The sequence below is a fragment of the Columba livia genome, chromosome 9, assembly GCF_036013475.1.
Source record: "Columba livia isolate bColLiv1 breed racing homer chromosome 9, bColLiv1.pat.W.v2, whole genome shotgun sequence".
In the NCBI taxonomy this organism is placed as follows: domain Eukaryota; kingdom Metazoa; phylum Chordata; class Aves; order Columbiformes; family Columbidae; genus Columba; species Columba livia.
In genome coordinates this window covers 14,223,677-14,367,855 of record NC_088610.1, presented here as the reverse complement: position 1 = coordinate 14,367,855, position 144,179 = coordinate 14,223,677, and the positions used below count along the sequence as shown (strand labels likewise).

At 43.6% G+C, this 144,179-nt stretch overlaps 2 protein-coding genes and 2 long non-coding RNA genes across 10 annotated transcripts; 3 read left to right on the top strand and 1 right to left on the bottom strand.

The window, feature by feature from the left end:
* Window positions 1-41,505: 41,505 nt before the first annotated feature.
* Window positions 41,506-61,926, bottom strand: ZIC4 (Zic family member 4). Of its 6 annotated transcripts, none has more exons than XM_021292158.2 (4): window positions 60,397-61,926; window positions 57,495-57,579; window positions 51,312-51,929; window positions 46,041-46,966 (listed from the first exon to the last, which is right to left on the bottom strand). In XM_021292158.2, exons 1-4 carry the CDS (start codon window positions 60,619-60,621, stop codon window positions 46,545-46,547), a joined length of 1,350 nt encoding a protein of 449 aa, XP_021147833.2. In that variant the 5' UTR covers window positions 60,622-61,926; the 3' UTR covers window positions 46,041-46,544. The 6 variants fall into 6 exon arrangements, 5 of the variants coding, with proteins under 5 accessions (XP_064930016.1, XP_021147833.2, XP_064930017.1 ...); XM_065073945.1 differs by having other exon boundaries at window positions 60,400-61,926; XM_065073946.1 differs by lacking the exon at window positions 60,397-61,926 and adding an exon at window positions 60,273-60,312.
* LOC135580244 (uncharacterized) lies at window positions 46,966-54,800 on the top strand. Its single transcript, XR_010474692.1, has 2 exons — window positions 46,966-49,122; window positions 51,820-54,800. It is a non-coding gene; the product is annotated as an uncharacterized LOC135580244 (long non-coding RNA).
* A 1,132-nt stretch (window positions 61,927-63,058) lies between the features above and the next one.
* Window positions 63,059-67,909, top strand: ZIC1 (Zic family member 1). The gene is made up of 3 exons (XM_005505902.2): window positions 63,059-64,758; window positions 65,907-66,070; window positions 66,588-67,909. Exons 1-3 carry the CDS (start codon window positions 63,783-63,785, stop codon window positions 66,783-66,785), a joined length of 1,338 nt encoding a protein of 445 aa, XP_005505959.2. The 5' UTR covers window positions 63,059-63,782; the 3' UTR covers window positions 66,786-67,909.
* A 6,882-nt stretch (window positions 67,910-74,791) lies between these two features.
* On the top strand, window positions 74,792-141,055 carry LOC110361147 (uncharacterized). 2 transcript variants are annotated; one of them, XR_002417541.2, is made up of 6 exons: window positions 74,792-75,205; window positions 122,155-122,228; window positions 124,978-125,137; window positions 130,933-131,045; window positions 134,684-134,821; window positions 138,154-141,055. It is a non-coding gene; the product is annotated as an uncharacterized LOC110361147 (long non-coding RNA). The 2 variants fall into 2 exon arrangements; XR_010474690.1 differs by having other exon boundaries at window positions 74,951-75,205; window positions 137,820-141,055.
* The last annotated feature ends 3,124 nt before the right edge of the window (window positions 141,056-144,179 follow it).

Sequence of the window (144,179 nt, the reverse complement as noted above, 5' to 3'; positions counted from 1 at the left end):
CTATTGACTGACTTCAGTTAACTGAATTTATTTCAATTCAACAGTCTAAATTCATTCTTTGTCTAACTCTACTGAAGTCTAGTGAGCCAAATATGGTATGACACAGCTGAATTTCATATCCAAACCCAAAGCAATTTTTCAATGTTGTCCATTACACAGATGAGTAAAAGGGGAATAGTCAACACTGAAAACTGAAACACACACCCTGACCTATTCAGAAATTTAGACTTTATTAGGTTGGACCTCACATCTTATAACTACAAAAAAAATCTACTCCTAGACCTAGTGATTACCACTATGAAGCCCTGGAGAGCAGTCACATCAACAATAAGTCTCCCTTATGCTTCAGCAGAGGTCAGGGTTTCCCTACACATCTGCAGAATAACAGCATTGTGCTTATTTAAAGAAACTCAAAAATAAAACTAAAGCAATTAGGAAGCTTTCCAAGAGCAAAAGAGAAGAGTAGGAAGAGAGAGGGGAAAAAAAAATAATAATAAAAAAAAAAATCAAAGAAAACAGAAAGCAAGGCAAAACGGTGAGTATTTACATCTTCTACATATGGAGTTTGGAAATCCAGGTGGTTTCTGTTTTGTTCCTATTTGCTTCAGATATTAAAACATCCAGATGTCAGTACAATAATATACCTGAGAAGTGTAACATTTTAAAAGAAATTAAAGGTCACGCTCTGTCTATTCTACTCTTTAACTGACAATTTGTCACAAGCATAATCAGTTAATACAGTAGAAGAAGTAATTTGCTTTTTTTACACTTTTGCTGTTACAGTTTCCAGAGTTCGACCTAACTTATAACAGAAGTCAGCTTGTTGAGTCAACAACTTCAGAGGGGTTTGGATTAGCTCCAGGTTATCATGCTTTTTCCTTTTAGTAATACAGTTGGTATATCTACATGAACAAATATGCATTCTCTCTCTTGGCTGTTAGGCCAATTGACCTACTTTGGGACAAGAATAGCTGTTGTAGGTAAAAATCAAGGTTTATCAGTTGGAGTATCCTATCCCAACAGTGGCTGAGGGTGGGTGCCTGGGAAGGGAGGCCAAGCACACCTGGAAACAAATGGGAATAGTCTCAATTTCAGCCATTTGTTGCACAGAGACTTCCTGAACCATTTCCTGAACACTGAAACCAGTGTTTCTAGCTCTCAATAGTGTTTTCTTCTTTTATATTTTCCAATCAATTGTTCAACTCACATAGCATCTTAGCATCTTGTGGCAAAAAAATTCACAACTTAACTATGTACTGTGTAGAAAAGTATTTACTTTGAGTGATTCTGAACTAACAACTGATGGACCTTGAGCCCTTCCATTTTTGAATGTTATAACAACATAGTGAATAAATCTTAAGGTGTTTTAATAGCTGGTGCTTGGTGATTTTGTATTATTTTCTCTTCTACAAAGGTGCCAATTAATCAGTTTTTCAAAGAGCATTCCATACAGACAGATAATATGCAATTGATAATATTGTGATGATTAAATAAACTGAAATAGACCATGAAGCACAGTATCAACCAGTCAGTAAGTTGAAAGGAGCTGACATTCCTGTTTTTGACACTGGATTATACTAAAATCATCAAGCATTATTCTCAATACAACACTGAGGAGAAAAAGCAATACTTCTTTAGATGTAGCTCTGGTTTCAGAAGCCAAGAAACACCACCTAAGCACTATCATTTCCAGCACAGATGTCTGATGAACACAGAGACTCACCTTGTCTGTTCTCAGCAACCAATCTTGTTTAGAAATTGGACAGTCTGTCTTAATATTTCAGCGGCTTGAAGTTGTTTCACCAGGTCATGTTGAACTAAACCAATGCCACAATAGCAAAACTATTAAGTGCATAAATGTAAATAGGCAAATAGTTGTTATAACTGTAAAAGCAAAAAGAAAATTGCATCCTTCCTCTGCCAAGTAGGAATAAAAGAACAGTCTTAGCTACTACAGTGCTAGTCTTTAATGACAAAAAAGTGTTATCTAGCAAGTGCCTCCCACCAAGAGACAAAAATAGTATGCTCATATCTTTAAAGCTTTTTCCAAGAAAAAAAAATAAGGTTTTTTTTTCTGCAATTCTTACAACTTTTATATTTATATTATAGACTAGTCCTGATTCAGATGTGATAGAAGTCACTACAAGATTCAGTAGCAAGCTTTGCTCCCACCAAGCTTAAGGTTTGCAGAACACAATGGAACACACAACACTAACTGATGGGGTCACCTGAGATTTCATCTCCCAAGTTATTTTATTTGCCCTACCTGGGCACATTGTTTCAGTCTTGTTCAAGTACGTTGGTGCCAAGCCAAGTGAATTAAGAACTCAGTGTCAGCATCAAATGCTGTCTGTATACTATACTACAACTATAATGGCATCTGCTTTCATGGTAATCCTGCTAATACCTTCACGTATTCGTTAAGCAAGAGGGTACTATGGAGGAAACAGAATTGTCTGCAAAAGTTAATATTAGCCTTGTTGAAGCTTGTTGAAGACAATGCTTGAACATGTATTTTCATCGAAACAATGAACAGTGAGGATTTACAATTTCCACAGCAAAAAAAAAAATCATTCCAGACAAACACTAAGAATCTATGATGCTTCTCACAGAACTCGTGTCAGCAAAGATACATAGTCTACTTGCTTTTGGATTTAATATTCACACAGAAAGAAGTAATCATTTACATGAAATAATACAATTGTCTGAAAACTAAAAAGTTGGCATTGTTAACACATTCCAGCTTAGAATATACTTGTGCATGACTATGACATATATTTTTATAAAAATAAAATCAGTCCCAAGATCAAAAATTAAGATGTTGGTCATAACTGCCCCCACCCCCAAAAAAAAAAAAAAAAAAAAAATGGAAAAAGTCTCATCTTTAGGACTCAGCTCAGTGGGGGAACAAATGGGCTAATAGCTTACAAAACAGTAGATTGCTGAGCTCTGCATTCATGGTATGAGTTCATTCAACTGCACTTACAAAAGGTGAAAGTTTATGGTAGTTCCTGGGTGACTTTTATTTACCTGGAAGGCAGTAGATATTTGATCCACTAATTGAGGAGGTCTACAAAGTATTGTTATTGTTCTTAGAGAATGTGTTTGGATGCATCTTTTTTACCTTTCCATTATTACTATGAATTAAGATCTTAGAGGAGAATTTTAATGGTGTCTTTTACAGGAGGTGGTAATAAACCAAAGGTACATAAAATGAAGACTGCAGAATGTAATGATTTTGATTAAAGGTTTGATGAGTTGCTCAGCAGAGATGGGAACCTCAGATCATGAAGATTCACCAGCCCTTATTAGAAACACATACAAAACATTTTGTATTAAGTTCTCAGTGTCTGTACTTGAAACAAAAATTACTTAAACAGTTTTTCTTATCCATTACGAAACCAGTGGCAGAACAGAGAAAAATTTCCAATCCACAAAAAGTATTACAGAACTGACACATTTGGGTATCCAAGAACACTTGGAGTACTTCAGAACTCTATTATCCAGAACTTAGAGAAAAAGAGTTCTTTGTAGAAAAATAAATATTTTTCTATTGACAAAGAACACCACAAATACTCCTGTGAAAGTGCCTAATTGAAATTTAGAAGCTTCTGGAGAGGCTTAGGGCTAAAGGATATTTTATATATGAAAATATATTCCTCTTTTGGCCAGCTAGTCGAACTGGTATGTTTATCTGTTGAACTGTCAGTGCACCCTCTTCCGAATACAGACAGCACATGTTTCAAAAGTCTGTGTCTCTCTCTTTCCCCTCCAAAGTCCAAGCAAATATCCAGAATCCACTGCTGAGACATGATATTTTCCTTTTAGAATTATTCATCAGGAATTAAGGAGGATCTTTAATCTTCACCAACACATGCTTTATCCAGTCCTTATCTTCCACAATGTTCTTAAAGTCACCAATACACAACAGCAGAGTAAGTTATAATGTACTTAATAAAGAAATCTTATTTTCATAGTGGAAATTTCCTTTATTTTAATAATATCTTCTTAGGCTTCTATTCAAACGTATACAAGAAAGTTGTGAATCTGCAGGTATATCAGAACCCTGATTTTTTTTTAAATAACCACAGGAATGTTTCTAACTTTTATATTTTTTTAATTATTATTAATATGTATTTTGGCTGAAAACAAAATAATGACATTAAGAAGATCCAGTGCTGTATTCTCTGGAGCTTTATTTCCCCACTTCTACGCTTTCGTCTTCTTTTCAGTTTCCACTTTACCCACTACACACACTATCAGAAGATAGAAGAGGAAGTTCTTGGCTGCAGAGCCCCACGGGGAATGGAGGTTGATCATGCAAAGGGTAGCAATGTGAGACAGTAAATTACAGACATATGAGGCCTGACAGTAGTATTTTAGATTAAAACACTTGCAAGTGAGGAAGGCTGTATGAAATCCATGCTAGCTTTTTGGTTTGTTTATTTTAAGATGATAAAAATATGGCAATGCAAATTTGTAATAAAAACTTATGTTAAAAACAGCTTCAGTAGAAGATGTATCAGCTTACTGTAGAATAGTGGAGACAGGCATCATTCTTAGTCCATGTCCTAACTCCCAACCAGAAATGTGTATCGCATACTGAGGACCAGATACAGTCCCCTATTTTACAAAAAAGTCTTTCTGCTGCATTGCATCCATGTTTGCCAGACCTTGCCAAGGACAGAGCCACATGAACAGGGAGCTGAGAAGCAGTGCAAGAGACTGGGCTAGTCCCAGAGTGGGAGCTGGGTGATCTGTCTCCAAACAGCAGAGCTCTGACTTGGTGTTTCAAGTTTCCATCAAGGAGGTTTCTACACATACCCTGATCGGCTGTTCCCTGTTTCACCATCCCAACAGCTAAAGTTTGTTCCTTAATATCCAACCTAATCCTTCCTTCCTGTAAATATCAGCCAATTTTGAACAACAGCTACACAGAAGTAAACAATGGATAGCCTTTTTTTTTCTGTTGTTGCTTTTATAATCTCTTTGTCCCAACACACCAATGAGGCCTCACATTTTAATATTAAAGAAAGTAAATTATTACAACCTTTCATTGCAGGTGACACTTGCTAAGTCCTTGCTTTCGCTTGCAGTTCTTCTCTGAATTACCACCACTTTGCTTCCCTCTCTCTTAGCATGGCCAGCCAGGGCTGGATGCCATGAAGCAGCAATCTCCACTTGCTCTACTGACACATCGCCTGCTAGAAACATCAAATCACCCTGTGACAGCAGCATCATTTTTGCAGCATGATTAGATTGCTTTATGTTTTCACCAAGACACCCTGAAATTTTTTAGACCTTTTTCTGCAGTCCTGATAACAAGGCAGACATTTCTATTGTGTGCATGCCTCGACTTCTTCTGAAGAGCCGCACTCTACACTTGTCCTCAAATTTAGATGTATTTATCTACAAATATAAGTTGTGGATAGCTAGTTTCTCATTGTCTTTTAAAAAATTCTGCTTGTTTCTATATCATGTTAGAACTAAAGAGTGGATATAAAACTGCACATGTTCAACAATGCTCAATAACAAGGCACTAAGAATTGTAGAAATGAGCATATTTGATTTAATCAAAATAAGTGTTGTAGGAAAATCACGTAGGTTTAATTTTTGAAAAGCTATTAAGTTTCAAATTAAATGGAAGATTAAAATAAAAATGAGCTTTAGCTGTAAGTGGAGGCTGAATTTGGTCAATTTTTGTTGTTTATCTGTGCATAAAGTCCTTGCATTTACCATTTGACAAATCTTCTAATAAAATACTTGCTGCAATCAGGTGAAGTAGGTTATTAATGGTTCTAAAAAAGATATACAGGATTGCCTCATCCTGAGGCAATTAAGTCTGTGAAGTGAGTGTGTTTAATATCTCTGGGGGCCTGACTGGAATGAAACAGGTGATCTTTCTACAATTGCCATTGTTTCATTTAGAATTTCTTTAATTTTATTTGGTTTTAACTGAAAAATTATTCCTTGCTTCATATCCCTTTTATTAAGGCTCTACTTTGGGGACTTTCAAAGGCTGTGCATGCCACATCAAAGCAGAGTGGAAAATTTTAACCACAGCAGAAAAGCAACATGATGTTCCACTTGAAGCCTCAGCATCTGACACTGGAGGGGATAGTTCATGTTTATTCCCAGTCTCTTGACTCAGGTTTTGCAGTGGTGCTGCCAGGTGAGGTCAGGGCAGTCTGGACCTCCTTGCCTTGAGTCAGCTCCTCAACAAAGCCCACCAGCTCACAGCACCCATCAGCTACCTCCATGGCTCTTGATCCTCCACACTCCCCAGAGGGGCTTGAGGGATGATGGATGAAGGGACAAGGAGTCAAGCCACCACACAGCCTTCCTACTCAGCTCTCTAACACATCTTCATTCCAAAAAAAATGCTGACCTAAATACAGACCTCAGTTCTTACAGATACGCAGATTCAGGCATGTCCGTTTGGAAAACAAATGCTTTACCACCATATGTTTTCTGAGTGATAAGTTGTGTATACATCAGGGTGCTGTTTGGCCCTTTGTTACAAAATCTTCTATTTTTCATTTCTCCTTTTTTCCTCTGCTGCATTCTTTTTTCCCTGGATTTATTAGTGGGGACAGTTTGTGGAGGTATGGTTAATTACTAGAGCTTATGGCCTGCTGTGATTGAAAGCTGATCTCACCAGTTTGGGGTCTGCGTTATATTTATTCTGTATGTAATTAAATCTGAATACCATAACCATGCATAATGTTGGAAAATGATGAGAAACTTCTTTTTTTTTTTTAGTGAAAGCACATCTGAAAGGTATTTTCTTCCTGCAGTACTGAACTTCTTCAAAACACTCTGCACTTACACACACAAACAAGCAAACAGCCAAAAGGGCAAAAGGGGCATTCCAGAGTATGATTTAGATGAAAACAAATGTTTGTTTATCAGATCTATGTGATCCATTAAAAATGAAGAAGGAATTCAAGCAAACTGTGATAAAGGGTATCCATATATCTTGGGGTATTCATAACATCACAGACATACTGAAGGCATGCAGAGAAGTGCCAGCACAGCAGGGTGAACATGAACAGCACATCCTGGAAGCAACAGCATCCAATTGAACACAGGAGATTTGGCTGGGGAGTCCCTCAAATAAAACAAGTTACGGGAGGCCAGGCCACTGCTCTGACTACAGGGATCAAAAATTCTCCCGATTTCCTTACCTAAGGAGGAGGGACCAGACCAGTATGGGAGAGGAGGTCAGACACAGTTTACACGGAGGTAAATCAAGCAGAACACTGCACAGCTCACTGGACCATACCAGAATTACGACAGTCATACCTAGAGGCTCCATGTTTTTTTTTTCTTCTGCCACATATAAACCTGAAGTCAACTGGGGTCCTTGTTGTTCACCAGTGTGACAGTGATCTGAAATTAGAGGCCTCTAGAATACGCCTAGAATATCAGAAATCTTTGATCCAGAAATCTCATACTCTCATTGCCTTTACCTATAGCTGATGTTCAGGGGCAGGCAGGGAAGAGTTTGGTATCTGATCTAATATGATAAATTATACACTCAAGTAACACTCAAAGTATGTGCAAGCCAAAGCAAAAATAAGTAGATAAAATCCAGTCTTTCACCACAGCAAAGCAAGTCGATCCTAGGGCACACCAAGCAAGACAATGGTGACACAGTAACCAGGAGATTACCTTGAAGGTTTAAGAAAAGGAACAATGTGAGAAAGAGAGGAAAAAAAAAAAAAAAATATATATATATATATATAAAATAAAACACCACACACATCTTTTCCTAAAGAACAAGGTCATGGCTCCTCTCTGTAAAAGTGTTGAATGTAGGGCAAGAATAAGTCATGTAAAAATTAATTGAACAGCTAATGTATACAAAGAAAGGGAACTCCCAGTGAAATCTTTTTAGGAAGACCTTGCTATCTCGAAAACATGTTCTGTCCCAAACAGTAAGGAGCAGACCTGCCAGTATGATCCATAGAGAACACCACAAATCATTAAAATGCCCAGGCATTACATTACTAACAACTTCACTGTTTTGAAACTAAGCCATTGTATCTGGTGCCATGGCCACTAGAGGAATACTCTTCAAGAAGGCAATCAGCAAACTTGCATGTCTGACATAGCAGCAAACAGCCATTTTTCCCTCCGTGCCTTGTAGCAGATGCATAACTGAGTATAAATACTTGAACAGTCAGTCTCAATCTGTGCATCAGAAAGCAAAACGAACCAGCCCTTGTGGGACAAGATTAACTGGGCAGGTGTCAGCAAGGCTGTTTGCACCAGCCGTCATCAGCACTTTAACAGAACCAGATGTATTGGCTACTACATTTTTCCAACAACCTCAGCCTCGTGCATCACAGAAGCCAACGGCAGCTCAAAAAACATAAGCATCCATACAAATGCACCTCACCACAAGATTCTGCAGCAATTGTGTATTGGGATTTACTGTGGTTGCTTTTAGCTACATCTGTGGTGTGTATGAACCCAAGACAATAATTATCAAAATAAGTAGATATTCGCTGAACTCCTACAACTCATTACTCTCCCCCTTTACAAATCATCTAAAAGTGGATGATCCTGGAATTCCGCTGGTTTGTTGTTTTTTAGTTTTGATTTTTTTTTTTCCCTTTTTTTCCCCACAGTGCTCTCCAGAGCCATAAGTCCTTGACCACTAGCTTTTTAGCTATACCAGTGTATTATGATTTGCCAAAAGAGGTTACTTGCTCTTTCCCAAACTCATTATCAGCCTCAGAGTCAGGAGAAAAGCCTGGAGAAGACAAGCTGCTGCGTGCAACCAAAGGAACTCAGGAGCATGCCCAAGCTCCAGCTTCCAGCCTATGCCCTGATCCTCATCACAACTGTTTTAGGGCAAGGTGCAAGCATGAGCCCTCTCCACTGGTTTCATCATGGCATGCATCAACCATGTTTGCTCTCTGGATAATCAGAGACCTGGACCCCAGGGAATGCAAATTAGGATATTTACCCTTGAGTCAGGAGGGAGCAGTAGCATATGAGAAGCACTTGGCATGATTACTGCTTCCATTTCAGTAGGTCTGGAGAGCTCAGTTTCAGGCCACCATCAGTCATCCCATCTACGTAGCTAAGGCTTTTGCCCCAGCTACTTGCAACACCTCAGGTTGACATTGCACTGTATTAGCAAAGCGCTCTTGCTGCACAGTCTTTTTCTCTAATCAGAGTCCTCTACAATTTGTAGATCTAACACAGAAAGGAATTTTCCCCTTTTTATATCTTCAGATTCCCCCAATTTTTTTTTATTATTTTTTATTTTTTTTCTGGTGAACATGTTCAGTTAATCTTATTTAATAACATCTGATAGGTAGTAGTAGGGAGGTTGAGGAATTCTGTTCCCAGCTACAAAGTACCATCTTGTATCATGTTTTAATCTGCCATTTTTTTCACAAATAACAGTACAGAAGGTTTTCCACTTTGTCATTTAAGAGTACTCGTCCACAAAAAGAGGAACCCCCTCCTGTGGGTGTCTGTACAGGCAAAATCCAAATTGCAAAACTATTTCCTAGACAGAAAGCTATGAAATTTCATAAAATCAACAAGAGAACAAGTAAGTTCTTAGTATATGAAAGCAAAAATATCAGCATCCATCCCTCTGTAATAATAGTACTTTCCTACATTGTAGGGTTTGTATATAAGTTATATAGACGATTAATAGATTTCTGAAAAATTTTAGCCAGAGGAAGAAAAAAAACATAAGAGAAAAAGCACGAAAATGCTGAAAGCCTCCCAACACCAACACCACCTTGCATGCAATAATTATGTTGTCATTTGTGCTCAGGGAGAACAAACAAGAAAGAGACACACAACCCTGACTCCTCCAAAGAAAATGTTTGTTCAAGAAACACGAAGTAGAAAACATTTTCACAAATCTTATTGTGCCCAAGAGAAGCTGTAAGCAGCACGGCAGACATTTACACTTGCCAGAACTCCATTCTAAACGACCTATTCAATACAAATGACTGTCTGGCATCGTAATTGCTGCACTGCTCATGTGCTTGTGTTTGTCTTCTTAAAACATAAGCATAGCAAACTTTCAATAATGAAATTTTTACAAGTAAAGTTTGTCCTTTCCGTCATGTCCTGGATAGTTTCACAGAGCAAATGGGACTGAAATATCTGAATTTCACTGCATTTTGTTAAAAAAGCGGGGCATTTCCTGGTAGCTTCAGGTAAATGACAGATCTTGAAGCCTTGGTATAATTAAACATGAAAAGAAAGAAAATGCTGATGAGTCATGCATATGGTATATACAGCATCCCTCCCCATCTATTTTTCGCTTGTGAATTAGCAATCTGTTAAAGTATATGGGATTGTTCATATCTACAGCTTATTTCAGCTTCCCTCAAGCACAAAATTGCAATAATGCTTTGATTTAGGTTTGGGGGGTATTTTTGTATGGTAATTTGCTTTTTGTTATTTCTTTTAAATGAAAAGTGAAAAGTTAACGCACAAGTAGGAGGGGAACTGCTGTAGCAAAACCCATACCCACCAACCCATTAAATGCATGAAGCTTTCTTCACATCCACTGTTTAAGCAGAACCCCCACAATGACTTCACTTAAGAGTCTGCATAAGAACAAATGCCACAATATCTCGAACTTTAAAAGATACAATATGTTTGAAAATTATTTCCATAAGCATGTTAGTAAATGAAAAAAAAAAAAAAAAAAAGCTAAAATCAAAGCAGAGGAAAGAGTAGGAGCTCTTCACCAAACAGCTTGTCTCCCAGTAGAAAGAATGTTTTCAGGTTCATAGAAACAAAATAAACCCCCAAAAAACCCACACTCTAAAGCTGTATCCTGTGCTACTTGGTGGATATATCTGGAATGTTATTGCTCATGCGAAACACTTAGATGACAACTAAACTCCAGGGAAGAGCACTGCAGACTTGTGTTCTGCTTCCCATTAAAAATAGTTGCCTCCATATTTCTCACCACCCCTTGCAGACTTCCTCAAATACCCTGACAAATCAAGGTCCACGATAACATATTTTCCTCAGCCCTCAGTTAATAAAAAGTTGGGTGTTTTTTTTTTTATTTCAGAGACTTGCAGGTGTAAAATCAGTTCAACTTTCAGCATTTGGGCACACGCTGAGTCTTGTTTCTAGTGGTCTGCTGGGTAGAAGAATTAAAATTAAGAGGCATGGACATCTCAAATTAAAATACACTGACATTCAGGGTTGTTAGAACACATGCTGATTTCAAAACTTAGATCCTTACTTGTTTTGAGAAAGCAGTCACCTCCACAGTAAAAAGGTTTCTTAAGTGAGGAATGTCCCTGCACCTCAGAACATGGTCCCAAACAACCTCAATGATGCACACGTTAATTGGGCACCTTGCAACTTCAGCTCCTAGCTGGAGTTCCAGTACCCAGTCCTCCCACCTTGCAAAGTTCACAGTGTCAGTTGTTTGTTCTTTATTGCTTAATATGGTTAATACATAACTAAATACTTAAAATATTCCCTCTGCTGCCAAAGCCTACCTTAGTATCCTTAAAGCTGGTCCCACTTGTTGGAAGCAATGTCAGAGGAACTGTGCACAGTCTGAGCCTCTTCTCCTTGAGCATACTGATGCTACAAGATTGAGTTCTTCGGATATACTTTTCTTTAGCAGGGGCTTGTCTGGCATCTCCACCATGGATAGAAACCCCAAAAGCTCCCTAGGTCAGTTCCAGTACTCAGCTCTCCTTGCAACTGGAGACCTTGATCTACCTCTTTCCCACACTCCCTTTGCTGCAATTTAAGCCCACTCTTCTTTTTGCTGTCTACTGTAGAGAAAGCGTTCAGTCCTTTTCCTTACCAATAACAGCCTCTATATTCAGAGGTTCTTCTAAGCTTTGTCTTCACTACACTAAATCTTTTTTGTGCTCTTCCATCACAAATTATGCCCCACAGCTGTGATTGAACTTGCTGGTTTCTAGTGCAGTTTCTTAATTTTCCTTTATTTATAGCCCAGGTCTGAACTACCTACTAGTAACCTGACTCTCCCATCTCACTTAGCAGGATCATTTAAAAGCAAAAAGCAGTGCTGTCTCCTATGTATACCCACGGGCCAGACTCACAGGTGATACAAACTGGCACAGGCCTGTACCTAATTAAAGGGCTATGTAAATTCAGAGAGCAGTTTTCTGTGGTTTTGTTTTAGGAAAGGTGCTGTAGAGAGAAAGACTAGGTTTTCCATCTATTTGTTTCTATATGAGAAATTTAGGAGTTTTGCTTTGGGGGGAGGCAGTATTTATGAAATTTTCATGTTGTTGAATTAAAGAATCCCTGAGGGGTGCTCCTGGGTTTGTAGAGGACTATTGTCTTCCTGCTCTGATGAGTTTCCTAAAGTAAAACAAACAGCACCGTGCTACATTCCCCTAGAAAAGAGGCAGCTTCCCAAGAGGAGAACGGCTTGTTTAGTAGTGAAAGTTTGAGGACTGAAGGTGAGCTGTCCCCCACCTGTCACTGCCTGGTGACGTTCAGCAGGCAGAGGGTCACTTCTGGCAAAAATAAATAAATAAATGTATTTGCAAACGGTGCTGTGCTAGAACGCTCAAAAATAAATAAAATAAAATAAAATAAAATAAAATAAAATAAAATAAAATAAAATAAAATACATTTAAAATAAAAGGTCAGATGCCGTGTAGATTGCGTAACTGATGCTTCTTTCCAGCCCCAAGAGCACTTGGGGCGTGTCACCGTCAGGGCTGGCGCCGCCAGCGACAGCGCCGTCCCGCCGGGCTGTCCGGAGCGTCGCTGCGCGGCCGCCGTGGATCCGCGGTGGCGGAGCCGGGGACCGCGAGGCGAGGATGAAATCCGAGGAAAAGTGCGTCTCCCTCTTACTTCGCTCACAAAAAGTTGACATAAACTCAGGTGAAAAGTAGGTTAATTAGTAGTGTCTGACAGAGCTCCCCAGCAGTGACTTACTTCAGGTACGGCACATTACTGCTGCTCTGCTGAAAGAGGCTTTGTTTTCACCTAGCTTTGTAGCCTCGAGTGTCTGAATATTGATTAACTCTAGGTATTTGATTTCTTTGAAATACACTCGCATTATTCCAATAAACTGCATCCTTTGATCGAGTTATTTTTTTAATGTAATTAAAACATTAACAACACTTTGCTGCTAGAAATGTAACCCGTGGCAATTCAGTAATTTCTCCTTTTACAGTCAGAGCTCGTCGATGTTCCTTAGTGAGGGGATGTAGCTGTGGAGAGGGACTGGACGTGGTCCGCAAACTCCCGCGCAGGGACTGACCTCGGACAGTTTTTTTTTTTCTCATAGGGAATACTGAAATATTTACATTCCTGAGAGGGTCTTGGCCCCAGATCTGGCCATGCGAAGCCAGAAAACCTTCCCACTTCCGAGGAGGTCGGGAGAACCGCCCCGGACCGGAGCAGCCTTCAGCCTCTCCCCTTGCTCCCTCAGGCGGGTGTTCGCGATGGGCACAATGTCGGGGTGAAGGTGAGCATCGCGGCACCAGGCGGTGTGCGTAACGCCAGCCCCAGGATGCGCTCAGCTTTACAAAGGCCTCTGGTACAGTTTGGGTTGGTTTTTTTTTTTTTTTCCTTTTATTAATTGAATGAGGACGCGCAGGGGAAGGCATGCAGGGGTAATGGTAATCGTGGGATTAAGCACGCGAGAAATAAAGAACTAAGTTGTTGCGCGTTCATTCCCGCTGCTCAGGCGTTGCTGCACACAGCTGCCCGGTAATGAAGTGTGCTACACAGCAAGTTTCTCCCTCCTCCTGTGGTTTATCTGAAAGTCTGCTGAAAAGGCACCCCTCTCCTTGTGATCCCCAACAGCCACATAAAACCTGCCTCTCGCCTGCATTTTAACCTGATGTTTCCCCCGTAAAGGTCCCTGCCAAAGTTTGCTGTTTTGTTCTCCTCTTATAACGACACTTCGCAGGAGGAAGAAACCTCACGGAGAGATCCCCCTGCGCCAGATGGGATTGCTATTTCAGGGCGAGCAGGCAGTGGCCAGAGCCGGCGGAAACCCCCGCGGAAGGACAACCTTTGAAGCTCCGCGGGAGGGGGCGGAAGAGGGGTCGGGACACGGGGTCCACTCGTGGCCCCAGGGAGCCGGGGAATGAGTGCGCCTTTTTAGCAAAGAGATCCGTATCCCCTTCGGAGACCCCCTCCTCCTCCGGTATTGGCATCTGGCTAAAAAGCTGTACCTGCCTTTTCTGCTCAGCGTAAGGCACTGCTCTGGTGTGGAGAGAAGGGCTCATCAGCTGCTCACTTCTGAAGCCCTGGGCCCCACCTTGATGCGGTTTTCTCTTCCCAGTGTTGCTTGTAAAGCCAAGCAAAATCAAACCCAGTTGTCTTGATCTGATCCAAAAGACGTACCAGACCAATTCCAATGTCAGCAGAAATATCCTTGTTTCAATTTCCTTTTAACTCTATTGCTTTTTCTTCTCAGGCAGGCAGCCATGCAGCCACTGTTTTAATGTGTGGGGTGAATTGTAAGGTCATTAAGGCTTTCCTGTGCTCTAGGAAACTTTTTAATTTTTGTTTGTAAGGGAGTGAACGAGAGAGGTCCCCAGCCAATCCTTCTCCCATTAAAACATTCGTAACTTAGACCCTGCCTGTTGACTTTACCTAGCTGTGTTGGGGCGGGGTTACGGGAAAGTGCCTCTCAAAAAAAAAAAAATCTGAAAAACAAAAGTTAAAAGAACTCCAAGTCCTCTGCCCTCTTAAATAAATAGATAGATAGATAGATAGATAGACAGATAGATAAATAAATCCAAATAATCCTTCAAATGGCTACATTGGGAAGGCTGGGGTCTGCTCCACTGCTATTACAGGCGCTATTTGTACTGTAGTCTCCAAAGCCTGCAGGCTTCATGTATAAGAAGCAGAGTGCTCCTGGAATCGGTCAGAATGTGTTCTGATGTACAGATAAACTTCTGGAAAGTATCTGATGACTGTGCCCGAGTGCGTTGACCCGCCTCGCACCGATGGCAATAAAACGACGTTCAACTTAAAGAAAGCCACAGAACTTAATTAATTCGATGCTTTAATGGTTATAGAATCTGCAAAACACTAGTATTAATTTAGACCCTGGCATCTGGTTTCACTGAAATTCATGTCGAATGTGCAAACTACCCCAGCGTTGCCTGCTGCTCCCCGGGCGGGACGGGGGGAGCAGGCGAAGCCCCGGAGAAGGTGTCTCGCCCCGGGACCGGCCGCGCTCGAAGTGCGAGGCGAGCTGGCCGCGGGCTGAGCGCGGGTGGGAGCTGGTCCCGGCGCACACGCACCCGGGGCTCGCACCTGGGCAGAGTGGGGGTCCTGCACCCCCAGCCACATCCGGCCAGGGCCGGGCTCCTCTTGTCCCATTGACGGGCTTCTAGCGCGATGCATGCACGTCCCCGGGGCCGTTTGTCCACGCTTCCGAAATCACGAAGCAGTGTGACTCGAGTAGGCTTTTTCCGATTGTGAAATCTTTGCTTTAAGACAAAGAGTCTCCTTAAATCATGAGAATGACAGACTTGAAAGAGAATATTGATAATGTTAATAAATGAAGTTTACTGGGAAGATGGCATTCAGAAAAGGGTGAGATGTCCCAAATTTAATTTTCGCTGGTGAAACAAGACAATTCTAAAAGGCCACAGATGATATGATTTTTGTTAAACATTTGTACTATTTTGGAAGCTAAGCCATAACTCATCTGCACTAAAATTTAACGACTCCAATTAATCAGAAAAGTTTGCTCTTGGACTCTGCTTCAAAGGCAGAACAACAACTCCAATGACAGGCTGTAATGATTTTCCCCCTCTGATTTGCAGTGGGTCGGTGTGTTCTTGTGCCCAGACTGAAGATTCATATTCAAAATCCCAAAGTCATAAAATTTAGGCTTTCGCATTTGTTATTTCCAAACCGAAACTTGACTAAACCAGAGTCCAGGATTAAAAGCACACAAGAGCTATCAATTTCTCGGGAGACTGCAAAAGGCACTTGCCCCATACTTACTCTGACAATATTGCGGACAATTTGGGCAACATTGGGCAACACGTGTTGTCCTTGGGAACCGAGCTGTATTGTTTCTCCTGAGGTTTCCCTGTCAGTTCTAATTTAACAAAAGTTGTGCTCCAACGTTTCTCGCGAAAAGTGAGCAAGGCTCAGTATTGGATACGAAGGATGAGTAGAATTAGGGAGAAGGTGTGCTTGCTCGACTTGAAACTTTGTTGCAGCTCCAAGCTTGACTTTGTGTTCCCCCTTTTTAACTGTATTTTTTTCTCGAGTGACCTTAAACCAATAAAGATAAGTGCAGAACTAAAGGCAAGTTCAAGGTGGAGGTGCCGGGGCTTTGCCTGAGTAAGAAGTGTGGCATCACTCCCTAAATGTGCATCCTTTCCTCGGAAAGATGTGGCAGAAGAGACTGGTGACTTTTCACAAGACAATGTCTGATTTCCCGAAGCGCCCGGTGGCAGCCCCCAGCCCGGCTGGCACGGCCGGGGCAGATCAGCCCTGGCACCTCACCTTGCCTGCCAGAAAAAAAGTGTATTTTCTTTCACTTACGGGGGTGTTCCCGACCCAGTCCTGAAGCACTCGGATCCAGTGCCTGTGTGCGCAGGGGGGGCGAGCCGGCAGAAAACAACCCGGCCTGTGTTTATTCTCGAGACTTGAAATTAAAAGAAACCGGCTCGCTGCTTCTTGATCTTTTCATTTCCTTTCCCTGGCCTGGGAGGAATCCCCCTGCCCGCCCCGCACATTTTAAGCCATGTCTGCGGGACTCCGACTAACTCTAGATCTGTTTTTTAAAACGTATTTAAGCTGCAGAATTTGCTGACACATAAATAAGCCATCAAGGCTCTCGGAAGCTCATGAATCTTTGACTGAAGTATGTGTTGGGACTTACACACTTGTTCCACGTCGTGATACTTTAAAAACTTTCACAAAGAAGACTCCTGACAAAAAGCACCTCTGTTTAACAAGATAATTCTTGCTTTCAGTTTTATTTCTATTTTCAACTTCCTATTCTTTTGTCTCGTGACATGGCGCTTTTTTCCCCCTCGGGGACTCCTTTCTCTTCTTTCTCCCCTCCTATTCTGAACTGTTTTATAGCCCCGCTTTGTTACTGTCAGGAAAAAATGTCTGGAGAGCTCTGTCTCCTAAAGAAGGAACAGAAAAGGGAGGACTGGAGCTGCAATGTTGCCTATGCATGCAGAACATCCCAATCTGTTTTTGTGCATTGAGTTGGGGAGAGGGCAGCAGGGAGCGTGCACCCAGCCTCAGCCCGGACAAAGGGAGGCCGGACAGCTGCGCACCCGCCACAAAAGATTCACTCTTCTGTCAACTCTGTTTACTTAGTGTTGTTTCTGACCTCTGTGCTACACTTGTTGTTAATACATATGCTTATCAAACCATTTTAATTGGCTTTCTTCATAACATTAGTCCCAGGGCTTTTTTTTTCTACATGTGTTTCCAAACAACTTAATTGACTTCTCTAATATTCATCTTCTTGGGCTCTAAACAACGGGTTTCTCACCCCCTCCCCCCCGCTTGCCAGCCTCCGGGAAAAAAGCCCAAGGATGTCTGCACTGAGGGAGCTTCACCTTTCGGAAGAGGTGACTGTGCAGGGAGATGGGGACGCGGGGGTAACCCGCACCCCGAGGGGACAGCCATGTCGCCGACGTGGTTCCGGCTGGCACAGCGCACGCGGGCCATGCGGGATGAAACAGCTGCTGGTAGACAGGCGAGCTGAGTATCCCCGTCATGTTTTAAATGTGGTTTTGCTTTGGTTTATGGCACTCGGTGGACGGGTGCTAGCCCGAGAAGAACCGGCACCACCCTCGGAGCTGCTCATCGATCAAGAGCGCAGCCCCCTGACCGAGAGCACGAGGTTGCGCTGGCGCCCATGGTCCGCGGACGCCCTCCGCGGCCGCGCCCCCTGCGCGGGCAAGAGCGTCTCCGCCCGCCGCAAGTAGAGTCGCGGAGGTCGGGGCCGCCCGCTCCTCCGCCCCGCACCGAAACGCTGCATCGAGGACAGCCCGGCTGGGAGGCGCTGAGGGCCGGGGTTCCGCCGGTCTGGGATGCAGGAGGTGGCAGAGAGCAGCCAACCTGCCCCCCTAAGTCCCCGTTCAGCCTTTACCATCTATATTAATCACTTCACTTGAACCTCACGTCGTCCCCCCCTCCTTTTTTTTTTTTTTTTACAATTTCGTAATTAATTGTTGCACTCGGGTTTGTAATAGAAACAGTTCTGCGAGGCCGGATGGTTGTTATGATTTGCTTTCTTTAGCGTTTTTCCCCCTTCGCGAGCATTGTCGCAGTGACTGTCTGGGCTCAGATATGATGTTGGGACAGCGCCTCCCTTGAAATGGAAACAGAGGCCTGAATAAAGAAGGGTGGAAAAAAAGTACTTTGTAGTCTGCATCGTCCATCTTTAATTCAGAGACGCATCTATACTCCTGGGAGCGCCGCCTTTGATCTCTTTGATTTTTACACCAGATCTGTTATGGACTAAAATTCCTAGGTTTTCCATAGAAACATCTCCATTCCTTCGGGATATTGATGTTTTCTTCTTCCTAGGGGTTATGATATGGTAAATCAGATTCAGAAAAGCATGGACAATGCCAGCATTCATGGGTCGGGGGGCGGGGGTGGGGGGGCGGGAGCCTCTCTCTCTTCTCCCAATGAATCAAAATATTGTTTATTCTGTTGCTCTTTAAGCCCAGTCACTTCAGCTGCCTTTCAGTGCCTTCAACTCTGGAAGAGGGGCAGCAGTAGCAGCAGCAGCAGCAGGTTGCGTTGCCATGGGGACCCTACTGTATGGCAGCAGCGCCAGCCCCAAAGACAATGCCTCGCAAAGGAGCTTGAAAAGTGAGGTTTCTCCCTTTGCCACGCAGCCACTTCCGATGGAGCAAGCATTCTCCTTTCGGGACCCTCATCTTGTCACTAGAACAATGTCTATCTTCGCCTGCCAATTTTTTTTCTCTATCCTGCCTTTGATCTATAAAAAATCAAAAGAACAAAGTCAGGGGAGAATAAGGGGCTTTTTTTTTGTTGTTGATGCACAGAACAGGCTTTTATGATTTGGGTCTACTTTTGTGCCTGAGGATTGCAGGGGCAGGGAAGGAGGGTAGTTTATTTGTGTGTTGGGCTCTCTCCAGCCCTGCTGACCCTGGGCACGGCGTGTGCCAAAAGCCCCCCTCCCTTTCCCCTCCTCCTCCCCAAAACAGTTAGGAATAAGGATGGGTGCTGCCCAGCCAGGGTGTCCCACACTCCCCAGCCTTGGCTCTGAGAGCTCTCCTGCAGGCTGGGACTTCCCACCTGCTGGGTCCAGGCCACCACTGGGGTGGCACTGAGCCCTGCCCAGGGCCAAGATAGGATTACCTAAACTGTCTAATTAATGCTAATGTTGATAACAGATATGCGTGCAAAACAACAGCATACCCATCAAAGTATATCTTAATGCACGATGCAAAATGATGCTGTTTTCCAAGTCAAGATTTTATGTAAATGTTAGAGGAATGAACATGAGACTAACACCTTTTTATTAGAAATCAGATAAATCTGGACAGCATGACCCCCTGAGATGGTGAAATCTTGGCTTTACGTTCCAGCAAATAAAATAAACTGGATGGTCCATGCAAATATGTGCGTTCAGCTTCTTTGTTTGTAAGGGCCAACAGGCCACATGTGTAAGGCCTAGATGGAAAACTGGGTCTAGTTCCGGTTCTTTCCATAAAGTGGCTGGCTGGGTTCACATGTGACTCTATGCACATAACCCTTCTGGAATTAACCCTAATCACTCAAGCTCAGCTCAGTTCCTCGCCTCGCTTCAAACAGTGGGAAGTGTTGATTTCTCCAAAAGGATTGCATTACAGCTACTTCCTTTTCATTAAAATGCCAGCAAAGGAAACAACAGAAATGACTGGTCTGTGCTGTATCGGTTACACTGGCTTTGGCGCCCTGGCTAAAATGTGTTCTTGCACGATTCGGTGATTAACTACATCACAGACTGATTTCCTACTTTGAAGGAGCAAATTTCTGGGCAAGACAATACAGTAGGTTGGGGAGAGAGTAAAAATAAGAGGAAAGTTTATTAAAGAAACTCAGACATCCTTGGTGACAGCTTGTTTTGTCTCTGGCTGCCTTTTCTTAGCTATTTTTGAAAGAAAATCACCAGTTGTAAATTGCTTAGTTAAAGTAAATTAATTTAGACAAGGGCTTCTGACCCCCTGTCTGGGTTTGCGCTGCTGGGGAACATTTGCCGTGGGCTGCAAACGGAGAGAGAGGTACCCCTCACTGGAGGGCTGTGAGCAGGAGCTGGCACTGGGGTGGCTTCATGGGGCTCAGGGCCCTCGCTCCTGCCTTTATGTCAGACAGACATGAAACAGCGATGACACTCAGCAAGGGAGACTCCCAGCAAGGGAGACTCAGGGGTGGGCACAGGGGAGTGTTAGAGCACTGCATTCCCAGCAGTGTGCTGTAGCAGTTTCAGGTCTGGCTGCAGATTGCAACTGGGATGCTCTGAGTGCACCATCCAGTATCCAGAGACAGTCAAGTCTCCACTGCTCTGTCTGGCATCACCTCACTCTTAAAACTGTCTCCTAGCCATTGCCTATGACCCAAATGAGATTTCTGGACCCCACAAAAGCCCTCAGCTCAGTGCGCAGCAGCTCACCCTTTATCTTCTGGGTATCCCCATGCCTCAGGGTCTGTGCCCAGGAACTGCAGAGATGTCCCTGTCATAAAAACGGTTGCTGAAGCAGTGAGTTTACATGGCGTTGGGAGGACTTGGGGACTACAGCATCCAGCTGCAGGCAGCATCTGGGCCTTGGAGAGAAGGGAAAAGGATGGGGGAGGGCTGTATTTCACCTGTCTGAAAGATAACCACTGGTAGAAGACATAGCAGGCTTGGGGTCCAAGAACAATCCCCCTTCCCTCCTTCTCCTCCTCCCCCCACCTCCGATTCCCCGGGGAACCGGCTTCCCACCCTATCTGGTCACATTCTCTTCCCAAGATTAATTGTTGGGTCAGGGTGGATTCGCCATTGTGTTAGCCTGCAAGTGCCTTTCTCCTCTTTCTTTTTTTTTAAGAGACCCTTAGTCAAACTTCAGGCCCCTCTCTCTTCCCTCCTCCCCCATCCTTTGGGTTGGGGGGGCTGCTACCCCGATCCGACCTTCTGGGCTGAGAGGCATCAGCCATGCCTTTTAACTGTACAATTCTGCACACACTCTAAATGTTATTTTAATAACAGCGTTTGAAAAAAAGCCGCAGCGGGTTCGTTCTCTCCCTCACACACACACAGATACACCCCGGACAACTTTGCGGGGGGAACGGTTAAAACGCACCTAGCACCTTGATGGGGTGACCACCAGGAAGCCCCGGGTCCCCTCCTGGCAGCGACTCCCTGAAAGGCGCAGCTGGGAGGAGGATGCAGGGCGGGCAGGTAGGGGCAGGGACGTGGCTCGATGAGCCCTGGCCAGGGAGCAGCGGCCCAGCCGTGGGGACAGGAACCAACCCAGAGAGCCACACACAGCCCGAGAGAAGCCGAGGGCGCAGGGAAACGGCATCTCCGCGCTTACTTTAGCGCAGGGGACATCACCACGTAACACGGCCGGGGCCGGCCGGGCTGGACGCATCGCCCGGCTCCGGATACGGCCCCCGCCGTGGCCGGCGGCACCGCGCAGTCCGGGTGAGAAGTGGGCACGGGGATGCCGTGCGGTTCGTCCAGCCGCCCTCAGCTCCCGGCCCTTTCACCCTGCTACCAGCAAACTCGCCGAGTGCGGAGGTGGCCGGGGCAGCGCCCGCCCCAACAGAGGCAGCGTCCGCCACCCCCCAGGGCAGCAGGAACCCCTCGGGTGGCCCAGTCCGGAGGTCCCGCTGCCAGCTGGCGTCGGGAGAGCCCCTCGGTGCGCCCCGACCCCGGCGGCTCCCCCGGGCTGTCGCCAGCCATGCCGCTCTTGGGGCTTTGCCCCGCGGGAAGCTCCCACCCGGTTCTCGCTCCCGTGTAAAACCACAGAGCCTGGCACTCATTTTCCTTCTAAGCCGCCGTGTAAGAGGTTCCGTGAAGGAAACCCAGACACTTTCATATCTCAATTTTTCTTCCTTAGGCGTGGAATGTGCGTGGAGGGGGGGGGTCGAGGTCGTAAATTTCATTGATTACTTGCAGATTGTTCAGAGTATATTCAAGCTTCCATGACAGCTTCTGGAGACACAACGACTGGACAATATTGTCCGAACAGTACAAACTCTCTTTAACTACTACAAAGAAATCAGCAGGTAATTATAGGCTCGATTGTATACATAATAGGCATCGGAAATCGGAGAATAACTGTAGGCAGCGATTCTGAACCAGAAGAGGAACTGTCGTGCTTCAAACTCTCATACAATAGCTGCTCATTGTTCTGGGTCTCGTATTATGATTAGGGATACCTGCGCAGCATAGCAAATATAGAAGAGAGACACATCCTTGATCTTCCTGCCAGTAAAATTTATCCTTTAAAAATTAAAGATATAAAGGGAAAGCAAGACATGTGGATATTCCTGAAACAGGCGATGATGCTGAGCTGTGCCCTCTGCCTCTGGAAAGACCGCTTCACTGGGCAGAACCAGCACGCCTCGTTTGAGGGAATTTCTGACGGGAATGGGACTGCTGGGAAAAGAAACTTTTCTCAAGGTGCCCATAGAATTACTTTTTCCACAGAGAAAGCTAATAAATATAAAAGAGCGCATTGCCAAAATTAACCGAAAACAACAATCACATCGGGAACATATTAAGCCCTTATTTCATACTGAGGTTTTGGGTTGGATTTTTTTTCTTGATTTTAGGAGAAAAAATACAAGGTTGCTTTTCTACAAATAAAGGAATATAAATCTGTATTTCTTATGTAGACATTGTTCCGTTTTTAACAAACGGTTTTGTTTTGAAATCGTTATTGACACTCCCTGCGCAGAATCATCTCTCTTTCCTTTAACTGGCATTTCGTCCTTCCAACAGACTCTTAACTCCCAACAGAATCACGGGAAACACTCCTAAAAACTCTCCTGGTCTCGATGCCCATTTCACTCGAGGACTTCCTCAAATCCCGTTTCTTTCAGGTGAAGTTTACCAACGAGTTCGCTCCCGCCAAGCCGAGGGGGTGCCTGGCATGTGCAGCTGTGCGTGGGTGAAGCCACGCACTGCCCGTCCCCGCGGGTCCGATCCCTGTTCTCCCCGGATGAAACGAGCCCCAGCGGCTTCCATACAACTTCACTTCGAATATCATCTGGACTTAAAGTTCACTTCGGTTGTTTTGCCTCTAGGGGTACGTGCTATGTTATTCTAGGTCACTAGTGACCTATAAGCCTAAGTGAACATGTGTTCACATCAAGAACCAGCCACACAGAAGCATTTAATCCAAGGTATCATTTCAGCCTATGGGGAAGACTGTTTCCACTAGGTCATGTTTAACTCTGTCAAAAAAGCGGAGTAGAGCGGAGCCGAGAAGTGCCAAAGCCAGGGCTCCTCACCCCTGATCGGAAGGCAGTGCAGTGCCGGGGAAAGGCGCTCCTCGGGGCTCTGACCTTTGCAGGGAATTTGACTGGAGCACCAACCCCGGGCGAGCGCGGACCCGCTGCTCCGTGTCAGCTCCCGCCAGAGCGCGGGGTGGGCAGCACCGGGCACGGACCACACGCGTGTCTGCGTGGTCAGAAATAAACTAATCGAGGAGCAGTTAGGCACCAAATAAATTAGATTTGGATTCATCGCATTTACAAATATATTATTTCTGAAGACCGATTGGTGTTTCTCTAAACATCATTTACTACAACGTTGTAAACGAGTTAATGCAATTGTTGGGTAAAAATTTGAAATAATTGATAGAAATAAATTCTCTGTATAACTGGCAACGAGTAACAGCTGAATATTTCACTCGTTGCTTTGCAATCCCTCTCCTGTAACAACCGTTTAATCTAAACTACATCGCTGCTTTCTGCCTATCGATTTGATTTTAATGCCAAGTTAACCTTAGAGCTAAAGCAGAGTGTTCGTATAAATATAAATCAGCTTTTTCAAAAATGCTTCTGACTAAATCATGCCGTGGAAACAAAGCACAGAGGGAGAGAATAAGGGGAAGCTGTATTTTCCAAAATTGAGAGACAGTAAAAAATTGGTCATCAAAAAAAATCTCCAGATGAAGACAGTAAAGGTAAATCAAAGCAGAGCAACTGTTTGCAATATCACTTGTACTTTTCCTGTTGGGCTGCACAGTATTTCACCGAGTGGAAGTACTGGCAAGATGTGCAGGTATCCGCTTACATTATAGACTGCAGTTGGTATAAATATTCTGTTCCAGAGAACAGCTTTGTCACATGCTTCCAAATAATAAAGTAGCCTTTCAAACAAAAGCTACACATCAGGTGGCATTTTATTGATGAATGATGGTCTGCTTGATAAATATGAAGGGTGATTGTTTTCTTCTCCCTTCCTCCCGCTGCCGCCCGTCCCGTCCCGCCGCCGCCGCCTCCGACGAGGAGCACGGAGCCCCGGCCGCCGCCCTGCCCGCCCAGCAGCCCCGTCGAGAGCCGCCCTGCCCGCGGCTGCCTCCAACCCGGCTCAAGGTCTCTTCCGTTCAAGGGTTTGGGGGGGATGCCCGGGACTCCAAACTTGAGAGACTAAACTCCAGTACAAAACGTTTCCTCCAAATGGCAACGTAAAGTTTTGCGATGTTTGCTCAGTTTCGGCAAAAGAGGTTATTGGGAGGAAGGACAGGTCAGATTTATATCAGGATAACCTGCCTGCCTCCATCCTTTCGCCTGTGTCACCTACAAATTTCTCAGGTGCACCGGTGTATGTCACCCCGCACATCTCTGCCATCAGCAGTCTCCTGACAGTGCCTGAACTCAGCCTTTTCCTTAGCCGGTCCCAAACCTAATCTGCCAGTGCAGCTCGACAAGACACGCTGTGAATGGGGCAGAATAAGAATCTGTTGATCGCTCTGGCCACAAGTTTACGTTTCTGACCTTGTGTTCTAGTCTGGCCGCTTGTTGGGTTTGGTATGGTTTGGGCTTTTTTAAGCCGACTCTTATTCTAAGTGTTAAATGGTGGGCTCTTTAACCAGCAACTAGCAATCATCAGACATTAATTTATACGGCTTTTACAAATACCTAAGCTATTTAAAATGCTGAACTGGGTTGTGTGTGGCAGGGAACATCTATCTATTGAATAGGCAGTGTCACACGGTAGCATGCTCTCCTGTCAAGGGTGATTGTGTTTTAGGCAAACATTTGAGCAAACATAAAGGCAAAGGTCAAGTACTGTTCAGTTGCAGTGTGTGCTAATTCACCTAGCTAACCAATGGGGCAAAAGTTGCATTTTCTGCGAGCACCGCAGACCAAACCTCTGCGAAGGGCATTATTAGCTGTGAGCGGCTTGTGATCGCTTCCAGACAGCTCCCGGGTGGAAGGGCTGGAGGCTCCGAGGGTGCCCGGGGTGCAGCTCCTGCACCATCACCTCGCTTTGCTAACAAGCGCTTTCCAATAAGCCGGTGGTTTTGTACTCTTCTGTTCCCCACCCCCCTTCTTCTTTTCTTTTTTTTTTTTTTTTTTTTTTCCCTCATTGTTATTTATTTATTTCCCTGTGTTTTCTTCCTCGCCCTCCGCATTCCCTGAACAAACGAAGCTGGGCTGCCCATCACCGGCCGGCTCAGTGCGCTGGGAGCTCACAGCTCCAGCACAGGGACAGGAGCGATGGCAGAAACTCTGGAAAAATTGGGCGAGCGTAGACCAGTGGCAGGAAAGTGCAGTTTGACTCTTCATTGAAAGTGCATGGGGAGGAGGGGGGAGGAGGAACCGAGTTACTTTATTGTCCTCATTCCTCCCCACGTCGTCGCAATAAACTAAAGCCATGTTTTGAATAGGAGAGGCTGGAATTTATCTCTGGGGGTGATCTGCCTGCAGAATTTTCCAAGCAAACCTTATTATTTCTCATAGGCAAATTCTTCCTGCCATCCAAAAAACCAGAGAGGAATCAAAGGACTGAGTGGTGGTTGTCACAGTCGCAACTTAGTAGTCTCCCTCTCTAAGGGAAGGAAAGAAAAAAAAAAAATTTAAAAAATTTAAATAGACAACGGCGACCCATTCCTTCCTTCTCGGTTCAGCCTGGAGGGCTCGCACTTTGAATCAATAGTCATTTTGTTTGAACCAATGGCTGTGCTTCCATCCAGGCTGTACATACAGTAGTTTTGATAATAAACCCTGGTTTCACAGTTGTGGTCTTAAAGCACTTAGGTTTGGGGATTGCAAGTGCAAAATACATAAATAATTGTATATATGGCAGTGGGATTAAAAAAAAAAAAAAAAGCCAAATAAAAATTATTATTCTGAACCCAGGGGAAAGCTCATGAAATTCTTACTTGTTGCCTTGTGCTATAGAGACAGCCGCCTCCCAGTCCCGCACCGTGGGGTCTGGCTGCTGCCTGCCTCTGCTGCTGGGAGAAGCGGCATGATTTTTTTGTTTTTGACAAAATTCCAGGAAGAACATCAACAACATTAGAGACGTGATTCTAAGCACAAAACTGGTTTATGGCTAAAATGACATTAAAATCACGAGGGCGTATTTTCTTTGCAGCGCAGACTTGAAACACAAGAATACACGCATGAGAAAACACGTTTTTAAAATAAAATAAAATAAACTTACCCCGCCTGCCAAACCACCACAATTTGTGGGACTCTTCTTTAGTGCTGCAGACAACATGGTCCTTGAAGCCCTGCATTAAACACGGTGGATACAGTGAAACAGGAGTAAAATTAAAAAAAAAAAAAAAAAAAAAAGTTTTGTCATATATTTCTAAATAGTCTAATCTCCTTCAAATGTCTCGGATTTCTTTACAAGCCACTGGCTACGGTTCTATAAACACCACCTGGGCAGCTTCACAAGCTTTAAAGTTTTGTGTGAGTATGTGTGTGCGTGTGTGTGTGCGCGTGTGTGTGAGTGTGTGCAGTAAGTTGTTTAAAAGGCATCGTTACCATTCAGAGGTATAAAAGTATTGCCCTGATCTTTGGCGTGATGGAGCTTGTTTTTTGGATTTGATAGGGTTTTTCTTACATGCAACTCTCCTTTTACTTAACTTTTTAAAGATGGGAAAAGCTGGAAGCTTTAGTTTTCGAGAGACTTTCCTCGTTATTCATCTGTTTGGTCGCCTTAGCTGCACAAAAGCGTATCAGCTGCGTTATGAAAAATGGCCTAAGCCCAGAGAATGTCACAGTGGTCGACTTATTATTTTAGTCCTTCTTTAAAAAAAAAAAAAAAAAAAAAAAAAAAAAACCTCCGGGAAAGTTTGCTTTTGATGAGTTCAATAAAAGCGGCACTGCAACGGAAGAGATTTTAAGCTAAAATCATACAGCATGGGGGCAAAAGCTTAAACCAGCCAGATGGCCAAAGGTATCCAGAGTCTGCACACTTTAAACCCATCCATCGAACTTATAGTTTTCTAGGCTTTTAGTTATTCTTTAATATTTATCGTGCTTTGTTTCCCTCACTTTTTTAAGTGAACTTTTTACAATTTGTGTGTCACGAACCGTTCTTCCTTTCGCCTCTGGAACAGACATGAGTCAGGATTTTCTTGGGTTTTGTCTTTAAAAAGACAAGGCATCTTAAAGCCCCTGAGCAAGGTGTTACTTTTTAATGTACCAGCACATCATCTTTCGTCCCCAGGGAGGGCTTCCCGGCAGTAACCAGAAAGAACAAGACGAAAGGACTGCAGGGATTGCAACTGAACGCTTCTGTCCTTCTCCTGAGTAATAAATAGATCTAGATAATAACAGCGATTAATAATAGTAACAATAATAAATACCGCAGACTGGGTACTCTGTGGGGCTGGGAGTTTAACCCGGTGTAGGTTTTGTTCTTAGGAAACATCCATAAACAGCCTCAAAACCATAAGTAAACTCTATTCTCTTCTGGGGTAAAAAAAACTTTGACATTTCTGTGATTTCAGTGGCACTCGGAGGCTGCCATTGGCTTCCAGAAAGTTGTCCTGGCTATAAGCGAGGTCAGAAACGTGGCACCTTAACCTGAATCTGAGCCTATGTCCACCTGCTTTGATAACAGGAAGGAGCTTTTAATGCCGCCAGTCCGAGGGAGGGGTCAGTGCTGGCTGTGCAGAGCGGGGAGTAATTCGCTGGAGAAGTAGGGGCTAAAAGCGCTCTGCCTTCCCTGCCCGAGCTCCCCTCGCCTCTTCCCCCTTATTTTATGGTTATTCTCATCCTGCAAAATAACTGTCCCGCCGTCCCGCGGTAGGAGGGCTGCAGTCAGCCCACAAGTACCTAATGCCGAGATCAATCTCCCCCCATTCACCTCTGCTCCCCGCTTCGAGACCGAGAGTCGGCGGGCGGGATCCAGCCCTTCCTGCCCCAGGGCCGGGCCGTGCAGGTCACACACGGGGGAGCTGGGGCGGCTGCCGCGCTGCCAGAGCCGTCCCGGTGCCCGAAGTCACCTGTGCCCCGGGAGCCCTCCCGTCGCGGGCAACCCCGCAGGCGGGGAGCGCAGCCTCCGCGCCTCTGCCGCATGTAGCGCGGCGGCCGGCGCACGGGTCTCCGAAGGAGGGCTGCGCGTTCACCCGCAGGGAGGCAACGGCCGTGCCCACGCGTGGGGGCGGCAGGTGCTGCCCGCTCCCCAAGCAGGTGGAAGGTCCAGCCCGTGATCCAGCTGCCGACAGCCCCTGGGAGCCGCGGGGAGAAGGGAATTCCCGTAAACTGGCTGTTTCCCGACGGTGGTGGAGATTTTAAATCTAATCTTAGGTTCAATTTGTTAACAATTAAACGAAATGAAAGGAGAATAACGCGCAACTCTGCTAAAAGCCGGAACAGAGGAAGGAGCGTGTGTTTGCGTGTCTATACGAGTGTGTGAGACGCGCAGTCACAGGGCACAGTCACCTTTCAAAGAGCAGTATCCTAACGTTTAATGACCTCCGTGCCGGGGTGGGTTCCCCGACGGGAGCTGCCGGGATGACCACGGCACCACCCACGCTAGTGGTCAGGAGCAGAAACCAGTTTGCAGTCGTTTCCCCCTCTGGTACAGCAGCTGGCGAGTAGTGCTGAAATAAGAGTTAAAGTGAATCTAGCGGGGTAAACTACAGGAAAAAACAGTTCTGGAGTACAACCCACTCGTGTGTGTATGGGGCTGAGCGGAGCCGGCCACAGAGGGTGGGAATGCACGCCTGTGTCCCACGCTGCCCTGCTGCAGCCCCCGCTCCTGTCCAGCGCACGGGTCTAAACCGGTTCCTGCCTGTACGTGGGGCTACCCTTCACGGGTCACCTCGATGTAGCCAGGACAGACGTCTGGGGGAATCCTGGTTACCTTCTGGACGTCTTTCTCCCCAAACACTTGAGAAAACGGTTAAATCAAGACCTCGCGAGGCTGAAAATAGCCCTTTGCACCCCAAAATATCACAGGCTGGGGAAATTTGAAGAGACTTCGTCCCGATGGGAATGACAGCGCACCACTCTTGGAAAATTTGGAGGAGGCAGTTAAGTCGGTGAAACGAAAAGGTGTTGGTTTTGATTTGGGGATATTTTGTTCCTCAGAAAACGCTATCGATTCTGGGTGGTTTTGCAGAAAAAGGTGCAAATCAGGTGCTAAAGAAGTGCTTCCCAGCTGCATGCTCTCAGACGCGTACCTACGCCTGCTCACGCGCATGATCCGGACAAGAGTCTGGAGGGGCAGAGCCCCGCTACCATCCCGGAGTTGCACCCTTGGCGCTGTCCCTCACAGCGCTGCACCCTGCGTGGAGCAGGTCCTACCGCCTCTCCCAGCGCCGGCTCTGTAGCCTCTGTAGAGTGCTTGGAGATCCCCGGGAAGTCGGGGTGCTGTGAGCACTACTGGCATTAGTTTCACCCTCGGGGCTCCATCAGGCTGCTACCCCTTGCCGCGAGGGGTGCCGAGGGGGCAGGCTGGCCCCAGACGGGGGGCTGAGCCCTGCCGTCCGGGCTGGGCGTCCCCACCGTGGGCGCTGCCGACCTTTCATTCGTTGTGCCCCTCTGAGCCGGGATCCGGGCGCACCGGGACGGTTCTGCCGCGCTCGGGGCACGGCGGGCCCGAAGCCACCGCTGGATCGTGCCTCGAGATGCAGGCTCGCCGCTCCCCTGTGCGAGATACCGGTATGTGGTCACGGTCACGGGTGTGCAAGCTATTTGACAGGCTAGTGTGGACCTCCGAGCTACAAGCTGCCCGTGAAATGTGGGTGTTCAGTCCCACCTCTCCCTGGTATGTCACCCTTCTTCAACACTGCGGGGAAACCCGCTCTGGCTCTGAGCTCCCTTGCTCTGGACCTCACACCCTCTGAGGAACAATGCCGGAATTCCCATCAAGCCCAAACTTCCCTAGATTCAAGACGAGTGAGAGAGTTTGGCTCTCGGGATGTTTACGAAAGTCAGGACACAGCTAAGGAAGGGAGAATTGCGAGATCTTTCCCTCCGGCTGGCCAAAGTGCATGCTAAGAACGGGCTTGGGGGCAGTAGGCATCCTTGGAAGTCCTTGCAGTTCTCGAAAGGTTGTGTCTTCTTTCAATGTTTACTCCCCGTACTGAAAATGTCACTAGAATGCAACTTCAGTGCTTTGCGGTTAATATTTTTTGCCCGAGGTCTATCACTAGCATTAATTGTCCCAATAAATTGAGATATAGTGTGCATAATGCAATGTAACAATATGGTTATATTCCACGTGTGTGACTTAATTAAGCTATTTGCAGCCTGATGCTGCAAGTCAACGGGTGTGCAAGTGGATTAACAATGTACTGTTCTCGTATCCTCAGGATGGTGCGTAATTACTTTACTGGCGGTACATATCAATTTTTGATGATTGCAGAACACATGCTCACTTTACCAACAAGCGCTTTAATAACTCTCCATTGTGTTTTAAAAAAGCGTTGTTTGGAAATATTTGGAAGCCTCTGCAAACAATGTTCGAGGTTCGGAGCGCGAGGTTTAGACCTGATCTATATTTGATGAAGTGCAAAGGCTATGAGGCAGTGTCCGTTCCCGCCTGCCCGCTTCCCGCTCCCGGGGCCGGCGGAGGGGAGCAGAGCGGAGCCGGGCGGGCCGGGTGGGCCGGGCGTCGAGGCACGGCGGCGGGCCTCCGTGCGGCCCCCGGGGAGGGAACTTGCGCAAGGGGGGATGTCACCATGCCCTAGCACATGCTCCTGACATTTGCGAGCGGAGTAATGCAATTAGGAAACTCGATTACAGAGCTGCGGCAAGGCTGAGGGAGCCCCGGGTCTTTGTTCCCAGGAAGATGGCGCCAGGGTCTGACCAGCGGGATTTAGCGTGCGCGTCTCCAAGCAAAGGTGGAGGGGGACGAGTGCCGACCTTTCTAGGGGCAACTTAATTTCTGCAGCCTAATCGTGTTGGGGAGGCAGGTACCATCCATCAGAGCGAGTTTCCCGCACAGAGCCGAGCGGGGACAGGCTGCCTGCCTGTGCAGCGCCGCGCCCGGCCCGGCGCTCAGGAGCGCCAAACACCCTCGATCAAAAAAAAAACCCAACAACAACAACAAAAAAGCACTATCCCCAAACAACAATGTAATAAAAGCTGCCGCGTGTCCTTAGTATGCTCGGACGTGTCTCAGGAGTCCCACTAGGAGGGCCCCGAGGGGCCGGGGCCGCCGGTGTGGGTGGGTGCGCCTGTCTGGCCGGGCGAGGGCTCCAGCGTAATTGAACGCACATGGGTTTCTTGGCTGGGGAGGGCATTTAATGACTCCCAGCCGCAGGCAGTGGCTGGGCAGCGGGCTGCCAGCCCCGGCCGGGGCGGCCAGCTCCATGCGGCCTGCGCGGCCCCCGGCGCCCCGCTTCGCGTCCCTCTGTGTCCGGGCGTAGTAGCCCTGCTGCTTCAGAGCATTCCTGTAAGAAGTCGATTTGTTCTTGTACCTGAAGCAGGTGATGTTTATGCAGAGACATCTGAATGACAGCAGGAGTGAAGGACAAATCTAATAAAGCCTAATAAACCGTGAGAGTCTAAATGTCATTAAACTTACAAAGATGAGACTCCAAATCACCTAAAAGGTAAATGTCTTCATTAGTCTGATCTCTGAAGACTGTCGAACATTTCATTAATTTATAATTTATGATTGTTTGACAAATATTGAAAAGTATGTAAATATGAGGGGGATAATGTCTTTTCTGCGGGAGATAAGGAAATGACCCAAACTGTACGTGCCTGCTAGATTACACACGAGGTTCCATCTATCTGTTATCAAACTGTGCTTTCCCTTTATACAACATATTGTGCAACTGACAAGTGAAATAGTGCAGATAAACCAATGGTTTAAAACGTAATAAAGACAACAGCCATTTGCATTTTTTACATTTTATTACAAAGGTAATTTACTATGACACATTTCTGAATGTAATTTATGAAAACATTTTAAAGCAATTATATAATGTATACAGCACTCGGAGACACAGAAAGTCAGATAAATAATAATCTTATGGATCTTCAGAGACTTTCTATAACACTGAAAATATAGACTTGCAAGAACAGCAGTAAAACATAAAATCATAGAAATAAAATGCAGAATGATGTAATAAAGAGGAAATGGGTATACTTCGAACTGGAATTACAACATTAGATATTCAAGAAAACAATCTCATTTATTCCAAAGAACTAGATCATCTCAGAATATTTTTTTCCTTCTGCGTTGTGAGATCGGCTTCTTAAAGAAAAGAGGATTTCTGAGGAAAACGCTTTGCTCCACGTTCCTCTTTGGTGGACCAAGAAGTCGACGTTCCAGTGGGGTTCCTGGGGAGGCAAGGAGCAGCGTCAGCCTCCCTTCCCTCTCCTGTGACAAAGGGGAATTATGAGTTTATTATCACTCCTCATGTCGGGGCGTGGGGGGGCAGGAGGCGCTGCTTTGCGCGTAAGTGTGCAGAAGTCGCTGCGCGGAGCCGGGGCCCGGGGGCGCGGGCAGGCCCGGGTAGCTGCCAGCCCGTCTGCCTGCCCGGTCCGCACCCCACCCGACGACTCTTTTGGTGGGCGAGGGGCAAAGGGTGGCTCCCGGCGTGGGGTACTGCGCCCCCTCCGCCTGCTGTTCCGCGGCTCTCCGCGGCTGGCGCAGGAGCACTTACCGCGGAGAGCAGGGAAAAGTCCAGAAACCGAGAGGAACAGCATCGCCTGATAAATGTCTTCAGGTGCTTCCAACAAGGATTTGCACCCGGAGGGTCATCAAACCCATCGCGTGCAACTGTCTGGCTTTTCTTTCTTTTTTTTTTTTTTTTTTTTCCCCAAAGCCACCCAGTAGACAATAAGCCACGGAGGAGAGTTTTGTAAAAGCCCCGCATTCCCCAGAACGGGCTCCGTGTCTTTGTCTTTACATAAAACAGTGCCCTTTGGCCAAATGTGCCTGTAACGAGCTTGTAAAACAAACCAGAAATCTCAGCTCTTCCTTGAGTCTACAAGCAAGTCGCTTTATTCCCAAATCTTGCAAATATGTTAGGAGTGTTAGAAGTGGGACTAAAAAGCCCCCTAGCAGAGCTGGTTACCTGCTGTGAGCCTCACTGCCACAGACCCTTTCACCAGACATATTAAATCTCTTACCCTAAGAAAACAGGCACTTGTCACAATTGAAACCCGACGTATCGGGGCAGCGGGATGTAACAGTTTAGGGAGCTTTACATTTTCCCCGGAGGCCTTCCAGAGAGGAGGTCCCTAACACGCCACCCCCGAGAAGCCTGAAGGATCTGACCTGGCTTCATCGTTTCTGAAGGCCACGTCCATAGAGGTGCTCCAGGGAGATGCCTCTCGCCCGTCTCCCCTGCCCACCGCCATTACCCTGCCTCTGGCCTGGCGCTCAGTTATTTAACGGGGCGAAAAAGATTTCAACAAGATGGCAGGAGATTCCCCTTCAGAACCCCGTTTTCTTTATGCCCTCCACGCTCCCCTGTTGGTTGTCCCGTCTGTGACGGCAGGTTCAGGTGCCAGTCCCAAACCCGGGGCCGGCAGGGCTGATGCGGCCGCAGCTCTCCTCCCCCCGCCCTTCGACAACACCCTGTCGTTCTTTCCCATCTCTGAAATATGTGTTTTATTATAAATTACTTAATTTGACGAGCAACATTCCCACCGCCCTGAGCACAGTCTAAGTGGAAAAAGGTTTGCTTGGAATTGCGAAGCCATTTCAGTAATAAAAATTAAAAAATTAAAAGAAACCAACGACACGCACACAAGAAAAAAGCTCTCCAAATATCGCCAGAGGGGCTGAGCCGGCTTCCACCGACTTAGGTTGCAAGGTTTTCCACCCAAACGAGCCTTCATGTCTTTTTTTTTTTTTTCTTTTTTTTTTTTTTTTTTGCGAACAGAGACAAGGAGCGAGAAGTGTCCTGCCCTGTCATCCCACATCTGCTGCCAGGGCAGGTCCTCCCTGTGCAGCCCTTACACGGCTGTTTGTGCATATCTTGCCTAACAACTGGTAATTGTTGAACACTGGCAAAATGTTCCCTGTAATGTAAGTTTAATATATGTCAGGTGACGGAAAGACACTGGTAACTCATTTTTAGGGTGTAAATGATTTCTTACAACATTCGCGGATTTGCAACTTGCAACGTAAAGAAAAAAAAAGGGCAGAAGCGGCCGCAGGCTGGGCTGGGAGAAGCCCACCGATCCCTTAGTCATAAAAGTGTACAATGGAAGGGCTTTATTGTCTTTTGTTAAGCAGTTCATAAGTGACCCCGTTTATTTCTGAATAGCCATGTTTTGATGACTTATAGCATATGCAAAAACAAACTTTCCCGCGGTGTTTTTTTTCTCCGTCATGCTTTTCTTTTCAAACAGCCAGATGATTTTAAAAAGAAAAACACCCAGAAATGATAAATCGAGTCGCATAGCTAATGGCTGGAGGGCGCGTTTACCAATTCATAATCATTTATTCTTGGTGATGTATGACCCTTACTCTTAAATCTCAAAAGCTTCTATTTGAAGGTGTAAATAGCTTTTTCCCCCCTTGCAGTAAACCTTACTGCATTAGCAGTGATTGATCTCCTGTACAATTCGTCCCAGAGTGCTATTTTAGAGGGGGAACACTGGCTTTTGGAGATTAACTGGGGAGTCTGTTACATATTAATGAACCTAGGAGATATACTAACGTTTTGGTAATTTAGTTATTTGTGTCTATAGCTTTCGCCGTTATTTTCTCTTAGACCCCCGCGGTTGTTACACATCGAATTAAAAAGTGGTCCTTCAGCATCATTTTTTCAGTAGCAACTAAACGCCATTTAATGTGAAAAACAAATGTTGACTTGTCTCTTTAAGGAAGTGTGTTTCTTGGCAAGACATCAAAGTGTTTTAAACTGTATCAGAAGGGTTTGTTAGTTTTCTTACCCGGAGCCTACGGTAATGTAAGAAAATAGCCCCTCGGTGGAGGTAGCCCCTCGGAGGGGGTAGCGGGAGCTGCGCAGCGCTGCGCGTAGGTGCGCACTCAAGAGGCGCCTTGAGCTGCCGCAGGAATGCACGGGCACCTCTTCGCTGGGATTACAGCCTTGATTAACGTGCTAATGAATAGGGATGGTAAAGAGTCGCCCGGAAACCCGTCTGTGAGGAGGAGTGAGAAACTCCTATGTTGGGCTAAGCCTGCAGAGAGACCAACTTAACTAAAATGCCATTAACCTACTGCTCCTTAGCAGACACTCGGGCAAAACACCTCGGAAATGTCTGAGACGGGGCCGAGGCAGAGGCAGGAGGTGGAACCCCTGCTGGGCTCTCGCCTCTGCAGCTGATGGGGGCTGCAGAGCGGGCAAGGGCAGCCCGGAGCCGCCGGGCCGGGCACCGCGCACCCGGCGGCGGGGCAACCCCTGTCCGGTCCTCGGTAGAAAAATAGGGTCGAGAGAATGGGGGGAGGGAGAGGAGCCCGGCGTGGGATTTTTTTTTTTTTTTTTTGCAGCGATTCCTCTCCTTATTAATTTTGACATTTTGCTCGGGTTTATGAATTAGAGTTCATTATCCTCGGAGATCGTTAAAGTAGGCAGCTCAGCTAAGAATTAATGCGTGCAAACCCCCTCGCTACAGCTGGCTTCGCCCTGAGCTGTCTTGCTGGGCTCAGAAAGCAGGCGGAGGCTACAGTCACTCCAGTGGGCAAGGAGAGATACTGGTCCCTCCTGCCCTCCTCCACCCCATTTATCGCCAGTACCTAAAAGGTTGCAGCGCAGCTGGCCACCAGCCTAGGCAGCAGACCCCAAGTCAAATGGGTCTGCTCTTATCTTTGAGGGGAACAAATACGTTTCTACCTCCACGTCCCGTTCCAAAGTTAAACATTTGTTTAGGACAAACTCGAGAAGCAACAGTCTTTGCTAGAACCTTGTTTTCCCCTTCTTCTCCTTGTGAATAACAAAGTGATCATAGGCTACTCGTCCAGTTGGCGAGGAGAGAACTTTTGTTTTCTGGGGCGATTTATGTTCTTTATAAATATGTGGTTTGGAAAATAAAAAGAGACTTGAAAACGTTGTTACAATGAAAAAGGACAAATTAGAAGACATTTTCTGTGATCAAAGGAGGAAGAGAAAGCGAGTAGGGGTATTCAAAAAGCTTGACTTATTCACACAACTCCTTTGGAGCCCAGGGGCAACAAGCGTGTCTTACATTGAAAAGGCGGCTCTATTCAGAGTGCAGGTGCGAAGTGGTGTGGCACATTCTGCCACATTATGTAAAGGTTGTTGGAGATTAGTGTTCAGACTTAATAACTAAAGCGCTTGATTTACATTGGAAAAAAGCCCCCTCATCCGTGAAAGCAAAATAATTTAACGCGTGATCATTTCGAGTGCTGCTGATATCCTAATACTTGCATTGTTCTCGGCCAAGTACTAGAGGAGCGCGGATTGATGCTTTTGGGAACCTATCATTTACAGCCACTGAACCCTGCTCAGAACTGGAGGTCTGGAAGGGAGATAAAAGAGGAACACAAGAAAAAAAGTTTCACATTAGGCGGAAAAAAAAAAAAAAAAAAAAAAAGAAAAAAAGAGAGAGATGGAAAACAACATAAATGTGACAGTTCCCCTCCTCCCCACAGACGACTCCGCGCCTCCTGCCCGGTGCCAGGGCGAGGCAGCGCCCAGGTCTGCGTAGCCAAAAATTGGGCTCAGGTCTCAGGCACTTCTCTACTCCGCCTTCCCCCGTCGGAGCAGAATTACTTACCTTACTAATTATTCATATTTATGTAAATGTCATTAGTTAATGTAACTTTCTATAAAAAGATAATCAGGCGAGAACGGAGCATAGGTATTACCTTAAGTGCATTGGCTCTGGTTGTTTCATTCATATGTTAATACACGTGATGCAGTAGTGCCAGGCGCTGGGAGGGGGGAGAGGAGGGGAGAGGAGAGGAGGAAGGCAAGGGAAAGAAATTAAATAATAATAACAAAGCCCCACAAAGGCTTTAAGTCCGCATCGCGGAATCAAGGAGCACGATGCCTTCTGATGCACGGAACAAAGGCGGACCCGACGCCGTCCCAGCCGCGGCGGCTGTCCAGACATTCCTGCAACTTTGGGTGGCTTTATTGTTTATTTGTGTCCTCTCCTCTCCTGGAGGAGAATTTTATGCTTCATACAGTTTCGATCTATCCAAATCGTGGCGGGCTGAGACCCCCCGTTCCCGAACGACCCGAATGAAAGTATCTTTGTACGGGACACACACCAATTAAAATTGCAATACCTTTTTGCATCCCTCTTTAGTGTCAGCATTTTAGGACCATTTCCATAAATTCTCCGCGAGAATAAAGGCTATAATGGGAACAAGGTGAGAAAGCTGTTAAGCATTGTTTCAGCAAGAAAAGGTCGTAAGTCAGGCAATTGCTGTCTGACCTGTCAGGATAAGGTATAAAGGCTTTATTCATGCAGTCGCTCACGATTTTCTCAGCTCTCACAAAGTGTTTTTATGATTCTGTTTTCTTACCTCGTTCCTTAATTAAAAAGCTGAATGATTAGAATAGCACCTGCATAATGTCTGGACGACGCCTGCATACTAATTCGCGAGTCTTTACATCTAGTAATTATAACATAAAATCGGAGATTGAATAAAACAGAAGGATTTTGCCCCTAAAGCCCTGCTAATCCCCTTTTAAAAGAGTCTGCTGAAATAATTCAGAACAGTTTCCGGAAGTTGGATTACCGACTCTTTTTCGACTATTTACAATGAAATTATATTTCACACTTAAAGGAGCCTGTATATCTACAACAGGTTTTTAAAGGTGGCCTGTTTTCTAGACAATAACAGTCCAGTGACTCCTTCATTCTTTTCCTACCCATTTTTCACCCCTTCTTCCCAACAAGATCTTCATCAAGTATATGCGAAGATTAATCTGTCCTCAGGTAGGGAGAACAAAACCTCCCCCCACTCAAGTCTCCCCCCCCAAAACCTCCCTTGACCTCCCACTCCGGGACTCCCAGCCTGACCACCCTCAGGGGGACGAGGGGAAAGGGCTCCGTGAGGGCAGCCCAGTTTTGCCCAAGTTCAGATGCACCCTGTTTCCCAGTCGCTCGCGGAAGCAGGCGGTAGAGCAAGGAGCCCCCATTGCTTCACTATTGCCCCCCCGCCCAGGGCAGAGGACAATTTAAGCCAGCAGTGACTAGTCAAAAGTTGGAGAATAAATTCTGTGTGTGTGTGTGTCTTCCCAAATGAATTGGAGGAGTGGGGGGGGGAAGGGAAGAGGGAGAACCCGCGCTTTTGTCTGGCTTTCAGGGAGGGCTGGAGCAGGTATCCTCAGGGGCAGCAGTGAGGCAGACAGAGGGCAGGAGGGAGCGGAGGGCAGGAGGGAGCCCAGGGCAAGAGGGAGCCGCCGACCCCGGGCAGCGCGGTCCCGGGGGGCTCCTGCGACCCGGGCGGGAGGTGCAGCTCCGCACTGCTCTCCCCGGCTCGCTCTCCGCGGGTGCTTAGCCTGGAACCCAGGAGTGGCTTTCCCAGTCTGCACACACCAGTACAGTGACCCAGAAACAGGTTTTGCATTAGTGATGCGGCGATCCTCTGAGTAACATTGACTTGGGGAAAAGAAAAAAAAATCTGCCAATTTGTTAGGGCGTCCAGTTTATTTTAGGAAAAAGGGTTCCTCGTAGCCTGGCGTGCTCCAGCCAAGCCATGGGGTTGGCTGCCGCCGTTGAAGAAGAAGAAAACGAAGCTGATGCGCGGATTTCCAAGCGCAGGAGCTGATAGCCGGACCCGCGGGATCTCGTCGCCTAATCCAGGCGAGCCAGCAGGGTCCTCGCCTAGGAGCTGGGTAGCTCCAAATGCAAAATACGTTGATAATAGATATAGACTCACGGGAAAGCTGCAGAGGTTTTCCTGAGATGTTGCCATCGTTAGGAACATCTTGACCTGTTGTATCTTCTTTTTTTATTTTTTTTTAACTGTTAAAGGGTTGATTTTGCGATGACTTTTCTCGTCCACCCTTCTACTCTCCTAGTGTAATACTGCAAAAATTCTAAATCATCTACTAGAAAATGGAGTCAATGTGTCATTCAGCATGAAAAATCCGGGGGTTTTAACTGAAAGCTTTAATTGCGATTCTGGCCTCATTATAACCACGGTAACGGCGTGCTCTGTTGGGATCTCAGAAATGTTACATATCCCTTAAGCAGGTGCTCCCCTTGGTTATTTACTCTAGCTTACCTTCATTTATATCTCAGGAATATTCTTCCACCAGGCGGCACAAGAAAAGACAAAGGGTGTAAATAAACTAACATATGGCCCAGAGGTTTTAGAGAGGCTGGAGCCGCTTAGCCAGTCATGTGGGCGATACTGGGAATCCGACTTCTCTCCTGCCCCCACTCCGGCGTAACCTCCGCTTCCATGCCCTCTACCTCTACCTTCTCACGATAAGTCACGTTCGTATCGTGACCGACGTTGGGGGACTAGTTGGTTTTTCCTTCGGACTGGAAAAACCTAGTCAGCGAAGGGGTGGGGAGGGATGGGCGCACGTCCGTGTCTCGACGTGCAGCTGGAAAAACCCCGTGTACATGACAAATGTACGTCGGGGTTTGTGTACACACGTACAACAGCCCTGGACGAGGTCTCTCCCTGGGAGGGGGAGTCCAGCCCGGGAAGAGGCGTGCGAAGCGCTGCGGGCCGGGCCGAGCCGGGCCGGGTCGGCCCCTCGGAGAGGGCAGCATGACGGGGGCCAAGGGAGGGATGAGCAATCCGACGCACACACAGACACTTGACAATAATCTTTTTTTCTTTTCTTGAATTGTAATCCATTTCAGGGTTTCTGTCCCAAAGAGGGTAAACGGTGGCTGAGCCCCAGCTCACAGGCTGGGGAGGTGCCGTGTGTTTAACCACACACGGCACCTCCCTCCCCTCTGCTTCTCCCGGTAAGGCGTCGGAAACGGGTGTCGGTTGCTGATTCATATTTCTAATCTTCCTTTCCTGAACATACAATGTTCTTTTGTTAAATGAATAGTCTTTAATTAATGCACTTGCACAATGCAGGGGCTTGCATGAGGATCGATGATAGGAAGCAACAGGGGATGGTTCCCTCCAAAATGGTTTGTCAGCATTGAGAAAGAAAAGGCAATGTCTATAAAAGGACCACTAATAATGCTCACACGTCTCTCACCATGTTGTCTGAGGGGACATTCCTTCCCTAGTTGACAGTCAAGTGTAATAAGTACATGTCTTCGCTCAATCACTATAGACCATAGAATTGTATTCTTTAATTAGCATGTACTGTTAGCCTTCCTTTCCTTTATGGGCCATTTTTTGTCTTTTACAGACCAGCAAAAATGTTTTCCTTCGGTAGTTTTTCTTGAATTCTTTTCTTTCTTTAATTCTTTTCTTTCTCTCTCTGTAGTTAAATGTATTCTTTATTGACAATATTCCTACCAGCCAAAGCCAACTTTTTGTCATGTCTCTGTGTTAGCAACTTCTTTCAAGTTTTCCTTTTTTAAAAAGGAGTCAAGGCATGGCGCATGCGCACGACGCCCACCGGGGTTGGGACTGCTATGTACCCAAGGATGCTGCATCACTCTAAATTGCAAAGCTGAGGTTTAAAAAATCATGCGAATAAAACTCTGAACATGTTGGGGAACTGCGAAACTCTGCAACGTATTGAAATTGGTTAGGGGAATATTCAAGGCGAAGAAGGCTTACCTTCAGATTACTTTATCTGATGAAAGAATTTCCTCTCTTCAAAAGAAATAAAACGTTATAAATCCTCATAGGAACCTTATAAAAAGTGTCACTGTGACAGAGACTCATTTTGGGGGATAAATTTTTCAAACAGTTTCATCTCTCACCCGCCCTGCCAAAACAATAACCCCTCGGGAGTGGAGGGGAGCAGCTTTTCGGGGGCGGCTCTGGCTGGAACCTCTCGCTAATATCCCAAGTACTGGTGACCCCAGAATCGCAAACTGCGTGTGCAGGAGTCAGGGTGCCACGGCAGAGGTAAGCCGGGGGGGGGAAACAACAAAGGGGCAGGGCTCCACCTGGGTGACAGCGGCCTCTGTTTTCTCACTCTGAACCTCGGTCTATGTAAAGTACAATTCATTCGAAGTCTCCGAGCTGAAAAAAATGTTCTCAGAAATGAAGGCAAGAAAGTATTTTGTTTCGTTCTTTTAATACAAATGTCAACCAAAAACGTTTAACATTAAAAGAGGTTAAAGACCAACAAAAAACACGCATTAGTACTTGATTGTACACCACATTAATAGTACACCAGTTTGAGGATTTTTTTTTTCAACTAGTATAAAAAACAACAGAAAGACAAGGTTGACCAGAGTGTTTTAGGAATGGCTCGGTATCATCAGTACAAACACATATTTTAAAAGTGCACATTTGTAAAAATAACCGTATAATTGAAACGTTTATAAATATTTATTGTAAAAAAATCCAAATATTAAAAATAAATAGTATGTTCAAACACACAACAAAACACAGAACATTCTTTCGTTACCAAACATGTTCTGAAGGAAAATATGGAATATAAGAAGTCTGGAAAGAGATACAGCATATCAACATTGCAAATGGTTTCTTTTGTGAGCTACGTTTTTCAGAGACGTTTCTTCTCTGTACAGTTCACAAGGAATGTGGTAGATCTTCCCATAAATATGAAAAGATCCAGGATTAATAATAACAATAATAAGAATACCCACTCCACTGCAGTTTGACTCAGTCTTTACTCAGGAAAAGTCCCATTAAAATAATGGGGTTGCTTAGAATGGAAGGATTTGGCTCAGATCGTTCTGTGGCAGCTAAAACAGAAGTACACTGATGAGTTAGAACTTCAAGGGATTCGTGTTATGAGCAGAGCATTTCGTGATCTCCAGTGAGAAACTGCTAAATAAACTTTGATCAGGGAATCATTTCGGTATACATCGTGATGTTTATAAAATGAAGGTACAAAAGGGATGCAGTTTGTCTATCTTTACAATGATGGACAATAAAACATGAGAACATATGGAAGCCATCGCTTTGAATGTGTTAACAACTTCGATGCATCGCAGTATATACATGCTTAATAGGTATTCGGACTGTTAAGATGATCAAAGCGTTTACTCTTATGTCTACGCTCTTGCTTTCACTCTACTGGAAAGAAAACGTTTGTTGGTCACATACTGGTGTTAATGAAACACAACATTTCTGCCTTCTCCTAAGAATCTCATTCTGTGCAGCATATGTGTAGGAATAATTTATTAGACCGAAAAGTTCAGAGGATAAAATGAAAAAAAAAAAAAAAAAAAAAAAGACATCATTTCAACTTTCGAACAGTAAGGTCATACAGACATCTATGGAGATTTGTACACAGAGTTTCACACAGACACAGCCACATATATCCAGATGTATGTCTATACACAGGATTCGATAGTTTGGTATTTTCTGCACCCTCTGGGCCCCTAAAGTTATCTTTAAAAGTTTGATTTTATCTCTTTAGAAACGGTTTAAAGCTAACGGGCAGGGTGAGTTTGACAGAGAGGAGAACAAATCGCTGACAAAGAACCTTTTACGTTTCATCAGCGTTGTTAGGACGACGAGCAGGAATTTCTCAGATAATAACTCCCACTTCAAAGATTTCTCAGCTCAATAGAAATTGGACCATCCTTTTTATTCAACCACAAGGGCTGGCACTAAAGACGACTCAACTGTTTGAATTTTTTTTCATCGTGTTTATTTTTCCCCTATTCACTAGGGTACTTGGATAAAATAAACAACAAGACAATTACTGGAACATGGACTTCTAACTTTCCCGGGCCCACGGCCCAGCGCCCATGGCCCCGGCCGTGCGGGTGTCAAGTTCCCCCGCAACGCAGTGCCTCCGCTCGCCGCCGCGCAGCGCCGGCCGGACCGGGCCGGGTGGGAAGCGGGGCACGGGCAACTCCACCCTGCACTCGCCCCCGGATCCTCGGGGACTTCCATCAGCACACCTACTCCCTGGGGCGAGGCAGCCCAAGGAAGGGGGTCTTTCGGTCCCCACGCTATCTCCCCCTTCAAGGCGTGGGGAGGAGGAGAGGGACGCACTTGTTGGGCTTTTTGGCCGGTTTTGTTGCTAGACGGTGGTTAGAAACGCTGGGGAGAGGGAACAGGAGATCGCCCCGAGCTTGGCTGGCAGCCCTTTACTTTGGGGAGAATGATAGAGAGGCTATAACTGCGGAGCGGAGGGCGCCTCGTGGGGAGGGTGAAGCCCAGCAAACCCCAACTCCGCCGAAGTGCATTAGGTGGAGGAAGTATATCTGTAGCGGCGAGCAGATTGAGTGTATTAAGCTAGCATGAAACCAAAGGTCACCACAAATGTATCTTAATAGACTGTCTCAAATGGAGTGTGCCTCCTTTGAAGGCCGCTTGCTATTGCTCTCCTCATTACCATAGCGATCCTAACGTGGCATGCTGATGCACCATAAAACTCACACTTTCAACCCCAAAATCAGGCCCTTTGAACAACCCGAGCTTGATTAGACCTTTCTCCTTTTCTTTTCCCCCTTAAAAACCATTTCCTTGCCTTTAGAAACTCGCCCTCAAATCCCAAACGCCTTCTCTGATCCCGGCAGAAAGCAGAAACAAAAGTGAGCTGAGGCGACGGTTCAAGCGGGCCTTTTCTTCCTGACAGTCTTATCCATTTTTATTATGGTCTGGAACAAGTGCCCTGTTCGCGTGGGTTTTGTTTACCGGAAATTAAATGAAAATGATTTAGTTCGCGTCAAACAAAAATATATACTTGTATACACAAGAAAAAGGGCCTGTTAGACGTAAATATTATGTCCTTAATGAAAAGACTGGACGGGCTCCAGACTTCGCCTTTCACTATTTAAGTATGACTTGCCTATTGCCATAGAAATCCTAACTTACCATGAAGATTCACCGTTGTGAAGAAATACTTCTTTGTGCGAGCTTGCTTTGATGTCTAAGGCATAAGATTCAGGCTTTCAGCTGCGTCTGTCTAGATTACCTTGAGAGCAACGGGGTAGACATCTGTAACAAGCAAATGAAAAATTAAAGGTGATTAGCCTGCACATCCAAACACTTATGTAAATAGAGAAATAAAGAAATAAACAGATCTCAGGACACGATGGAATCATCTTCCCTGCCCGCAGCTGGCTTCTGTACCTCTTCATTTCCACAATACCATTTTCAAGGGCTGCAGAGGGGCAAAATTCTCCCCTAGTTTAGGTTTCTCTCACACACATTTCTCTCGCTTAGGTAATTCCCTACGTGTATCTTCCGGTAGCGACATGCTTGAATAATTGTCACTGTTTGAGGCGTTTAAATACAAAAGTTGTCGAGTTTGGGCGAGTGAAGAAGGGAACCACGACTTGGTGCCTTGGGAAGAAAATAGGTCTGCATCAGTAGGGGAGACGCCGGCCGTGGGGGTGTTTTTAGCCACTGATCGGCTGTCTATTTTCTTGCAACTTTTATATATATATATATATATATATATATGTATACATGTATGTGTGAGTACTTGTGCATACAGTTGTACACATCTACTAACTTCAGTCACCTGGGTGCAGAGGTGATATATTAGACACAACAAGATGCGATTATGGCGTCCTCTGAGCAAGCCCTGGAAACTTCTTCCAGCAGACCATGCTATTTATTTGCCTATTCTATCTGGTATTCTTAAACATCATTAAAGTAATTAAAACGGCACCATTCGGCAGTTTCAAGCTATCCCAGTGGAGGGGGTTGTTTATTTATTTCGTATTTTTCCCTTTCTTGCTTTCTTTCTTTCTCTGAGACAGAGAAGTGGACGTTGTGGGTTTGCGTGGCTTGAAGCTCTGAGGCAGGATGAAGATGCTAAAGCCGCCTTGCCGGACCGGTATAAACATTGGGACTATTGGCAGGGCAGACGCCGAGGAGCAGCGGCCTTGGGTGCCAGCTCTGCCGGGGGCTGCTCGGCCTCGGCCCCCGCCGTGACGTCACTGAGCGGGGTCTGCCCCTCCTTCCCCCCCCAGGAGCCCCAGCGCCCACGGTTCAACAGGAGACACACTCTGGAATGGGGACAGGCATGTTTGGGTATTAGAAGTCATCACCAGTTGGAGCTAAAATGGACAGTCAATCATCGCACCCCCCTGGGCCTTTCTTTATCAGTGACTGCTGGGGGAGAGGGAATATATATATATATATATATATGTACATATATGTATTTATATGCAGGAACAGGGAAAAGTAAGGAGATTCTTTATAGAAACGTCCATCGTTTAATTAGAAAGAATTTAATGGATCCATTTTGTACAATTCGGTAACAAATAATATTTTTTATATATATTTCTTAAAAAAACACACGCTCACAGAAATAGTGGGCGAAGAGAACACTGCAGCACAGGGTACTGTTGGCAAGAGAAAATCTGTACAGCCAAAATCTGTGTGAAACCGCTCTGGTCCTTCGGGGAAGGGAAGGGAAGAAGGAAAGATGAACGGAAAGAGGAGAGGAGAGGAGAGGAGAGGAGAGGAGAGGAGAGGAGAGGAGAGGAGAGGAGAGGAGAGGAGAGGAGAGGAGAGGAGAGGAGAGGAGAGGAGAGGAGAGGAGAGGAGAGGAGAGGAGAGGAGAGGAGAGGAGAGGAGAGGAGAGGAGAGGAGAGGAGAGGAGAGGAGAGGAGAGGAGAGGAGAGGAGAGGAGAGGAGAGGAGAGGAGAGGAGAGGAGAGGAGAGGAGAGGAGAGGAGAGGAGAGGAGAGGAAAGGAAAGGAAAGGAAAGGAAAGGAAAGGAAAGGAAAGGAAAGGAAAGGAAAGGAAAGGAAAGGAAAGGAAAGGAAAGGAAAGGAAAGGAAAGGAAAGGAAAGGAAAGGAAAGGAAAGGAAAGGAAAGGAAAGGAAAGGAAAGGAAAGGAAAGGAGGAGGAAATGCAAATTGCGGGCTTGTAAACAGACTGGCGCAAGACGGTCAGAGGGCGGAGGGGGTGTGTGGAACGGATAGAAGAGGCGGCAGCACCCCGGCCGAGGCGGGAGCAGCCCTCCAGCGTGCGGGGTACCGGGAGCCCGCGCTGGGCCCAGCCGCCGGCCCACCCGCGTCCTTCGCAGCGCGTCGTCTCTCCCTCCGCCAAGCGCCTCTCCGCCTCTCCCGCTCGGCCTCCCCGTGCCCCGGAGCAGCGCTCCCCGTCCCCAGCCAGGCGAGGGCCGCCCGCCGCACCTCCGCCGCCCGCCGCCCTCCCTAGCAGCGGGGCCGGGGCTCGCCGTTGGGGCGCGGCGGTGGGGGGGCGGAGGGAGGCGCAGAAGTGCCGCGGAGCCCCGCGCCCTGACACACGTACCATTCGCTCAGGTTGGCCGCGGGCTGCGCGGGCGCGGAGGGCTCAGCGTGGGAACAGGAGGCGGGAGGCTCCCGGCCGGAGTCCGAGGAGGGGGACACCAGGGAGGGCGTGGAGGACTCGTAGCCAGAGCTGGGAGGAGGGGATTTGCAGTGCACTTTCATGTGTTTTCTCAGGGAGCTGGGGTGGGTGTAGGACTTGTCGCAGCCTCTCACTTTGCAGTTGTAGGGCTTGTCGCTGGTGTGGACGTGCGAGTGTTTCTTCCTGTCACTGCTGTTGGCGAAGCGTCTGTCACAGCCTTCGAATTCACATTTGAACGGCTTCTCCCCTGCAGGAGGCAATGGGCGAGCACAGCCATTAGCGACGGTGGCCGCGGGGCATGGAGCGGCTGATCCCGGCACCTCCCCAAGCCCGTAGCCTCTCCGGGCCCTGGCACCGTTCTCCCTGGGGCAGCTCCCCCTCCGGCCTCCGCCCGGCCCATCGCCACCGACCCTGCCCTTCCGTGCCCGCCCCGCCGCCCGGTGCCCACCCGGCTGCGCAGCCGGCTCCACTACCGGGAGCACTGTGCCAGGTCACTTCTCCTCCCCCTTCCCATGCCCTGTGTATCGACGTGGGGTTTTGTGTAAAAGACAAAGCCCCAAGATAAGGAAGACTTAGAGGCCAAGTGCTCGTTCCGGGCAAACAACGCGTGTTGTCCCCGCAGACTTCAATGTCCTACAGAAAGAGTGGTCAGTGTTTTATCCCTGGGAAGGTTTTTAAGTTAAACACATTTCTCACACTGCCCCAGGTGCTCGTGGAAATATTCGTCATAGCTTGGCTAGATCACATCTCATCCACTCCATTCTTGCACCGATTACAATGCCGTGGAAGATCCACACCCTGCCTCCTTTCCCCGCTCCTTGGCTTGCTGACACCGTGTGTTAAGGGACAAAATCTTTCAAAAAGACGTCGTTTGTGGGTCTCAAAACGATATTCAGCAGGAGGATGACAAGGCCGGTGCACGGCACTGTCGTGAGAGTAGGATTCCCGTTTCATTTGAACCTACTCAGTCATGGAAGGAATTGCAATCGGGATTAATTTGTCTGGTAATATGATAAGTGACGTTAAGCATAATAGAAATATAATAGTGCTGCTGGAGTCGTGTGAAAGTTTAACCTCGGGATCGGGTATACCGTGCATGGTACACAATATATAAGAGGTTTTCAAGGAAATATGCCACAGACAGCTTCGGGATGAAATGTTGACTACATTATTGTGGCTGATAATAGCAAACTGCAAAACCTTGCTCACCGAGGAGTGCCCAAGTCTCGCACCAACCGAGTATGAAAATATCCTACTCATCCGTCAAAAGCCAAAACGTATCAGGGAGCTGAGGACACCACAAAAATGTATGGCCGAACCTTAAACGTGAAGTGCAAACAAAGCCACTGTGTTCACCATCATGGCGTACGCGTTCGAAAGGACTTCCAACCTTTGTAAAAGCTTCCAGGTTTGGGGTTTTTTTCCCGATTTCCCCCCCCCTCTCAGTTTGTCACGATTAAATTTCCGAGGGACACAGCCCACCTCGTGCTCGGCTGCGAGCAGAGTCAGATAAAGGAAGGCATTCCAAATATTTCACATGAATGCACTTTATGCAAGGTGGGTGGGAAAAAGCTCATGGCTCCGTGTTCAAAGTGTGTCCTTTCCGCACTGTGATCATCAACGAGGAGTTCTCATATCCTGATCCGCTAATATTTGCACAGAGGATGGGTAAATACCTGGCGTTAGAGGGAAGTGGAGTAGAGATTAAAAGTAAGGTCTCTTAGAAAACGATGTGGGTCCTGTAACCAAATACCGTAGACATACAGCTGTGCATATGTATAGACACACGCACGCATATAATCTAATTATAGTTTCACGTAAGGAAACAATTTGACCTTGAGCATCCAAGTTGAGACAATAAATCAAGGATATTAGTGTAGTACAAGCAAGCAGGAGTTAGGAGACCCCAGGGAAAGCCATCCTCATAAGCATTCTGTGCAAAGTGAGTTACATTCAGGTAAAAGCGGGCTGGGGCGCATTCCGCTTCCTAGAGAGTTGAAAAATGTTCAACTTCGCTTAACCCCTGAAAGAGCCACTGAAAAGTCCCTGCGTACAGTCAGGTTTCAAGTGGGAAAAGGGTAGCATTTTCTCAGCTGCCCGGTTTGCATTCCCTGAACGCCTCAATAAAGAGGAGACATCCGAGCCATTTGCATTGTATTCCTTTCGCGAAAGCAGTTTTTCTTACTTGGAAATCCGTACCGGGCAGGGAGAGGACATTTTACAGGTCCTGGCTGCCGCAGCCCGGGCTTGGAGGTGCAGCCACGCAGAAAGTTCCCCGGGCGATGGAGAAGCGCCGGATCTCAACCGCCATTTTACCCCCACACTTGTAGCTGGGCAAAAGTGCTCAGTGAAATTCAGCTTGGAAATTGTGGCATAATCCCCTGTCTCCGGGAGTGGATTAAGGTATTTAGCAACTTCTCCGGGATGGGGGGGACAGGGGTCGGGGCGGGAGGAGGGGAGCCGGAGGTGGCGGCCCCCGGGGCTGTTGGCGAGGCGAGGGGGTGGCGGGGGCCGCCCGGGAGGGCCGGAGGCTCCGTCCCACGCCTCGCACTATTGTTCCTGGCCCGTTGGGATGAAGGGGAAGCGATCCCTGCCCATCCTGCTCGTCCCGCCGCCACCGCCTCAACGGCTTTATCTTCCAACCTGGACAATTCTCACATTACCAGAAATCCCTCTGCCTGCTCCCCAGCCTCGCAGAAATCAGAAGTCATTAATATTTGAGGAGGCAATAATTTTCCTGTTGAATCTAGAACTGTCTTCATGAATAATTCGTAGCGAGTTCTATTAGGGTTTCAGAAACATTGCGTTTTTGACAACTTCTGGGTGTTTAATAGAAACGGTGGAACCATAAAGGCCCTGCAGGAGTTTTCACAATACAGCAATTAATCACCGGGAAAGTTAAAGAGAAAAGTACAGACGCGCGGAATGATGTTTAATAAACGCAAACCTCCAATCTCGGGTTTGCCCTGAACCTGCCTCTCCGATGTAGGTCAGTTTTCCCAAGAATTTAACCATTTTCTGCTTCAGAGACTTCAAACAGAGAGGCCGTTAAAGAGCAGTAAAAGTTTGTTTACTTAAGAAAAACACTGTCATTAAGGGATGAGTTCTCCCGGTTAACGGCTGTACCTGTGCTGATCCGACAAGAGGCTGGTTCGAATACAAGTTATGTGACCCGGGGACACTCCTTTCTCCTCGAAAAAGGGGGCCGAGAAGGCAGCAGAGGAGCACAAGTTTGCTATCGCCCCCCTGCACACAGTCGAGCTATTCATAGAGCGATGGAAAAATAATTAGGTGACGAGTGACGGTCGCTGTAAAATCTCTGTGCTATGTTTAGACTATAGCGATACGAAATTAGTATACGTTCTGCATATTATATCACGTCGAGTTATATCATAAAAACGCAACTCCGGGAAGGTCAAGCCCTTCACTGAGCATGGGGGAAGGGGAGTTTTATGAACTGGAAGGCGAAAAAAATCGTTTGGCTGTAAGAAGATCTTACAATAGGATTATGTAGTTTCCCTCGCAGTGCATAAGGCTGTACAGGAGGGGGTGGGAGGTGGAAAACCCTACACTGGAACAGATTAAATTTTCCGAAAAGGACTTATTTCTTATCTTCTTCTTCAGAGGGAAAAAAAAAAAAATAGCGCCAGCGCTACACTCTACAAACACCGGCTGCTAAACTAATTAATACAACTTCTTAAGCTGCTCCTGGAAGTGAGAAAACTTTCTACGTGAAATTTCATTAATTATAAATGCTTTCCTGTCTGGAAGAGTTCAAACATAGCTTTCCAAGATCGTCCATCGAGTTACTTTATTTTCTACTAACTAGAGCTAACAGATGTTTCTGACACATGTCCTAATTTCGCTTAACAGATCTGCAAATGACATTTAAAAACGTACAGGCCGAAACAATACTTTTCCCTTCCCCCTTTTTTTTTTACTTTTTTTTAATCTTTCCCTCCCGAGGATCCGAACTTGCAGGTCCCCATATTTGCGAACGCAGAGGGTTGTTGGAAGGCAATGCTCATTAAAAATGTCAGTGTTATTCAGATCAAACATTTGAAAGTCCCTCTGCCCCAAACAAAACTGTTGAACGAAAAGGTCGCAGCTGTGTTATTCTCACAATGTTCGAGCAGCAGCATTTCAGCGACATCAGTCAAAACTGACTAGACAAGTTGTAACTTCTATTGTTCACTTTTAATTCGTGAGCTTGCACAATGATTTCATTTTTTCCCCAGCTACTTAAAACTGCCCCCAAAAAATCCCCGCCTGTGTGAATAAGCAGAAATAAAGCTATATCACTCGATATTTACACAGCTCTACCCGCATAAACATTACAGCCGCCTCTCGGCACAACCAGAAAAAAATACGGAAGAGAATTCTGAGATTTGTTCTCGCTTATCTTTTTTTTCCCTCCCTTTTCTCCCCCTTCCATTCAAACGGTAAAGAAGCAAACAAATCTGAGAATTTATTTTTCAGAAGTACTTGGCGTGCATTCAACAACAACCCAAAGGATACATTAAAAACAAAATAAAGCAAAACAGTATGCTGAATAACACAGAGAGAGAGTAAAGAGAGCTTTACATACTGACCTGTATGAGTTCTTTTGTGTATTTTGAGATTCTCTGATCTGGCAAACACTTTGCCACAGCCTGGGAAAGGGCAGGGGAAAGGTTTTTCACCTGTGTGGACTCTGATGTGATTTACAAGTTTATATTTGGCCTTGAAAGGTTTCCCTTCTCTTGGACACTCTTCCCAGAAACATATGTGATTGGACTGCTCGGGTCCTCCAACGTGCTCCACCGTTACATGAGTCACCAGCTCGTGCATCGTGCTGAAAGTTTTCGAGCATAATTTTTTGGGAGTCTGGTCCAACTCAATCCACTTACAGATGAGTTCCTGTTTAATGGGCTGCCTCATATAACGAAAGAAGGCACCCGGGCCATGGTGTGGAGCCAGATTCACGTTCAGATTCATGCCACCGTAGCTATGAAGAGAAGAAGCAGAAAAAGGATCTGTCCTGGAGGCTGGTACTTGAGTGAAATGTTCAGACCTGGCGTACATTTCTCCAGGTAACCCCAGTCTCATCTGTCCATTTAGATGGCCACCTGGAGCTGCACTGGGAGGCTGCTCATGGAGTCCAGTGAACACAGAGGGATTCCCAGCTTCTGAGTGGTGATGGTGGTGACCATGGTGTCCGGGGCAGCTACCTGTTGTTGAGACAAACAGTCCGTGGTGAGAACGTGCAGCGGGGTGTTGCTCGGTCAGCCCTGGCATGAGTGGGGCCGGCAGGTTTCTGCGTATGAAGAAGTCCCTACCTGCTGCCAGAGCCTGGGCTGGGTGAGAGACAGGGTAAGGGACTGCTGGTGATTGCGCCGGGCCAAACGTTCCCGTTTGACTAGAGACCACCTCGGCTTGGCCTGCCATATGATGATGATGATGATGATGGTGGTGGTGGTGGTGGTGCAGCTGGTGGTGGGGATGAGGGGCAGGGCTGAGCTTAAGGGCCGCGGGGTTATGCTGAGGAGGAGGATGAGGATGGTGGCGGTGCCCCATGTGTTCTGGCCGGAGCGAGTGTGGCCCGAGGCGGAATTCGGCGGCGTGCTCGCCCGACTGCCTGGGCGCCGTGGCGTGCGGGTGCCCGGCGAAGCCTGGGAAGGCTGTCATGCTCGGGGGGGGGTAGTGGTGGCAAGGAGCCCCCGCCAAGTCTACTAATCTCAGTGCCGTGTTCCGCCTGGAGAGAGCAGCAGGGTCCATCACTGGGATCCCAGAGCATCCACACTCATTAGCTTCTAAACGCTAAAAAGTCACCTGACAGCGGGAGAAGAGACACACGGGTGGGGGTGGAAAAAACAAAACTTTTTTTTTTCCCAAAAAAAGTTTCCCGGTGCCGCTGTCCCGGCGGCGGGGCGCGCGGGCGGCGTTGCCAGCGGGCGGGCTCGGCAGGGCCGGCGGGGGCTCGGTGTTGGCGGCGGGAGCCGGGGAGGTGCCCCCGCGCCGCCCGTCCTCCCGCGGGGCCGGCGGGCAGCCCCACGCGGCGCGGCCGCGGGACAGGGCGCGAGCGGCCGCGCGCCGCCTCCGAGCCGTGGCGCCGGCCCCGCCGGCCAAACAATCGCCACGCCTTCCCATTGGCTGCCGCCGCGGTGACGTCAGCGATGACAGGTACCGCTGCCGATTGAAAGGGTGATCGCTCGGTGCGGCGGGGGAGGTTAAGTGCTGGGGGAAGGTCTGCGCATGCGCTGCTGCCGGGCGTCCCCTTCCTCCGGCCCCCCCCGCCCCACGGAGCCCCTCGAGCCGGGCCGGGGGCACGGCGGAGCCCGCGGCCTGGCCCGACGGCGGGAGGCCATGACCGGGATCTTCCCCTAAACCGCCCTACGTCTTCCCCTAAGCCGCCCTACCTCCTGCTTTTGGGACATCGCCGAGACTTCCCCGACGGGATGCCGTCGTAGGGGAACAAAGCCAAGGCGGGCGGGGGCATCCGGAGAAGAGCAATCCGGCCGCCCGTCCAGGCCTTTGTCTGGTCCCGCTGCCCTGCTCCGAGGCGGAGGGGCAGCCGGCGGGGTTCCCCTCCGGGAGAGCCCATCAGCCCACCCGGTCCCCGCCGCCCAGCCGGAGCAGCGGGAGGCGAGACGGCCCCACGCCCCCCACGAAGCGCGCCCGGACCAGCCCGCCGGTCCCTGGCACTTGTTGACAGCGCGGGGAGCGGGGCCTTCCCCGGCAAAAACAGCCGCTGGAGCCGCACCGGCAGCTCACGCGTTCGGCCTGGTGCGTGGGCTGTGGGACCGCTGCCTGAACCCTGACAAAGGATTCCCCATCCCCTTTTCCTTCTTCGACAAGTTTTAGCAGTTATCTGGTTATTGGCTGCAGGAGCAATGCAAGAAAACGTGATGTTTAGACTGAATCTGAGTATTTAACCCAGAAGAGGGAGACTCTGTCCTTTTCCCTCTCTCATACACACACTTACAGGGTAGTTCCATGTAAAATCCCCATCCTTGGCTTGAAGGAAAAGCATTGCAAAACATTCAAAAACGAGTCAGTTCTGACGCTTCTCTGCTGAACGAAGGAACATGGTCTGCAGGGTTTGCGTCACTAGTGATGAAAGTGTAGGTTAGCGTTTCAGCTTTACACACTGAGGCCTTACAGGTTTAGAAAAGCTTATGGCTTCAGCACAGAAGGAAGCATCCACGTAATTTTTAAGAAAGGGATTGTGAACTTTAAAAAGTAAATGAAACATGGGAAAAGAAAGAAAAAAATAGGATTTCTGCTTCCAGAAAGGAAAACACAGCTGTAAATATCTGCCCACAGTATTACCACAGAACCTGGATCCTGTCATTAAAATGACTCCACCAATAAACTCACAGCCTTACTAAATAGAGCAATAATTATTTCTCTATCCATCTTGTCAAACTCTCAGCATTTTAGTACATTGACTTGCTGTTGACTTGGCAGTGGATACTTTACTGCATGCACACCAGGTAAAGCTCCCAGCATGGAATTTTGCGTCTCCATAGAAATTTAACAGTGTCAGCAATGGATAGGTTTTATGTTAAGTGGTAAAACAAGAATCCGGCAATGCCAATCTAGAATCTTCCATATACAGAAGCTACAGCCAATGATCAGAAACTGTAAGATTAAAGTGTAGGACATATATAACCACATAGGGGACATTTTTATCACAGATTCACACACTCTGAGCTGGCTACAGTTACATATTTTGGCTCTGCTTGGCTCCACCACATTTCCTTTGTATAACAAGACTTATATTTAGGTAGCAAGCTATAGGTACATCCCTGTATACATCTTTCTGAGTGGAGATGATGAAAAGTGACAAATGATGCAATTAGCTCTCCATCCTTACATAACATGTTTATGCAGACATTTTAAACCACACACCATCCTCACAATATCGCAACTTTCAAGTCTACTTGCTCTACAAAATGGATTTGACAGTTCTATTCATGACCATTTCAATAGGAGTGCACAGAAGAGACAAACGTTAGGAAGTATGAATCTGTTACTTACAAATGTACTGAAAGTGTGAATTCCAAATAAAGCTGCTTTCCTCATACCTCCTTAAAACATTGCATCTCTACATACTTGTTATCCATCAATTCTGACACTTCTCAGTCAAGGGAGAAAACATCTGGAACAGTTTATCAATTAAAAAGATGTCATAACCGGTTTACCCTAAGCTCATTTAAAATACTGTGATGGTTTCTCGTCAGACACTGATGGCTCTCCGCTCGCCCCTCACTCAGGGCTTTCATTCACTCCCTTTTACAGGCAGTGCAGGAGAACCTGGCCCTCGGTGTCCCTCACTGTTATGCGAAGTTGGTGTGAGCCCCGATTGCATGCGGGGGGTGGGGGGGAGCTGGGCGGGGGGCGGGCAGGGTCGCCACATGACTGCGGGAAGGCGGAGAAACGGGAATGAGGAGGGGAGCGGGGCCAGACCCGGCCGAGCTCCGCGCATCTCCCAGGATGTTTTGAAAACTTGAACGCCTGTTCGTGCAGCCCTTTGGCAGCTTTAACTCGTACGGCTGCCACTCGAGGGATGACCGAGGTCTCATGGTTCTTGGCAAGGACCTTAGCCGTGTTTGATCAGACAAGCCGAGGTCTCGGAAAACTTTCAAACGTGTCAACGTCAGCTTGTGCAGGGCCGGTTTTGTTTTGTTTTGTTTTGTTTTAATATTATTTCCTTTTCATCCCACCTGGCTATGGTGAGGGCATCCCCTTCTAGGCTACCCTCGGGACTCATGAGCTGGATGAACCAGAGCTTTTCCAGAGAGAAATCAAGATTGCTCAAGCAGCAGTACAGAAACATCCTGAGCTGAAGCTAAAACTCAGACGTCAGGGCAGATCCATGGGACAATATTTGTTTAAGATCTATAGGATAGACCTTATCTTAAGGGAAGTCAAGTTTGGAGGGACCATAGGGCTTTATTGAGTGCCAGATCAACACGAATAGACGGGCAACTTGATCTTGAGTACAAATGTTTTGGTGGCTGCTGTGTTCCTGCGACCCTGTCCACAGCCCCCCGCTCCAAAGCCCGCCCCTGCCGGACGGCTGCTCTATGGAGGTGACATCTTGCAAAGACGAGTGACAAGCACCTTTCTTGCCCACTTTCCCCACCCGAAACTGCCCCCGACCCGGTTCTCTCGGGGAAGAAACGAGTTGGCCGAGGCAGCAATGGGAGAAGGCAGGAGCCCCGCGCGTGGGGCTTGTGCCCTGGGAGGGGGCAGAGCTGCCTCCCTGCTTCTCGCCCTGCAGTGCGGGGGGATCCTGATTTTCGCCTGCCCACACCTCGGGGGTGCGGGGCCGAGCCGGGCAGCCCCAACCCGCCGGCTCCTGCCTGCACCCGGCGACTACCGGGGCCTACGAGATTGAAAGTGAGACGCACACCCTTTTGCGGTAACCCCCAGGGATGGGGACAGCCCCAGCTGCTGCACGCTTTTACGGATCCACCGCAAGGCCCTTATCCATATTTCTACCTTTGCCGGAGAAAGGGCCTGCTGTGAAGGTGAGGTGCAAAGCTCCCGAAAATCAGGCGCTGCTCGTGTTGTGCTCTTTGACTTGGGGTCGAACCCTGCTCACCCTTAGAGTCGTGCTCACCACAAGGAACGGCTCCTGCCCTGAGAAGCATCAGGGAGAGCAAAATCTGACCTTCTCCCAATCCTGCCACTGCGGAAACTTCCCTTCCTGACGACCCTGCTACAAACTTTCCAGTCACTGCCCAAGGTCTGGGAGGGGATGCTCTGAACTCCCCAGACAGCCGATTCCGGGGCTTACCTTTAGTCTTCAGCTCCCGAATGAGAGGAAGAGAACGGGTTAATCTGAAAATTCTAATATTAATGTGAATAAGGGATAAAAGCAAGGAATAGAAACAGATATGACCGAGAAGTCACCCTATGCGATTCCTTATCCCCCAAACTCGCGTTGGGCAGGGAGGGATGATGGAGGCAGTGAGTGGCACAGGAGCAGGGCGTAGGACCTGAGCCCTGGTCCGTGTCTGTCCCGGCAGAAGACGCTGCTGTTTAGGAAGAGGTAGTTCAAGATAAAGGCTTTCTGTAATCCCAGCATCTGCTAGGAGAAGAGAGGTGAGGGTACAGAGTGGCTTGGGAGCACACTCTGAATTCACTTCTATTCCCTCGCCTCGTTCTTATCTACGGGGACGTCTCTGTTTCAAGGTTCCTGAATAACGGGAACACAGCTACCAGACGAGGTACCTAGGTTTGCCTCAAACTTTTTGTGACCTAGAGCTAACCTAGGAGAAGCAAATCATATGCTTACTTTAAATCGAATATTTCATTCAGTACCTCAAGATTAAGGTATTCCTGTCAGATAAGCTGTCAGTCACTAACTACTTAGACACCACATTGTGGAAGCCTGGTATCCCTGGTAAAGATGATACATATCATGTAAACCCCATCAACAAGATCAAAGTCTTCTTCTTTAATAGGATCCAATACATGTCAAACCTCATTCCAATCAAATCGTCCGTAAATGAATTCAAGATGAATATGTCATAGAATAATGTGACAGTGCAATCACACGGGGTCAGGGGTTGTTGTTTCAATGAGAGAGTCGTCAAATATTAATTCTAGAACCTCCAAATGAATAGGCATTGAGCAGGATTAGGCAGCTGCTGGTGGGGAGTTGTGTCTCTGATTTGTATTTATGCAAGTATGTTAAACACTAAGCTGAAAAAATATTGTCTTCTTTGAACTGGAAAAAAAAAAATAAAAAAAGGAAGAAGAAGAGACATATTTTAACTTACTTGACTTTTCCAGGATGTTTCTGTAAAGTCGTTTTCTTTTCCTCATGACAAGGGGAGTCTTGTGCCTCATTTCTTGACTTTCTTCCTGTTTGGGAAGAGGGGTGGAAAGTTAAGAGCAAAACCATTTGTGTATTATATTAAATGAGTGAGGCGCTATATGACTTCAGCATCATGGATTCGAAAAGAAAAGAAAACAAAACAAAAGAGTTAAGCAGCAAGGGTGAGAGGAATCACAGAAGGGTTGAAGACAAGCTTTCTCTGAAGGGAAACTGGAGGCTGTCTCCCCAGCAAAACAGCACATGTTTTATGGAGTCATGAAGTTTCCATGGCTGATTTAGGGAAAAAAAAAAAAATTAAAGGACATCTTTTCAGTTCTCCTTTGATCTGACATTCACCTTCTGGCAGGCTATTGTAAGGCAGGTTTTTACCAACTCGACGATATTGTTTACAGATCCTTCCCTCCCGAAATTAAATTTCGGACTCTCTGCGAGCCTCTAACGCAAGTTGTTGTCTCAGCAAGGATTAGTATAGTACCACCCTGGCACTTCTCCCTGCCTATAATTTTCAGCTTGCTCTTTGCACTTCGCAAGGCAGAGCACTGCCACTGCTGCAGGCAGAACTTTGCACAGCTTTCTTTGAGCGGCAGCTATAACCCTCAGAGCAGACCTGGGATTTGATGCAGTGTCCGAGTATGAATTTTTGCAGGTGTCTTTGAAATTCTCTCTTCCCGCCCTCCCCTCTCTTTCCCCCCGCACTCAATACAGAAAAGCACACTAGAATCTGGAATCAGTTACTTCAAAAATATTATTATTATTACTATTACTGCTCTTGCTACTTTTATTATCGGGACTCCAGGGCTGCTAAATAAAAATGTATCCTAACACAAATAATTGATGATATTAATTACGAAACTTCATCAGGGCATCACAGTTATACTCTATCACAAATAATTTGATGTCATCAATATTTTCACTGCTGTGATGAAAATTACTGCCGAAATAAAAAGAACTAGAGGAAACCCTTAGGAATTATATTTTTTAGTCATCTTCCATTCATCTTCACACTTTTATCAAGTCAGATAGCCCCGTTAGCGAGAGGTTTGCAGTTGTGCTTTATTGGTTAGGATGGTAGGCTGGAAGAGTGCTCAGCTCCCAAGCGTTTGCCAAAACTTGTTGAAACTGGACAAAAAAACCACAATCACTGCATTTAATATTTCAAATGGTTACCAGATGACAAAAAGCGAAGGCAAAACAGTTGTGGATTTCAGAGTAAATATTGGCTAAAACTCTGGCTCGATCTCCCTCGCCTTTCTCATCTGCGCAATGCTACTGGTGGAGCCGTAGGGCGAGGATGTCCCATTGCCCGAGCTAGACGGATCGCGGCCGGGCCGAAACACGGGACTCCGGTGGGGGGTACCAGTACCACCCTCCCCGGAGTCCCGCGCTGGGTCTTGGGGTGTGAGGGGCTGCAACTCGCCCAGGCGGGACCCGGCCCCCCTTTCCCAAACGCTCACTTCTACACCCGGCCAAAGCTGCACCGGCGGAGAGGGTTTGGGAGCAGCCGCAGCTCCCGCGGGAGCCGTGCGGTCCCGGGCGGGTTTGGCGGCGCCGCCTCTGGCTGAGGGAGCCGGGCTGAGCGTGCGGTAGCCGTGGCGGCGTGTGCCTCGCCGCCGGCGGCTTGTCACGCAACCTGTGCTTTCCGCGGCCGCGCAAGGCGAAGGAAGCGCTCGCCAGGAAGGTCTCGGTGCAGAAATAAAGTTCTTCGGCTCCCCAGGGCTAGGGGATCGTGCATGACAAAGGACCAGCAGGGCGGGCGGCCGGGGCGTCTCGGCGAGGAGCCCATGTCGTTCCCCGCCCGGTCCGGCGCTGTGCCTGTGCGCGGGCTGGCACATGAAGCAGGGTTCGGGTCAGAGGTCACACTTGAGGGCATCACCCTCGGCAGGGATTTGGCAGCATCTCCCTTTCCCCAGCCAGCACCAAGGGGGGGGGGCCGGGGCTGAGATCCTGGTCTCAGCCCCTCCGCGGGCTTTGCACGAACTTGGCGGCGGCACTCAGCTCCTTTGGCAGCTCCCCCGGCCCTGCCCCCGGGGGGGTTGGTAAGTGGGGGTTTGTGGGAGCCGGCCGGGCTCCGGGGCTCCGTCCCTACTGCACCCACCTATAAAGAAGGGCGTGCAGTGCCGGAGAGACGGTTCCCCCAGCGCGCCCCGTGGTACTGGGCGCGGCGGTGCGTGAGGCGCTGGGCGGGGAGCGCGTCCCCTGGGAACCCTCCCCACGGCTCTCGTCCCATTGTCAGTACACCTCGTCTTCTGCCCGCCCCCCCGGGCACTCGGCCCCACCTGGACGGTCGCTGGACCCCCCGTCTGCCCGTCCCAACCGACCCCGGCCGCTGTCCGGGCTGGGAGCGCCTCCGTTCCGCTAGACGAAACCCCTCTGCTCCGCGTTGCGCGGACAGCCCACCCTGGCACCTCCTTGGGCTCAGGGTGCGGGGGAGCAGGCGCGGTGCCCGGCGTCCGGTGGAGGTGCTGAACCCCCCTCGACGGCGCTTGGGTGCTTCTCCCTCCGCCCGCCCCCGCACACCGGGGACCGGCCCCACGTGGGCGAAGGCAGTCGAGGCACTGTCCCCCGTCACCACAGGGTTCCAGCCCTTCCCCCCCCGGGGTGGCAAATCCTCCTCCTGCGGGTACTCCCCCCCGAGGGCAGGGAGCACTCGGCCGGCCCTTGGGGCAGGCGGTGGGGGGCTAGCCCTCTGTCCAGCCACCCCCTGCTCCCAGGCACTTACCCCTGCGACCTGTTGAAAGTTTCCCCCTCATTTCTGAAGTGGCAAAAATGAAAGGGGGGAGGAGGGGAGGGAAGAGAAAGAGAGAATGAAAGAAGAAAACAATAACCCCCCTCCATGAACCCACCACCTCTTTGGCTCTTCCATCCAGGCGGTCATCCTTCATTTCTTCTTTTCTTGCTTTCTGGAAGCAGTTAGGGAATGTATGATGAAGCAGAAATGAGCCGTCAGGATGATATTTTAATGGCTTATATGTCACGTTGGTGCATGTGGCTTTGAACTGGAGCAGCTTTCGTTTCCTGCAGAGAGCGCGCCGCAAATCCCACTTGATAACTTCTACAACCCACAACATTTTTTTTTGTTTAACATTCACTGTTACACTGTATATTTAGATACGCTTCCTAAAAATACCTTCTTGTCTGCCTTCTCATATATTTTGTGCCGACCTGGAATGATCACTGGGTTCTCCCTGCACTGGTAGGCAGGCTAGCACTGGACTACCTAACTTTCTTGATCTCCTATTGACAGCGCCCTGAAGACTTTACAACAACACTGATAACTCTGTCCTCGGCTTAATTTTAGCACCAAACACAGAAAGTGGCGTAACACCCGCCTAAAGACCACGTCCACACAGAGGCGAGCTCCTAAAGTGGGTATACCTGTTGCTATAAACTATTGCAGTTCGGTCGAATGGGTTTGGCAGAATAAATGCAAACATGTATATTCAGCCCAGCATTATTCCGAAAAAAAAAATTAATAATTGTAAAGCCTCCCAAGATCCAGGGGAAATTACATAATACATCTGCTTTGAAAGCCATCTGCGTGCACCGCGTACAGGCAAGCTGCATCTGCAGATAAACTGCAGCGAAACATTCCTTCAGGGCGTATCAAAGGTTATTTGTTGTTGTTTGCTTGTTTGTTTTCTAGGCGAAATGGCCATTTTTATACGCAGTTGTCACCCGAGGAGCGTTCGCGCAGCAACGCTGCTGGTCTGATTCCCCGGTACCTGCGCTGCGGATTGCTTACCAGCGCCTTTAATTAGACGGGATGAGTTTAAAGTTTCTTTGTTTGGCACTAGGATTTGGAGGGGCTCGGATTGAGCTGCGAAGGAGGCAAGTGAAGGGTCGAACAAAGGTGAAATGGAAGGAGTCCGACTCTTAGCGGGCTTTTGGTGTTTTCGTTACTTGTAAATAATTAGAGCTAATGAATGTGCAGGCGACTAAGTAAATAAATGATTTGCCAGTTCTATATATGTACACACACACATGGTCACATACGTAAGTGTCTATATGCATACACGCACAAAGACGTCTATTTTTAAAAGTTTCACGATATTTTTTTTTTCTGCCGAAGCATCGTTTAAAATATTGTACAAATGTTGCTGAGCTTAATTGATTCAGCCACAAAGGTTTTCTGCTTTTAAATACCATACTTATAATACCTTTCAACAATAATTTTAATATATAGTCAATGGCTCTTTGTAGCGGGAACAAAAAAGAACTATCCTCAGTTTTTCAATAGACTTTGAGCTGGGGAAAGACAGGTTAATCGAGGGTTGCATCTAGAAAACAACCAAGTGTTGTATGTTTGCACTGAATCCAAATGTCTGCATTTTTCTAACTAAATCAAAGGGAGTGTTATTTCTTTTTCTGCTCACTCATCTGAAGGTAAGTAAATTTTCTCTGGCGATCAAAAGCCTGGTCAGCAACAAAGACACCGCCTGCTTTTTCCACCGTCCTGGTGTGGCAAGTTGAGGAATTTCAATAACTGTGACAAGGGTGACTGATTTGTGAACTAGAAAAGGCTTGAATGTCAGAAAATTTACATTGCTCCTATCGAGGACTTAAAATAAATTTTTACACACACACTACCCTCCCCCCCCATCCTCCTCCCCCCAAAAAAAGGCAAAAGAGAAGAAGTATCGGGGAGTTTCATGCGGTAGGACGAGAAACAATGTAGGTTTGGGAAATTTACAGTTTTACCTGAATGAAAGAGACTCCGTAAATGGACAGAGCGAGAGAAAGGGCGAGTGAGAGAAAGGAGAAAGAAAATAACAAAAAAAGAGGCGAAACAACAACAACAAAAGTAGAAAGTTAAGAGTTCTCACCCACCTGCGTTGTGATGGGTGCAGAAAACAAGATTTATTTCAGAAACCTGATGGAGGGATAGAGTCAGCTACCCAGAGAAATCACGCCTGGTGTTTAAAAACAAAATCAAATGCACCCAGCACCTAGTCTCGGAGAGCTTCAGTTTTAAACAGGAAGAAAACAACAGCTTCAAAAGAAGAGAGTCCCTACAAGGCTTCTCTTTTCAAAGCCTAAAAAGTTGCTCAGTGATCTTAAAAATTCTGGATCACCAAGAAATTATCATTACCATCATTATCAGAGTGCTGGAGAGGGACAGAGAGAGGGAGAGCAGGGGAGAAAATAACCCTAATAATAATAATTTTTTTTTTTTCTTAGCACACATACATACGAAAAGATGCGCTAGAAATGTTTTAGTGGAAAAAAAAAAAAAAAGCTTTATATATATATATATATATATTAAAAAAAAAAAAAGTTGCTACTCCTGCCGCCCTGTTTGTCAGAAGGGATGTCAGGGCGCTCACAATACCTGCGATTGATGAGGCGGAGGGGCCAATCAGCGGCGGGAGGCGGCCGTGCGCGCCCCTCGTTGGCGGGGCCGGGGGGAGTTACGCGGGGAAGGGGGAGTTGCCGCCGACCAATGAGCGCTCACGTCCGCCCGTACGGCGCTCCGCCCCCGGCTCCCATTCATCAAGGGGGGGGACGGTGTCGTCTTTTCAATTCATTTATCTGCAGGAATGATTGCCGCTATCAGTCTCGCGTTCACCGCCCGGCTGAGGAGGTGAAAGTTTCTCCCCAGGAAGATAAACCGCAAAAGACAATATTGTGCATGATTTGCGCCTTTTTTTTTTTTGCAAAGCGAAAAAAAAAAAGGGCCCCCCCCAAAAAAAATCGGGGAGAGTGTGGGGAAGCTCGAAGAGGAGAGAGAAACAATCTCTCGGCCACTTTGCAACATTCCTATAGCCAAAAAAATCACTGAAGGAAGTTTCTTTTCTGTTTTGCCTTTTTTTTTTTTTTTTTTTTTTTTTTTTTCCTGCCCGTGTTGCTCTCTTTCCGTTATTGTTATTTGCAGGCAGTTTATTTTTGAGCCCACCCAACCCCCTCCCAACTTAAACCTCCCTGAAAAGTCAAAGCAGAGAGACAGTGAATATTTTTGGGGCACATTTTTATTGTTATTATTTACAACTCCGAAGATCTCTTTCCCCCTTCTGCATCAGCCTCTTTTTTTTTTTTTTTTTTCCTTCTCCCCCCTTTTTTTTTCTTCCCCCTGCGCTGATGCCGAGGGGGGTGTTTTTGATGTGGTTCCTTTGGTGGTGATCGTCGCTGACTTTCCAAAGAGGGTGTTTTCGCTGCTGCTGCTGCTGCTTCTCTCCGCGTTGTGTGTGTGCGCGCGTGCTTTTTTTTTGGTTGCTGCATCGACGCTGGGAAGATGCTTCTGGATGCTGGACCGCAGTATCCCGCCATAGGAGTCACTACCTTCGGATCCTCTCGCCACCACTCCACGGCCGATGTCACGGACAGAGAAGTGGGGCTGGGGATCAACCCTTTCGCCGATGGCATGGGCGCCTTCAAAATCAACCCCAGCACCCACGAGCTGGCCTCGGCCGGCCAGACCGCCTTCACCTCGCAGGCACCCGGCTACGCGGCGGCGGCCCTGGGGCACCACCACCACCCGACCCATGTCAGCTCCTACTCCAGCGCCGCTTTCAACTCCACCCGGGACTTTCTGTTCCGCAACCGAGGCTTCGGGGAGGCGGCGGCCGCCAGCGCCCAGCACAGCCTCTTCGCCTCCGCTGCCGGCAGCTTCGCCGGACCCCACGGACACACCGATGCCGCGGGACATATACTTTTCCCGGGGCTGCACGAACAAGCCACCAGCCATGCTTCGCCGAACGTGGTGAATGGGCAGATGCGCCTGGGCTTCTCCGGAGACATGTACGGCAGACCCGACCAGTACGGCCAGGTCACCAGCCCCCGCTCCGAGCACTACGCCTCGACCCAGCTGCACGGCTACGGCCACATGAACATGAACATGGCAGCCCACCACGGGGCAGGGGCCTTCTTTCGTTACATGCGGCAACCCATCAAACAGGAACTCATCTGTAAGTGGATTGAGCCCGAGCAATTGTCAAACCCCAAAAAGTCCTGCAACAAAACTTTCAGCACGATGCACGAGCTGGTGACTCATGTAACGGTGGAGCACGTTGGAGGACCCGAGCAGTCCAATCACATATGTTTCTGGGAAGAGTGTCCAAGAGAAGGGAAACCTTTCAAGGCCAAATACAAACTTGTAAATCACATCAGAGTCCACACAGGTGAAAAACCTTTCCCCTGCCCTTTCCCAGGCTGTGGCAAAGTGTTTGCCAGATCAGAGAATCTCAAAATACACAAAAGAACTCATACAGGTACGGTAACCTTCTCTGTAGCTTTTCTCTCTGCGAGTGGAAGCGCCGAGCGCCGGAGCGCGGGACAAGGACGGGCAGGGGGGGCCAGGGCGCTGCTTGGTCGGGTTAGGGGGTAGGGGGCTATGATCCAGGGCCACTGATTTTTCCGGGGAGTGGGACTCGGAGCTCCGCTGCAAAACGAGCTCGGTCACAGCCACGCCAGCAGCAGCAACAAAAAGAAAATTATCCCTGCCGAAGCAGAGGGGGAGAAAGGCAGGGCTTGCTACTGGGATTGGTAGGGCAAGGGCGGAGGGGGTGGCTGAGGGGTATCGCAGCAACCTGTCCTGTTTAAATTTATATGTTTTAATTAATTGTTGTTCGGCAGTTTTGACGGTGGCACGATGAGAAATTGTGCTAAATATTGCAGGCAGCTGATCCGTCTCCCCTGTGCAATTCAGGGCTTGGTAAATATTTAATTCCGATGAGCGATTTTAAATAAACCGAGCTCGGCGCGTTAGTGTGTTATTGTTGTGCGAAGGGCAGGCGCCAGGATCCCTGAGAACTTTTCCCTGTCGCGGGAGGTGGAATTGCAGCAGCCTCTGGCTGGAAGAACTCTCTCCCACCCCTCTAACCCGGAGCGCCGAAAGCCAGCCCCGCTTTCCCGAGAGCTTTTGCAAAGGGTTTGTTAGGGCTGTCCTCGCATTGTTTTCCCCGGCCGGATAATTTGCAATATTGCAAGAAAATACGGGGGAGGGGGCTGGGTTGGGTGGGAGCGTTAAATATCAGGAGAATGAGCTATAAAAACGGAAACTAGACACTAAGGATCGTGTGTAAATACCACCATGCTTGCTCTCGGAGCGTTGCGATGAGGGAGAGGTGCCCGGGCTGGGGCTGCAATTGAAACTCACCCCTCCAAAGGAAAGAAAAAAAACAATATTATGTAGCTCCTTCCCCGCCTCGAAATGGGCGCTGAACAGGGGTTGGAGGTGTGGAAAGAACAGAGAAAAGAAGCAAGATTTCGGGGGATTTGAGCCTCGTTGAAGTTAGAAAGTTGCAAGTGTTAGAAATGAAGCCCTGGGCTTCTGTCCGGCGCGGCGGTGGGGACAATGAGCGATACAGCCAGCCCTGCTTAATCAGATCCGTTTTCCCCCCCCTTCCCTCTGCAATAGGTGAAAAACCATTTAAGTGTGAATTCGAGGGCTGTGACAGGCGCTTTGCAAACAGCAGCGACCGCAAAAAGCACATGCATGTGCACACTTCCGACAAGCCCTATCTCTGCAAAATGTGTGACAAGTCCTACACGCACCCCAGCTCCCTCAGAAAGCACATGAAGGTAAATGGAGGGTGCCTGGTGTGCGGGGCTCGGATGCTGCCTCGGGCCTGTCCGGAGGAAAGGGCTGCGGGGACGGGGACAGGAGAGCCCAGGCCGCGGGCCGGCGGCGCAGTGGTGCCTGCGGGCGGAGCGCGGCCCGGCCAGCTGCGGGGCTCCGCGTTGCTGCGGCCCAGCCTTGAAGTCCACCCCGGGCCCGCCGGGCCGCGCCGGCCCGCACCCGGCTGTGCTCAGTCCGGGCCCCTCGGACAGGGCCTTTTTGTCGGTGTGTTTTAGCCCGGGAGGGGAGGGGGGGCAGTGCGAGGAAGCAGCCGGTGCGGCGCTGCCCGGCCTTCCCCGCCGGGCCGGGGCCGGGGGGTGCGGCCCCGGGGCTGGGGCCGGAAAGAAGCCCCACGGGGATGCCTGGGCCAGGGGCTCGGCGCTGGGTCCCCTTGTCTGGAGCATCCCCAGTCGTAAGCGACGGCCGACAGGGCCTCCGTCCTCTGCCGCTCTCTATTTCTGCCCGGGTTTTCTCTTGCAGGTCCATGAATCATCCTCGCAGGGGTCTCAGCCTTCTCCCGCCGCCAGCTCAGGCTACGAGTCCTCCACCCCTCCAACCATCGTGTCTCCATCCACAGAAAACCAGACCGCCAGCTCCTTATCCCCTTCCTCCTCCGCAGTCCACCACACGTCCAGCCACAGCACGCTTACATCAAATTTTAACGAATGGTACGTCTAAAACGCTAAAACAAAACAACAAAAAACCACAAAGCGAAACAAAACAAAAACGCCCCAAGTGAGAAAACAAATACTCTATTTAAAGACTCAAAAAATCATGAACACTTTGAGATCAGAATTTAAATGAGCAAACAAAAGTAAAATGCTGCCAGTAGACCCAGGACCGAGTAAAATGAAGACTTCATTTTTAAAAATTGTTGTGTTTTTAAATTTTTTTTCCCTTTTTTTTCTTTTTTCTTTTTTTTTTTTTTTTTTTTTGACTGTTCCGCTCTGCTCTGTTCCAAGGCTTGATAGGCGAAGGGGTTAGTAGAATGCATAAGAAGACAAGGTTACCAGGGCAAATGCCAACTCTTTAGGGCTTTACTGGAAACCACTGATTAGAGATCTCCAACTGCATGTCTGCTCGGGCAGCGGCCTTCCCTCCATCCCCTCTTGTAAATACAGAATTATTAGCTTCAAAAACAAAACAACAAAAAAATGTACTGTTTGATTTTGTAAATAGTTATATCGCAAGTTGAATAAGGGGATATGTGGATTTGTGGTCTTTGCATATATGTGGGGGGAGGGGCGGGCGGGCGGGAGCAGCGGCGGGGGGGCGGAGGTGGTTGGGGGGGCAGAGGGAAGAGGTAGAAATTCAACTATTTGTACTGAATGGCAAGAATGTTCTAGTAAATGTGTACCAAAATGTGAATTACTTTGTATTATTACAGTCTAAACGTCGATCTAACAGAATATTATTGGTATTAATGTGCTTTTTTTGTATAAAGTGCAACATTTCGTCCCAAAGTCCAGTCTAAGTAGTGCAGTAAAATGTTGTTACACGTCCTGTCAAGAAATTCGTATAGTGAAAGCCTGGATCTGCGTGTCAAACTGTTACATTTGTTTATGTAAAGTGATATTAAAAAAAAAAAAAAAAGATATAAACTATATCTGTCCGTTGCTTTTGGCAAATACAAGAACATAATGTATATAAATCCTAATTTCCATATTTATCCGCATGTAAAGGTCCGGTTATACATGTTACAAGATACTCAATATTTATGGTTAGAAGAATTGGTATGTAAAATTTAGTTTACAGAACTGTTTGGTAACATTTCGTACCTTATTAAAGATTCTTAAATCCCATGAATTGTGGTAGGAATTCTTATTCACTAAGTCAACCTGCTGCAACTCCAACTAGCTTTAGGATATTAGAATAAAACTGTCCCAGTTTTTCACTGCTTTCCATTATGTCATCACTAAAGCAGCGAAGGTGATATAAATGTGATAAATGAAAGGATCCCTGCTGGCATTACTATAGTGTGTAATTAGTATTTATATCAAAATTTATGAAACAAATTTTCGGCCGCAGTATAATTTAAATGACCTTTGCAGACATAGAATAACAACCATAAAAATAACAGAAATAGATTGCATATGCTACATAAATATTAATGTGGGGAATTGTTACTCGAGAAGTGCTGCTCTCCACTCCAACATTGCCCATGAATCTGCACAGACTGGGTCCCTAAATTAAATTAATTCGGATAACATATATTAGGAGATTTAAAACAGAGGAGATTTCGGTTGCTATTTTAATTTAAGGCATTTATGGCCATATCTAATTCTCAGGCAGTGGACTCATGACTTTCCTTGGGCCTTTTACTCCAAGAAGTACAGCACTGTTTCACGAAGGCCGTTGTTGTTGTTGCATATACATATATTTTTAATCTCTCTTTTTTTTTTCCTGATATTCCTTAAAACGTGATGTTAATTTAAATCAATTACTTCTTGTGTTATGTTATTATTATTACTATAATTTTGCCAGTGTTAATAGCTTTCTAAAAAAATAAATCTAGGGGCTAAGAATTATTTTATGTAATTTGATTATCTTTCTATCTCTTTTATTTATTTCTCATTTACTTAAGAAATTCGTTCCATTGGCTGGCGTTGATACAGTAAATTTGTAAATGAGAAGACAATATAAAAAATCTAAATTACTTGTGCTTAATGACTGTAGCAGAACGCCTTTTCTCTAAATCAGATTGTCTTCCTTGCAGTTTAGTTTGATAGATTTGCAAGCTGTACTGCTTCCACTAACTTAGCTACGGTTGTTGGAACTGTTGGGCTTTGTTCCTGGTTGTAGCTTGCATGATCGCCCCATTAAGCAGACAACATATCAACAGACAACACAAATCATGAGGTTGGCTAAAGCTGCGAGGGCTTGTGATATGTCATAGAGTGAATTGCAGAAACTGACCTTCCAGTAGACCAAGATGACACTTTAACAGCTTCTTTAAAGAAATATTATGTGTACAGCGAGTCAATAGCCATATTAACCGCTCGGGGGGGGAGGGGGTGCCGGGGGAAGCCGCTCTCTGCTCATACTCATGCGGGCGCTCCGCAGCTCCGGCTGTAACCCAGCCAGAGCACAGCCCGCCCAGCTCACACCAAAACCCCCCAACTATTCCGCTTTGTTCATAACATTTGGGGATCTCCCTCGGAGATTTTGCACTCTCCCAAAGCACAACACATCCCGCAACGCCCCACCCTACCCCCACCTCCCCCCACCAAAAAAAGTTTGCTTTGCTTAGATTAAGCCCTACTCCTGCCGGCTCGGCATCGCCGTTTGCTCTCTGCAGCACCCGTGGGAAGGCTTCGTTTTAACTTTACTTTCTACAAAATGTTATTATTATGAGGCTAATGTCGGTTTTCAATGAACAGAGCGCCACCTTGCAGGGCTTGGCGAGATAGAAAAAGTTGGAGCCCTCTGGGACCCAGGCAGAGAGTGCTGGGACTTTCGGAAATGTAACCCACCGGGCAAAAGAGACAGGGAAAAACTGTTTCGTGCGCCGAAAATATTGCTCTCTGCGAATCTTTCAGCTTATCTGTCCAGCCGACTTGATCAGGCAGAGGTTTAAAAAAAAATAACCTGAGTGTAGCTGAAAAAAAAAAAAAATTAATCGCAGAGATAGTCTGAGCCATCCCACTGTAAAAGAAACTCGGAGAAACATGGTGGGGGTGATGTATTTTAAAGATGAGTATTGCAAATTTCTTTGAACCTGTGTGAAGTCCCTATTGGTCGCTTGACACAGATCTGTTACTTGTGTGTGTTGGAGCACTTGGTTAATGAGTATTCTTTTAAACTTTTGGTCTGAGGTTTGTTGGAGCGTCCTACGGCAGAAAGAATGATTTTAGTAGTGTTGTTGTTGCTGCATTTTTTTTTTTTTTTAATGTGGGGCGGGGGAACGGTGCAATAGTGGTTGATCGCCATCCTGTATATGTTCTGAATTAGAGACGATCACTGCGGCTGGAACTGCTAAGTCCACGCCATGCTTGTGCTGTTCGCTTGACTCTGGAGAGGGGAGCAGTGTTTTGAAATCCCCGGCAGAGAGAGGGGTATTTTCGCAGGCAGGGAGGTTGTGAGGCGTCTCTCGGCTGTTCCTGCGCTGTTTCAGTCCCTAAAGCAAACTTTCCCCTAACAAGGCGCCCTTTGCGGATTTACTTACAAGACCTGCGGGGAGAGACATGAACCCCGACTCTGCAGCCTCGACCGGGGCCATGATTTTCTTTCTAATCTCGGGATGCTGTCGGGCTGTTTTTCCTGTGGGGTTTATTAGATTTCGAAGTAGACGGGGGATATCTGAGCGAGGTCTCGCCGAGCCCCGGGCAGGCCGTGCCGGCAGCCCCCGCGTTGCTCCGCACTGCCTGCTCTGTGGTAGCCAAAACGCTGGGGCCCGTCGTCCGCAGGCTTCCGCGCCCGCGAAAGCTTTTGCCGCCGGGGAGAAGCGTTTGGAGATACCCACGGCAGCACCGCAGTGCTCGCGGGAGGGTACAAGAGGCTGTTTGGGGTGCGTGTGGGTGCTGTCCCCTCTCGGGCGATGTGCCAGCGGGGCGCACACAGCAACCCCTGGCCTGGCCTGTGCTGTTTGCACGCAGAAAGTTAAATACAAAACAATAATCGGGCGCTTCAATTCCCCCCAGCGAAACACTCGCCTTTCAGGTCGCTTTAATGGCTTGTGAACGATCGTTTGAATTTTTTAAAAAGGCAAGTCCGGCATTCATTAAACAAAGTTACCTTCTTTACCACAGACAGTGTTCGAAATGGGGGCACATACCCCTCGCTGGCCTCGACCGCTTACCGCCCTTGTTTTAGCCGTAAGGAGGTAGAAGTCCCTGGACTGATGCACATACATCGGGACTTTTATTTACTGTTTTTCTGGCCTCGCTGGTAAAAGGGTCCGACTTTGTAAGTTTTCCCACGTTCAGATCTCTTGCTCCTTTGGAGCAACTTTTAAGCGGAGCAAGCGGAAAGTCCGGCGGCGGGCTGGTGCCGGCGGGCGCACAAGGAGCCCCGTAGAGCGCCCGGATCGGCAGGAGCCCCGGCGCAACCGGCGCAGAGCCGGAGCCCCTATGCAAAGCCCACTTCCAGCCGGCAGGACGATCTCTTTCCAGGAGATCTCTGCAAAAGGCTGCTGACACAGTGCAGGGTATTTCAAGTGACTTGATGCTGTAAGAGCTGGAGTGCGTTTTACCGCTAGAGCTGAGAGGGACTGAATTTGTGAACGATATCTCCATGGAGGAGGCTGTACCGTTTACTAGACACATTATGTATCACCGTTACAAAACGCACACATGCATATAAAAACATCCGCACCCCGTTCACACTCGCACGACGTTTGTGTGCCCCTACACGGGTGTGCCTGTCCGTGTCCGCGGGTGGGAAGCGCCCGCCACGGAGTGCACACGTGCGCGCTCTGCACCTCGAAATGAGGGATCGAGCCCCGCGGCGCTTCCCCGGGAAATCATCACGTTTCCCTCAAAATGTGGCGATTCTCTCCTGAGCGGGGTTTTTCTGCCGAGGAGAGGCCGGGGAACGCTGGGAGGCCCGGCCGGGGCCCGGCACGACTGTGCAACCCGGCCTGCGAAGCGGCTCCGCCGCAGCCGCCCTCCGTGCCTGGCCGCGGGCCGGCACCGCAGGCGCGGGGGAACCCTTGGTGGGGACGCGCACTGCCTGTTTTGTGGGTATAATTCACGGGGAAAATGATCATGGCTGCAGATGCACATACGCTCACCGGAGTCACTGTTCGCCTTACTGGTTTTGTTACAAATATATACGTACCTATAAATATGTACATATACATTTTTCTATTTATATCCGTACGTAACGAGTGGTATTTCTAGAAAGACACGTATTCATGTGTTTACATGGAGGTATATTTTTGAAGGCTCACGTAACATCTATTATTTAATGCAAACGGCTGTGTACAATGGATCGCATTTGTCACAAAATGGGTGTATTTTCCAAATTCGCCCGAAAAGATTCCTATTTTGAACTAGGCGCAGGTTGGATTTCTTTAACTTGCTGCACGAACTTATGTGGGCTCCTTTCCATGGCAAAGAGGCTGTGTTTAAGGGTGCATTGTATATTAAAAATGGTCAAGGTTTTTATTTTATATTGCGGTACTTTTTTTCGCTGCTAATCTCTGTGGGTCAGATCTGGTTCATCTTCGATAACAAGAAACACGATTCTGTGAGGCGAATGGGCTATTTTTATCATGCAGCTGGAAGCTGTCATCAATTCGTAACGTTTATTTCGGCTTTAGAACGATAGTATAAAATAGCATGAAGTTTCCAGATGACGCCCGTACTGCAGACAGGATTTTTCAAGTATAATAAATCAAATTAATTACCTTTTAGATATATAAGATCATACTACCTCTCTATGAAACTGCTATTAAAAAAATGCTCCGTGTGTGCATCTGTGATTGTGCGTGTGTTTACATTTCGGGACCCAAACACAGCATTAACTGTCTGGGGGTGGTTGGGGCGAGGCAAAGCACATGATCAACGGTGCACACTCTAGCCCACGTCTAAACATGCCCGTTGGCGATACTTGGGCACGGCTTTGCTTAGCAAAAAACCGAAAGTTGTGTATTGGCACTGGTCAGGACTTTAAGATCCTTTCGGATCTTTCTTACTTCCAAAATTTCGTGAATAACACGGCCAAAGGCTGTAGAAAAATTAAAGAAGGAAAAAGCCCCCACATCAGCAAGCATCGGACCCGCTGGATATGTGTTTGTGTTTGATGTTGCTTCTCTCGGGGGAGGCCGTGGGGCAGTGGGTAGGTGCAGGGCTGCCCGTCTGGGGACGGTTCCTAGAAATCGCGGCCGTGCGCGGGGGCGGTGTGTGCGTGCGCGCCCGCCGCGCACCCCGGCGGCAGCCCCGGCGGCGCATGCGCGCCAGCGGGCCGGCTCCACGTGCTGTTGAATATTTATAACTCTCACCGCCTCCCGCCGCCCGCGGAAGGTGCCCGCGGAAGGTAACCGCGCCCGCCTCCGCGACCACGCAGGGCAGCGGCCCCGCCGCTGCACGTGCTGCTGCCCTCTCTGATCCCGCCGCTCCCCAGTGTGGCCCGGCCCGTCTGGGGCTGCTTCCGCTGCGCCGTCCCCCTGCGTGCCTCGGTGGGCCCGGGAAGGCACTTTCCCCCTTTCCTGCCTTCCCCGGCATGTTGGGCAAACGCGACCTCCTTAATCTAACGGGTGCTTTAGCAAATCACCGGCTTCCTCCCCACAGCAATTTTCAGCGCCGGTGTCCGCCAAACGAGTTGTTTTTCGTGGGCTTATGTGGCAAAACATAACGGGCACGGTCGCCAGAAAAGTAGAGTCTCGAGGGAAGGGAGAAAGGTTCTTGTAATGGATTCCTTTCTGCCTCTCTTCTGTTAGTAAAATCTCATTACACTGTATGGCCCATCATATTTTATTGCTGATATATCGACATTGCATGATAGATCCGAAGAAAAAAACGCACGGTCTTGGCATTAATTCCGTTTGTAGGCTGCAGTGTTTAAACAAATAGTAATAATTCCCCGTGCTCATTGTTCAGGGGCACAAAGTGATTTTAAAGCCCTTTGTGCGGTGGCAAAATTACATCCCATGTTATCAGAAATGTACTTCTCAATCTTGCTAACGAGGTGGGTTTTTCTTTCCCTACAGAGCCCGGTAGGGAGCAGGCAGGGGCTCCCGGGCGCATCTGGGCGCGTTGCCCCGGCGGGGCACGGCCGCGGCCGCGCAGCCCGGCCCGGCCCCTCAGAAGTTCCCAGAAAGGCCCTTCCGGGTGGAGCGAGGCTGGCTGGAAATAATCCAGCGACAAGTCCTCCTCCGCAGCCCCTCTCTAGCTTTCCCCCTCCGCTACAGCCCACCCCTCTCCATCACCTTCTCTCTTCCTTGCCCGGCGCTTCAGAGAAACGCGCCCATCGGTGTGTGCGCAGAGGCTGCGTTGTGAAAGCCTCTCCGACCAACACCTTGAGTGCTTGTGCCCCCCTCCCCGCCCGGCTGAGGCTCCCTGTGCGCCTCAGCCAACTACAAGAGGCGACAATAAAGCCGATGTCCATCATGTCGCCTGTTCATTTCAGAAAGGGCAGATTCTGACCTCAGTTCCGCAAGTGGAAGCTTGTTTCGGGCTCGCACTGTGGGCACCATTTACTCCAACATTTACACAGATACGTGTGAACATATATATTTTTTCCCCTTCCAACCAGACTTTTTTCTTTCTTCCATTTCACCCCTTAGCCGAAGGGGAACCTTCTCGTTATTTGCATGGGGTACGGAGGGCGTCAGAGGGACAGTGGTACCCAGACACACACCTGAGCCACATGCGCCCGCCTTCGCATGGGAACCCTCTCGCATTATTAAACTCCCAAGAAAACTGTTGATCTCCTCCAAGTGTGAGGCTGAATCTTTACATTTAGTGCTCGTGGCTGCAGCGCTTCTTTCCTCCTCCCAGTCGTCCCCCCCCGCCTTATATATTTTTTTTCCCCCCAGCTTCGTTTCTGTGTTGTATCTCCAGAGATCCCCGGGTCTCCCCGGCAGGGCTGGGGCAGGCACAGAGCGCGGGCTCCTGCACCGGGACGGGACCGCGGAGCGTTTTCGTGGGGGGGGGAGGGGGGAGGGGGGAGGGGGGAGGGAGCAGGGAAGAGGGACGTGCCCTCACTTTTTAGCTAACTGGACCAGGAAGCGTTCTGTTATTATTATTGTTAGTATTATTATAACCAATTTCAGATTGTTCTTTTGTAACTTGCAAAGCGCCTGTAAATTTACCTTAAACCTGATTTCTTTCCTAGCCAATGGTGTCAGGGGCCGGCTAGCCTGTCCCTCCGGAGCATTAACCCTTGTCGCTAGCTGGAGTGAGTGAGAAGCTGAGGTTTGGCCCCGAGGAGCTGTGTGTGTAGATCTGGCACAGCTTTGCTCCCTTAACTCCTGGATCTTTGTTTTGGTGGCGACCAGGCAGAGCAGGGAGCGCTGTGCTCGCATTTCCCTCTGGCTTTTACACACACACACACAAATCCCCCTTTCCAACTTTCTGCCTTTTGCGCTTCCCTTCCAGTTTTTTCACTTCTCAGACCTACTGGCAGCATTTGCCGAGATCTAGATCCCCGCCGTGGTAAGTGATGCTTTTCTCCATTGCAAAACTAGCTCAGCTCTCAGCTCGCTGTCCCAGGGATGGGTGTAGAAGTTGCATTTGTTTGGAACAGAATTGCCCAACCCCAGTTGTTTCACGTCAAGCAGCACAGAGTAAAACTATTGTCGTGTATTAACTCCGAATGGGAACAAATAGACCAAATAATCATTGTTGGCTCAAACAGTAGCACGGCACTAATGTCATTCTTTTTAAGTTTGCAAAGCAACTTTTTTTTTTTTTTTTTTTTTTTTTTTTTTTTTAATGGGGAGAGCGAGCCGCTGTTTTGGGTCTGATCTTTATATTTACATTACACACCAGACCATAACAAGCTATACAAAGAATGCAGCTGCCATATGTGCTTTGTGAACATGCAATTATGATTGGGGGTTCATGCATTCAACCTAAGTAGTGTTGCAGACACACTGATACCACTCTGCAAGGTTCATGCAATACCTGAAAGCTCACTCCATATTTGGGGGGAGGGGTTGAAGAGACGTTGCATTTTTAAAACCTCAATGTTAAAAAAAAAAAAAAAAACTACAGTAAATACCTCCTGGACATTTATTTTTAATGTACGGTCTGCAGCTCTGACTGGATCAAATTCACGATTATTCAGATGAGGTTGCATTTGAATAACTTGCTGGTTTCTCTCTCCCGCCCTCCCCCTTCACCCTCCCCCTCTTTTCTTTCTTTTTTTTTTTTTTTTTGGGTGTGTGTTTTGTTTTAAAAAATAAGAAAATGAAGAGAACCGCTGAGTCCGGCTGACCTTTGGCTGACATAATTTAGCAGGAGACTGTTCGCAAATGAGCACTGGATAAATTAGACACTCTAGTTCTCCGGATAAAGCGATGCTCAGCGCTCGGCTCGCACCAAAAGGAGCCGGGGCAGTGGCTACCCCACGGCCTGGGAGCCCCCAGGGCGGCGGCGGGAGGGCAGTCCCGGCGGAGGGGCGCGGAGAGCCGCCGGGCACCGCCAAGTTCAGGGCACGTCACCTCTGCCGAAAAGCCGCCCCTGCGCGCCGCTGAGAAACGAGCCCGAGAACCGGCACGCTCTTGAATATTCTTTCGCAGGTCGCCGCTCCGCAGCCGCGCAGAGACCACGGGTGCACACGAGTGGCGGGACCGGGCTCGGCGGCTCCAGCTCCGCCATGCCGCTCCGCGGCCCTCGGGGCCGGCCTAGCCGGCGGCAGATGGGGACTCTCCGCGGCCTCCCCGCGGACGCGGTTCTCGATCTGTAGCTGGACTGGGCTCCGTGGGCGGCAGCGAGAGCGCGGAGGTGGCCGCGGTCCCCGGGGACGCGGTGCCAGGGTGCCGGCAAGCACGGGCCCTCGCCCTGCCTTGTTAGTTTGCCAGGGTTTATCTCGTTAAGTTGTGCAGGACGTTACTCACATGACAACGCCCGGGCAAACTCTGGAGAGGGCTTAATCCCCACAAGTTTCTGTCAAAAAAAAAAAGGGAAGAAAAAAAAAAAAGGAAACCGCGTTTCGGGTTTTAACTGATCATCTGCTGAGTATCTGCGGACACTGCTGCTTTGCTCACGCAGGCTTGCCGGGGGATTGTTGTTTTAGAGAAAACGGAGCGTTTCCCAAGCGCAGGCTCATGCCTTTTTTTCCCCGCTGGAAGAGGTGAGAGCCGTTCCCCCCCTGCAGCGGGGCGGGAGGGGGCAGGGGCACGGCGAGGGGCCGATCCTGCGCTAAACTTCCAGCTGAAGCAGGACCGAGTTCCCAGCCGACAGCAATTTCCCCTTCTCTAATGAGTCGCCTCTGCTAATAAATGACGCCTCTGCTCAGGTTCCTCAGTGGTCTGCAGCTGAGTCTGAGAGAATTTGATTCTTTATTTGAAGATGTGTTTTAATAAAACTGCTATAACGTTGGCATTTTATTAGGAGGTTATTGTTTCCAAATTAATACATAATAGATGAAAAACGTCTATCCTACCAAACTAGATTCACCTCCCTGCACTCCTTTCTTCATTTACATGCATTTAACAACCAAACCCCCAGCTCTACATTGCCCTGAATCATCAGACTATTAGTTTGCTGGGAAGCTAGTTGTTTCACCCAGATGGATAAAATTCTGAATAAACTCAAAAGAAATGCAAAAACATATGCTTTTCTGCAATTTTCTCTCCGCTCCCCCCCTTTTTTTCTTTCCTCTTTAGTCGGTGTTGATCAACACCACCAGAAACTTCATTATCTAAAATACAGACCTAGAGGACAGGGACTTCGGGGATAGCTCCCTTTTATTCTGAAACTTCCTAAACTTAGAGCAAGATTGAACATGTCCTCAACTCTGCACCTTCAGGAGTAAATGAATGATGTGCTAGACACTTTACTTCTACTAAAAAAAAATAAACCAAATGCTGTAAGGTTCGAATTATTTCTCAGGCCCATTTTCTGTGCACATTTTACAGTCAGAATGTAAAATGGTTACCTCAGGAGTTGATAAAAACACTATGCAGATATTACTGTATAACTCTTCCTTCATTTTATTTCAAGTAGATTTTACTAATAATTCATAGCAAAGAAACGGACAGCCACGCTGACAGGATACCTTTGCAGGTTGCAGGCCAAGCAAGCTTAAACAGCTCACATGTTAGAAATAAACTTGGAGTAGGTGTAATATTTCTGAAATAAGAACAGATTTATTTATTTTTTTTTTTTTTTTGCAAATAGGTATTATTTTGCACTTAAAACTTCGTGATTTTCTTTTGTTTTCTTGAATGGTGAAAGTTTACACCCACGAAGCATGAAGCATTTTAACGGAGAGTGGTTACAGTAGAATTTTAGGTTTTAAGGTACTGTCCATTTAAAAAAAATACTAACAGAGCAAGTATGGTTTCTGCTTGATACCCGAAAGAACTATAATCTGGGAAATACTGCCAAAATACTAATCTGCTAGATAATGTGAGTACTGAATAGGAATATATTTCCGCCAGCTCTGCAATACAAATCAAGGAACATTGTAAATATCATATGGTCAATAAATCAACAATTTGTAAATGCAGTGCCAGCATCACAGCACTCAAGATATGTTTTCCTATTTATAAAAAAACATGTTTAATTATTCAAGTTTGGGTTTTCCTTGCCTTTATGCTTTATTGAAAGCTGTTGAACCCTTAGACTTATTACTGATGTGTTTTGTTTAGGAAGAGGGGTTATAATACAGGCATTCGTGTGTCTAATGCAAGTGTCTGGGTTTAAATCAAAATCAGTATTTTTCATGAAGGTGAGTGAAGCAGGTTATTTGCTTATGGCAATTTTAGTGTCAGTCATATCTTTTGATCCACATAGATTTAGTTATTTATTTTTATTTACCATTACTATTTGCAGTGGGACTTTCACTGAGGTGAATATCCTTAATTCTAAATAGAATTTTAAATTTACTTTGTTTAAAATATTTGGGATATTTAAAAAAATTAAGTGCTGGATTATTTTTCTGCTGTGATATTTGTAGGAGTTGTTTAGTCTGTAGGTTTGATCAATATATAATGTGGTTTGTGCTTCAACAAACATTTTAATTATGCAGCAAATTGTTGAATGTTCCTACAAGGAGCAATGGACAAAGGCTACTGGGAAGTGTAACTACATTAAATTGGTGAAACATGAGGGCTGAAATAAGAGACTAAACCAAACCTCACTGAAATCAATGGGAGACTCCTGTTGAGCTGTAACAGGCTTCAGGCACAGTACAAATGACTGTACAGGTACAGTACTTTTAATCTCTTTTCGGTCTTGCTTTGGTTTACAGCACGTTATTTACAGGTAACATTCCAGAGCTAGATTAAAATTTCTTCATTCACGCTTGGCATAAAAAGATCTGTGTTTGGATATGAGTTCCTGATAGAAAGGCTGGACTGGTATGGCAGAGCTGATGGAAATGATATGCAAGGTTCACTTTATCTGAGCAATGATTGCTTTTGGGATATCTCTTAAACTATTTTTTTTTTAGATAAAGGTGTATTTTTGTATGCATGCTGAAGCTATCTAAAAGATTTGGTCAGGTCCTCTCCAGTAAACTATTTTTTTTGTATGCATGCTGAAGCTATCTAAAAGATTTGGTCAGGTCCTCTCCAGTAAACTATTTTTTTTTAGCCACATGACTGAAAGTTGAAAATTGACCAGATTACCCTATCTATATTCTTCTTTGTCAAAGAGTGATGACAATGAGAGATCCCCATCCCCCCCCCCAACCCCTCCAACCTTAGCACTGTTCTACAGATATCACTTAATAATTAATTCCCTAATAATATTGGAACTTGACTGTGAAAATGCTGTTTTCTGGTAGGAGAATTCAGATGCAGTAAATACTGCTACAGCAAATGGAGTGTTTCTGTTGGGATATGCCATAAATGAGATTTAGTCTGTTCCCACTGGAGCCATAAGTTTAGGATCAGATCCTGCTTAATATCATATTTCTCCTTCTCATGATATTTAGTGACTGGAGCAAAAAACACAGCTATTTAAAAACACCCACCCCTTTAAAAATATATGGACTTGCTTATCTAGAAAATCTCAGCATGACTGGAATTTTTTATTTTCTCCCCTCATTTGCAAAAGACTTAGAGACTCCTTTATAAACTTAGCTTCATATTTAGATACTCTCTCATTTTAAGTTGCATTGTGCATTGAAGAATAGCACATTTAATTAAAAAATCCTAACAACATAAAATCGTGAAGTGTTGTCAGTAGCTGCAGAGAAAGGGCCAAATTCTTCCTTTCTTAATCTGGCAAAATTCCCATTGACATCAGTGCTATGTTCTTTACAGAGCTCGGACATGTATTTTAAGACTCCACCAATTACAAGAAAATTGTTTTACTCTTGCTGTAGTGTTTACTGGCTGAAAGTAGCAATCAGAAAGCTGCATGCTCCTAGTTTTCTGTTGTAAGTTAGAAATTGTTAAGATTAAATCCTTGATGTTTCAAAAAGCTGTAAACAACTCACTTCTGATATGAAAGCTATGCAAGAAAATTCTGGCTCTTCCAAGCTGGACTTTGAGTTAAACTATAAGAAAAGTTCTGAAGCTTTTTAACTTTTCCCCAGCCAGAGCTGTCATTAAAGTATTATTTTTACCTGTAGAAGTATGATGAAAGGGCTTTACAATCCAGATCTGGTTATATTCTGTAGGTCTAGCATAGAAACAAAATTTCCTCTCTGACATGCCCAAATAAACAATGAGCCTATTTCAAGTTCCACTCAATAAGTGTGTTAAATGCATAAAGTATTTTGAGTAAATGCCATGCAGCTGTTTGGTAGCTTGCATTTACTGTGGTATTGTGTCTGCCTGCATTTTGTGTACTGCTATAAATCCTGCAAGTGGACACTGCTATTTCTGACACATCATGTTGGATTTTCTATAAGTCTATAGGTTTTGCTCCAAGTAGATGAAAATAACGAAACATTATAAATATTAGATAGTCTTGCTCCAGTGTGTGGTGCTGTAAATCTCTTGAGATTTAGAAAGAGACAGTGACAACATGAATGCAATTACACATGATACTATTTTATGAGCTAATTCTATAAAGCAGCATCTCAGCTCTTCACTGACAATAATTTTTCACGGCAACTTTCAGAGTGTCCCATGGAACCTTTTAGTAGATTAATTATTGGCTCATCCCAAAATAAATTTGCACGTGGCTAGAATTAAACAAAAGGCCCACCGCTGCTTCAGGAGGAATTTTGTCTGAGAATGAACTCAGGATAGAGCCAGCTATTTCAGGGCTCAGATTAGAATGCTGAAATACAGTGATATCTGCCAGGCAGCTCTGCTCCGCCTGCGCACCAAAACCGTACGTGCCTTGCAAGGCCTTTGTACTGTCCGCTGGTTTGTAGAGGTTCTAGGCTGGAGAAGGAGAAATATTTCTTCTCTGAACTTTGTAGCTCAACAGGTGACTTTGAAATGACCTATGAATTCTTCCACTTTTGTTAGCTGAGATCAATATCTAGCATGGTTCTAGGAAAATACATGTAGGTATTTTCTCAAGGCATGCTAATTTAAAGAATAAGACCTGGAAAAATATTTCAAGTGTTAGAGGATTCAGAGAGTTCTCAGAAAAAAACAACTTTGGAATTGTTATAGCAGCTGTTATACTCTATTATGTAAATCATCTGGGAATGAAAACAAAATATTGTGTAAGATAGTTTTTGTCAAATAATAAATATGCTATCATTTAGACTTAATGTTTTTCCAGAGGTGTTATTGTTATCTGATGAAAGTGAAACCTTAGAGTACTCCTTATTTTGACTGATGAGGATTTAATATTTATTTATAGCTGTGCCAAAGATAACACAAATATATCTGTTCAAGAGAACATATGTTTCTCAAAATTGGGTGTTGGAACTTATGCTGTTGACCCATGTCGAGTTATATTTGTCTTCTAGGTGTCAGCTAGATATTCTCACCAATTTTGATCAGAGATACTAAAAGATAAAATATGTGGCATCCACCCCGTCCCCCCTAAGCCGTAAGAGTCCTTGGTAAGATTATTATTTACTTTACTGTTCATTTGTATCACCATAGGCCTCTCTGCAAAAACTCAGTGGTTACTCTTCATTGCCTGAGTGTTGTAAAGTGGCTTTTATAAAAACAAGAATCATGCCCTTTAATTCATTTCTTCCCTTTTATATGAGGTATGGGCTGCTGGTGCAACATGTCAGTTCATCAGCCTGTTGACTACAGTACAGTATGATTTCACTAATGACTGGTATGCATACTGCAGATTGCCACATTTTGCAAATTAGTGAGTAATCAAACAAACACCATAAAAATCAAGGATACTGCATAATTAAATATACTTATTCATTTATTTTTACAACCATATATTAGTTTTAATTATTTATGTTAATAATTCATTGGGTGGTAGCACATGGAGCTATGGAATGTGTGATTTTTATTAAAAGTATGTTTTAGTAACCAAAGGCCCCTGCAACACTCTGATATTCAGTCCTTTGTGAGGAGATGGGTGAGTGCTTTTTCCTTGAGTGGGGGACCTAGTTTCAGAGATAATTTCTAAGAAGGTCCTATAGTCCTTGGGGCCAGCCTGATCCGGTCTGGTGGAGATACTGGGGAGGAGTGGCTGTCACCTTGGGAAGGTTGCTGCAGCTGGGTTGGCTGCTTGCCTGTGTTGGCTTCCAAAGAGCTGATGAAGAGGGAGAAACTCAACCTTGGCAGCTTAGAGTAGGAGCCTGACTTGGGTGCTCTTGGCAACTCACTGTGGACCTCTCCCTCTCTCTCTCTTCTGCTCCTTCACTCCCATAATTTATTCTCCTTTTCTGGTTCATAAAGCAAGCCTAAAGCATGAGTAACAACACCAAACTGTATCTTTTATCCATCTTGTTTCTGGTGTGATGCTAGTAATGAGCCAGGGAGTGAAAGCTTTTCTTCTAGGGTGGCTGTTGCCTGCAAAGAGGGCAGTGTTTGCTGCCTAATGAATCCCTGGGTTCCCCTCTGAGACATCAACCTCCAGCACCAGTTTCTGCCTGCTGCCCAGATGGGCAGAAATCATTTGTTTCATGTCTGTGGGATGGACTTCGGCCTCTCCTGAGCTCAGTTTGGATTCCTGGCATGGAGGAGAACTTCCCCCAGGGTCTCAATTTCTTGCCATTCCTTTAGGAAATGTACTGTTTTTCAAAAGTGTCAGGGTAAATGTTGTGTGTATGTATAAACCCTATTTGTGATGTGCATGTATTTTTTTTTTCACTGTACATTTGTTTTTCTTTTCCATATGCTAGCTTGTCAGTTGGACATTCCATAAACTTTCAGTTGTTAAAACCATTTCTCTTCTTTCCTTATATTTTAAGTTTGATTCACGAATGGCCTGTCAAGAGTTTTATATTATTGTAAGCTGAAGTTGGATGGTAGCAGCGACAGGCCACTAACCATAATTGTGTTGCTGTTACCACTGTAACAAATTTGTGTCATTTAGCTATTTTGAAGCTTGGGAAGTGTATAAAGGCAAACACAGTGCTGATGAATATTTATTATACTGCTGTGGGATCTTAGATTTAAACATGTTTGCATCAGTTCTGTAAAACTGTCCTTAAAATCTGGCAGAGTGGCTCACATCTGAAAATCAGGGATAACGGTTAAAAATCTTGCTGGGAAAATATTTATTACTGTGGAAGATACTTATTTATATAATTTTAATAGTAATAGTGTTAGAGTCTTCTTGCAAAGACCAGAGTAGGAGGCAGACGTTTGGTCTGACCTTAAGTCAGTGCACCTGTGTTTGACAAGATGCTAAGCACCATGTGAGGTACACAGATTTTCCTCATTTGACAGTATTCAGATGATTGCAAGTTTATGTCCCAAATATATGTATTTCTTGGTGATCTTATTAGAGAAAGGAAAGTTTGAGCCCCCTCATAGTCTCAGCAGGAGCAAGCTTGTTCCTGTGTCGCACAGACAGGGCAAATGAAAGCTCTGTCCTTACTGCTTATGAGGCTGGTGGTGTTTTATTAACCTACTTGAAACATGATTTTAATGTGTATAAAACATGCTAACAATTTCAATGTATTGGCAGACCACTGATTTTTTTTTTCACTTTTTTTTTTTTCCAGATATAATTGGATATAGGCAAAAGAAAATGGATAGTCATGAGTCATAATGTTTCCATCCTTTACACCATGATTGTCTTTTTGAAGTAGTCATAATCTAGAAACTTTTTTTTTTTTTTAGCTTATGTTGACAATATAGTGTACATTGCAAATTTGAGATAATATATTTAAGATAATGATATTATTCTTAGATGCATAGTAGCCAGAATTTATCACACATAGAGGACTGGTGTTAGAATGGATCTTGATTTTTTTGTCGGTTTTCAGGTTAGTGAAAACTTCAGTTATCTAACAACCAGCGAGTCACTACTAATGGTTGAGTATGAACCATAAAGACATTGTGAAGAGTTGCAATAAAAAGAGTCTGACTGTCTGTCAGTGAAGCTGGGTACAAACTAGTCTGGTTAGATGTAACCCTTCGGCATCAATGCAATTATGTTAAGAATGACTAAAGTTGAATCATTTTGGAGGTTTAAGTGGGGACTAAATAGAGCCCAGATAATCTCATGACTCCTGCAAACACACAACTGACTTTCACCATTCAAATTTAGCTAATGATTGTGCTTTTTTCTTTGGCCAGTTGTTGTGTGCACAATATGACTCTTTTTAAATAAGAAAACATCAGACATTTACATGAGAACATCTCTCAAGGTCATAAAGTATGTGTGCTGAAGACAAAAGGATATTAATTTGACTATAATTTGTGTGAGGGCTTTCAACAAGGCAGCAGAATGCATATTTTAAAGATTTTTTTCTTTAGTAATTTAATTTTTCAAGAAATTCTGTCATTAATATCTTATTTTGAGCATTGGGGTACAAATGGTATTACTCATGTTTCTCTTTACTTCTGACAGTACACTTGACACCAGATGTCTGTTCCAGTAGCATATTTGTCCACTGGTAAACACGAAGTATTTCCCCCCGCCCCCCCCAATATCCCTCACTTATAAAAAGCACTAATGTTTAGAAAGGCTGGAAAAATAACGATATTTGGAACATATTGAAAAACTGTGATTTTTCCAAGTGAAATTAGAAACACGGTCTCTTTAACATGGAAATTTGATTTCTCTACTATTTGAGGACTCATTTCTGCAACTGTCACATATGTAAAATTTCCAGTGAAGTCAAGGAGGCATTTGAATACAAAGAAACAGCACAATCAAGCTCTGAATATATATATTCCATATGTTTTTCTCCCTCTCACAGTGATATACATATTATAGTAATTTCATCCAGATAAAACTGTCATCATTTTAATTTTTGCAGTCCTTAAACTGTTTAAAAAATTAAAATTAATAAGAACAATTTCGGAGAAGAACAACTCATCTTTGTGAGAGGATTTAATTAGCATCTCAATTTTTTATTTTAAACTGAAATGTGAAATATTGCGTTGTCAGGACATCCTTGAATGATATCCTAGATGTATTGTTTGTTTGGAATGGCTTGAAATCACACAACTTTACTGAATTATAACCAGATAAATATATCTAAGCCTGAGGGCAGGAAGTCCTGGCAGCTGAGACATGGAGAACATGCAGTTTGTCCATACTAGATTCTTCTGTTCCCTTTTACTAATAAATCTATTAGAAAGCTTTGTTTTCACTCTCTGCATGATAAATAAAGTTTCTGTCTATGGTACCATATCAGTGCTTGGTACTGATGCTTGTAACTCCACCTATTCTCATGGAGAGAGGAGACCTCTGTGAACCAAACCTCATCAAGTCAGGTTTTGTTTGGGTTGGTGCCTATTCCAAAGCAGGGAAAATATCGCATATCACAAGTATTATGGGATTGATGAATCACACCTTGGCTGCATAAGGTCATCTGCAACAGTATTTGAGCTGCCAGACCACCCACCTCAATTTTTGTTTTTCCAGAGTGTCCAGTTTTATTTTCTATTTACCTTTTTTTTTTTTTTTTTCCCTTTCTCTCCATCACATCTCCCTTGTACAAACCAGTTGAGAGGAGGCTGTAAAAAGTCAGGGTAGCACCCTCTGCATGTACGTACAACTCTCTGTTCAGTTGAACTCTTTGGTAAACCATTTTTCTTGCATGACAGAGCATGTGCTGTGTGGCAGACATTTTTATGAGGTACCCTAGGACAGAGCTAATCACATCACCGTGTCTCAGGTTTTGACCTTATCACTATTGTGCACTGAGCCTAAAAATTGGACACTGGCAACTACATAGCAGAAAAATAAATGAGAAATGACATTTTAGTTAAAAACAATAAGTGGATTTTATTTTATTCAAACATAAGGTCATATGACTTTTATTTATTGTTCTTCTATGAGTGTAATTAAATAGCTGCCATTTTGCCATGTCAAGTGATAAAAAAACTGAGCTATTTCACTTGTCAGGATGGGTCTGCATGCTGTCTGCATGGTTCTGCAGCTGTTTTACATTCAGGCCTTTTAATGAAGCCAATGGAAACTCTACCTGGAAAACAATGAGAGAATAATATTCTTATGTGAAATATTGTTTATAACATCTGTAATAAAGCAGGCTAAATCGTACCTCTGCCATTTAAAATCATAAATAGTGCGTTAGCTTTTAAAAGCAACATTTGTCCTTTTGAAATCTTTTGATGTCAGGCTGCTTTAAGAAATGCCTAAGTAGACCTCCTCTGTACAGTGGTTTGATTAAGAAAAAATAATTACAAAATCTTCAATACATATATAATGAAAAGTAGTACATAAATGTGAGCCTGATAATTTATTATTGTTATCAGAAACAGAAGAATTTGTAGATACAACCATCATTATTTCCAAAGGATGTAATAATGTAAGCTGTTCTTATTTGATTACCTGCATATATTTTTTATATATATATATATATGTATATATATATGTATCTGAATGTGCATGCATGCAGATTGGTGACATAAGCATTAATAACCTGTGTTTAAGAACATAATTTTTCACTGATGCACTAAACCTCTTATTTCATAGATATGTTGGCACCTTTTAAAGTGATAGCCCAACTGTACAGAACGAAAGACAAACTCTGTCAGTACTAGTAGGGATCTTTCTTAAAACAAAGTAGAAATAGTTCCTGAAAATTTAGAAACAGCAACATGTATTACTGCAAATTGGAAAACAACAGTTACTTGCAAAATGCCAGGCTGCAGAGAAGGATGTGGTTTGGAGGGCAAACTGTCTGCAGCTTCCAGTGTAAAACCATTTAAACCCAACATAACGCCAGGCACCCAAATGTGATTCATACGTGTGTGACCTGCAGCACCCTGGGAAACCTGCAAACTGTGGCCGGTGCTTGGACAGCTCTTCCTGGGGTGCTTACGGTGAGATGTTGAGGTGCGACCTGGAAAAGAAAGAAACTCCTGTTCAGGAGAAATGGTGGCACCGTGGTGTGTTTCCTGATTAAACTCTGACTCCAGTGAAAAATTCTCAGCCCTTTCAAGCTCTTATATTTTTTTCACACCACTCACCTCTGGCATAGAGCTCCCCACAGCCCAGGCAGCTGGCACCCACTGTGCCTTGCACAGGGTCCCTGCTTCAGCCCCGGAGCAGGGTTAACCCTGAGGTTGCCCAGATGTCTTCTGCCCATCCGTGGTCCACCAGCTGCCTGGAAACCCGCTGCTGAGAGGGGGCTTGTGAGGGGAGCTCTGGGTAATGATGGAGGCTGCTTCTGGTTGGGAGAAACGAGCAGACAAGGTTTCTCCCAGCATCTGCCAATCAATCAAATTGAACACACAGACTGGTGACCAGCCCTGGAAAGCCTCTACCATCATTTACACTAACACAGTTATCTTTCCCCAGTGCTGTTTGAGAGAAGCAGGTCTCAGATGTTACCTGCTTAATAATTATCCCATTTCCCAAGGACAAAGCTCCCCGCAGCTCCTGCACCGAGAGCCGGGCGGACACCTATGGTGGTTCCTCAGAGCTGTGCTTTGTCACTGGCAGCTGACAGAGCACATTGAAATGGCTGCGCCTCATGCCCCCACCTCCAAGGAAGACAATTGCATTAAGGGTTGCCTTTTTTTTTTTTTTTCCCCAGTTTTTTATTAGGTGAAATAGAATAGGAGAGCCACAGTGCTCTAAAACAAGTATAACTATAATTTTGCTGCCCTTCCTTTTTCTTGTATTGATGCCACCTGCCATAAAGCTGAGATAAATGGTTTGTTCTGAATTTGTATCCAACAATATGTGAAGATTTCAGATGTTTGGGACTGAGCCTGCTGTGTCTGGTTTGTGCATGTATGATGCACGGGCAGAGGATTGCTCATCAGGGTGGTTAGTTGCAGTGATACAAGGATGCACGTAACAACGTGGGGTCGGTGCTAATGTCTCCTCTTAGCTTTCCTTTTATTGTGCCCAATGTAATAAGCAGATTGATGACCTCTAGGGCCTAATTCTCATCTCACACAGTTGACATGGATATTAAACACACTGTAATTCACCTCTCCTGATTTGTAACAGAGTAAGTGGACTCAGATTCATTCTGAATTGGACAAGCTTATCCACAACTTCCAGATGTTGACAATACAATTGATTCCTAAGTGGAAAGAAAGAGAGGTGTTTCTTCAAACCCATATTCGATTTCCATGCTTCAATCCTTCTTTGTTTTAACTTTACCCACATGCTCATATGTCATGGTGATAATTGGACATTTTGTTTTTTGAGTCATCTGTAGGATCTGCACCCAACTCATTGACATATGGAGGAATAAGATGCTGGAAAAAGAGGGTCAATACCTCCATTACAAGTGTTGTACATAGTTGATCTTAAAAATATATAGAGAAAACAGAAAAGCTGCTATTAAATACATCTTTGCTGTCTGCAGTAGAACACAAGACAGATTTATAACATTAATTATTTCCACCAGCTTTGGGCCTGAAAGATGAATATGTCAGGTGTTTAAATACTAATTTACTTAAAAAAAAATCTATATTAAAATATCATTATGCATATTGGAAAGTTAAAAGTCAAAGCTATATAGCTGCTGAGGTAAAATTCACATTTATTGTCCACTGAATGTGATGGAAATTGAATTTGTCAGGAAGCTGATTGATATCTAGAAGTGTTTTGTTTTCAGTGACTGGCACTGCCGAGTTACAACCATCTATCATCTAACAGGTAATTAGTCAGATTTCTCATCATGAGCCTTCAATCCTGCTGTTTTATTATTGAAATACCACAAACCAGTAGGCATCTGAATGCAGATAAACTTCTCTGTCATGGTCTTAAGGACAAAGACAACATTTTGCAACTCAGCTGTAGTAAGTTTGAATAAAAGTCACTGAAATGTGAGGCACGATGTTAACAAATATAGGAAAAAGAGATCCTGGAAAACATCATCAGTGTTGACATTTTTGCTGGAAAACAACATTTAATATAAAAATCTTTAGTCTTGCAATCTACATGTAGAGAAATATCTCCCTGTACAGAAGACAGTTGGCTGAGGCAGGGGACTGTTTGAAACTTAGGAGGATAAGGTAGAAATCAGGGTCTATCTCTCAGAAGCACTATGACCCTGTCCCTACTTGTTGGTGGCAGATGTCAGCTCTTTCCATGCAGGCACCCTGGTTCTTCCTGGTGATTCCCAAAGAAGCCAGTTCTGCTCCTGCACGCATCCGTGGTAGCTCTCATTGGTCTCCAAAGCAAGCAAGGCACAACTCCCTGTGCTTGACCCCCTTCAAAAGTGAACAGGAGTGGAGTTCAGTACTCAGGCCACAGCTGGCCCCGAGTCTATGTTTAATCAAAAATAGCTCTGCTGGGAGGTTGTAAACTCTTCACACATGGTTGAGTGCATGTTTGAACCATTAGCATGCTTTATAAAAAATGATAAAATAAAATATTTGATAACACAGTTGTTACCTACATGGCTGTGATAAAAATGCTTTTTTTTTTACATATCCTTCCTCTTCTCCCCTCATCTCTTTGAAGTGTTCACTGTGGATGATATAAAAGCAGTTAAACAACCATTACTAGGTAAGGATATGAAAAAGTAAAAATAAACTGTTACTAGAGCTTCAGGAAAATAAGCAACATGAACCGATTACACTACTAAGTGTGTTACACTTCAGATTCTGATTCAGTATCTACAAGGAAATTGAAAATGTGTTGCTGCTCACCCTTAAAATATTGCTTTTGTAACAATGCAACTGCATGAACTAATATTAGTAAAAGCTTTGGGACTAATTGATCTAATCCAGCTGCACAACTACATAGCACTAGGATGCCAACAACCTTGGTAGACTCAGGAAGTCAAATACATAATTTTTTAAGCTTAATTCTAGTGCAAAAAGAAGTTTTTTAGTAGAAGTTTAACTTCATAATATCCCAGCCCTCCCTAATGTCAAGACACAACAGCCTTTAGTTCTTATGAGTCGTAAATGTTGTTCTTTTCTAGAGAACTCCACCATAGAATATGCAAATTTTTATATACTGCTGCAGTCCTGAGTTAGAAATTATAATTCACTGTAACTGATAAGGTGTTCTTAGTTTATACAGTACACCCCAAAACAATTGCTAAGCAAGTCAGCTAACCATTCTAAAAACTATTTTGATCCAAAATTTCAGAACATTTCTACGATGAATAAACTGTCCGTTTGGTATAATGTGTTTAATGATTCAAAGAATTTGACAGTAGTAGGATTTAAATCACAGTGTACATTATCGGATAATGTATTTATGAGTATTATATTGTAGTATTTAATTTGCAGTTGTTCCTTAAGATTATCTTGTGTTGCAGAGCCAAGTAATTTTGAATTATGAGTTTGTTGCATATGCTTGAGCTGACATTGTCACATGTGAGCAAGAGGCTGAGACATGATTAACAATGAAAGAGAGGAGTGTGTATTAAAGAGACAACTGAAATGTGAAGGAAAGTAGCTCTTGTTCCATGGACTGAGTTTAGTATGGAGGAGGATCAAAACTTGGGAGTTCTGAATAACCCAAATTTTTAGGGAGAGTGAAATGGAATTCACACTTTGTAGCTGACATCGATCTTTCAAGTAAATGTTCCCTGCAGAGAGGATCAAATAATCCCTTGATGGAAAATGCAAATACAAACCCAACCATGAGCCACAGGTTTCTTTACTTTCTTTCAATGCAAGAGGTCTATTTTACACGAAATTTGGATAGCTTGTGTGCTTGGGCAAACTTACCTTCTCAAGATGTTTGTAAACAAATCCTTTACTTCTTGTGCAATTATTCTACATTCCCACCCTTACAATCCATCCAGCAACCAGGACAAACTCCTGTCTTGAGAGGATGCAGTGAAAAGAATGTGTAGATAAAGATCAGGAGTCACATAAAATCAGCATAATTGACAAAAAAAACCAAACTGGCAGAACATAAGGTGACTGTCAAAGCAGGGTGTAACATATTAGCAATAATAAATAACCCAGAAATCTCATTTCATGGAAACAAACCAATATAAACACTGAAGACAGCCAATGCTAAACACTAATTAGATGTAATTGCATTTTCAAAATGATTTAATGGATCGGAAAACCAGTCTCTGGCACTGCCCTCCTAGACACCTGGGCAGGGGCAGTCAGATCACCCACAGGTCCCCAAGCTTTGCAAAACGCTGGTGAGGAAGCAGGGGCCTGATCAGGGAAACAAGAAGAAAGAAAACTTCTTCTCAGGCATGGCAAACCTTGGAGGCTCACATCTGTCTTCAGAAGTTGCTTTTCTGTAGCTTCACCCAGGTTGCCCTTTCTTGCACAGAGCCAACATATCTCCTGGTCCATTCAAGTGCTGTATCCAGAGAGCCTGGCTGCCCCAGGAACATGGCTGGGACACCGGCAGGGGATGGTAGGCCATGGAGCAATAGCAAAAGTTTGGATTCCTCCAGGTTGTTACAGATTAACAGGGTTTTTGCAGGGATACTTCTAAGTGATAGATCACAGGCTATATCAGGGTTGCTGGATATTTGCCTGCAAATGTGAATTATAGTCACTATCAAAGCAGTGAGTGAGTCACATGGGATGAGATGCTTGTGCTTTAACATGTACTTCTGCTACTTTCAAGCAGCTTGGACCAGTTGCTGATGTGACTGCAAACTCTTGCATTGCATGTTATAATTTAAACTAATTGATAATGTGCCTCTTCCTTCCATGAGCAGTTAGCAGTTTAAAGTTTAAGAGCCAATGCATGAGCATTTTGATTCTTGCTTTACTTTTCTATTTCCCATCAAGCAAGCACCTAGCTGAGGGCAGAAGACCAGGGCTGGGCCCTGGTGAAGTGTCAAGATGTCTTATTCTTAAGCAATCGCCTTTGAACGGCTGTTACGTGAACACAACATGGTCTCTCCCAAAATGGCTGTTAACCATCGTTTGCACCAATTGCAGCTCCCCCCATTATTGTCTCATTGGTCTCTAGATGGAGCAGCTTTGTGCAGTCCAAATCCCCTTTTCTCTCCTTTCATGTCCTTGGGGTCTGTGTTTTGTCTCCATGTGCTAATAGCAGTCACTATTCATACAGTGCTATCTTCTGCCTGGCACAGGACAACCAAGAGGTGTGGTAGCTCCACAGCTCAGAGGACTTTGACCAGTCACTGCTCAGTAACAGGCAGCCCATATCATTTGCACAGCATGGGACATGGTACAATGAAGAAAGGGGGCTATGCTGACTTTCTGCCCTCTCCTCATAGCCTGCTGCCAGCACTGGCCACTGCAGTGGCTTCACTACAAATTCCCATGTAGCCATGATCTAACAAAACAGGCCTGTAACAGCCAATAACCTTAAATCCCTTAATTTTGGGGTTTTGTGGCTTGGCTCTCGCTGTGTGGATGAATAACATACAGCCTTATTTAGACACAAGTATGGAATAAATGGCAGTTATCAGATGGGAGGTGACACATTACAGAGGTCTGATGGAACAGAAGTGATAGTGGTGGAGAAGTGACAGTGGTAGAGTGTCACAGGACAGGATTCTTCCAGTCTCTGGATTTTACATTCATTTTGATAGAGGTGAGATTGATCTTGAAATGAAGTTTCAAAGAAATAAGTCTTTAGAACAAATGCTTGGAACATATTATTTTCCTTTTGACATTAGTGGATTAATTGCTAAAATCTAAAGCGAAGGGTAAAGTCAAGCCTACCATCAGTAGTAAGTGTAACACAGCAAGTATCTAATGTGTACTTTTTTCTCACCTTTTAATTACAATTTTGGTTTCCTGTGTAGAGTGACGATGTGCAGGTTGTTGTTTCAGGAGACGGGCAGACACCCACTGGTGTGGGAGCGGGGCACATCTCCCCGTGCTTTGCCAGGTAAAAGCCCTTTGTGTTCATCCTGCACCTGTCGGAGGTCTGTAGGAGTGGCCAGCCAGTGTCACCTGCTGACACAGTGCTCGTTCCCCTTGCATGGAGAACAGAGTTTGTCCATTGTGAAGGGATGTATGGGGACATGGGGGACCAATTTTCTCTTCTGTGCGTGTGAGGAGCCCCCATTTCCACCCACATGCATCCTCCTACCTCTAGGTGCCTGAACTAAATCATTTAAAAAGGGCAAGGTTGCAAGGTGCTAAGTACCTGGGGCTCAAATAATACCTCAGGGATAATGATAACTAGATGCATTTGCAGAAGGTAATTCTTTAAAATTGATAATATATTAAGGTTTCAATATGTTTATTAAATACTTAAGAATGTAATTTTTTAGAAGACTATCCTAGCATTGCTATCTTTTTGCATGTGCTTAGTTACCATTTTAAACAACGACAAAACAGTGACATGTGGTACTGAAGATTTTCTAAGCATCCCAAAGCAATATATGTGTGTGATATATGACATCCTTCCATAAATCCTAAATTTACACAGTATGCTAATGCTTGATTCCATAATTTCTTTTAAAAATGATTATACCCTGCTGCTAAGAGCAAAGGCATACTAAAATCAGTTTTCTATGCTTTTCCAACAATGAAATGCAAGCCAGCACACCACATAACCAATACTTACCATATGTTAGAAGATAATCCAGTAGGCTTCAGACACTGACACGATTTGCTTAAATAAAAATCTCTTTTTTTAAGGCAGTAACAACAGCCTACCATTTTTATTATTCCTTTAGTGACCTACTATAGAAACACTAATATTAAATATAAATATTTTTATTGTAAATCAGTCTAGTCTATTTTCATTGCCTTTAATGCGGGATGGCTCTGGCTTAGTTGTTAGGCTAGAGGAAAAAGAGCTGCAATTGTATCATTGGGTTGTTCGAAGAAATTCTCAAAACCCGAAAATATTTGCCAGATCAAAAGAAGCCCAAAGAGCAGCTTTAAGGTTTCTCTGGTATATTGGAGATGAGATGAAACAGTTCAATTTGGTATTAAAATAATTAAGTGTAGTCTAGAAAAACAGCTATAAAATATTTCTGTAGAGCACTGATATCTCTTAAGTACAGTTCATTGCTTTCCCATTCTGTACCAAATGAGACTTAATACTAAGCACATGCTTAAGTGTTTGCAAATTTGGGGTCTAAGGAAAGAAAATGTGAAATGCAATTTTTTACATTGAAAGGAATGAATGTATCTGACAGGTTAAGATTAAAGCTCTATGCACTAATGTGGCATGTTTCATTGTTACAGAATGATAAGAAAATAGAAAAATTGCACGTAGAAAGTAGAAAGTAGCAAATACATGAATTCTTTTCTTTTTCGATTCACCAGGGAAAACATACTTGATCTCAAGCACTGCGTAGAGGTGGAAAATAAAAGATTTTAAAGCTGAGATACTTCCAATTTTTCCCAAATCATTAGGACATCAGGGTTGAACTCTTGGTCCCACTGAAGTCAATAATAGGAGAACGAATGGAAAATACAGGTCTAAAAGAAATTTATAGCTGTTATCACTAGACCATTTCTCTCACATCATACTTTTAAATACTATTATCATTTCAATTCATGTCATTACGTGATCCTTAGTAAAACATATTTGTACCTGTGAGGCAGTGCTTTATACTTTCTTTTAATGCAAAAATTATGTAATAAATCTCAGCATGCTGGATTTATTAACTGCCCAGTTTCTTCAGCTAGATGTGTCTGAATTTCTGGGGCTCTGTTTCTCTGACCAGACTATTCCAGCTGGACTACTGGCTAGTTTTATTGAGTAATGGACTGAGCAAAACCAGTAGTTATGGGGATACAAGGAGTATTCTCAATGGGAGCATTTGGCAGTATGTAGAAATATTTGTAATAGGAGAATTTGGCACATTTCCAGCATCTGCAAAAAATGTAGACTCCTCCTTTATTCCCAAAATATGCAAAGGGTTTACAGCCGAGAACAGAGAAATGTGGGAACTCCACAACTTGACACTTTGATCCACTCCCAAATTGCCCACAACTGCCTACGTGCTTTGGAACACCCTCTGCAAACCCCAACATTTGGATTAAGTGTTTGTTAGCTCTTTTTTCTAATTAATAGCAGAATGAATTATTTTCCTCATTATGTAGTTAGCTATTTATTGGGCCAGATCCTCAGCTGGTGTTAATCAGCACAGCTATTGATCTTGATGGAACTACCCGAATTATATCAGTCATAATTTTAGATATTTGACTTAATATAATTTTATAATAATACACTGGAAATCACAAATGGAAACCTATATTTAAATATTTATAGCTGTATATTCAAATTCAGAATTTTGATGAGTACAATAAACTATGCACAGAAATTAATTTTGGACTAGATTTTGTCGGAACAAAATACGATTCATTCTTTCAGCTGCTGGGGTCATTTTGTGCAAACACATTTAAAATTACTGAAAGGATTCTATTGTGGCATAATCCCATTGAAATTAATAGCTACATTATACAACACTAACTAGCCAACCACTTTTTTTTTTTTTTTTGACATTTGGAAAACATCACAGGTTATCGCAACCTTCTGTTCAGTCAAAGCTCACATGTCCATCTTGTTATAACCTACTTTATTAAAGATACTGCAAGCATACCTTTTCCCATAGAATTGAAAATTAAATTGTATTAATTATTTATAACCTCAGATTATAAATGTGTACCCTTGGAAAAAGGGCAAACAGAGGACACAGGAAATTATACGAATGTCCAGTGGTAGAATTGTTACATTTGAGAAAATCCACTGGTACAATAATCTTAGCAAAACTTATGACATGGAAACTTAGATGCCACTTTCAGAACATTCAAATATGTAATCCCTGTTGCAGTCAGTTTCAAATCCTGCCCTGGCAGAAATGTGGGGTGTGCGCACATTTAAAACGAATGAATGAGCCCACACGTGGTGGCGTGCTAGGATTCAGGGAAGATTTTTAAGCATGCTTAGATTCCTACCTCCTTTACTAAATCCAGACACCTACATACCTTGAAAAATTGACCATTTGTACTCTTTACTGAAGGTCTCATGCAATTGCAGAGCAAACCTCCACTTAGTTATGCAAGGGTGTGTGTACTTGTCAAACTTTGAAAGTGTTAGGAAATTCTGGCTTGAATAGCAATTTCCAATAATTGCTCTATTGCTGTTTCTTGTTGTTCATTCTCTGAGTGCAGGAAGAGCCTTAGGATGGTTAAGGTCATCTATGAACCTGAGGAGAGGGAATAACCTCCATGTGCACTGTGTAAAATAGGGCTGTAGTGTCTCTTCTCAAGGGCATCTGAAGTAGCATAGTTATATGTCAATGTGATAGTGTCACTTTCCAAAAAGGTGACTGATTTACAGCTTAATGAAAGCATGTCCCTCAAAGTTACCTGTATCATGCTATCACAGATGAGACTGATTAGTCACATAAACTGAGAGGCATATCACTGGCAAACTCATATCCCTGCATTTTAGTCACACGAGGATTTACTCTCCCAGCTGCTTTTAATGAGAGTTGCACAGCTAAAGCCTAGTCTGCTCTTGAAGATCTTTGTGTGGAACCAAGAAATACGCTAGCAATGAGAGCATTGGTTCAGAAAGTTGTAAGTCAGAGATGATCAAGTAAATATTTTGTTTTTCCCAACCCATAAGCAAGATGTTGTCATCTAATACAGAAGCTATAATATTGGTTTTAAAGTATGGTGTAAGCCAACGGTTAAGAATGTATAATTATACCAATAAAATAAACCAAATTGTAGGAGGTTTGAATAATATTTCAATATGGTGTATATAAAATATTTCTTATGTCACTTTCCCCTTATTTTAATGTCTGTACTGTGATATTTACACTTGTTTTACCAACCAGAGTTATCACTGCATTACCTAGTAACAGCTGTAAAATACATTGTATAAATACAGATTCCTTCTGTATTTGTGGGCTGTGATCATGCAGTTCATTGCGTGGTCAGCTGCTGGAAAACTTGCTCCTGGAGAACTTCAGTGGGCCTCTATGTGCAAGAATGGCAGCTTCTGAGGCTTAGTATATATGTGGGAACAGACTGTGGTTTGTATAGGGCCACCACCATACACCCAGGTATATGGTACTTCAGTGTCAATATGGAAACACCTTGTCACCTCTGTCACATGAAACTTTTTTCTGCTTCTTGATTCATGACTATACTATAGAAACTTTGAAATCCACTCTCTCATTAGATCTTCTATCATTTGTCCAGATGCTAAATTCAGTTATGCTCATTTTAATCTCTAGCATGAAAGTTGTAACCACAGTGACTCCTGAAGAGCAACAGAGTATCTACTACCAGAGGAAACTCATCTCTGCAGAAGGTAGAAATCTATTGAGAGTCAGCTGAAGGCTTTGACTACCTGTACAATTTTTGTTGGAGTAGCTTTGTCAGCAGACCTTCCTCAGGTAGATTCACTGTATACCAGCAAAAATGTCCTTTTGTCAGCATAGTTTCTGCTAGCTCCCCAAGTGGAAAACTATGCTGACAAAAGGACATTTTTTGACAGTAGGAATGTGTGCCCTTATAATACCACCAGCATTAAAACTCCTGTCTGACAGAGACAGTAACTAAGAACTCAACTTTCCTGTGAGCTTCCATTGGAAGTAAGAAGTGTCTCAGAATTTATGTCCCCCCCCAAGAACAAGATGCATCTCTTACATAGTCTTTGTGGCCATAAACACTTAACACTGCATATTTGCCATTTAAAAACCAGAGGAAAGCAAAAGCCCTCAACCTCAAATCATGCACTTCAGACAGCTTCTTCCCTGTGGAGGAGGAGGGACATGGAGCAGAGGAGACAGCTGCCATGAATCATTCTCCAGTCCGCACCACTCAAAGCTCCTTGAATAGTGTAAGAATGGTTGCAGCAAGATTGATACAGAGGACCTAAGGTAATGCCACAGATAAGCAAAAAAATAACATTTCCTTTTGAGGTATCTGTAGTCAAACTGATACAGATGTGCTCACATTTTAAACACACAGTTATTTAATTTCTTCAATTTATATGTTGTTAACTCATCAATGAAAAAGTATCTGACCCTTCCAGGCTAGGGCTGATCTGCAACAGCCTTGGAAAAATCTAGTTTAACCAGTCCTTGTTCAATAACAAACTTTCTCATAGAAGAAATCAGCTTGCTTTTTTTCCACCACAAAACCTCGTCCTCTCACATTTCTTAGCTTACTTGTTGTTATATTAAAGATCCATCTTCACTCAAAGTTCTGACACAGCTTTTTCATTGAGTGCTGTATAAGACTGTAAAGCCATGGAAAGGCTCTTTGCTGTATTTCATACAACTGTCACATAAGAAACCAAACTGCTAAGTATGGTAGCCACACTTCAGCTGGCATGCTTTGAACATGTGACTGCCATCATTTCACATACAGCCAGGCAATCAGCAGGAGTTCTAATCATTACTAGATAGTTTATTTTCACACTATTTTTCATACAGTGCTTTATTTTGGAATTCATATCGCTGAATGGGTTAGCAAAGACTAAATTAGACAACGTAATGATAATCGAGACATTGTGCTGACTGTAGAAGAAGTAATTTGATTCTCTGAGAATTTGGCAAGGGGGAAGGACCAGGAACTAAAAGTTTAAAGTAACTCTGAGATTTGAAGAGGAGGAAGGGATGGAATTAAACTAAAAGCAGAAGACTGCAAAAGATATAGCTAGCTGAGAATGGATTGATTGAAAGAATGAAAGGTTTGAAAATTAAATTGAAAATAGCTACTGTTTTATTTTTTTATTTTTTAATTTTTTTTAAATTAAAGACCCCAAAGATTACATCAGACAGTTTTAACTACACATGAAATCAGAAGCAACCTAGGCTGATTAAAAGTATAGGTAGAGGGTAAAAATGAAAGTAGCAAAAAGTAAGAAACCTCCAAATAGAATTAATGTAATAGAAGTGGAAAAAGCCTTAGAGGAGGAATTAATACACCCCTGTTTTGACATTAGTGTTTTCAAGGAAGCTCTAGCTGCCTGTCAGAGCCCCACTGGAATCAATGGGTTACTGTATGGGTGTGGATATCAACCAGTTCTGTGCAGTTTGCAGGCTCTTGGCTAAGATGTGAAGCTATCATCACCTTAACCACTGTGCTTGTATGTTATATCACATTTCCCCATCTGGATTCTGTTTTTTTTGCCTATTAAACTAGCAGCCTCCTTGGAGCAGGGACTGTCTCTTCTGAATATTCAGTGATTAGCACAATGAAACCTTGATCCTGACTGCAACTTAAAACTTATTTCTAATGATACTAGGAATAAATATTTTGAAAGCAAACCAGAATTTAATTGCAAATAATGCTGGACTGGTCCAGTGTAATTTGGGAGTTATTTTAATCATTCTGCTTTGATATTTACAGGTTCTGCAAATATCTGAGAATGATGGGAAATCCAAATATTTAAAAAATGCCATTGGTGGTGTTTGAAAATGCATATGAAAATTTTGATATAATTACTCATTATGTAAATATCAACTGATCTCCACATCTTCAAAAATATTTTAGTCAGTCAGTCATGGGGCAGAGATGATGCAATGTGAATTAGGTGTCTTCTCACAGAAAGCTGACAATGAATGTGACCAGTGTAAACCCTCTGTGTGTGGTCCCTATCCCACATGCAAAATGCCCAGCACTAGTGCTTACTGTGCTAAGAGTGAATATGTTTCAAAAAGTCAGAACTGGCTTGTAATCATGTCACTTTTCCCAAGATTGCAAGGAGGGGTTAGTTTCAGGATTATGAAGTTCTGGGGTGATCAAGATAGATTTAAAGAATTGTGAAACAGGCACTTTTTGAGCCCTCTTGGTGAAAAACCACTCATAAGCCCCAGTCACTTTTGAAAACATTGGCCTAAGTTTACCACAAATGTTGACAGAATATGACATATATCTGGATCATTATATGAATTTAGAAACCTTTTTCTTATTGTGTAAGCAATAGTAATATTTACATCATCATTGCATCCTTAGACAATGGTATTGTTCTTTGATGTTGAACGTTACCTATTGAGGTATGTCACAAAACTAAGATACTTTTGGAAATGAATGGAGATATTTAGTTAAGAGCCATAATGGGTAAAAGAGAGAGCACCTTTATGACTTTTAAATATGGAGCAGTGTGCTTACATGAGTCCTGAAATGCATATTAATTTCACATTTATGACTACATCTTTTTCACTTTGAAGTCAACATGAAAAGGTGGACCGAATAAACAGGAAAAAAAAGTAAATGTTATCTCAACACTTTCTGTGCTGCTTTTATGGTTTTGCTGAATCTGTGATTTTATGTGCTGTTATAAGAACTGGCAGTGCTAAGAAAAAGGCCATGGGAAGTCCATTCTGAATGGTTGCAGCACCAATGTGTTTGGAGGCAAGCAGAGTAACCTATGCCTAAGAGATACAATTGTGACTTTCTCTGCCCAACAACTTTGCTGTTTTGCTGTGCAGTTGTATGAATACTGCCATCTCCTTTCAGATTTCTACATCTGGAGGAAGGCTCAGGATAGATCTATTTTGACTTCATACATAACTTTTTAAGGTGCTTCACATAGACACAATACATAGTGACTCAACAACGTATAAATTATGCGATCATGATATTTCTGTCAATCAAGACATGGTACACAGGTAATCCTAGAAAGCTGAAGACTGACAAAAAACATATGGGTAACTCTTAAAACTGTTAGTTATTAACAAGAGAAACATGGTAAGCCACTGGGGAGACCTGGCTGAATTTACAATTTGCAGAATATTTGAAGAGGTGTATCTTGATGCGCCAGAGCAAAACTTTACGTGTACAGCTAGTACATTCACATGACTAAAATTTTCAAATGTCTAGGATTAGAATTTAGTCCTAAACTGATATTAAATTACCTAATTATTCATGGCTATGTACCCAATACTCATAATTCTCTCATGAAGTCAGAGCTTCCAGTTGGGCACTGCCTGTGAATAATCAAGCAATTTTACTTAGAAGCCTAAATTTGGATGTAATAGTCTTAATGCTGTAGGCATCTATGATAGTGTTTGTTTTATTTACATGTTTCTCTGTTTGAAAAATCAACTGTTCTAATTTACATTGTAATAAAATCTAGCTTTCACATTCAAAACCTCATCTTATTTGGAGAGCTTGGTATAAACAACAGGTCTAGAAAAGCTGTCCTCAAAGCTCTAGTCAGCCTGGGATCTTCTCATTGGGAGATTAATTTTTTGTCTGGCTACAGTCATATATGAAATAATGCAAGTGGCTATCTATAGGACATCCTGCACTTCAATTAGTGAAAGACAGTGTTTGATTTGTCTAGTGGTATATGAATAATAACAGGGGCAAAGTCTTAATGAGTGTGCCTACAACTTTACACATTGAATTTGCAAGGGATTTTTGTGAGTAAGGCACAGGAGCTGTGGGCCACACAGGTCAAATCATATCCCGTCACATATGGGAAACCAAAGCATCTCTCTTTATGTTTTGCTGGAGTTGGTTCAAATCTACTGTGCTCCACATATGAAGAGCAGAACTTCATAATATAATAGCTGAGCTGTGACAGGAAACACAATCAGTTCAGCGAGTGCTAATAACCATGAATCAATAGGGCAGGCCAATGCATCCATGTCATCAGCTTTGTGTGGGCAGGCTGGCCCTGAGTGAAAGTCCTCTGTCACTCACTGCTTGTACGGCCACCAAACCACTCTGATTATTTCTGCTGGATCTTTGTATGCGGGGGATGCTGGCGAAAGAAGCTTTTTGAAGTGCCATAAATTATTGAGACCAGGTTTGTGGAAAGAAGTATTATCTCTTTATTAGACCAAATGAGAGTGTCAGCAAAAACATAGGGATTTCAGTGCTTCTGTAGGAACTGTAGAAGTCTTGTATGCCAGGGGTTTGTCTCTTCTTAACCAACTGCTGTGCTGGATTGACAAAAAGAGAATCTCAGTCCTTATTCTTCCTTGTTCATATCCTTTAGTTATCATGTGAACTCACAGTGCTGCTGTAGGCATTGTAGAGCAGAAAGAGTAGGTCGCTGTTGGGTGGATGGCAAGGAGGGTGACACAAATTTCTTCTGTGGACATTTGTGTTTCTTGAATCAAGGCTACCAGTCTCTGCCCAGAACAAGCTCTATTTTCTCTGGAGTTTACATTGGTGCACAGTGACTTGAAAGGCTGCAAAGCAGGCATGATGGTGGCTCCAGCTGACACTGCTCAGTAGCAGACATGGCCTATGTGCTGCAGAGAGGGGCATGAAGCAACATTTGTCCAGATGGAGAAGAAGCCCTGTCCCCCCAATAGCCCATCACCTTCCCTTGTCTAAGGTGTTACAGCCAGGGTGAATACCTTTTAAGGTCCAGAGGACATTAATGTCAGTATTTTTTGTGTGTGAGAGCCTTATTTCTGAAATACCAATTCATGATGACAAACTAAAACCCTCCATTTCTTCCAAAACCAAATAAAACCCATGTGCCTTTTACATTGGAGACTGATGAAATTTCATAAAATGGATTTCTCCATTTAATTGTCTAACTCTCCATATTAAGTCACATCTTTTTGCCTATTATGCAAGCATTCAGGTAGATTTATATTAGGTGCATTATAAACAGTGGAGCTAGATAGTAAAGATTATATTGATGTGCATAAGATAGAAGACAACAACACATGGAGAACGAAGATATATGACTGGCTGGAAGCACTGCAAGCTATCACTTTGCTAACTTACTGCATGTGTACATCACATAAGCAGATGAAAATATTTAATAGTGAAGGTTCGCACATCTACAGTGCATTCGGTTTCGGGGGAAGCATATGCAGCTGTTACAGATTTAAGTACGATTTTCTTTCCTGCTGGTGACAATGAAGCAAAAGTGTACCTGTACCTGAAAGGTTATATATATAAGACAGGATACAATGAGGCATGACATGGAAGTTAAAAGGAGGATGAGGACAACCACTTTATTCTCTAAAAGCACAGACATGGATTTTAACTACAGATAAGACTCTCTCTATCTCTCTTTAGGTCTGGGGCTTCCTTTATTTAAGGACTTGCTTTGAATGTCTTCCGAAAATTTTCTAGCTAATACAAAATTGAATTCAAACTGACTGTTATGAGAACACACAAACTGTATTTTGTGTACTAAAATTTTCAAGTGTGTTATCTCTGTGTTTTTTTAAATTTAATTTTATTTTTTATTTTTCTAATAAGGATAGCTAAAGAATAAATATTGCTACTTATAATGCTCCCAGTGTCCTCAGAGCTTGCTTACTCTAGCCTTTTCATTTCCCATACAATCAGAATCTAATTTATTTATATAAAAGCATCCTCCATAAAAAGTGGTGCAGAATGCTTTGCAGAGAGAGATAAAGAAAAGAAGGAATGTTTTACACAGATTGCCACAGTGACTCTCAAGGAGACAAAAATGAAAAACAATCTCTGAAAACTGAGCAGCATGAACATAAGAAAATCAGAAATAAAGAAGAAATAGCAGCAGAATTATTTTTGAAACCTAGATCAAGTTTAGGGGCCAGAGAAGAAGGGAAAAGAAAAGGGAAGATAATGGAAAGGAAATGTGTTTTATAACAAGAAAAAAAGGGAAAGGGAATTGGAAAGTTTTCAGATGAGATTTAAGAACAAAAATGTTTCCAGGAGAGGGAGATAAGGCAACAATACAAAAAAAGGGGAAGAACATCCATGTGGTGTAGGAAATCATAGAGGAAAGAAGAGTGGCTTAGCTTATAGTCAATAGTCAATTTGGAAAACCTGGGTATAGCTGTCTGGGTGCTTTTTGTCTCTGGACGAAATGGAAATGGAAAACAGAAGGTTAAGTGATAAGGCACAAGAGTCTGGATGCAAGAGACTTCCGAGAGAAAAGGCTTGAAGGGACTGTGGGCTGTTGAATAGAGTCAATAAAAGTAGGATATGGCTACAGACCTGTCGACCTTCCCTGGTGAGATACAAATGCTCGGGTGTTCTTTAAAGTTGATCAGTAAATTATTTTGTAGCGAAACACAAGTAGTAGGCAGTGGCTGTGACCAAACCGACAAAAGACAGAGGCGAGGACAAACAGAGCTGGGATATTTATAGTAGATATAGTGATAAAAAAGATAAGATCAACAATAAGAAGCCCTGTAGGAAGAATAGGGAACAATGAATTTTAATGAAGATGAAAACTTCCTTAAAACAGAAACAAGGGAGCTGAGTAGATAATTTTTGTTGTAGCTGGAGGAAAAGCACACCAGAAACGCTGAGCCATGTAGCCTTGTGCTATGTCAGCTTTTACCATCTTTCTCCACAATGCATATTCCAAAGAGAAAGAAAATCCTCACATAGGGTAGCTTTGTGCCCACAGGTTGCTCAGTGTTGGCTGAACCCAGAAGGGTGGAGCTGGGGAGGGATGTACCCAAGACAGGCAGAAGTTTTGTTCCTCCTGTCAGGAGAAGAAGATGATGAAGACGAAATGGGGAGCAATGGTCTGCTCTTCTGCGATTCTCCCTTGGGGTTATTTACTCCCCCTGCTCTGCTGCAGTGTGCAGAGAGGGACAGTCCTGCCCCACCTGTCAGTGCTTGCTCAGGACCCTGCCAGCCACCTTGGGCATACTGGTGTGTGATATATCTTTGTGTTACACTAAATAGTGATGCAATTCATACCACACATTTAGCAAGTAAGAGGAACCAAATGAAATGGATTTCTGCTGCAAGATCTTAAAATGTACTGAGGTGATAAGGAAACTGAATAAGAGTAGAAGAGCTGAAGCAGGGTGAAGGCTGTCTGACCAAAGAAGTAAACATCACCAAGCACTCACGACAGAGAAATATCTCTTAAGTTCACTTCTTAAACTATGCTTGTGCTGTGCCCATTCAGAAAAGATTTTAACCTGTCACCCAAATGCTACCTAGTACCATAAAATCTGCTGTACTCAGATAACGTAATTCACAAGCATGTCGTATCTTTTCTGAGGACTTTCCAAACTTGCTACTCTACATTTTGTGAACCTTTACACCCACCTTGTTCCTCTTAAAACATTTCTCTTCTACTTTACATTTTATTTTACCTACAAACTCGAGGTGGATCACATTTAATGGAGTCCATTAAATCTGGGGATGAGAAAGAGAGAAACGGGTCACTTATCTCTGTACTGGTGCTCCGTCCATACTCTTTGAATAAGTCTGCACAATGACACTTGAATGAAAGCCTAAGTAAATTCTGGTTGATAACTGCATGGAACAAATGTGGAACAAAGGAGCTATGTCCTACTCTTTATATGTCAGAAGAATGAACTTGTTGCTGCTTGATCAATTCCTTGTCCTTCACTAGCAGTTGAGTTCCTCCTTTTAGTGAAAGAGCATGCAACGTTGCAGTTCATGGTTGTGTTATATTTCCTGACCTTTGACACTTTTTTTTTTTGGCAGAGATTTAAAGGAGTTAATATGGGAAGCAGTTTTTGTCTTGCTTTGGCTTTTAAATAGCAGAGTCTATTTGTTTCTCATTCAGTCAGCCTCAATTATTTGTTTGTAAAAAATCATTTGGTAACAGGATTAATTCATCCTTCATGTAACTACACTGGAAGACAATAACGTTACACAAGAGATGAATTTGCCAAATATATAACTCTTGTAGGGACAAAAGGAATTATTTCTAGAGCTGTGTGAAAGGTTTATGATACATGCCTGATTTAGTATATTGCTACAAATCTGAATGTTAGAGCCCATTTGCCTTTGTTCAAAAGTACTAAATTTGAAACCAGGCCCAGGTGTTGAACCATCAAGCTTAATTTTAAGAAAAAGTGATTTGATTATGCCTGTGCTGAGAGTGTATAAAGCCTTCCTTGCTCCTTGGAAGTACCTCTCTCAGAGTTTGCAATGCAACATAAAGTTGGGGAAATTCACCCAGCTGCATGCCAAGAGGAGTACTCAGTGAACGCCTATGATGTGAGGCTGCCTGACTCAACAGATTCTCGAGGGCTGAGTGGTGATGGTACTGATGGGGAGATGAAGGCCAGGCAAGGCTGTGTGGCCTCTATCCCTGTTCTGGTGTTATGCTCTTTACTATGGTATCTGACAAGACAGTCCATTAGTACGTTAAACTGCGTCAATCACATCTGTATAGCATGCTGTTCTTTCCTTTTCACCAGGAGAGGGGCATGCATAAAGAAATACCTTGCTTTTGAATGAGTTTTTGTTCTTTTTAACTGTATGCACCCATGCGTGCTAATGATACTATGTACAGTGTAGCAGCTCCCTAAATTCAAGTCCTATCTGTAACCATTATTTTCTGTGAATGTGGTAGGTTTGAATTGAGTGCAGAGGAGGCAATGCAGTGCACTGGAGAGAGCACTAACCTGTGACTCAGGGCCCAGGATTCCTAATCCTGACTATGCTGTTAACCTGCTGCATGGACCTAGGCAAATCACTTGACCCAGATTCCCAAAGATAGATAAGCATCTCAGATCTTCTTTAAATACTGACGTCCAGGACAGATTTATCTCGAGTGCTGGATGCAACTCATAAGCAATCCTGTGATGAGGTTGCAGCTGGGTGAATGAGTAGCTTTCTCTCCTACTTTTAAGGCTTTATCTGTGCTTCATCTTTGTACACCATTTCAGCTCCATCTAAATTCTTAGATAAATCATGTTGCAAAGAGCACTGACATTTCTGCTGTGCATATGGAAAAAAAATGGGAAAACTCATCTATGGTTGGTGGCCTGGAAGCCCTGAAGTGGGAGTTTTAAATTAGGTGCCCCACTGCCGTGAGATCCTGGGGTCCAAAGGTGTGTCTGTATTCAGAATATGTGTAAGAAACCTCTATTTATGGAAAATGGAGGCAGAGAAGTAGGGGCCACTTGGGACATTTGCTGGTTATGGAATCAGCCTGGGATAGTAAGAATGCAGGCTCAAGTCCCTAATCCAAACCAGGTATGCTGGGGGTGATTTGGCCACAAATCCCAAGTATGTGTCCAAACCAGTAAATTATCTGGTACTCTGTGAAATGCGTTTTTCTTTTTTTGGGGGAGTTGCAGGGGAAATGGAAAATCAAGAATGGTAAGCTAACCACAGACAAACATTTATGGCCAAAGAGTCCCAGCAGGCACCAGGAGAGAGTGAGTATACCCAAAGCCCATCCGTTAGCCTCCACATTCCACATTGGTGTGTGCAACCCCCACCCAGATCCTTCCTTGCTCTCCCCTTCCCTGAAGGGCAATATTGGGTGTCTAATTTTCAGCAGGAGCAGTAAAAAGTGTCAGTAAGGAGGAGAAAGGCAGCATACAGTTAAATGTTGTAATGTCTTATGTGTCTCTGAAGAACTACCTGTGTGTCCTTCTAGCTCCCAGCATTTTGCTATCTCATAAAGGAAGGGGATGCTCTCCAAGGTGATATCTGTGTGTGTGGAGGTGTCCCCAGACACAGCAGAGCACAGCCTTGGACCTTGCTGCCACAACAGCAGAAAACATTTCCAGCATGAGCTGAACCATTTGGATGGGAAGCTCCACAAGAGGCAGGGCCACAAGGCTCCTTGAAAAATCACGGTAAGAATCGCCAGATGACGTACAAAATAACTGCTCATGTGATTCAGGTCTGGCCATGTTCTGTGTAAGTATACCAGACCAGGTACTGGCCTCAGTTTCTCATGATATTCAGAGCGATGAAAGTATTCAGAACTCCTCGATGGGCTGGAGAAGCCTGGTACCTTGCAAGATGGAGTCCAGGTTAAAAAAAATACATATTTTATGAGCAGGTCTGGAAGTGAAACAGCTGACTGCCTATTTCAGCACAGGCTTTTATACATGGTCGTGGGGTATCTGGGAACCCATGAATCCACACTGACATCTGCACACTTAGAATCATGATGCTGCAGGCCCAAAGTATATATTTAGACCGCATGTACAAACCTTGCAGAAAAACATTAAATCAGCAAAATGAAACAAAAAAAAACAAACCAAAAAACAAACAAAAATGAGACATAAAGATGAGCTGGCTACTCTAAAACACAGATACAGTAATTATTTCAGTCTTTTGCTTAGGGGTGTACCAACTGTTTACAATTTACTATTTGGCAAGCTGGGTGTTCTCATTTCCCTCATGGTTCAGGAGTCAAAAACATATGCTACCTTTAGTAATGAACTCTTCTAAGATTTGAAACTATCCATATTCATGTCACAAGAAATGTTTACACAAGAGCAAAATGCTTCAACATCAAAATAAATCAGTAACATCTCAGAGTTTATATTTCCATATGCTTCTCTGGCATAATAAAGCAGGAGTAGGGCTGCTGTTGTAAAATGGAGTTTAATTAAAAACAAAAGAAAAAAAACTTTATCAGAAATCATGGCCATCCAAAAATCATGCAGACTAATTCATGGTTTCAGCATATTCTAAAGATTTATCATCTATCAATAGAAACAAGAAAATGCAATATAATCATATCCTCTACACACCTTGCATATTTTCCCTCTTCTGTGCATAAATTATACATTCATTTTCATAATTATGGTAACATTCTAGTTTTCACATAAACTGCTATTACTCCTGGGTACCAGTAAGTTTACATCTACCAAGGCTACACGCTAATTACATTTTCTTTTTATAATGTTATCTATTTATCAAATTTAGTTTCTTAATGGAAATTAATAGACTAGGTCTCTGCAGTAAAAATATAATCAGATGTAAGGTAGCAGTTTGTGTATTTTTTCAGCTTTTATTTTATTCAGTCTTCAAGGGCTTTGAGTGCTTGATTGGTGATTATGGTGTATGAAATGGGCTATAAAACCGATGTCCAGGAGATGGCTGGGAAGGAGTTAATCATCTCCCTTTTGCTAGAGGAAGGGCCACAGCTGTCTGAACTGAGTGCAGGGATTTTCAGGGTAGCCAGCTGTGGGGATTTAATTGATTCACCCGTCAGTCTATAAAGGGGGGGATACCACAGGGTGACTCTAAATCCTATTGTGATTCAAGAAGGAGGAGGTAATTTGTGGTGGGCATTGTAGCTGCGAGAAGATGTAAGCGAGAATGACTAGTTGAGTAAATACTTAATGTTCTTGTTTTCTTTGGGACATCAAGTGAGTAAAGGAAGGCTTTTTTTTTACATTTCTCTGAGGAACAGGGTACTCTTTTTCTTATTCTTTATTTTTCTAGCTTCTAATGGACCCTTGCAATTTTTTTGCTTGGATCTAAAGTCAGGGCAGCAAGAAATCCTGGACTGAAGAGAGATTGATGGATGGAGGAAGTGCTTCAGCCCAGTGCAGGAACTGAAGATGAGAGGATAGGTGTAGACAGGAGTGGGGACGAAGACAGTTTGTGGGATGCCAGAGGAAATCTTCTTGTCTATATATACAGGAAGGTGATCTTAAGGAGTATTGGCTTTCAGATCTGCAAGGTGCCTCCTTTCAGCTTGCTTTTCAGTTGAATGCAGTAGAAGATTTGTGTACTTTTCCAGGATGCTTGGGTGCTTTAACAACAGGGTTTGTCAGTGCCTGGCTTATCCTCAGGACGGGTTTCCCTTCTCTTTTGCTGAATCAGAGTATTGTCAGAAATTGGCAACTTGTTCTATAGGGACAGCAATGCTGTTGTACCTTCTCTAAGAACTAGATTTGACTGTATTGATTTGAGCCTCAACGTGGTTTGTGTTTTTTTTTTTTTTTCTCCCTCAGCTTTGGCTGATTGCTTCTATCTGCCTCAGGGTTACCTAGGTTTAAGCATGATAACTTACCTGAGGAAACAGGGTTTGGTCAGGGTAAGAAGTACTATGTAAACATAAGGTACAATCCATTCAGTTTTGAATATTGCGGTATGTTTAGTTGTTACATATTCTGTTTCTACTGTGCTTTAGAAATGGTCTCTGTGTTTCAGCCGTTATTTATATCCACTCGTGTCTCATCTGGAAGTAGCTCTGCTACAGCTGAAATATGAATCAGCTCTTTACTGTGCTCCAGAGGGAGGAATCACAAGCTTCATTCAGCAGTGTCCATCTAAGTAACATGTTGTGTCTAAGGAAGGATTGCTCATGGTAAAAACAATGCCATTCTTGTCTAGCACTTCATTTTAGCAGTTATACACTCCTCATATAAGTAACAAGGATTTCTGGGATGGTTTACATAAGTCCAGGAAGGAGCCATAAGCCTTACCTGTGTGTTCTGCAAGACATTCAGAGGTTGCTGCAATGTGTCATATTTGAACAGCTTCCAGTCAGCATCTCCTTTAGCATTACAGACGTGCTCCCCAAGCTTATTGGAGTGAAGGCCTGGATGTGTTCATCTTCCCGCAGTAATATGCTCACTCCAAGGCTTTTCTAAGTATTGGTAGTTTGTTGAGAAGGAATATGAAAGTTGGCTGTTATTGATGTTCTGAAACCTTTCACAAGAGATTTTTATAGCAAGTCTTGCTTCTGCAGAGTTAATGTGTTGGTTCATGATATTGTCATGATTGAAAGGTTCTCAATCTGTTTTTTCCCCTAAGATCTGAAAAGCTCACTTATCTTTTGCCATCATTTAAGGTCAGCTATTGCCTTTGAAAGACCCTATGTATTCAGAATGCTCAGCAAAGTGTTAATGATTGACACAGGAGATGTTCCAAGTGTTGTGAGAGCTGTACGCTATCCAAAGTCTCATCATCCCATGAAATCTGTTCCAGATTCTCTGGCTATAATTTATTACTGGATTATTCTTTAATAATCCTTGACAGGGAGCCCTGCTGATGTATGCAACAAGAAATGGGATGGTACTTGTTCACTTAAGTGGTGAACAGAACATTGAGAAGTGATGTGGCTGTTGATGGCAACTTATGTCTGTTTATTGGCCAAGATTTTTAAAAAGGTCACTGACAGCACCTTGTTATGCACTGCAGTCTCCTGGGTAATGTTTGAGGACAGAGGATAAGCAGAGACTTGGAGCCTCCCTCACAGCCATTCAGCTCACCCTCAGAGCCAAGGAATTGTTCACCTAGATTCAGTGTGTTTCTGAATGAACCTGGGCATAATCCATTATAAAACTGAGAGAGCTCCAGTCGCCTTAAACCGTGTAAACCTCAAAGTATATCTAACATACAGGAATGGTTTAGATAAGCAGTCTTGTACATGTGAGATTATTTCTAAACAGTTTTATATTCTGAGACTGCCTCTTGCTATTAATCTTAAATGTCCTTGGATCATAGCACAGCCCAATGAGTCATCACCTTCTTTTCTGTTGTGATTATGCCTTTTCAAGAGGTGACATTGTCCAGAAACATGAAGTGTGTCCTGAGTACTTTTGTTATAATGTTCAGAGATCATTTCATAAGAGCAACTGCAGTAGTTCAAGCAGAAGGCTTGTCTAGCATTATTCTTTTTCAAATAGTGGCCAAAATTGGATATCAAGGGAAGATTATACAGTATGCATAAGGCAACTATATAAAATCTGTCCACTGAGTATTCTTCTGGCCTCTACGACCACTATGCCTCGTCTATTTACTAACTCGCTCCAAACTTCTTTCCCAAGTACTTATTAAGCCTTCCCTTGAATCCAATGAAGTTTTGCTTCTGCCACAACTTTTAGCAAGGATTTACATAATTCTGCCAGATATGAATGAAGAGCTGCTTTTTTGTTTTGAATGGGATCAACTATCTTCCTTTGGTGGCCTCTGTTTACCATATTGAAAGAGGCAATAAGCAATCTGTCTCTCTGCATCTCATGGTTGCTTGTGGTGTTCTGGTCCTCTATAGTTTTTCCCCTAAGCTGTCTCTTTTCCAGGATGAAAAGCCTTAGCTGACTGAATCATTCCTTGTATGGAAACCATTCACCTTCATTGCCCTTCTCTTAATATTTTCCAGTTCTAAGACGTTTTTCCAGGTGGAGGGCTTATAAGTAAGTACAGTTTCCAAAGCATAGAAGCAGCATGGATTTTTACTGTGAAAGAGTAGATGTCTTCTGCTTTTATTTTCTTTCATTCTTAATTATTTCCAAAATTTGAATGACTTTTCTAACTGTTACCAAGCACTTGCCTGATATTTTCATGGCCCTATCATAACCCTAAGGCTTCATGTCTGAGGGATAACCACTAGCTCAGAGCCAACTGTTTCATACATGGAGTAAGTATTGTTTTTCACAACATGCATTACTTTATCTTAATTGCATTACTTCACCTTATTAGTACTATATAGTACTTCACACCTATTAGTACTTCCATTTACCAGTTATTTTTTTCTGAAGTAGTACCTTGATGTTCATTCTTTGCCTTTCATTTTCAGCATGTTTTCCAAGTTCAGTAGTACTGTAATTGTTTAAACTGTATATGAAACCCAGTTTTCACAAACAGAAATAAAAACAACAAACAAAAGAAACAAAACAAAAAAACCCAAACAAACAAAAAACCCACCAAACCCCAAACTCTCTTTCTACAGTATACATATAAACATTTTTTTTTCTAAGCTTTGACAATAATTTTTTTTTTTAAACAGAAATAATTTGGTGGAAAGGACTAGTTGGTACTTGAGAACTGGAACAGGTTTTCCTTGTAAGAGTGGCAGCATTTAAGAAAAAACATGACACAAGGTTACGAAGAAGCATTAGGAAGAGCACTGTGAGGAGAGTAGAGCCAGCAGGAGGTTTGCTGTGCAGAAAGAGCAGCTGACACACAGGAAGGACTGACAGAGTGCAGCGCCTTGAAGCAAAGATGAAATACTAGAGCACGATACAAAAGGTGAAGGGGAAGCCATTGAAGGAACTTGAGGGGGAATTTGTATGTGAAGAAGTGAGAAAAGTGATGTAATACTTCTTGGTTTGATCAGGAAGGAAGCAGATTTGGGACAAATTTTCACCTGTTTTTTCAAGTCTTCCAAAGCACAGACAAGAGTATAAAAATGAAGCACATTAAAACAGTCCCTCATTGTGTGGGGTCTTTAACATTTCTGTGATTATATTAATGCTGAAAGGTTTGATGCTTAGGTTCAGCTGCTGAAATCTGAAGAGACCTGCAAAATGTCATGTGCTGGATAAGACGGATTTCTAGAAAGTCCGTCCAGAGAGTTAGACACTACTAGTGAGGGCAGAAAACATCTGACTATTTTTGAGAGAGCTGTAACAAGCTGTCATCTATCTTTGCCACATTGAGAGTAGACCAGAACTGGTCCTCATCTTTATCACTCATTAAAAGAGCCGTATGGAAGATGCTCTTCCTGTCTTTGCATTCTCCAGGACAGGCTTCCCTGACTTCAATCATTTCCTTTGTGAAAATTGGCTCAAATCCTGTATATGTGGAGCTTGACTTAGCACTCATTCTCATTTGATGATTCCCACTTATGCTTTTAATTAGAAAAGTTAAAGGGTATCTGAGATTCCTAGCTAGTCTACATTGATGTAGACCTGTAAGCATGTAATCTTTATTATATCTGCATCTTGGTTCCTCTATTAGAGGAAGTGGGAATGATGACACCACCTGTAAAATTCTTTGATGAAAAATGCATGAAAGAAGTAAGTATTTTATTATTATGACACATTTTCCCAGCTGATAATATCCATGAGCATACTGGGATGTTCCACTTTACCTATTGAAAAGGAGCAGATATTTGAGGTATAAGGAAGGAAAAAGCAATTTATTTCTAGGTCTGGTCATTCCTTCTTAATAATGGTGTATAAAGAACTGGACCTTTTGACAGAGTGTAAGTGGAGAAAAAACATATTTTCTCCAGATGCATAGGATGTAAGCCAAGGTATTGTTGAGATATTAGTGAAAAGGTAATTTGGGACAGTAAATGTGTATTCAAGGCTCTTGCTTTTTGTTTGATTCTCCTCCCCCCTGCAAAGAGACTGAAGTATCTGTAAGGCCAACTAAGTGTTTTTAAAAGGGTTTCAGACTGCTAGAACTGTATCTGAATTATCAGGTTTATACTACCAGATGCCTTAATCATATACCAGGTGGCTGGTGAGGTGCAAATACACAAGAATACAATGTTGTCTATTCACATTTTGAGAAAACTTTGGAAGAAGAAATGTTTATTAGGAAAGCATTTTTTTTTCTTGAAAAGTACAACAGCTTTTTTTTTTTTTTTTTGCAAGCAATATGGTGTTAGCACTAAATAGATTGATTTAATTGGCTATACTGTACTCCAAAAACCAACATGCTGATCTCTCTTGTAATGTTACTTCTAGAAACAACACAAAAATTACTAGAGCTTTACATTAAAAAACAAAAATCAACAGATAAAGTTCATGAATAATTGTGAGTGTGGTAAAAAGGGAGTCAAGCTGAGGAAAGAGAATATTTTACAAAATATTGAAAGCCTGCAACTCACATGCTGCATAAGCACAGTGTCCATGGTTATGTTTCTGTACTGACTGGGCAACGCAGACTAAAGTGTTTATATCTTTGGCTGTCTTTAGAAAGCGTACATGGCATTAGGTCTTAACCCTATCACAGTTATTTTAATGACGATGTTTTTATGTTTAAATTAACTGTAAATCATGTTAGCAGAGTTTTGACTGCTGTGTCAGAGAGCTTAAAAAATGAGCCAAAGTAATTTCAAAAGCTAAGAATTTGTCTAGCCTGTGATGTTCAGTCAATATGATCCACTCAAGTGTGGAGCTGTCAGAAAGGACACCAGCGGATGGTGCTTAATCTGCTCAGTTTTGAAGGGAAGTTTGACTCTAAGCACGAAGTTAAATTTTTGATCTATCTCAGTTATAGTTAAACAACCAATTTATGGATTTGTTAAGGGCATTAAGGGAGTCACAATGGCCTACAAAACACTGTGTGCTGTGCCATGGTACGTTTTCTAGTCAGATATCTGTTGAGTGTTTATTTTTGCTGTATGGGAAACTTTTTCCAGTTTAGTTCATTCACTCTGATGTCTTATACAGAGCTGGGTAAATACTTCAAAAAACACACTGGCAAACGTTGATTCAGATGAATCCTGCACATTCATGTCAACAATCATGAGGCTTTGTTTGCTTTCTTTTCCACAGGCGTTCGCACATTCAGTTTGTCTAGTCCCATGGATGTAAATCCTGAAAGACCCTAGTTTTCAGTTGGGCATTATTGTAGATAGTCATTTTCTACCTTCCTGTCTCTGCTGATGTGTTCCCAGCCATGTGTAAAAGAACATCCCCCTTCCTGCCTCCCCAGACAGATTGGAAAAATCTTGAAGCCTGAAGAGTTTTATGGTCAAGTTTTGAGCTGAATCTGTTTGCTTTTGGCACACCCACACATTTTCAATAGGATTTTTTTTTCCCCTCATCAATATGCAAGTCTGTGCATCAGGCTATGAACTGAGACCATGCACAGGGTATTGGTGGCATTGCTCTTGCAGGGAAAAGGCTGTTTATATTATGGTTTGTGGATACATGTCTTGTATTGGAAAGATTCAGATTTAAATCAGCGTTTCCCTAACATACTATTTCAGATAACGTTTCAGGAGAAACTGAAGCATGACCATCACGGTATCTTAGAGGAAAACAAGAAAAATGCCCTTTTTGTCATGATTGTCTAGAAGATCTTGCATTTAAGAATAAATGACTCAAAAAGATAATGAGCCCAGTTTTTTTTTTTTTTTTTTTTTTTTTTTTTTTTTTTTTACAGAACCTGCTCTGAATGTTGTGAAAACAGCCAGCTCTGAACTCTAAGCTACATGACAGCAAAGCTTCACATAGCAGCTACAAATGTTGTTTTGCATTGAATCTTGGTGTTTGCTGGAAAATTGGATCTGGAAGCAGTTTTTACTGTGTTCAGGCAAACAGGATTTTCACTGGTGAAAGCCAGCTATTCACAGGGTGTGCAAAGACCTCTGCCTATAGAAAACATGCTACCAAGGCCTGTAATGTTGGTTAACCATTCAACCCACTATCACTTGTTAGGGATAAAATTACACATGGATGGATCCAATGGTTCCAGAGCACACATAAACACAACTCAAATTTACAAATACAAAATTAAACCCAAGCATGTGAAAATTCTTGCTTTTACAACACTTTGGCATGAAAGGATTTTTGCCTGAAAGTATTTGAAGTCAGACTCAACAAAATGTTTTAATTTTGATTCATGAGTGTTATTGTAGGATTTAAAAATGAAACTTGCAAGTGCCAGAAAAAGTCTTCTTTCCTTGCTCTTTGTTTTTCTTTCTTATGTTACATGACATTGTCTAGGAAAAAAAAAAGTGATCTTAATCTCCAGGCATGCTTTTTTCCAGAGAGAAACCAGTAGAACATTTACAGTAATTAACATACTTTCTATATTCTCATTTTGTTAATGGTATGTTTTTGAAGGTTGTGCAGTAATTACTGCCCACAGAGGTATGTGCTCTGAAATACATTAATGACCAATGATGATTATAGATGTAATCATCCATTGTGAAATACAGGCTAAGATAGATATTAGGAACAGTGTTGGAAGCTAAAATAAATTACACTGAAACAGTACTATTAAACAATGTTAAAATTATTTTAGCAGTTGATCAGAAAAACATACAGTAAGTTTCCAATCAGATGCTAATGTTGTGGAAATAAAAAATGAAAAATGACTAACTTTTCTTTAACAGGCTGATACACTGAGTAAAATACTAACCTCCACAAGCTACTTTTATATTTGATTAAACCTACTTTAGAAATACTAGTTTGTTAAATGTCCATAACTTACAGATTAATATTCAAACCATGTAAGCAAGAGTCTTGAGAATCTTAAACCTGAACTTATTTTTGAACAGTTTCACTTAATCTGCAGTATTGTTTTACTAAAAAACCCTGCCCATATCTATACAATTTTGTACTGATACTTGCATACAGAACCAAAAGGTTTAATATTGCTGAGTCTCCATAGACTAACATGCTCTTGCTATTCAAACCAAGGACATAAATGGGAAGTTGTGTGTGGTTTTTTTTTTGTTTTTTTTTTTTTTTTTATAAATTAAATAAAGCAAGACCTTACATTTTGTCTAGAGGAGCAATTTGTATTTAAAAATAGAGAATAAAAAAGTCTGGCAGTAATTTTCAAAAACCTACACTGAGAGCTTTTTTTTTTCCCCAAACAATTTAGGAAAAATATTTTTGAAACCAAACAATTTAGTTGTTCTTCAATAGGAGCTAGGCATCTTAAATACTAGACCCTTTGGCCTTACAAAATACATCTTCACTTCAGCAAACCTTACTATGTACAGGGTAGATTGGGTTAACATCTCTACTGTCCTTACCCATCTCTAGACGTCTTGGTTAAAGGAAATGTAACTTTTGGAAAATGAGCTCACCTGGAGGAGTTCTGTACTTCCTTGCACTGCACAGCAATAGGCAGGGTAAAAGTAGCGCTTTCCTTAAATCTTCAGTGTTCTCATCTTTGAAACCACGAATTTTGGGTGTATGTGTAAAATAAGAGAGAACTACAGATCGAATTTTGACCTGAGACCTTCATCTTGCTTAAATTTGCCGAATTGATGGATTTGCTTCTACTTGGGCTCCTGTTCAGATATGCTACCTCACAGTGGGTTAGATTTTGAGGTTTTTTTTTCTTTCCACATTAACATCAGTGTAAATAGAAAACATATACTGCAAGTGAACAATACAGGGGGGAAATCTATAAAATCCAAATGTGAGTATAAGCAGCTGCATTATCTGAAGTAGTTATGTCATCTTACACCAGCAGAAAACACAGCCCTCTAGATTCGATTCCTAAATCTCACCTTACATCAGATGCTCAAAGGTTCAGATGAATAAGGTATGTCTCTGTAAAGTATGTTTTAAATTAAAAGCTAGTGAAAAACATGCCTCTTGATTTCTGGATGACAGTCTTGGAAAATGTGTTTCAACTGGCAGCTGCCCTCTTTGTATTTTGCTCCACCCTCACCAAGAAACCAGTATCCAGCAATATTGGAGTTGATATTCTTAACAAAAACAATAACCTCCCTTTGGTTCATCTTCCCTGTTTTGTTCTGAGTGCTGAGAGGTGGCTTTAAAGGGCAGTATGTATAAGGCAGAAATATTTCTTGAGGGTATGGGGAGGATGTTCTCTTGTTTGAAGGAAACCAAGGCTTCCAACTGATTTTAATTTTATTTTTAATGTTCATGGGAACCAGTCTTACATGCCTGGGTGAATTCAGAGTTTGGATTTTTGGCAGGTTTTTATTTGAGCCCAGCTTGGCTGTTTTTCAAAATGTCCAGATTGCTCACATTAAATCTGAATAAGCACTACCCACTAGTTTAATCAGAGTCATCTGGTACACCTCTAATTAGTGTTAGTTAAAGTTGAAATTCATAATAATACAAAATGTTGTGGTTTTTGGTTGTATTTAGTAAACTCCTGCATGTAAAATTGTAGGAGGGAAAATACCTTTTGCAAATTTATTCAAAAATTGAAATGCATGAGTTACGATGACTATAACACAATGGTAACAAAGCTAAGTTCCTGAAAAATGCCATGAAACCTAGGCTTTATCCATTTAGGCATTCATATGCATATACAATGTGTGTAGATACAAATGCATTTATGAACTTTATTTGCTAGTCCTGCTAATCTAATAATTGATTAAGACTGTACATTGTGCACAAATCAGTAAAACATGTACACATCTGGGAGTATTTCAGCAATTACCAAATAAACATGTGATGCTTTTGGTTTATATCTAAATTGTTTTCTAGTCTTCACCCATTGCAATAAATGTTATGTATACAAAGTGTTATAAAAGTATTTTTCTCTTTGAAATCAATGTAAGTTTTGCCTGAGTCAGAACCAGATCATTAGTATGTTACTGCAGATTATCAAAAAATGAAGCTTGAAAGTTACTCTACTTGTGTAATTATTTGCTCTAAAACAGGGGTGTCAAACTCATTTTCACTGGGGGCCATGTCAACCTCGCAGTTCCCTTCAGAGGACTGAATGTGATTTTAGCACTGTATAGATGTAACTACCTCTAGTGAAAATGAGTTTGACACCCCTGCTCTAAAGCATAAACCTCCCCCCCAATTTTTATGTTACAATTTATACTGATGTGGTGCTTGTTTAACTTGAATTCTTCACTGTGTCCTTGTCTATGAAGATGTTTTAACTTTTATTATGTTGAGACATAGACCAATTAAAACAGCAAGCCTTTTTTTATTAAGATGTTCCCCAAATTAAGAATGCTAAAATTATGATTTTGATTTTTCAGGTGTCACTTCTAAATTCCAGAGAACTGGTGAACCATACTCTTATATTTAATGGATAAGATACTGTTTTTACATGTATAAAGTAACAATAGTGCAAAAAAAGTATTTAAATGTTTACTCAGATTTACATCTTACCGCAAATGTTTTTGTTTCTTAGTCATTTCTTAGTCATGCTTGAACTGATACTCTGGACATAGATGCTTTTTTCTTTTCTTCACTTCTCCTGGACACATTTCAGTTTCACTATTCAAGAATTGAACGGATTGTGATTACAGAGTTTTTTTCAAGGGCATCTGTTCTTAGCCACAGCTGAGGATGGGGCCCACTGAGCCGACTGGAAGGATCCACCTAGAATTTGTTGAATTAAGTCCTTGCACCTGGATATAATTGTCATGCTGCTGTGCTGGGGTTTTCTTAAGCTACTGGTAAAACAAATTAGCTCAATTTAAACTGGCATCCAGTAGGGAAGCAACAACTCACCTCATATAATGTTTTCCAAATAATTATTTTTCTATTGCCAGTTTTGTTTCATGAATATTTTCCTAAAGGCAAGATGAATTGTTGGGTTTTTTTTAAAGTTAAACACAAGAAGCAACAGAAAAACATTATATTCTGTATATCTGCTGAGTTATAACTAGTATTAGAGTAGTATGTGATTATTGATTTTATGTGACTATATCTTAGATGTATATCTACATATTAAAAAAATACCAGCAGATAAAACAGATTAAAAAATACAGTATAACAGCAACACCCTCCACCCTCTCTCCCCCCTCCCACTGGTCTCAATACATATACTTCATGTACCTTTTGCCAGATTTAATACTGTAATGGTATAACCACTTTTACGTTTGGGAAAAATTCATGTAATTTGTTTTTTTGCTGAACAGTAGACAAAGGTAGTCATTTATGTCTGACATGGGAATTTGTATAAATACCATGGGATCTCATTTCCTTATGTATTTTAGAGCTGTTCAAACTTGGCAACAAAATTCACAAGCTTCCTGGAAGGTCCACAAAGGTTCATTGCCTCAGTTGGACTTATAGTGGCAGGACATTGCATGAATCCCTGGAATGTGCGCATCTGTGTTAGCTTCAGCTTTTCATAATATTCTCCAAATGTAGGCTCTGGAGGAAAACAATGAAAAATCAGCTCTTCAGCTGAACATTTCAGGATGACTTCTGAAATAGAAGAAATAGTACTTTCTACCAGGGGTCTAAATATTACTGTTATATTTTTTTTGGTAGGTGATATGCTAATTTGAAGAAGAGAGGGATGTGTTCACTAAGCATGTTTTTGGTGTGTCTCTAGAATCAGACCAGTGTAGCTGCTTCAGCTGCTGACCAAAGATGTGGTTCTTGTGACCTGGTCATGTCACTGTGCATACCAACTTTATTTTTTGTTTTTTAAGACACTGCTTAGCTGGCTAAAAATAATGTGCACTGAAGCTACTTCTTGTTTATTTTAAAGAACATTCAAGAATATAAAATATTTTGTGAGATCAGGAATATATTTTAATTGATGGACGCCTGATCATCCTCTTATAGATTATGGCAGAAATGTAGGTGTACATATTATCATAAACCATCCTCAAAGACACGTGTTTTTTTGAATATTGGGTAGACTCAAATGCACCAGGAATGTGAATTAGAAAAGCAGGGCTTTTTTTGAAGGATGGCAAAATATCCAGAGATCAAAAGTTAAATGCAGAAGCTGCTGTCAGTCCTTCAGCTGTGCAGTGAATTTCAAATTTTGGAGAGTGTGTGGGTGCAAGAGCAGGGGCAAGCATGGACATTTCTGTGGCTCTCAATAACAGCTGAACTTGTGTAAGCATAAGCTCAAGGTGACCCTCTGTGTGTCGCAAATTCTGTTACCTGCATATGTGGCATTGAGACTAGTGGGAAAGTGCTAAATCTACATGGTCCTGCATGAAGGCAACTTTCAAACAGCAGCCAGTTCCTAACTGGGAACAGTTCAAAGGTGGAGGGCAGTTGGTTGTATTAAAGCACATTTTGTTTAACTGCTGGGCCTGATTCTCTCTTACCCAGCAGCCTGTTTATCTCCACTCCAGCAGTGTAACAGGCACTCCTCCATGGCATGGATTTGCCATTAGTGCTCCAGCCGGAGGCTTGGCATGGACCTGGGGTGCAGAACATTCACTGAGCAAAAGGGGCCAGCACATAAAATAACATTGACTGAATTACCATTGTCTTTTGTGGAAGAGAAGGCCATGGGAGAAAGTTACTGTACCCTGACACATTGTACTGATGCAGCCCAAGAGTGGAGTTTTCTTTCAACTGTGATAGCCCTGAATCAATTCAATGAGAATAGGCAAGCAAGTTGCTTTCATACAAGATTCCTTTTTATAATCTCATTTTTCTTGGGCTTCAGAGGAAAGAAAAAACCTTCCATTTTCCCTTGAAGTTGCGTAAGCACTGCAGCTGGTGTAAAGTTTGCCTTGCCTCTTCTCTGTGCTCCCTTTCCTGTCTGGTCTGCCATGGAGGAGAAAGTAGGAAAAACTAGGAGCAAACTAAGCTTAAGGTTTTTCGTTATTTTTATTCTTTTTCTTGCTTCCAGTGGGAAATTAGGATAAACTGAAAAGCATAACAAAACCCAAATCATCTTGACTGCAAGAATTCCTCTAGTGTTTTATTCTTTAATGCTTATTAATAGAGACAATGCTAAACCCAAAAGGAAGCTAGCAATATCCCGTTCTTTTTCTTTTTTGTTATAGCATGGATTTTTGTTTAGTAAACTCCGTGTCAGATCTTCTAATTTAATTATTGAACTCACAATGTGAATAAATGTACAGACATGACTAATAGCATTCTCTTATAATTTCATTACAGGGTAACAGACATGTGGTTTTTAAAACAGATTCTTTTTTTCTTCTGTTACGGAGTGTTTATAATACAAATGAACTCTCACATCATGCCTTCTTTTTCTCCTCACCCTCTTTTCATTTCTTTTTAGATTTGATTCATAGAAAAATGTGAGTGATGTGTGCCACTGATTTAGGTCATCTGCATGCAATTCAAAAGGAAAAGGTAATTTTTTTCATTGCCTGTCAAGTAAGTGGGAGAGGTGTAGGAAAAAGTGAATTTATGCATAAACCCCAAAACTCCAGATGAAAGAATGGACTTCTTTTATCATTGTAGAAAGGATCAGTCTGCAATAATTACCAGTCAGACTATCTGCACACACTGTTACTTTGTGACATCTGAGAACTGCTGCACTTCTTGAACCAACAGCCTCTATATAGCAACCAGCATCAATCCCGAATGAAAAAATTGGCCCAACCACTGGTGAATGGCACTCAGTAGGTTTCCCATTGAACTATGCTCCGAAACAATGATGCACATTGGTAAATCACCGTGTGCGCCTTTCAGTTTTTATGCATATCCCACACTGGACAGCTTCCATTCACTCTGACACCCACTGCAAACAAATGTAACTATGCATCAGAGATGAAAGTGAAAATGCATATGTTAAATCCCAAATAGAAGCAGAAGAGTGTAATATATACATAGTTGCTTAGCAACAAACATGTTTTGGCCACAGGAATGGTGACATCAGTCAGGGGAGTGAGAGGGAAGCTGTTCTGCCCTTCTTGTCTCTATCCCTAGAAGCTTTGTAAAGGTCTTTCCTTATTTCTTTCAAAGCAGAAGATAGAGGGCTAATGTAGATGATTGTTTATGCTATTAATGTAACAGACTGTAGGACAATTGCATTTTCTTTGAGCAGGGAAACCTGTGTTCATTCTGGGTGTTCGTTGAAGTGGTGCATGTTCTCCCGTACAGCCAGGTGTTTTGATGCACACTTCATGGGACATTGCGGTATCTCTCTTAGCTGACACGCTTAGAAGAAATGATGTGCAAACTCCAAAAACACAAAATGATTGAATTAAAAAAAAAAAAAAAAAAGGTATCACTCCCTCTGTTTTTGACCTTATCATGCCTTTCACTTCAGCTTTTGTTCTACTGGAATTTCACATTCATCTGGCTCTGTATTTTTTCAGGAAAGCAAGCAACATTTATTTCAGTCAATCACACAGTAACTATGTATAGGAGACAGGTATTTATTAATTCCTCCTATTTTAGATAGTCTGAATATCTGTTCTCTCTTCTTCCCCTTCTCTCCCCTCCCTGCATGCCCTGGTGTGCACACTGTCATGCCCTCTGCAATGGGAGGCAAAGGAGGCTGGCAAGTCCTGGTTCATGTTGAATGCATCCCTCCATGCAAGTAGCTCCTATTGACACAAATGTGAGCTCGGTGTGTAGCTGACACATAATGTGCCTTGTGCTTCCAGCAGTCTGCTTGCTCCACTGGACCATAGCATCTTTCACATATAGAAATATTGTACATTTGGGTTTGAATCGATCTGCCACCCTAGATTGCTGCAGACACATCCCTGAATACATTATTTTTGAGTGTTTCCTTTTAATTTAAAGTAATGAAGGTACTTTGGTGGATCCCCAGTGGGAGGAAAGAACATTTCAGGCATGCACATCTCTTTGCAAAGAGGGCTTTCTTGACAGTGTGAGAGACATGTAGGAATGCAAGATATGTCGAAGAACTCAAATGAAATTAAAATCATGGATGAAGGCAGGGTTAAAGGACCATTATGGTAACATAAGGCCTTTATTTCCATTCATGGAGCTATTATGTAGATAGTGTTTTACTTGCTTTCATTTTCTGTCAATTCATAGAGACCCTTTTTCATGTACTAGCATATATCAAATTGACAAGGTATAACCAATAATATCTTGCACTTACTATCAGATTAAATTTGGGGAAAAAAGTGTGTCATTCTGAAAATATGGAGGCACTTGAGAAGAGGTGTAGTGATGTCTCTGAGACGACAAGGTAAATTAGGTCATCATGGAAGGGTGGATCAAAACAGAAAGGAGAACAAAAAGGTTGCGTGATAAAAGGCTGGGAAACAAGAATAAGTGTAAGCCCCAGAAAATGGACCAGGAGCTGGAAGGATATGGTTGATGCCTTGGACAAGGAGTTGAAGTAGATTCTTCATTTTCTCTCTGTGACTCAAAGCAATTATCCTAGCATGGCTTTCAGCCTCAACTGGAGTACCATGTGGCCTGATCCCACAGAAATCAAATTAACATATGTATCTGAAGTTCATGGCTGGCTCCTTAGAAAGGCAATAGTTGAAACTGGGATCTCATATCTCAATTTTGTGAAGGTGGCAGATTGAAAAATGTACTGAAATTTGTTGGCTGTGGATCAACACAAGAAATTATTGTAATATGCCTCTGTGTTTTTCCTCCTGTAAACTCTTTTAATTTGTGAAATGAATGACTATATCAGCTCAAAACATAATTGAACTGGCAACCATATAGAAGTTTTAAAGGCCTGTAATATTGCTAGAATTTTATATATGACCAATCAAAATTTTTAATGGTAATTGCTCTCATTGAGTAAGACAAGATTTTACAATTCACATTAATTACTAAACTTTAATTTATTTCCAAAAGTATACATTTCAGTTTATATCTCTGTGACTCTAGTCTTTAAACATAGGCTTGATGGTTTGTCAAATGTTTGCTTTCGGGGAAGTGTAATTTATAATTTTCATAATGGAATCATTGTCTTCTCTTATAGTTAACCACACAGATGGGCAGGTAGTTTCCTTTTAAAAATATATATACCTCAAAGTTAAGCAAAGACTATGAATCTACCCATGCTTTTGGTAGTTGTGTTGTGAAGCTCCAATCAAATGCAAAGTCTCTGTAAAAATATCTTCAAGGTTATGAATAACTCCATCTTGTATTTCAGTCTGCCATGGGTTTCTCTGAAAGAGGAATGTGGTGTTGGAAGCTACATGAAGATTCATGTCACAGTTTCCATGACAAGTTCACATCTTGAGGAGCAAAGTTAGAGTTTGCAAGATTCATAAGAGAAAAGCTGAAAGGAACCATGCAAGTTCTGCGTGTCAGTAAGTCCTGCTGTATGATCTCTAGTTTTCTGTCCCTCCCTCTTTTAGACAGATGACATCTCTGCCTTACTTCACCTGTTTTCATGTCTGAAGTAGGCTCTGTAGGATCTGTATAAACTGTAATTTCATGTCACTTGGAGTCACTTTGGTATTCCTAGCAGCTGTACTGCTCAAGTAACGTGGTCAGTTTTAAGTAAGATTTTTGAAACTGTTTCACTATTCACACATCACTCATCAAGACTCATTAAATGCTTTATAGGAAAAATTATGAATAGCTCAGATCCTGTTTAACCTCTTCCTCCCTTGATAACTCTTTTGATAAGCTCATAAGCAAAACTAAGGAAACATAGTCTTAATGAAACCTGCCATAAGACGGGTGTTTTCCCGGTTGGAAAATCATACTGGGAGATCGGTTATCAATGAGTTCAAAAGGAAATCTGGGCCGAGCAGGATCCTGTGCTGCCATCTGATCTCACTGATCGGTGTTAGCACTATCCTGAGTGCAAGAACCGATTGCGCTCATCACATCCACAAAGAATGTGAGCCTGGGAAAGCTGTGGGTACGCTGGAGGGTGCAACCGTAAATTGTATTGGAAAAATAATTGGAAAAAGTTTTGTTCATTGGGGAGAGCGGAAAAGGTAACTGCTGTATATACAGAGGAAAAGTCAATTACAGAAATGCAGAATGGAGAGCAAAATATTTGATTCTAAATGAAGTAATAGAGAAGTTATGATGTATTCAACATGTACTCAAGCCTTCAACAAAAGGGTGTATTGCTGAGACTTTTTTTTTAAAGACAGGCGTATGTGTCCTTCTAGCTTGGTCAGCATAAGCAAGCTTTGGGCATTACTTTCCAAAAAGGGCATGGAACAAAGGAGAGAATCATGATCAGAACAGTTGACAGGGAAATTTGATGGATGAGAGATGTGTACAGTGTACAAAGGGGAGCACAACAGTCTTCAAACATGTAAGAAGTTGCAGAGAGGAAAGAAATTAATGTTTAACACTTTTTCTCTGAATTGGTAAGAAAATAGAGACTTAAATTACTCCAAGAAAAAATTAGGTTAGCTCTTACAAAAGTCATAATAGAGAACAGATGAGATTGCATTGGGAAAATGTGTGCATTTACACTGCTGAAGAACTTTAAGAACTACTTAAATAAACAGCTGTAAAAAATATCATAGATACAGTTGATTTTTGACATCTTAAAATATTTTTCAGCTCTGCTTTTTATGATTTTCTCCAAGCAGATTCTGCTGCTTGGATGTTTGTTGGTGAAGCCAGCAATCAAAATAATAACGCAGAAGCAGAGCCCTGTAAACACAGAGGCTCTGGTACGGTTTCTAGTCATGTCATTTAGCCTCTAGTGGAAAGTGCCAAGATATGTGCTTTGGAAGACTCGTAGGACACATAGCTGCATGTCAGCCTATTTCAATTAGCGTGTTGAAATGGCGGATTACACATCTCTATAAAAATTAAATTGGTCTCATCCCTGAAATTATAACAAGCCTGAGGATCCAATGGAAAAATCAAATCTTGAGCACCTCGATTTCAGGGGCCACTGAAATGCATCGTACCACTGCTGCAGTGGCACTCTGCTGCCATTGCTTGTCCCCTCTCCCATGGTGTGGGGGTCACAGAGACAGGGACGCTGATGGAGAGCAGTCCCTAATGGAGGTCTCTCTGCCCAGAGTGTGTTGGCTGCTGAGATGTTGGTGAGCCCCAGGAGCCTCAGGTCTGTAGTTTTCTGAAGGTAGTCTTGCCGTCTTAAGTGCCTGTATTCAGACCACTTAAGTGTGGAGTTTAGATGGATTTTGGGTGTCTAATGATACAGCTGCCCCCTCTGCAATGTCTAGCTTGTGGTGCACTCTAACACACCCCCATTTACAATCATCATCTGTCCCAGCTAGGAGCTGAGGTGAGCCGATAGTTTGTAGTTTCCCTTGTGTGCTCAGCCACTTCTTTTTTTCACCTTCAAAGCCATCTGTGGCTCGTGCCACAAGCCAACACCTGTGCCTCCCCCAAACTCTTGGGAAATCTATCACATTACAGACTGAGACTGGAAAATTTCTCAGATTTCCTTATTTTCACTTCACACCCATTAGTGGGAGGTGTCAGTGTCTCTGAAGCTACTGGTCACCACTGTGGTCCCTTCTACCTGTGTGTACTGTGTGTGGGTAGAAGCCTCAGACAGAGGCAGAGGCCCAGCCAGTGTGTCTCCATTACAGAAGCAGCCAAGAGTTGGTCTTTCGTGCTGGCTCCTGTGCATGCTCTGCCTGTGCTGAAGCTGCAGTGGTGGGTGAGCAGGTCCTGGAGGTCTCTGAGAGCCACAGAACTACATGTGGATGTCCAAGGGAGGCTGATCTCTGACAGATATTCCCATCCCTTGTTAGGTGGTGAGTAATCCTGAGGGAAAAGCAAATGTGGACCTGAGATCAGGCAGGGTTCAGGCAGCTTCCCTGGGGATGGAGGTTTGCCCTGTGTGTGTGGATCCACACTCTGTACATGAATGCAGTGACATTTCTGCCTCTCCAATGTCCCCTGCAAAAGCTGTGTTCCAGGATGTCTCGCTCATTGGATGTGGGTGGATCTGGCACTGCATTTCTTGTGGACTGAGGCACAAAGTTCTTGGGAAATGATCTCAGGAGATGTTATTTCCGTAACTCTCATCCTCAGGGACTGGAGGAAGGGAGAGGGAGGGGAAGATTTGTGAGGCTGGCTATTATAAAAAGAAAAAAAACCCCAACCTACTGTCTTTTCTGATGCTGCATGCTTGAGCTCTAAAAGTACTGGATTCTAGATGTGTGCGAATGTCAGTGGCATTACTGTGTCACTGAATTTGTTGCCTCAGCTTTTAATTCAATCCATGGTGTGATAGACATTGAAGGATGTTGGGACAACTCCAATAACTTCTACCAGTCCTTAATCTACGTCTCTGCCCTGGCACGCTGGCTCGTCCCCTCCCCCCACCTGTCCTCCTCCCCATCTCTCACTGCCCTGTGGACGATGCCAGCCAGCACAGAAAATGCAAACAAAATGACTGCACTACATCAGGAAGGGCAGCCACCTCTTCCTGTCACACCATGAAGCTCTTCAGATGTGCTTTTAGGTGACTAGTGGGAATCACAGAAGCTGGGTGCACAGTTAGCTGCTCTCCACGTATACTCATGCTCCATTCCCATGGACAGCTGAGAAATAAAAAGTAGAAAGATACTCTAAGAGGTGCAAAGGCAGTATTGGCAGCATGCCTGAGGTTCTGGGGGTTTTTTGGACCACACTGCTGTTAGACTTCAGTTTTCAAGAGAGGAGAATTGGTAGGATGGCAACAGACTTAATTGCCCCCTGCCTGCTACTTTTTTTTTTTTGCTTTTTGCTTCTTTTGTAACAGAGGTGAACATTTGGCATGGCTGCTTCTGAAAGGAAAGTCTTGGAGGCCCATCTTCTGGCCTGCATCAAAATAATTTGTATTTTTTAAAATTTCCCAAGAAATGAAACTTCTGCATTATTTAAGATGACATCAATGTGCATGAAGCAATGTGAATTTTAAACCGAACTGTTTTGAATTTAAAATCTTCCTTTCAGACAAGGCCTGAATAAAATGCTTTGAAAGTTTTCTGCTCTGTTTGGTTTAAAAAGTGCAGCACTGCTGAAGCGCACTCGTTCTTCAAGGAGTTTTTTATTCTGAAAAAGCAACTTTTTCTACCTGAAAAGCACTGCCCAGCTCTAGTTAGAAGCCTAACAGCCCTGGTGTCTTGTGGGGGGAATTTCTGGGGTGCATAAATCACTTCGGTAGTTAGGAACACTTTACCCAGGACCAGATTTATCATATTTAATGTCTTAAATATTGGTCGAACAACGCATATTAAATCCTATGTACTATAATTTTTCCTGATCAATTCCATATTTATAGCATTAATCATTTCTCTGCAGTTAATTAAGAGAATTGATGCCTCTTAGGCTTCCTTAAGCTGATCCTTTAAATAAGTATATCAAAAAAGATCTCCATTACCCAAATCAGACACTGTCACAATAGCTGTACAGAGGCCAAAGAGACAGGAACACAGATTCAGAGAGCATCCACAGGGACCTGACAAACAAAAAAGTAATATTTCAAGCTTGTGTCTCAGAGGAATGGAGAAATAATAGCGATATAATCCAGGGAGTGTTTGTGGAGCCCTTATAGTTTAAAAACCTTTTGCCTCAGCCACACTAATACTCTGAAACAAGGATGCTGATTATATGACCAGTTGTTTAGCATGTGTTCCTAAACTGGTTTATAATTACCAAATTAATCTCTCTGAGGTATTAAAAGCCTATTTGCACAATCTTTGTAAAACTAAAAGGGACACGAAGCACTTTACCTGCGTTGATACAGAGCCCTGCAAATAGCAACTATTTGTTTTTGTAGCTGTTGTGGCTCTGGGAACAAGTAAATATAAACAGCAGGAAACACAAATACAGAGGCAGTGCAATTGGAGGCTGTCAGGAAGCAGTATGGTGGCTTCAGGAGCTGAATTCGGCTTGAAATAAGCTTTGTCTCAGTATGCGTAAGAGGCTTTGGCACTGTATCAGACCTCTGGGGAAGCCACTCAGCAGGGTGGGGATTACTATAGTTTGTGCTTCCCAATTCACAGCAAACTTGCTTCCCTGTCATACTCGTGTATTAACTCTCTCTGTCCCACCTCGGCGCTTTTTTTGTGGGGATTTGTTTGCTTTCTAGCGAACAGCCTGACATCTGCTAGTTGAGAGCAGAGGAGAAAAATCCCCAGCACACATGGCTGAGCGACTGCAGAGTGCTTCCTCTCTATGGCGAGTGAGAGAGGCACAAAGATGGCTAATTTTGCCAGGCTGGATAATTCTCCTCCACAATGGATATGCTGTAGTTGCTTTGACAATACCATCTAAAATGCAAATGAATTATGCCTGCATATAATAGCTGGCAGCGTTGTGTAGACCTGCTGCTGGTATAAACTTCCTCCTAGTGATTATTTTTTTCTCTCTCTGTGAACACATGGACTCCACTTTCTTTTGAGGTTTCACAAGGGTTAATTTTCTCTTAGCTGTGGGAATATTTTTTGTTAGGAGAAACTCCATGGTTATTCCTAACACATGACTATCAAAGAGTCAGATTAACTGAGGGGGAGGGGAAAGGCTCCTGAGTTTGCACTTCCTGTCTCTTAATAAAGCTGAGATTCCAGAAGTATTTAATATCATTGTGGTTTACATAGGAAATTGTCTGAACACTCTTAGTAAGTAACTGAATATATGGCTGCTATATTGAATACCATTTGTCCAAGATCATTTTTCTTTCAGTTATGTTAGATATCTGGAAAATGTTGTAAAAGCAGGATCTCGTTACGGTGCACAGCTAAATGAGCAACTATAAAATACAGTTTTAAAAATTTAAATATCTAAAATGTATTGAGAAATGTGAGGTGCACCAGTACTAAAGAAACAACAGCAATTGTTTTATATGCACTGCTAAGGCAATAAAATGTGGATTCCTTATGTAGGTCCAAATGTAGCAGCTGGATTTGGCTTTATGAACCATGAAAAATAGTTCCCATCTGGAAGTTGATGTTGAATAAAGATGCAACAGTAAGGCTGCATCTTACATGTAACATTTATATATTTCCAACTCAATACAGCACTAGTATTGGAGGGGATAGAGGGAGGGGGAGTGGGAATATACAAATCAGAAGCCTCTGGCCAACATTTTAATGTGTATTCTCTAATTTAGGAGCCTCAGGTTTTGGCTTCTTGTGTGGTGGTTATTTTTTTTTTTTTTTTCCAGAAGGATAACCGTATCAATCGTCAACACCATAGAGGGAAGAAAAGGCTTCTGAATATCTTACACAGTGCTCACTCACTACTTCAAAGACCATAGTCTTCACCTCTGTCAGATAAGTAAGAAAGTGATTATGTCACTATTTTGCAATATTAACCCCTCAAAGCATCCCTACACTCCCTTGCCCATCAAATTGACATTTAAAAGCTTAAAAGTGTATTCACAGATCCTGCAAATCAGGAAGTCTGTTTCAAAGTGGCTGCAAGCTGAAGTTGACCCTTCGCTCTGCACCTGCACACTGTCATGAGCAATGCTTGCTACATGCAAATCCCACGTTTTCATATCCAAATCCCTCAGTCATAAGGCACCCAGGAGATCCTACTTCCTCTCACACAAAAACATGAAGGTCCAGTTTAGAAAGCTTTTTTTTTTTAAAAAAAATATCTGACCCTAGACAAAACACTATTAATTCTGAAAGGATTTTGTTAAATTCATGGTGCCTCAAGGATTTTTAAAATTCAAATTATATACAGGTATAGTCCATGCTAAAGCCTTACACTGTAAATAAGGTTGTAAATTCTTATTAGTAACATAAGGCAACAAAAAGCCAATAAAGGAACGAAGATTGAACATTTTATTGGCTCTTTTTTCTTCCTTGAGCAAGAATTATTTCTAATGCAAGACGAAGTGTTAGAAGATGTGATGATCCCCTTTGGCTTTTGCGTAGAAGCTGCTGTGAGTTTTCTTTAACTGTGAGACTTTCATGGTGGCCCCAGTGCTGCAGTACATCTGGTTGAAAAGATTTCCTGTACTTTCCTAAAAGGGTACTGTTATTGTTCCTGTTGCCCTGGTCATTTCCATAAGCCTTTAAAATGAACCCAGGTCCCACACCAGTGTTGCAAGGAAAACATTTTAAAGGTAAGGGGAAGCTTTAAAATCAAAGTGGAATGCTGTAGGTATTCGTAGTCACCAGACCACGGGAATCTTGAAGCACACTTAATCCATATTTACCATGCATTTGAAATAACAACACACCCTGATGCTTGCAAAATGTATTCCTTTAACATAGGAAATAAGAACCACACATGTTTAATATATCACCATGTGCAACACTCACTTGGTACATGTGGCCCACTGATGTGATCATAGGCTTTCCTCAATTTAGCTCTTCAAATCAGACAGCAGTATAACCCTTTCACCTCTTGATATTCTGAGATCCCCACACCTACACTGCACTCTCCTGTTTATTCGGATAAGTCCTGTGCTATGTGATGCTCTGGAGGTTTGTCCCAGGAAGGTGTGTGGTTGTGTTTGTCTGTGTGTGCACAAGGGAGGGCATAATCCATTTGAGAGAAGTTGTACCACAGCCTAAAAATCTGCCACAGCCCTTTTTGGAAAAGTTTCTGAAGCTGACCTGAACATGTTTGATTTTAGCATTCTATTTTCTGTGCAGGGATCTTGGAATTTCAGGCAGATACTCCTCAAGCCAGGCCCCAGATGGCTCATCTGAATTTGTGAGTGAGAGCAGGGAAAGAGTTCTCCCTCGCTCCTCAGAAAATGAGGAAAAGCCAATTTGTTTGCTGCACCTTGGTTAAAAGCATCCTTAATGGTAGGATCTGATAATAGCATCATGAACTGTTTCAAAAGGCATTCACACCTCCAAGAGTAATGTCTCAACAGTGGCCAGGCTCCTGAAGGTGTGGGTGTTGTAGGCTGCATGTGCCAAACTGAAGCAGGAGCACCCAAAGCAGGAGCACCCGTGACCTGTGTCCCAGGGTGGGTGCATGGGGCTGGGACAGGTGGGCACAGACAGAAGGCAGCTTTGCAGCAGATTAGGGGCTGTCAAAAGGGCCAGGAAGGTCAGGAGGAGTCGATGAGGTTTGAGGAGGGGGCAGAGACTCTCCCCCACCTAGCCTGGGCCACCTACCTTCAGCCAATCGATTTCCTGACCTGACCAATGTCCTCCTCCACTACCCCCTCTATCGTGGGTTGTCCTCGCTCTATGTTGCAGCCCCTGCACACGCCCTTGCGCACCCTGGTTTGGGAGGATGAACGCAAGCAGGTTGTGAGGGGGTGTCATTCCTGCTCCTTCTGCCTCTTGGGCAGTGGGCTACCAGTCCTTGATCCCCCTTGGTCTGGCAGCAAGAGGAAGAGCAAACGGTTGCATCTCTAGGAGTGGGCTTTTCAGGGTTCAGGAGCCAGGTATTTTCTCCCCTGGCCTAAGCAGAGCAGGTGATCTGACATTACCTACATTGCTTGTGCTTTGAGTCTGCTCTGGACTCAGTGCAAAGATGATAAACATTCATTAACTCCCCTGTGTAGCCTCCATGAAAAAAAAAAACCCAAACACCTGGAGTAAGACTGTAACACTGGCTATGGCATAAGGAGAAGTGACTGCCTCTCTCCGCTGTATATTTACATATATTGTTCAAGTTAGTTTTGTGATTAAAATGACATTAAAAAAGTTAAATATCTAGGCTTCAAAGTCCCAGCTTTCTTTTTATCCTCAAACTTGCAAGGAACAGAAAGATTTTTGTTCAGAGGATATTTCTACTCCCAGTTGCAGAATCTCCAGCCTTTGCATTGTTTAATTCACGTGCATGCAAATGTAGGGATTGTGCAAAGTGATCGGCAGGTGATGCTCAGGAACTTGTTCCCACTGCTGAGCAGCTAGGTTTCTCAGTGGTTGGCAATCCCTTCCACGCCTGCTGAATCTAAGCCAGGATTCAGGGCAGACCTGCCTGGTGCTATTAGAAAGCCGAGGTTGTGTGCAGTCAGCCTGGGAGCTGGAGAGCAGCGAGTTACAGTCCTGCCTGTGTCCAGTGGCTTTAATAAAGAATCCCATTTATATTCATTACTGCAACCAAGTCCTATCTCTAATCTATCGCAAGGGACACTACAGATACATTATTTCTTTGTAGTCTCAAAATGCTCAGATGGTTTTTAACCGTATTAAATCTAAACCCCTTAAATGTGCTTCTGAAGCAAAACTTTTAGCAATAAGCCTCCCCAAAACTGCAAGATTTACAAAGCAGATTTATGGCTATGCAGTGAGTTAAGTCACATTTCTCGCAGCATATCATTTGCCAAAATTAGAGGAAATTCTCTACTTCAACTGAACAGGGAGCGTTAGGAACATCTACTGTGCTGGTAGATCAAGACATTAGTGCTCTAAGAAGCAAGACAGCAAAGTGTTAATCTACCTAGATGATTTTCTAATGGTCCACTGCATTTCAGGAAACAATATAAGTTTGTTTGAATTACAGAATTCTTTGAAGTCCTCAGGTTTTCAGATCTACTTATGGGAATAAAATTAGTCATAACTTCCCAGAGACAGTACCTTCATTTTCTAATAGAACAAAAAACCCGGTTCTTTTAAAAGGTCAAACCACAATCACCTGTACTCTGGCCCCATGCAACTATGTAGTTGTTTTCAAGTCTGCAGGTATCATCTCGGTATTTACAAGTGAGGATCAGCCTGAATGTTTCAGACATACTGTGGTACATGGTACAGTGCACATGGCAGTTTACTTCACATGAAATAAGGCACATAGGTGCAGGAGGTATCAATGAATCTAAAAGTAAAAGACATCAGATACTCCTAGTCAGATTAGGTTTTTTGGGTTGTTTGTTCGTTTTTGTCAGAAGATGATGTAAATAATCATTAGGTGAAAAAGAAGACTCAATGTGACTAAAATGATATGCTACCAGGTTTTTGCTAAATTGTGTAATAACTAAGCAAACTTTTCGGTTACAGAAAGGGGAAATACTGCCTAGACCGGACTTTGATTTCAGCATTTGGTAAAAAGTAAGATAATGCAGATGTTTGTTCATTTTTCATCTACATTTTGGGGCCACATGCTTTCAGTCAAGTTTTGGAGACTTATTTTCTGAGGTAAGTGTATTTTTTTACTGTTATTTTAGATAGGGCCAGCTGGAAACTAAGGAAGAGGGGAACTGCCTAAAAGCACCTCTGCACTTATACTACATTTTACAGTATCAGTACAACCAAAATTCTATGAGACAGTATAGAATTAGAAGACAATCAATGGAGAGGGAAAAAAAAAAGGCTTTAGAAATACCAGTGTTAGCATCTCAGAGGCAGAGATTCCTCTATTTTGTTCTAGGTAAAAAAAATTCTAAAGTGAAGCCACTCCGAGCACCTGGGCCTGGGGTAGCACATGTATATTCTGGCAATTTGGCTGAATACACTAGCTGAAAAATGAGCAAATCTACACTGTGAAATCCTGTAGCCAGACACAACAGGAAAGTGAAATTGTCTGTCTCTAGGCAGACTGGTTCAAATTATAGTTGAGGGATACAATTTCCCTAGACAGAGAAAGCAAAAGTTGGATGAGTGTTTTTTCCATCTGCCTGTTTTTGACAGTAGTGTTCAAAGTGACCAGGAAACACTTCAAAAAAATGTACAAGTGTGCCTCTTCAGGCATTTTTAAAGTACATACTCCTGAATGGGTACATACTGCTTTTGTCTCGTGGAACAAATCACCTAACAATGCAATGCTATGGACATCAAAGTTTTTTGTATCATCAGTGATATCCTGGACACACCAGTGACTGGCAATTCCAGGGAGAAGGGATTTCCATGAGTCACAGTGATTTATAATATAAATCCATTTAAAGTAGATCATGTTTTTAACTTTTATACTAAACAGAATTTTATTAAATACAGTATGAACCAATGTTCAAATGGATTTATAACATACATTTATGTAAATATGAAGTGTTTACAAAAAATCATTTGCAGAAATTTCGATATTAGGTCTGTATCACTTTGAGGCCCTTTTATGTATTTTTAAAGCACTAGGTGTTGGAGTATCCACTCTCTAAATCATATTCTGGCCTATAAGCTTTTAACTTGGAAACAGATCCATCTGCAATGAGGTCTGTATTACTTGAGAGAGAATCTTGTTCTAAATATGTATTGCCTTCAAAGCAATAGATATGATCCTTGAAGTCTGGGTTTGTTGATACCTCGTCAAGCACTTTGAAGAAGGAAGTATCATGGTGCATTTGCAAACTTGGCACTTGGCAGAAAAGGGATTGTGAAGACACAAAGTAATGGAGTATCAGGTTCTTGGTCTGGTTCCAGGTGATATCCCAAATGTGTGTGGGGTAAAACTGCTTTATTAGACTTGCATAGTGATTAATCAGAAGAAAAGCGGGGACAATGATTCATGTGTGACTTGCACAAAATTCATGGCCATATCCAGCTGCCTTCAAGCTGAACTGACCTCTGGAGGAAAAGGCAGGGTGTATGCCTCCCCTTCTTGTCCCCAGAGACAGCTTTAGGCTGGTCCTGGCTTCCCTGCTGCCAGGATTTGTGGCCTCTAGGAGTGACTGGTGGCACCTTTGGCCAGAAACCCTGAACGAGCCGGCCCCACTGCAAGGATTCCCTGCTGCAGGAGCCCTGCAGACACCAATCCCTGTCTTGTTTCCTATGTGGAAACTTAGGAAAGGATTGAAATATTTCCAAGGGAATTCTGACAGATATTCATGTATCTACATTTTCTGCTCACTCAAGGGGAGCAGTAGTAACCAACGTACTAAAAGTCTTCAAATGCTGACAAATACAATTTAGCTTTGAAGGCTGCCAGCAATTCTGTGGTAGTAAATCCCATTTGCAATCAAAGGGTGAGTCATTAGCCTTGACATTTGAGAAATGGAGATTACTATGAATTTATGAAAAAGGCTCCCTAAAATGTTTCCTTAGCAACTGTCGCTGAGGAGCCTGGGGCATCTCTCAGGTCCCCAGGCTCAGAAAAGCTGGCAGTGGTGGAGCAGAAGGTGTCCTATCCTCTTGCTGTATGTAGTGCTGAGGGTTTGCTACCTCTTTCTACTCAAGTTTTGCCTAAGCAAGGAAAAATGGTGTTTTCTTCAATTCAGTTATCTTTACTGAGCTGGCTCACTACAGTTGTAACAATTCCAATAGGCACAGGTTATTACACAGCACCATAGGAGGTGCAGCCGTAGCTTACACAAGACTGTGGGCAGTTTGGTCAGTTCCAAACATGAACCAAACAGAAGTCATACAGCAGCTTGTGCCATCATGTCAAGTATAAAATTTTGCTGTAAAGAGTTTTTGTTAAAAAAAAAAAAAATAGAGAATTCTACTAATTTTCCATTTCTCTTCTGTTTTTGAAATGCTCTTAAGTCCTCTACTCAACCTTTTCCTCACAGGCATGAGGGTTAAACATTTGCTTTTGTGTTAAGAAAACGGAATGATGAAGATGTTCCACTTTTAGGGAAACTGTAGAATACTGCTTGATCTGCGGCAACATTGCATACATAGTAACTCAGACCGTTAAATTAAGCTCAACATGGTTAGCTCTGTCAATTTGAAGAAAAACAGTTTTCTCTTAGTTTAAATAGGGTCCTTGTCTGATGGCCACATCAGTAAAGAAAGGTGGGAGACCTCAAGATGAATGTGTGGGAAGGGGGAAAGGGAAAAAGGCACAAGAAGATGCCTGGAAAGAGCAAAAGAGGTGATGTCTGCAGGCAAGAGACACTGGGGGTAACACAGAAGTGGGAATCTCTTGAGTGTACTGTAATGACTTCTGTGTCTTGCCTCAGTCAGGCAGGCTGTAAAACCAGGGATAAATACTAGGAGAAGCTGGACAATCGCAAAGCCATGAAGGCATACACTCATCTCACAACATCGCCGTAGACCAGAGCAGAAGGTTTCTTCCAGACCTGGGGAAAAGTTCTTGGTGAAGAAATGTGCAGCCTAGCACATACTGTATGGTTTCTTTTTGTTGTAACAAACTCATTCCTTTATTAAATGAGATTCTTCTTCCATGCTTCCAGCAGTCAACATTCCATTTACATGATTTTCTATGGTGGTAACATGTATATGTGATTTTTTTTTCTTCTAGATTTTCTGAATTGACTCCAAATCTAAGTAAGACCATTAAAGCACCTAGCAGCTGCTAAGGGAAATATATTACTACTGGTGTAACCACAGTACAAATATGGACACAAATCATATACACAATTCTTAGCAATTCTACAAAACTGCAGAATATTTGCAGGGGAGTAGTTCCATTTCTTGACATTTTTACAAAAAAATGAAGGTATTAATTTTTCAAATGAAGCCCTTCTCTCCTTTCTTCTCTATGAAATGAGACACTCCCCATCTTTCTATTGCTCCTACGCTGCATATCCACTGAGAATGGCCTGTCATTCTGCAAACTCTTATGTATTTTACAGAGTCAACATTGCTATTCATCTCATGCAACTGCAGCCAATCTTGGCTGCCGGGTGAAACATGATGTTGAAACCGAGAAGCAGTCTCAAAGAAATACAACCGCTTAAATCATGGATGGCTTCGTGGATCAAAAATGCCATTTTGAATTACACCTGGAAATGAAGTGGCGAGCAGCGGAGTCTCCGGAATGTGGGTGCAACCACGGAAAGGAGAAGTGGTGCCTGGGCAGCCAGTCCCACTCTTGCCTGCCGGGTATTTTGCAGGTCTGCTCTGAGCACATCAGTTATGATTGTGAGCAGCTGCAAGCTCAGCCCAGTGCAATGCTTCCAATATGTTCCAGATGATGAATATGATGCAGACTTACTGGAAGAAAAATATATTTCTGGGGAGAAAAACAATTACTTCTCAAAGCAAGACAATGAAGCTGAACTGATGCTATGTGGGCATAAAATAGAACAGAACTTTTGGGCAATGACTTTAACTTCTAATAAATCACCCACCTGGAGATCCTTTTGCAGAGTGAGTTTGGATGTATCAGACCCAAAATATTTTCAGAGTTACATAAAGCTGAAAAAATTATGAATTTCACCCTTGATTTCTCCCCAAAGGGACAGATACTTTGTTCTGTCATAGGCTCTGAATTTCATGATTAATAGAAAGGTGCATTTGCCACTCCAAACAAAACATGAGCTCTTTCACACAAGTTGTGCAAAAAAGCTTAGAATCACCACTTGATACAGTGGGTTTCATTGGCCACATCTTCAGAGGAGACTTGAAGGAAATTTGCAAAAACATGTCAAAAGTTAAGTGGTGAAAATCAGCTTAAATGCCTAATTTTGATTTTGTTTGTGCTCTTTGTTTCATTATGGGGAGAGGGAAGAAGCTGTCTTTTTCTCCCTGTCTTTTCATTTTGTTGGGGAGAAAATGGATGTCCGTGAAAAGAAGAGACCTCTGGCAGGACTGGGAAGAGGTTGTTTATTCTGTTTTGTTTTCTTTAGAAAGGGGCAACTCTTCTAAAACTGGTGATGATCCAGTTAAAGGGGAACTTGGGGGGAAAGAGAAAAGAAAACTAATAATCAGCCTCTAAATGACAAGTTTCCTCTTGAACAAAAGAGCAACAGGAGGCACTGCAGGCAGGGGGTCAGTGCCCAGGGGTAACTTGCCAAACAATGGCTGAAGAATGTGTGTAGCTCTTGCCTCTCCAGAAGCTACTGCCCTAGTGGTTCATTGAGCAGCTGGAAGGATCAAACCTGACCCAACACTGGGCAATGTGTGATGCCAGTCTTCTGGAGTCCTCCAAAGAGGAGGCAATGATTGACTGTGGGTAACACAAGCAAGAAGAGAAAGACTGCTGGAGAATCGGGCCCCGATTCTGAATGATGGGTATGAATGAATAGCTCCAGCTGATTTGTCAGAGCACCTGTCAGCAAAGGGGCTAAAGGTGGGGCTTAAAGTAACTTTAATTAGAGATGGAGACTGCTTGATAATGTCTTCACTTCTCTTGCATTGGGTTAACCATCTGTTGGGAAATGCCACCCCTGCCAGATAAACCGAAGTGAAATGATTTTAAACTGCTACAAGTGTTCACACAGAAGTTCATTCTGGTTTAGACTAAATTCATTTTAATTTAAATTTGTGTAACTTCTGTGTAGACAAGGCCTATGGCTTGCCATTTTGCGGCAATGGTGAATTTATAGCACATGTGCTCCAAATGGACTATCATGCAAATTCCCTTGGCATTTACTCCAAGTCCAGTTCCAGCTGTCGGTGGAGATGGAGGAGCAGAATGGACTGCTCACATGGCCTCCCATGTAATGCAGATTGGATCTATTGTCAGTCAGATGGACTGGTGGTGTGGGAGCAGCGTGAAGCCAGTTCTTTCACTACATGGTGTGTAAAGCAATGAGGCAGACAAAAGCTGGATTTAAATTAGGGAATATTTCTGCCAAATTTCATTCTGTGAAGCAGAGAAATAAAACATTTAATGCATCTGGCAATGTTTATTCTGTGCACAGTGTTCTAGTTGATCATAAAAGAAAAGCTACGTGTGAACATTATCTGGAAACTTCACCATGTACGGAGGAGATGAGCGAGCATGATTCTGCAACAGTCTGAGAAAGTATTTGACTGAGACAGCTGATGCAGTTTGGCAAGAAAACAAGATGACAAGAGAAAAAGAAAAAAAAAAGGTTATTTTCCATTCGGTAGGAATTACCAGTTACAATCATAGGAAATTCTTATCTGCCACAAAGGCTCCATTTTGAAAATCCTCGTTGTCCTCAACGTCTTGTTCAATGGCCAGCAGCTTCCCACTTTGACTTTGCTGTGTATTCAAAGGGAAGCAAGATCTGAATGGTTGGAAAATGCACATACTGCTCATGCATTAACTGCATGTGCACGAAAATAAAAGAATTTCTTGCCTGTGCACAGTGGGTACCTATGCCAATAAGCGGGCAATAACTCCCATTACAGGCATATTACTCCTTTGAAGATTTGGCCCTGAATTCTGCTGGTGAAGTTCAACTTGTATTTTCTATGACATTGCCACTTTATTGACTCAGAAGTTTGTGCTCTAATCATCCATTACCTTGACATAAATAGAAGACAATGTTAAAAATAATCCAGAGTAATAATCCTGGACCATTTTTAATTAGAAATGTTTGGAACAGTGAGTGTAAATGAATGTGAATGAAAACATAGTTGTGCAATCCAAGTAAGAATGTCAGGAACATCAAGTAAAAACTTTGTAACTAGATTTAGAAAAATAAAAAATGCTTTCCTTTTCACATAATAAATGTAGTGTGGGTAGTGAAAAATAACATTTTAAAAATGTTGTAACATGTTTCTACTGGTTCAAAAAGCATTTGTTTCTTGAAATTAAATGGAATCCAATCCTTTCGGAGACTAGTCTGGTACAAGCTAATGCATTAATGACTACTCTATTGATATTGTAATTTTTCTAGTATACATAGAAATTCTCATATTACAAGTTGCTGCAGCCCTTGATATTTCACAAATTCGGGATCATTAAGAATGTTTTCCATGTCAGAGCTATACTAATTGTGCCTATGTTGATGACATCCACCATTCTACTTAAATTGAAAATCACTGCTTACTAAAGAAGTTGGACTCCGAGCTTAAGTCCTTGGTGACTGATTTGATTAGTCCATTTGAGTGAGAATAGGGCAACACAGGGGCTATGTTAATGGAACTTAAACAATAGGCCATCACTAATCAGAGACCTCAAGGTTGAAGTGAGGTTAATTGTTATGCGGGTGGTATTTGAAAAGAAGTGTTGACTGGTGTAATGCACTATGGGACTGTAGTATTTGAACATGCAGCCCTAAGGCCAGAGGTTTTGTTTAGTTTCCCAATGAAATGTAGAGCTACATTATGTACATCTCTAAACAACAGCCTATATGCTACTGCCTTTTGATACATCACAAGAGCAACTACTAATTGATAACAGAAATGAGCCCCCAGGCACGACATTCAGATCCAAATCTGGTACTGGATTTAAATCCCTTTCTAGAGTTGGTGAGGTGGGAATTGATTGAGTTTTGATTAGGCCCTTCATGAAATGCACATACGAGATTCAAATGATGACCAAAAGTTTAGGAAATTCCAAATTCAGAGTTTCAGCTTAGTCCAAGAGTGCACATTTGGTGGAAACATACGATATGACAGCCACAATGCCTTAATGCAAAAATATTTTGGCATAATTATGGAGAATTGTTACAGATATCACTGTGCAGACATGGATTTATCTTTCAACATGAGTGCCATAAGTTTTAGTTAGATTTCTGTGGAAATGCAGCTTGTACGAAATATTAGTCTTTCTGTCCATCCAGAAACTGTGAACCTGTAGGGAGAAGTCTCAAATTTCTATATACTTTGTGAAAATAGTCTCACAGAGGTCAGAGATTCTTAGTGATCCAACTGAAAGGGAGGCTGCAGATTCAGCAGACATCACATTTAATACATTAGGCTGCAATCCAGTGTGATAGAAATAGATCTTGTAAACTTAGGCTTAGGCTCCTCACAATTCCATTTCATGTGGTTCACAGGATTTATTTTTAATGAGAGTTTGGACCTCTGGGTTGAATGTCTCCACTGCACACGTGATGTAAAACATTCTGAAAGGAATGCATTAGCTGTGCACTGCCAGACTGGCTGATGGTGCAGCCTGCATTCTGGTTGTGACTCAAGTACTGCTTTGGTGCTGGAGGTGCTTGGTGCTTTAGGCTTAGTTTCCTCCGAAGGAATCTGGATTGCAGCCACAGACTAGTGGATGGACTTCCTCTGGCATGAAAGCTTTCAAGGAAATGAATGAGAAGAGGAAGAAAAACAACACAATTGGGGGTGTGAGAGAGGGGAAACCACTCCAGAGTCACTGAGGAATAAATGTGACTATTGTTTCATCCAAAATGTGGGAAAAGAATAACAAAGACAAGGGGACAAGAGGTGGTATAGGTGGGAACAGGGGACTTTCTGACCCTTTCATTCTTTTCATATCAGTTAGCCATTTTTTCCAGAATTTGTTGCACAAATCCAGTCAGGAGGCCAAATTTTCCATTTCTGTGCATGCATAGTGACACGGGAGGAGAAACAGGGAGAACATGCTGGCACACATGAAAATCTAGTGTGAGCATGGGAAACATAAGGACATTTTAACACAATCACATATGGAATTTACAAGGTCCTAAGTCATGAATAAGCACCTTATTCACAGGAAGCCAGTATTTTGATGTATTCCCTTAGCAGAAACAAACTGATGGGCAAGAAATGGTTAGAAACATAAAACACACTCCAGTTATCATTTGCAGTCAGTACCTTACCCTAAAAAGAATCTTTTATCTGTATTCATTTCTTCTATCAAAATAATCAGTCTTCCCAAGAATACCCAGCATTAACAAACTCTTTCCAACGCGGTCAGGAGTGTTACTGGGTGCTGCAGATAGAGCATCTGTGGGCCTCACAAAATCCAGCAATTAGAAGTATTTTAGCATAGTATCCCACATACCAAATGACTACTTAAATGAAAGTTTAATTGAAGACCCTTGGGAAGGATGGAGGAAGGGTCAAACTGTTAGACATATGTGCTTTGTTCTTTGTAACAAAAGCCTTCAAATGTAAGTAAGTGAACTCTGAAAAATAAAATGAAATAGCGTTTTGATGTTTTGGATGTCTACAATATGAGAGTAGGGACACACAACAGGAAGCAAAGAGCAAGTTAAAAAAAGCAGTTTGTTATCTATTGCACCACATCTATTTCCTTTAAAAATCCCAGCAGTGTGCAAACTACCTGCTTATATTATACTCTGGGCAAAATCAAGGCTCAGGGTTAAGCTGGTGGGGATCTGTTTGCTTGCCTGTTTATTACTGCAGCTGTTGAAATGTTTCCAAAAATTCACTTGTTTTGGGTAGTGTGTGTAAGCTCCACACTTCCACCAGAACAGAATGTGCTCAGACCTATAGAGACAGAGAAATAGGGCCCTGTCCTCAAAGAGCTGAATGTTCACAAAAGGGACCATCAGCCAACAGGTGGTTGCAGACAGCGTTTTTCTCACTAAGCATCTAGTCCAGACAAGTGTGTGCTGCTAAAGAATTGTCCCACTGAAGTCAAATGAGTGGATTCTCAAGTTCAAATGAGCTTGAAAATTGTAAGAGAGATTTCTCACTATGTGGAGAGACTTTTTTTCTAAAAAAAAAACCATACAGAGCAGAACTGAATCTCCTGCCTACTGATGACACAAAATCCTTCCCCCCTCCATAAGATGGGTGCTAAGAGAAATGGGGAAGAAATGCATGTGACAGAACAGGTGGCTTGTTCTCATTTGCATTAAATATTTCAGGTCCACCTTTTGCTCTGAAAACAACCTTTCCTTTCCATTCACACAGCCTCAGGATGAGTCTGTTTTCCTTCTCTCTGTTATGTTAATTGATAGCTGTAGATTATTATTCTAAACATTGTTAGTCCATTGGAGTTTTCTCCACACCTTCTCACTCTGCCACAGGTCACTGAGCT

Bases quoted from the DNA above. Each gene is read 5' to 3' on its own strand.
- ZIC1 (XM_005505902.2), top strand. From the start codon at position 63,783: ATGCTTCTGGATGCTGGACCGCAGTATCCCGCCATAGGAGTCACTACC. The intron at 64,759-65,906 runs GTACGGTAACCT...CCTCTGCAATAG, and splicing joins ACACAAAAGAACTCATACAG to GTGAAAAACCATTTAAGTGT. The intron at 66,071-66,587 runs GTAAATGGAGGG...TTTCTCTTGCAG, and splicing joins CCCTCAGAAAGCACATGAAG to GTCCATGAATCATCCTCGCA.
- ZIC4 (XM_065073943.1), bottom strand. From the start codon at position 52,476: ATGGACCCTGCTGCTCTCTCCAGGCGGAACACGGCACTGAGATTAGTA. The intron at 46,967-51,311 runs GTCAGTATGTAA...TGCCTCCTGCAG, and splicing joins ACACAAAAGAACTCATACAG to GGGAGAAGCCGTTCAAATGT.